Source organism: Microcaecilia unicolor, chromosome 13 (genome assembly GCF_901765095.1).
Source record: "Microcaecilia unicolor chromosome 13, aMicUni1.1, whole genome shotgun sequence".
In the NCBI taxonomy this organism is placed as follows: domain Eukaryota; kingdom Metazoa; phylum Chordata; class Amphibia; order Gymnophiona; family Siphonopidae; genus Microcaecilia; species Microcaecilia unicolor.
Genome location: NC_044043.1, coordinates 29,839,973 through 29,984,151, shown reverse-complemented (window position 1 = coordinate 29,984,151; position 144,179 = coordinate 29,839,973). Strand labels below are relative to the sequence as shown.

At 46.0% G+C, this 144,179-nt stretch overlaps 1 protein-coding gene across 2 annotated transcripts; it reads left to right on the top strand.

Moving 5' to 3' along the window:
- The first annotated feature begins 23,154 nt into the window (after positions 1-23,154).
- Positions 23,155-142,459, top strand: TMEM248 (transmembrane protein 248). 2 transcript variants are annotated; one of them, XM_030222110.1, is made up of 7 exons: positions 23,155-23,561; positions 66,225-66,401; positions 86,429-86,711; positions 97,437-97,587; positions 108,915-109,098; positions 136,385-136,528; positions 140,929-142,459. In XM_030222110.1, exons 2-7 carry the CDS (start codon positions 66,243-66,245, stop codon positions 140,947-140,949), a joined length of 942 nt encoding a protein of 313 aa, XP_030077970.1. In that variant the 5' UTR covers positions 23,155-23,561; positions 66,225-66,242; the 3' UTR covers positions 140,950-142,459. The 2 variants fall into 2 exon arrangements, with proteins under 2 accessions (XP_030077970.1, XP_030077971.1); XM_030222111.1 differs by having other exon boundaries at positions 23,155-23,614.
- The last annotated feature ends 1,720 nt before the right edge of the window (positions 142,460-144,179 follow it).

The window sequence follows — 144,179 nt, the reverse complement described above, 5'->3', positions numbered from 1 at the left end:
GGAAATGCACAGATTAGCTCGGAAAGCACTCAGAAGTGTTCTGTTTTGTTACCAAACTGCTCTACACAATTGCCACTCCTCCAACGGCATTCAGTCTATTAGTCACAAGATTCAATGCAACCAAATTGATTAGGTAAATCACCAGTACAGAAGGTTCCAAACACAGTTTAGATATTAAAAACACAGTGCAAGAGAGGAACAGCTCCTTCCTCTTGCCTTGGGCAGGGCCTGGGCACCACCAGTTTGTTCTGGGCGAGCCCGAGGCAGGAGGAGCTGTTGCTCCTGCCTCCACCTTGTTGTAAAAGTACAAGGAGTGGAGGGGGTGGGGGTCAGGTGAGGGTGTGTGTGCACACATAGGGAAATGGGTCCAGTCCACTAGACCACCATGGAAATGTTTTTTTTTTTAAGGTTTGGGGGTTGTAGGGGGGGGGGGGGTAGGGGATCGCAGTGCACTGGACCACCACTGTCCTATGGTCCGCAAGCTAACCATCTTTGGAGGAAATAATTATTTAAGTTGAAACCAAATTAGTCTTAGTTGTTTCAACTTAAATAATTATTTCCTCCAAAGATGGTTACATTTTTTTTACAACAAAGAGTTTTGCTCTGCTGATACAGATGATGACACTTCCTCAGCATGATTATTGCAATGTGTTGTATATGGTAATTTGTTCTGGATATTTTCATAAGTTACAGTTGATTCAGAAAACTGCAATAAGATTAATTTTCAGGCTAAACAGATTTACCAGTGTTTCAGAATATATGATGAGATTGCATTGGCTACCGGTAAAGTAGTGTGTCCCTTTTAAAGCATTATGGGGGTCTTTTACAAAATGGTGGTTGCCCAAGGTGGGCTTACCGATCGCTAAAACAGAAGTACCATTACTAGGAAACACTGCTGATCATAGAGGGGATTCAGCCCCCTCCCCCTAATCTACACACTTCAATTTCACTGTGAACAGCTTTGGGTGTGGGGGAAACAAAATTCAGCCCCCCTCCCCCCCAATCTACACACTTCAATTTAATTGTCAACAACTTTGGGTGTGGGGGAAACAAAATTCAGCCCCCCTCCCCCCAATCTACACACTTCAATTTCACTGTCAACAACTTTGGGTGTGGGATGGAGGAGAAACAAGAGATCTCAGCTGCTGGCTCCTAGATTCAGTGAAAATTTGTTGAGACCTGGATTAGATGTGCTAATGTGCCTTTACAGGATACTATTGAGCATTCTAATTTTAGGAGCCCTTTAGAGAATCTTACCCTTAATGTGTAGACTGCATACATATGTAAATGGTGATTTTAGAAAACTGCTATTTACATATGGAGATCCACACCACACAGAGATTTCAAATGGGTATTTTATTTTATTTATTTATTGCATTTGTATCCCACATTTTCCCACCTCTTTGCAGGCTCAATGTGGCTTACAATACATCATGAAAGGTGGACATACATTAGAAATAAACATTTTGTGTTATAGAAGGTTCTTGGGCAACATGATAAGGATAAAACAAGATAATAGTACAACAAGCAGAATATTATAAGACAGTTCTGAGTATATGTGAAGGAGTTGTGTATATTCACATTGGTTGGTCTTTGTGGTATGCCTTGTTAAAGAGATGGGTTTTCAGTAGTTTGCAAAAGTTCGTTAGTTCGCAGATATGGTTTGGTTTGGGCATGCCAGATATATGGGAAAAAATTTACTTATTGCGTTCTGCACTAGCTCAAAGGCACACACAGATTTCTAAAAAGTAGTGTTTTTGGCCAGAGTTTTGCACAAGGGTTTGAGGGAGTAATTTTCCTTAATCCTTTGTTATTTATTTCTGTCTTCAAAATTAAGAAAAATAAAATTTTTGACCTCACTACTTAATTGGGTGCATTTAGATGCCTAGGTTTGTAAAATGTAGAAGCAACATCACTAACATGGAAGTTTGCTATATTTATATTTTTTAAGCAGTTAGATAGTTCTCACCAATGGGTGGTATTCAGTGGTGTGCTGGAGCCGGCTCGCAAGAGCCGGTTGTTAAATTTTTTACCAACTTGCGAGCCGGTTGTTCCTGAGGGCGAGCCGGCTCTCCTTCCTTCCTCCCTCCCTCCCTCCTACAGGGTCCGGTCCCTCACCTCCCTTGTGCAGTGAATTCTTCAGGGCAGGCAGTCTTGCCTGCCCGCTGCCGGCACTGTCTCTCCCCTGCTGCCAGATCGCTCTTTAAAAATGGCCACCGAGACTTCCGCTGAAGTTTTGGAGGCTGCCCTTGTAAGTTTTGGTGGCCATTTTGAACAGCAATCCGGCAGCGGGGGAGAGTCAGTGCGCCGGCAGCAGGCAGGAAAGATGGGGGATCTTTTCTGCCTGCCCCGAAGCATCCGCTGGACTATCTCGGTGGCTGGAGGGGGTGGCAGGGAAGAGAAGGGAGTCGCTGGACATGGGTAGTTGAAGGGGGGGCAGGGGAGAGAAGGGAATCGCTGGACATGGGCAGGGGAGAGAACGGAGTTGCTGGGCATGGGTGACTGGAGGAGGGGGGCAGGGGAGAGAAGGGAATCGCTGGGCATGGGTGGCTGGAGGAGGAGGGGGGGCAGGGGAGAGAAGGGAGTAGCTGGGCATGGGAAGGGAAATAGGGAAATAGGACTTGATATACCGCCTTTCTGAGGTTTTTGCAACTACATTCAAAGCGGTTTACATATATTCAGGTACTTATTTTGTACCAGGGGCAATGGAGGGTTAAGTGACTTGCCCAGAGTCACAAGGAGCTGCAGTGGGAACTGAACTCAGTTCCCCAGGATCAAAGTCCACTGCACTAACCACTAGGCTATTCCTCCACTCCTCCATGGGTGGCTGGAGGAGGGGGGCAGGGGAGAGAAGGGAGTCGCTGGGCATGGGTGGCTGGAGGAGGGGGGCAGGGGAGAGAAACGTCGCTGGGCATGGGTGGCTGGAGGAGGGGGAAGGGGAGAGAAGGGAGTTGCTGGGCATGGGTGACTGGAGGAGGGGGACAGGGGAGAGAAGGGAGTAGCTGGGCATGGGTGACTGGAGGAGGGGGGCAGGGAAGAGAAGGGAGTTGCTGGGCATGGGTGACTGGAGGAGGGGGGCAGGGGAGAGAAGGGAGTCACTGGGCATGGGTGGCTGGAGGAGGAGGAGGGGCAGGGGAGAGAAGGGAGTCACTGGGCATGGGTGGCTGGAGGAGGGGGCAGGGGAGAGAAGGGAATCGCTGGGCATGGGTGGCTGGAGGAGGAGGGGGCAGGGGAGAGAAGGGAGTCGCTGGGCATGGGTGACTGGAAGAGGGGGGCAGGGGAGAGAAGGGAGTCACTGGGCATAGGTGGCTGGAGGAGGGGGGCAGGAGAGAGAAGGGAGTCGCTGGGCACGGGTGGCTGGAGGAGGGGGCAGGGGACAGAAGGGAGTCGCTGGGCATGGGTGGCTGGAGGATTGGGGCAGGGGAGAGAAGGGAATCGCTGGGCATGGGTGGCTGGAGGGGGGCAGGGGAGAGAGGGTCGCTGGACATGGGTGGATGGAGGGGAGGGCAGGGCAGGGGAGAGAGAAGAAATGCTGGACATGGATGGAGGGAAGGGAAGAGTGAGGAAGGAGATGAGATGAGGGAAAAGGAAGAGAGGAGAAAAACTGCACATGGATGAAGAAACTAGGCAGAAGCTGGATCCACTGGACAGTCTGCGGAGGACCAGATATGAAGAAGAAAGGAGGAAAGGAAAGAAATAAATGGAAAGGAAACCCTGGAAACGGAGATAAGAGGACAGATAGCAGCAGAATCGGATACTGGGCCAGCATGATCAGAAAAACAAAGTCACCAGACAACAAAGGTAAAAAAAATCATGTTATTTTCATTATAGTGTTTGGAATATGTTCACTTTGAGATTCAGGTGCTCAACATTAAAAGTTTATATTTATTTACTTATTTATGGCATTTTATCGAACATTAAAAATGAATTAGATTGGAACCTGGGATCATTTAATTTTTTTTCTGTGGAGTAATACATTGCCCCCCCACCAGGCTCTCTCCCCAGCTATAGCCATCTCTGCAATTTGGGAGGGGGCGCAGAGGGGGACCAGGGAGACAGCCTGTTGTTAAACATTTACCAGCACACCACTGGTGGTATTTCACATATTTAATAAACTTGGAAAACGCCACTTTCCTGTGGAAATGCCAGAACTTGCATGTGAAAGCTCCCAAGTTTGTGTCCCTTATTTTTTCACCATGTGTATGTAGGACCCCTGGAATTTGGTGTTTGCAATGCATGATCAGATTCACAGTGTCCCTACTTTAAACCACCAATAGAGTGAAATCTCCTGGCTGACATCATTTGTAGGCAGGCAGACAGGTGACTGGCAGGTGATCTTTTTGACACTTTCCAGAGAGAGCTAGAAGTTGTAGGAAACTGGTAGAACAAAAGAAATGTCCCGCATAATCAGTGGGAGGCTTTGGTGGCAGCAGAATCCTCCTCTGACTATAAAATAGAGACTTCACTGTGAAAACAGTGTCTTGTTAGGTTCCAGAACCTCCCTGGCCTCTGACCTTTCCATTAGGGAAGAGCCTTCAAGCCAAGCCTTATTAATATAGACCTGTGAGGAAGTCTATCGGATGCTGCCAATTTCCCTTAAGGATACTCCCTCACAGTGTCGCAGCCACCTTAAAACCCCTTTGCCCAAAGGGGAAGTGATATGGGAGGGGTGGCGCCAAGAGGGCATGGTCCAAGAAGTATAAAAGCCTGGGGCACAGCTAGTTTATTGAGGCCCAGAAGGAAACAATGACGCCCAACTGCACTTGCCTCCACCACCTACGTGTGAACTGCAACTGGATTTTTGACCCAAGTCATTGCTAGACATTATATTGATGTCTCTGACCTGGGTCCCCTGAGTGAAGTAAAGTGCACACGAGGCAGTATTGTACACCCTGCAGGAGCAGGTCATTGGAGAACCTTGTTACATCTAAGGAATATTTTTGTGTTTATTTTCTCTCCCCCACCTGTGAATGGAACAGGACCCCTACCTGGTACTTACAATAAATATTTGTATTCCTTTACTTATAGCCTTAGTGTGGCTCCAGGCCTGCCCTCGTTCACATTACCACAAGGTTCCACAAGTAATAAGCATTTTTACTGTGTCACCCAGACCCGTGAGTTATTAGGCTTAAGGAATGAGGTTGAAGCTGCAGAACCAGAAACTAGAATGTTTCTGGGGTGGAGGCCTCTCTGCATCCCTTCTAATAACTAGTGAGGAGAAGTTTAAATTGGGCTATCGTTGTAAATTCCAGCAAAGTACCTTGCTGCAAACTAACCACGTGATTGAGGAATATCTCAAGGCTAAAGGATTACAGTAGTTAGCATTTCTACAGGAACCATGTGGGTCCCAGGACAGCCAATAGGATCCCTATCAAGGAGTCACCGTGGTGTCGATGCACAAAGCTTCCTGTGTGGTTACCACAGGTTTAGCTCAGTTGTACTGCAGGACAGCAATGCAGAAAGGGTTTTAACTCACTCAGAAACCCTTACCGCAATTGCATTTAAATGTATGCAAATGCAATATATTTGCTATCTTGGGGCATGCTAAAAAAAAAAGAATGCCACGGTCCAGGGCAACATAGAAGAGTTGGTTGAGAGGAGTGCGTGTCTACTGGTACCCTCTCTCTCCCCCCCCCAACCCAACCACCCTGCCCTGGACGCTTGCATTGATCCCCCTAGTAGTCCAGTAGCTCCCCTCAATGACCCAACCTCCCCACCCCCGTGGCAGTCTGCATCAGCCCCTTCCCATCCCCTGACAGTCTAGTAGTCTACCCCAGCCCACAATTTTGAAATTTCCCAGGTAGTCTAGTAGCCCACCCCCTCCCCTGGACCCAAACCCCTTTCCTTAAACAAAAGAAATTAAATCCCCGGTGTCTAATGACACCTTCTTCCCAACCTCATCCCACTGTACCTTAGAGGAGAGGCGGGAGCAATGCCCACTCATTCCTACTTCCGGTGCTACAATCTTGAAAAATGGTGGTGCCCTGTGTGGTGCATCCCCAATATGGCAGGATGCATCGTGTAGGACAGGGCACCACCATTTTTCAAGATGGTAGCACCAGCAACAGGAACGAGTGGGCATCACTTTTGCCTCTAAGGTACATTGGGGTGGGCTTGGGTAGGGGTGGGAGTGGGAGGGTGCCACTAGACATCAGGAATTTAAATTTTTTTTATTTAAGGGTATAGAGGGGAGGGAGGGGGTAGGTCACTAGACTACCGTGGAAATTTTTTAATTGTAGATGAAGGACGGTCCACTTGACTACTAGGGAAATATTTGTGGGGAGTAGGGATGGGGTTGCCTACTAAAGTGTGTTTGAGAGAGAGGGAGGGATGGAGATGCCAGTATTTTTTTTTGTTATTTTTCAATGTCACCCTTCCTGTCACTACCTGAGCCAATCACCACTCAGGCACTGACAAGAAAGGTGACATTTATCAATGAGGTGCCCATTAACACTCAAATCTTAAATGCAGAAGTAATTTGCATGCTCGCTTATTATTGCATGCCATGGTACTTTTTTGTGTAGTATTTTGCAGATCTGTGGCTCTAATGTGAGACTTACTGCATCTCCCTCTGTATGAGCTCAGTCTCTTTGAGTCTCATCAATGTGGTCTACCAACTGTAAGTGATCCAACTGTTAAAAGATTTGATCATCTTGTCAAAGCAAAGTGATCTTATCTGCACTCCACAGTAGGAACAGAGCTCAAGAGAACAGTGTTTAACCGCTGCCCCGCACCCCCACCCACCCATGGGAGGACTGGGAGATAAAGGAAGTAATGCAATAACGTTGTTGCTGTTTTAAGATTATTTTGCCTTTGCCACTCTGCTTGCACAAATGACTTTAGAAACAATATGAAGTAAACATGGGTTCAGAAAAACATATTCTGGAGTCAGATGAGTTATTACGTGGATTTATTTAAAAGTCTGAATTACTTATTTGGCCTCCTGGATTATTCCAGTCTTAGCCTTGGTCCTGATAATTAAGAAATTTGTTTATGCACCCAGTTTCCACCTCTTAAAGCACACACTAGGCAGCTACCTAGGCACTCATAGAACACTAGTTTTCATGGGGCCGATATTCAGACCATAGGGGGTAGCTGGGCTGCCATCCACAGTCGGTGCTGAGCCTGGATATTCAATGCCGGGCTGATTCTGGTGACCAGCATTGAATATCTGGTTTATTTTTGGCCGGTTGTAGTCTCTTATATACTCCACAGGGTTAGTTAACATTCACTCTCTTAGCTCTGAGGTTCAAGGAAAGTTCCCCTACCTCACTGATGATCAGAAGCAAACGCGAGTGCTAGAGGCTCTTCGTGCCACACAAGCACCTGCGTTTGCTACCGCCCTATGATCAGAATCCTCGAGCGCGTAAAACAATGTGCTCGCGGGCTCTGACCGCAAGTAGCATGCAAATGCATGCTAAACATATTCCTCCCCAATGATCATCGGACAGAATGCCAAACATTGGTGCGCTGTCCGCAGCAAACCCTACACCAGCTCACAGCTGGTGTTAGGGTTTGCAGACCATTAGGGAGGAATGGTGAGCCCTGTCCAGCATGCATTTGCATGCTATCATGCCCTCCATTTCCCCCCCTCCCCCCACTCGCAGGAGCCCCCCCTCAGGAACCCTGACCCCCCACCCCCACCCCAAGCTAGCGGCACGAGGGCTGGAGGTCTGGTGGACATCCAGTCCCCCCGGTGGATCTCCAGCCCGTAACCCCCCTTACCCCCCAAAAAAAGTCCTGGTGGCCCATTGGGCTGCAAACCAAGCCCTCCCAACCTAGTGGTCTAGTGGCCCTCTTCCCCACCCCCTGTACCTGATCTGGTATTGGGGCTTCTCTCTCTCTCATTGACTCAGGGCATTTAATGCCCTCCTGACCTAAGCCCTGCCTCTCTGACAATCTCTGAGTCTCAGCAGACCAGCGCCACCTCCTGAAAGGTAGCTGAACTGTAACTTCAGTGAGGGAGTGTTTCTAGGGACGCCTTCTACTATGTCACTTACTCCCTCACACCCTGGAAGGATCTAAAGGGGAACAGAGTGGGATGATCAAAAGTAGGCAGCTACAAGTTACAGCTCTGCAAACAACAAGGGCTCTGTTAATGCAGAACAGTACCTTAGTTATACATAAGCCAGAGCTTTGTAAAATAGACTGAGGCAACTGAATGTAAGGGCACTTAACTTCCCCTTTATTTCTTCTGTTGTCCTAGAGAAATGTTGAAAAACTACATGACTGAGGTTGTTAAGATTCTAGGGGTGGGTAGCCAGAAAACCTTTGTTCTGTGTTGTTTCTGGGAATGTTCATTTACTTATTTATTGCATTTGTATCCCACATTTTCCCACCTAGTTGCAGGCTCAATGTGGCTTACATTGCTCTGCCCTGGCTATTGCCATGGCTGAATAGAAATACAATTAATAATAACACAAGAATATGAGTAACATAGTGGAATAAAACATTAATGTGGGGTACAAATGCAATAAATAATAATTAGGTATAACAGATCGATAACAAAATAACAATTAAAACAGAGTTCAGGTGGTGGGTCATTACGATATGCTCTATTGAAGAGATTTAGTTCAATTGCCCCCCAAAATGAACATTTTCAAGGTCCCTACCTTGCGGGCCCCCCAAAAATCCCTCATTGCCGCAGCCCCCTACCCCTCCATAGGCCCCCCCTCAGCCTATCTTAATATCCCTGGTGGTCTAGTGGGGTCTATTGGGGCAGAAGCAATGCCCATTCACTCCTGCACATGGCAGCACGCAATCCAATATGGGGGCCACAACCTCTCACCATAGTCTCATGGTACTGTACTAGAGTGACCCCCTAGAGGTACCACAAGACTATGGTGAGAGATCATGGCCACCACATTAGATTCAGCATGGACACAGGCAGGAGTGAATGGGCATTGCTCCGGCCCCAATGGACCCCGCTAGATCACCAGGGTGTTCAGATAAGGTCCAGTGGGCCTGCAGAGGGTTGGGGGCCAAAAGGGGAGACCCTGGATCACAGGGGAGGGGGCTTGTCATGGATCTAAGCAGCAGCTGATGCTGCTCAGGCTGCTATTCAGACTGCCATGTGCTGGCGAGCTGAATAATGGTCTTGGCTGCATCATGCTATGTCAGGCAGCCTCCTGTGGTTGACACTTTAAAATATGATATGTTTATTCCCACTCCTTTTGGTTTGCTAATGACAAGAAAATGACAGAGGAAATGTCTTTGTTAACATCTACTCATTCCTATAACACACCAGAATAAACTATGAATCTCATGGGCCAGTGAAATTTGGTCCTTTTAGACATTTGTATCTAGATCCCTCTCTTCTCACAAATACCCCTGCAACCTTGGAGTCCCTCAGGGATCCAGCCATCCTTGCTCCCTATCTCTTCAATAATTCTACTTATTAAATCCTGTGGATGTCGTCCATATTGCTATGCTGACAACATATAAATCTTGAACTCTGATCCAACTGAATCTTGGAACTCTTCTATCTTAAACTCATGCCTTGAATAAGTTGCCACTTGGTTAAGGGATCACAGAATTGCGTTTAACATCTCTAAAACTGAAGCTATGCACTTCCCTAATCCTTATTCAAACATCCCATCACCCCCTTGGCCCCTTCTCTTCAAGGTCACATCATAACCTTTGCTGAAGAACTGTGTATATTGGGTGTCACCTTTGACCCCAAACTCTCATTTAAATGTAACATTAACAAAACCGTTCAATCCTCTTTTTTCGTGCTGCAACAAATCTGATCAGTGTCAGGTTCTCAGGTTCAGAGCCCGCGGGGATAGGCTCTGGCGCAAACGTGAGCCCTTGGGCTGCTGACGAGGAGCGACAGCAGCAGGCAAAAACCCACCAATCAACACTGGGCTAGCACACCGGCACAGGCAAGGACTGCAGGCACCGCCCAGCGAGTCGGAACACATGGACTGGAACCCCCTGGTCTGGAGGACACCGGACTGGTCCGCACTGGATCGGAGTACACCGGACTGGTCCGCCCTGGACTGCAACGACTGGAACACACTGGACCGGAGTACACCGGACTGGTCCGCACTGGACTGGAGCACACTGGACCGGAGTACACCGGACTGGTTCGTACAGCTTCACCTGCACTTAGCCACTGACCCCCCAGGAGTTGAGCTCCTGAGTTCAAGTGGCCGGCAGGACTTACTGGATACAGGATAACACCAGGACCAGAATACTAGAAGCAAGCTTGAAACAGGAGTGCTCCTAGGTACTGAACTAACAGGGGTGCTCCCAACAGAAACCAACAAAAGAGCTCCTAACAGTAAACCAACATAAGTGCTCCTAAGCACTAAACTAACAAAAGGACTACCTAAGCCCTATACTAACAGAAGTGCTACTAATAGCACCACTAGGGTAAGCAGGGGAGCCACAGGGAAAAAGCAGGGAACCTAAACACACAAACTAACACAGGTGCTTCTAAGCACCAGGCTACAGCAGTGCTCCACAGCACTAAACTAACCAGGGGACAACAGGGGAGCCACAGGGAGAAAGCAGGGAACCTAAACACATAAACTAACACAGGTGCTACCAAGCACCAAGACACAGCAGTGCTCTACAACACTAAACTAACCAAGGTGCTTCTAAGCACCAAAACACAGTAGTGCTTCCAAAGCACCAAAACACAGAAGTGCTTCCAAAGCACCAAACACAGAAATGCTTCTAAAGCACCAGAAGGGACAGCAGGGGAGCCACAAGGGAAAAGCAGGGAAGCTAAACACAAGTCAAAAGTGCACACTGCACTAACACTAACCTGGACCTAACGCAAACGTTGCAAAGGCCCTGAAGGGAAGAACACCACTTCCTTATCAAGGCCCTGCCTGATGATGTCACCACTACCAGACACCAGCAGACAGCATACTGAAACAGAGCTAGAGCTAACTCAGGCAACACGTACAGGTGCAGTATAGTGAAGCAGCCAGCACAGAGAGACAGAGCTAGCTCAGAAAGGACAGACAGAAGAAACAGAAGCCAGCTAAGAAGCTGACCACTAGAAATAAGGTACGTCTGGGAGAGGTCACGGCCACAATTGTGACAATCAGTAAAACATTACCTACCTACCTCATGCATTCGCACCCTTCTTCTTTCTCTGGTCATGACACATTTGGACTACTGTAATGCCTTGTTTTCTGGATTATTGTTAGCCTTGTTAAAGTGTCTACAACTCATGCAATCTACGACTGTTAAACTCCTTTATAACGCACAAAACGTTGACCATGTCCAGTGGCATTCCTAGGGGGACTGACACCCGGGGCGGATCGCCGATGCGGATCGCCGATGCGCCTCGCCCCCCGGGTGCAGCGCGACCCCCCCGGCGAAATAACCCCCCGGGTGCACGCCGCTGGGGGGGGGGGGGGGGTGCCGCGCGCCTGTCCGCTTTGTTCGTTTCCATGCTCCCTCTGCCCCGGAACAGGAAGTAACCTGTTCCGGACCGCACCCACCGCCCCCCCTTGGTATGCCACTGACCATGTCATACCTCTTCTGAAACAGGAACACTGGCTCCCTATCTCTTACCGGGTCACCTATAAATTACTACTACTGGTGTACATAGGTCTTTTGCAATCAGCCCCCAACTATATTTCCAGGTTGCTCATCTCTTACTCCCCTTCCCGATCCCTCTGTTCCTCCCAGCAGTCTCTACCTCCCCCCTCCATCTGTTATACGCCTTGATAGCATTCAGACTACTGCTTTTGCGTGTGAAGACCCTAAACTATGGAACATATTACCCCACCATACTAAATCTGAACCCTCTTACCCTGCTTTCAAGAAACTCCTCAGATCCTGGCTGTTTAACCAGGCCTTCCCTTGTGGACCTCTCAGCTGCCCTACCTAATCACTTACCTTTTTTTCCTCTTCTTCACTCCTCTGAACCTTGTTGTTATCCGCCTTTCCCCATGCTCCTCTGAGCTTTTTATTGTTAACCGCCTGGCTGGCATTTGGCGATTGACAGTACATCAAATGTAATAAAATAAAGGAATAGTCTGTATAACTGATTTTTGCCCATAGTATTTAAATTTCTTTTACTGCTCTTTGACTATTTTATTCTTTCTTCAAATTTACCACGTTATTTATGTTAGGGTTGATATTCAAAGCGACTTAACTGGCCAGAAAGAGTTTCTGTCTGGTTAAATTGCTTGTTTGAGGCTAACCCGTTATTTTCAGCAGCTCTTAACCGGTTAGTGCCACTGAAAAATGTTCGGTTTACGACGAACTCAAGCCCGGCTATTTTGGGGGCATTCCAGGGTGCAGAGTCGGCACTTGGCCGGTTAAGTGTTAATGTTCAGCACTTAACCATTCAAAGTCATGGCATAAAAGTCAATCCTATCTTTAAGAGGTGCCCCATAGCCAGTTAAGTGCTGAATATCACATGTAACTGGCTATGCTTCAGCCGGCTCTGGAAACCCAGAATTTCAATGCCAAAGCCCGGACATGGCTCAGCATTTAATTTCTGGGCACAATGCCGGCAGAAGGCAGCAAACCTCTGAGCGCCTCTGGCTGAATATCGACCCCATTATGGTTTATAGTTTTTATCCAATATTACTCTAACATGCTTGTTGTAAGCCACTTTGGGTAAATCTTTCAACAACCAGTAAATAAATCTTATGCTCCTTTGTTGCATTCACAGAGCTTACAGAATCAAGAAAACCGATCTTTCACCAAATAACAAAAGGGGAGCTAAAGCTAGCCACTGATGTACTGGAGTTCATACAATAAAAAGGTACACTGTGACCTAGAGCTTGTGTTGAGCCTTATTTCTATGTAGATAAGAGAAGAAAATGCATAAGTGAGCAAAGACCTGTATCTCTAACTACAGAGCAGGATACATAACTCAGGGTGAAACAAAAAGCATTAGCTCTGTTAGTTGTTAAATGCCGTTAAAGTAGTTTGAATCCTGATGATCCTATGGTCTAGGTCTCTCCAAGGTGATCTAATACCAACTGCTTCCCAGAGGCGCAGTAGGGACTGTTTAGATCCCATTCGTTCCCTTGGGTTTTCTTGGCTGCACTTAATACAGAATTTTAACATAAGTGGCCAACACTGTTTTCATGTGAAACTGGGTATTGTATATCAAAGAAGGAAGTAATCTGACAAAATAAATAGTTGGCAGGTTTTCAGTTTGTGCAAGCCTTATCAATGGTTTTTGTTTCTTGAAAATTTTTTAATGGAAATACTCCTAGATGTCAAAATGTTGTTATAAAACATTTGACAGAAAAACAGCAACAATAATGGCAGATAAAAACCATATGACATATCCAGTCTGTCCATCTATATCAGTGGTTCTCAACCCAGTCCTCGGGACACACTTAGCCAGTCAGATTTTCAAGATGCCCACAATGAATATGCATGACATAAATTTGCATGTAATGGAGGTAGTTCATGCCAATTTATGTCATGCATATTCATTGTGGATATCCTGAAAACCTGACTGGCTGAGAACGTCCTGGGTTGAGAACTCCTGATCTATATCAAGTACTAAGCGCTACAAAACCTTCCTCTCTCTCTCTCAGAGATCCTTTGTACTTGTCCCATGCTTTCTTGAATTTGGATATGGTATATTGGTTTTAATATACTGCCTTTCATTGGGAAATGACAAAGCAGTTTACAATAATCAACAAAAAGGACTAATTGAAAAGAACTACAAATACTAACCAGAAAGTAGACTATGAGAGAAAACGTGAGATGTAAAGGAGGGGAAGGCAGGAGCAAGAGACAGTTAGGGAGGTAGGGTAGGTCAACTACTAGATGCTATTGATCACCCTTTAGGTATTTAGGAGTCATAGGGTGAATGGGTCTCTGCATGACTGTATGTCAAAGACTGTAGAGAACAGATGGGTTTTGAGTCATGCTTTAAATCTAGGAAAAGAGAGTTATATTCACAAATACTTGAAAGGGCTTTCCAAAGAAAAGGGGTTATCAATAGAAATCAAACAAAATAAAACATGGAAAAGAAAATAAGATGATACCTTTTTTATTGGACATAACTTAATACATTTCTTGATTAGCTTTTGAAGGTTGCCCTTCTTCGTCAGATCGGAAATAAGCAAATGTGCTAGCTGACAGTGTATATAAGTGAAAACATTCAAGCATTACTATGATAGTCTGACAGGGTGGGAGGATGGGGGTGGGTCAGAGGTATGCATGGGGACATCAAAGCATATCATTGATATTCTAACAGGATGGGTGTGGGTAGGTGAGGGGAGGGTGATCAACAGAGACATACAGTTTTATGGTTTATAATGGGCTAGGAACCCCAGGTCCTTGTTAAGTCCTTTCTGTTGGGTGTTAAAATATTCAATCATTCTGACTTCAAAGGTCTTACGTTCTTGTATGGTTTTAAAGTTACCTTTCAGTATTCTCACTGTGAAATCACTGATACAGTGTCCTGGTTCTGTGAAGTGCTGTCCCACCGGGGTGGGGGCCCTACTGGCTGTATTGTTCATGTGATGTCTATGTAAATTGAATCTTGTCTTAAGCATCTGGCCTGTTTCTCCAATATAGCATCCTTCGTTACATTTTTTACACTGAATGATATATACCACATTGGAAGATGAGCAAGTGAAAGATCCCTTTATGTTGAATATCTTTCCTTTGTGGATGACTTTGGGGTCCTGTGAAATATTTTGGCATAGTTTGCAACTGGATAAATTACAGGGAAGTGTGCCCTTCTGTTCCTTTTCAGTCTGTGATGGAAGTTTACTTCTGATTAGCTTGTGTTTTAAATTGGGTGGCTGTCGGAAGGCCAGTACTGGTGGGGATGGGAATATCGCTTTCAGTAATTCATCCTCCTGGAGTATAGGTTGTAGATCTCTTATGATTTTCCTCAGTTTTTCCAGCTCTGGATTGTATGTCACTACAAGCGGGATTCTGTCTGTGGATTTTTTCTTTTTGTACTGTAGCAGATTCTCCCTGGGTGTTTTGAGGGAGGAGGCAATATTCTTGGAGATTATTTTGGGGTTGTAGCCCTTCTGTTTGAAGGATTCAGTCAGGCTTTTAAGGTGTCTGTCTCTGTCCCCTGGGTCAGAGCAGATACGGTGGTATCTTGTGGCTTGGCTGTAAATGATGGATCTTTTTGTATGTGAAGGATGGAAGCTGGAGTTATGGAGGTAGCTGCATCTGTCTGTGGGTTTCTTGTATATGGATGTTTGTATACAGCCATCACTGATTGAGACCGTGGTGTCCAAAAAATTGACTTTTTCTGGGGAGTAGTCAATTTTGAATCTGATTGTAGGATGGTATGTATTGAATGCAGAATAAAATTGTTTCAGAGTTTCTTCACCCTCCGTCCAAATCATAAAAATGTCATCGATGTACCGGTAGTATTTTAGAGGTTTGGTCTGGTGTGTATTCAGAAATGTCTCTTCCAGCTCAGCCATAAAAAGGTTGGCATATTGGGGTGCTGTCCTGGTGCCCATCGCAGTGCCCATTATTTGCAGATAGATATCATTGTTAAAGTGGAAGTAGTTGTGAGTTAAGATGAATTTGATTAATTTTGTAATAGTTTCTGGTGAGTATTGATGGTCCAGTGTGGATTTTTTTTAGGAGTCTTCCACATGCAGCTATGCCATCCGCATGTGGAATGTTGCTGTATAGTGATTCTACATCCATCGTGACCAGAAGGGTGTTAGGTGGTAGTTGCTTGATATTTTTCAATTTATTCAGAAAGTCTGTGGTGTCTTGTATGAAGCTGTTAGTTTTGTGTACGAGAGGTTTCAGAATTCCCTCTATGAATCCAGATATTTCTTCCGTGAGTGTGCCAATACCTGATATGATTGGTCTGCCAGGGTTTCCCAGTTTGTGGATCTTGGGTAGCATGTAAAATGTGCCCACGGAAGGTTGATTTGGTATGAGTTTCTTCAGGTGAGGTTGCGCTTGTGTAGGAAATGTTTTGATAAGGTCTTTCAGCTGTTTTGTGTAATCCTGTGTGGGGTCCTCAGTTAGTTTCCTGTAGTATTTATTGTCTGAGAGCTGTCTGTGCCCCTCTTCAATGTATTTTTGTATGTCCATAATTACCACTGCGCCTCCTTTGTCTGCGGGTTTGATGATAATGCGTTCGTTAGTTTGTAGGGTTCTTATGGCCGCTCTTTCTGGTGGGGTAAGATTGTACAGAATTCTTTTTTGTTTGTTGGAGAGTTGTGATTTAACCCTATGTCTGAAACTTTCTATGTAATTATCCAGTTTGTAGTTTTGTCCCTTCTGTGGGGTGAAATAAGTGTTCTTCTGTTTAAGACTGTATTTCGGATCATTTGATGTCTCTCTATTGTGGAAATGTGCTTTAAGACGCATTTTTCTGAAGAATTCTTCTAGGTCTGAATATAGCTGGATTTCATCTAGGTTATTCGATGGGCAGAATGAGAGCCCTTTGGAAAGCACAGAGATCTCATGTTGTGATAATTGATGGTTCGAGAGGTTTATTATCCCCATTTGGTTTGCATCTGTAAAGGTGTGATCAGTATTCCCTGGTTTGTTTGGGCTCTGATTTTCACATGCCTCAGATGTGTATCCAAGTGTCTCCAAAGTGTCTGGAGCTGTTGGTTCTGCAGAGCTGTAGCTATTCTAGGTGGTCTAGGTGGTTGTCTAGGGCTGCAGCTTTGGAGGGGGGAGGAGGGGAGGGGTAACAAAAAGCAGCTGCAATCAAAGCAAACCAATAAGTCCTGACAGCTATTGTCAGCTAGCACATTTGCTTATTTCCGATCTGACGAAGAAGGGCAACCTTCGAAAGCTAATCAAGAAATGTATTAAGTTATGTCCAATAAAAAAGGTATCATCTTATTTTCTTTTCCATGTTTTATTTTGTTTGATTTCTATTGATAACCTTAAGAGTGGACTAACACGGCTACCACACTCCTCTACCAAAGAAAAGGGGCAAACAGAAGAAAGCAGACGACCAGGTGGATTCTAAGCGAGAACTGGACTGCCAGGAAAAATGGAGATGATGATCTTTGAATGAACAGAGAGCACAGGTTGGAGTGTAGGGGATGATATGAGAAGAAAGATAAAGTGGGGTGTTGGTATGCAGAACCATGTAAGTAAGATACTGTGGACATCTTCATCAACTCCACTGGGAGGCTGTTCCATGCATCCACCACCCTTTCTGTAAAAAAATATTTCCTTAGATTACTCCTGAGTCGGCCCTCTCATCTTCATCTAGGACCTTCCTATTAGACCAGTCTAGGTGGTTGTCTAGGGCTGCAGCTTTGGAGGGGGGAGGAGGGGAGGGGTAACAAAAAGCAGCTGCAATCAAAGCAAACCAATAAGTCCTGACAGCTATTGTACATTAACTCAAAGGACCATCAACGTATACGTTTACCTACAAAATAAAGTTTAATGTCCAAGCATGTGCTTTTAAAAATAGAATTATAGAATGATCATGATTGTACAGTGTAATTATTGAAGAGGGAGCCCATAGACTAGGGACCTTAAAATTAGGTAAGGGGGTGTGTAAGGCTGAAAGTTTGCCTAGGCACCTAATACCCTTGCACAACCTCTATGCTCTCTCATTCTAGAGCTTTTCAATTGAAAGAGATCTGCCTTCTATGTATGTGTATCATGGAGGTATTTATTGTCTCTATCATATCTCCCCTGTCTCACTTTTCTTTGTCTGTTTCCATATGCTTTATGGAAAAAAACACTATTTTAGTAGCCGCCCTCTGGACCGACTCTATCCTGATTATATCAGCTTTTGCCTGCTGCCTATTCCTTTTCCAAGCATCTTTCTGGCTCTTTCCATCATCTTTTCTATTAAGCCATATAAAGATTGTCATATACGATTACCCCCAGATCGCACTCTTCTTTCATGCACAGAAGTACTTCACAATTCATACTGTACTACTTCCTTGGGCTTTTGCCATCAAATGACCCTGCATGTTTCAGCAGTAAAACAGGGCCAGTCTTGGGTATCTGACACCGTAGGCTAGTGCTGCTTATCAATCTTTTGAAGAACTTTGACTACTCATCTGTCCATCCCCAGTCCTACCAGATCATTCATAACTCTAAATTTGTCTTAGATTTATTTTCGGTAATGTGTAATATAAGAACAGCTTAAGACCTCCCTCCCAATCCCATGTCCAACATCTCTCTCCTTCTTTGCCTCCCTTCCCCTCATGGTGTTCAGCATCTTTTTCCTTTCTCCCCATGGTGTCCAGTGCTCTTTCTCTTGCCCCCCCCCCCATGGTGTCCACCATTTTTCTTTTTTCCTACCTCTCTCACCCCCACCTCTACCATGGTGTCCAGCAGCTTCCCTCTCTTCCCTACCCCCTGCAAGGCAGCAGTGGTGCCCACATAGCAGTCAGTTTGTCTACAAAAGGCTCATTGTGGCCTTGAGTATCCATGCATACTCAAGGTCTTCCAGGTTTCTCCTTCTGCAAACTTCCTGTTTTTGAGGAGGGAGGACCAGGCAGACCTTGAGTATGCATGGATGCTGAAGAACCTACATAAGCAGCAATACATATTTTGTAGATAGCGTGACTGCTGCAGTGGTGCCACTGTCGTCCCCCCCCCCCTCACCACCACCACCACCAAATTATGCTGCCCTAGGCATACACCTTGTCCACCTAGTGGTCAGACTGGCCTGCATTAAATTTTAGCTGCCATATTTTAGTTCATTCCTCAAGCTTCAGTGAATCCCTCTTTATGTTATCCAAACCTTCCAGGGTGCCACTCTGTTCCAGATGCTGATCGTCTATAAAGAAACAAACCTTTCTTAACAGCCCTTTAATATCGCTTACCAGATTTTTGAAATGAACTGGACCAAGGTCTGATCGCTGTGGAACGCCAACTGGTAATGCCCTTATCCTCAGACTGAACTCCATTTACCACTACTCTTTGTCGCCTCACACTCAATGCCCATACCAGAGCACTCAGTTTGATTATGAGTCACTTGTGCAGAACTACGTCAGAAGTCTAGCTAAAATCTAAGGTCACCACAGCTAGCCCTCTCCTCCAATTAAACTGTGTTCACCCAGTTAAAGAAGTTGATATTGTTAGTCTGACAAGACCTACCTCTTGTAAAATCATGCTGCCTCATAACCTGTAGTCCATCAGATTCCAGAAACTGCACAATTCTCTGTTTTAAGCAACATTTCTATAAATGCACTAACCACTGAGATCAGACTAAGTGATCTGTATTTCCCAGGAGAGGAAAGGAACCCCGTTTACCCATCCCCAGTCCTACCAGACGATTCACAACTCTAAATTTGGCTTTAGATTTATTTTCTGTAACATGCAATATAAGATCTTTTGAGTACAACCAATTCTACTCCATTTAGTGGCTCTGCAAGTATCTTCTAGTTTACAAGAAACAAAACAGATTTCCATGTTTGGAAAAGGGGGATTTTGTATATGACAATTCTCACAAAACTACAAAGGAAATGTACTTGGGGAAAAAAAGACACTTTTACTTGTCGATAGAATATGTTAATGTGTAACACTTTTGGGGAGAAGGCAGAAAAATGATCCTCTGGAGCCAAAAATGAATGCCTGTTTCTCCAAAATAGACAGTTGCTAATTAGGACTCTCTAAAGAAGAAGATTCAAATTTAGAATCTGCCTTTTTCTGTAGGCCATTGTGGAGTTATCTTCTAGTCCTGATTTTAACCCATATATATTTGCATGCATAGACTGGCACTCCTGATTTTCCTAGTAGATCTACTGTTACCCGTCCACGTGCCTGACATATTTAAAGGGTCTTCCCATAATTTTTTTTTTGTCCAAGGGGAGGAGTGTGTTAGTCCACTTGGACATGTGGAAATAAGAATCATGTTGTAACATAGTAACATAGTAGATGACAGCAGAAAAAGACCTGCACGGTCCATCCAGTCTGCCCAAGAAATGTGCCACTTTTTTGTGTATACCTTACCTTGATTTGTACCTGTCTTTTTCAGGGCACAGACCGTACAAGTCTGCCCAGCACTATCCCCGCCTCCCAACCACCAGCCCCGCCTCCCACTACCGGCTCTGTTATCCAATCTCGGCTAAGCTCCTGAGGATCCATTTCTTCTGAACAGGATTCCTTTATGTTTATCCCATGCATGTTTGAATTCCGTTACTGTTTTCATCTCCACTACCTCCTGCGGGAGGGCATTCCAAGCATCCACCACTCTCTCCGTGAAAAAATACTTCTTGACATTTTTCTTGAGTCTGCCCCCCTTCAATCTCATTTCATGTCCTCTCGTTCTACCGCCTTCGTATCTCCGGAAAAGGTTCGTTTGCGGATTAATACCTTTAAAATATTTGAACGTCTGTATCATATCACCCCTGTTTCTCCTTTCCTCCAGGGTATACATGTTCAGGTCAGCATGTAGATGATAACTTCTTATTGGACTAATGTAACTTTGTAAGTTTCAGTGTTTTGAAAATGAGCATCTTCTAACAGAGGTGTAGCTAGGTGGGGTGCAAGGGGAGCAGCTGCTCCCTCAAACGGATTTTGAATAAAATGGCACCTATGCAGATCAGCCCTTCATCTTCACACTGACTCCTATGTTACAAAAGGTCTGCAATCAAAACCTGGCTACGCTTCTGCCTTCTAAATGTATCTTTTGACAAGCTTTTGAGAGTTATCCCATCTTCATCAGATCAATGGAGAAACAATACAGCTATACTGGGTTTAAACAGCACAAACTCATCTAGGTTTTACTGTAGGTTGTCTGCATGTGTTAATACAGCTCAGTAAAAGGGGATGGGGCAGTAATACTGTACAGTTCAATAATAAAGTCAATGTTTCTGTTGAGTAATTTTGAGGGGCATAATCGAAGGGACGCCCAAGTTTTGTTGAGGGCGTCCTCGCAAAACGTCCCGATGGAGGGGTGGGGAAACCCGTATTATCGAAACAAGATGGATGTCCATCTTTCGTTTCGATAATACGGTTGGGGGCGCCCAAATCTTGAAATTTAGGTCGTCCGTAGAGATGGTCGTCCCTAGACTTGGTCATTTCTGATTTTCGGCGATAATGGAAACCAAGGAAACCAGCAGCCAGGCGAACTCGAGTTTGTAGCCGTCTTGGACAATGTCCAAGACCCATTCGTCTGCGGTAACCCCAGGGGCCAGCCGTCCCCTGATGACTGGCAAGGGACGGACCAGGGCCCCATTATTGAGAGCTTCTTGCAGTAGGTTGAATCTGAGGGGCTGAGACTGTGGGATGTCGTTCCCCTTGAAAGGGCTGCTGCTTCTGTTGGAAATGAGCCCTCTGAAAGGACCTGGACTGACCGGGATGATACCGCTTCGCTTCCCTGAAACGGGAACGGGATGGCCCCGAGCAGAAGCTCGCCCTATTCCTGTCATCTGTCACTCAGAGCCTTAACAATCTTTTCCATGTCCTCCCTGAAGAGCAGCTTACCTCGAAACAGTAACTGAGCCAGACGAGACTTAGAGGGCCACATCAGCTGCTCAATGTCTCAACCAAATCCATCGGTGGGCTGTCACTGCCAGGGATACCTCCTTAGCCGATACTTGAAGAATATCATAAAGCAGGTCTGCCAGATACGCCAGGCCAGATTCCAGATTGGCAAGGATTTGACCAGCTTGTCCGTAGAAGATACCTTCCATACCCCGAAAGACACGCATGTGCCACATAGGACACCAAGACACCAATGCCTGGAGGCATAATGCTGCCATTTCAAAAGCCGTTTTAAGGAAAGATTCTAATTTCCGATCCTCTGGGTCCTTAAGGGCTGTGCCCCCTTCCACTGGTAAGGTGGTCTGCTGAGTGACTGCTTTAATCAAGGAGTCCACCGTGGGCAGTTGCAAGGAGTCTAAGTCCTCTGAACGTGCAGGGGGTAAAGATGCACCATGGCCGGCGCTACCCGGAGGCAGGTGTCTGGCGAATTCCACTGCGCCGAAATGAGGACCTTCATGGCCTCATGAATATGGAAGGGCTTCGAGGGACTTTTGGTCCCCGACATAATGGAAGGGGTAGACAGCGCTCCTGACGCCAGAACTGTGGAGGAAATATTAAAAACCTCCAGTGCCTGAATGATGAAGGATAGAAGCTCCTCCTTTCGGAACAGGTGCGCAGCTGCGGGGTCGTCTCTCTCCTCCAGCGGCAATTCTCCATCTTCAAGAACATCAGAGGCCACCTGTAGAGAGACCCCCAAAAGATGGTTGTCCTCCGCGTCAGAGGGCACTGAGATATCATCTACCTTCCGTGGGGTCTCCATACGTGGCCGCTTAGGCAATAGCAGAGGGAGGATGACCAGGGACCCCTGGGCTAGGGGCAACACGGAAGTAACCTGAGGTTCCCATGTGCGTTTCAGTAGGAAAGCTCTGTGCATTAATAGCACAAATTTGGGGGAAAACAGGGCAGCATTCCCAGAAACCTCTGTCTTGTCCCCTGGAGCCCCAGCCTGAACTGACACTGTACAGGCTGCATGGTGAGAAAGGGAAAAATGGCACCCGCAAGAGCGTGTAGTGTCGCTAAGGCCAGGGTTCTTGAAAAAACGGCCTCAGGCGACTCTGTGCCCAATGCCGGTCTCGCTGCTGAATCTGGTAGTTGAGACCCATGATGTTCCGGACCACAAACATGCTTCGCAACTGCCAGACGCTGCTCTCCACCCAGCTCCCACACCAGGCGCAGGGCTTTGCGGACTCCAATGGTTATGACTCATATAGGGTTACCATATGGTTCCAGAAAAAGGAGGACGGATTGAGCCAGCCGGGTTTTACTTCCATTGCTTTCAATGGAAAAGCAATGGAAGTAAAACCGGGCTGGCTCAATCCGTCCTCCTTATGACCCTCCACCTGCTAGAGAGAATACAGAGATTAAACTGCACATGACAGCAAACCTCTGGTGTTCTCTCTATCTCCACCTGTAGGTAGAGGGACGTAACCCACAAGTCTCTGGATTGATCTGTGGGACGCTATGGAAGAAGGTGTTTGTTTGCCCCTTTTCTCCACTAGGGGCTTGTGGCTCCCTTCTATTAGTCCAGATAGTTTCTCTGTGAGTGTGGTGGAAAACTAGCCCCGGGAAAGAAAAAAAGAAGACAAAACCTGACCTTCCCAACGGTACCATCACATAGCAGAACCAGATGGCTATCTGACGCGTGGCACAGCAGGGGGGGGCGACGCTCTCCCCGAGTCCCCGCCCCCTGCCTGACGACACATACCTGGTAGCGGGTTTCCGGGTTGGACGAAGATTGTCCCTTTCAGGCTACCGTTGTTCTGCGGAGTTCCGGCAGTTCGAGCTTCCCTCACTCTTCTTCCCCTCCCCCACGGAAGGAGCGAATTCCACGGGCGCGAGGAGGAGAGCAGTAGACAGGAAGAGGTGGCTGCCGCCAGTAGAGCGAGAGAGCGCGCGCCAACTGCAGCCGGGGGTTTCTCCTCCCCGACTCTGCTGCTTCCTGTCAGGAGAATGCCCCAGGTGGCGGTGGAGGAGCGACTCTAATCTTTCCGCAGCGGACCCGGGGCTGACGTTGCGCCTTAGCGCCCGGGCACGAGCTGGCCATGGCTCTCGGTGTGGGCCCGGAGACAGGCCGCTGAAAGCAGAGAGCTGCACCGCGGCTGGAAGCCCGAGCACGAGAGGAAGAGCCTCCCCGATCCCGCCGAACGCAGGTGCTTCTCACTCACCTCGCGCACTGGTCAGCTGTGAGGAAGGGGAAGCGGAGGTCAGCTGGGGTCCAGAGCAATGCACTTGGTCTTCCTTTAACTGCTTTCATGTTTCTCTTAGCATGTGAAGGCGTCTAGCCGGGTAATCATAGCCATGAATTTGCACCACAAACCTTGAGGTCAGACTTGAGGACCTTAATGGAGGGTTTCAGATAGGACATTGACCATTCACTGGAAAGGACAGGGGGTCATGGGTGAGGCTAAAATGTGTTTGAATCATGGATTACTGGTGCATGGCATCTCTAGAAGCTGGTAGAGAGGCATGAACACAGAGAGAGGATCTTTGGCAGCAAAGGTAATTCCAGGGATGGGCTTTATCCGATGCTGTGTTCAATGGGGTTCCCCAAAGCAGCGTTAGAGCTAAAAATATTAATTTATAATATCACACCATGTTCGACAAACACCCTTGGGTTGCTGTATTGAGAACCAGAGGAGTACGAGAAACCTAGATAACATAAACTATGTTGACATTGTAAGTTCTAGATAGGGTGGTGTTGCCGGTTCTTTGTCTTTTAAGTTAAAAAAAAAAAAAAATCTGGTCCTCTCTTTATTCTTACATAATATTCACCTTAAAGTTGATGTTGCTCATAGAAGCCAACTTTTCAAAATTATTGGGGTGGTAAACTCTGTGGAAATTACCTCTCTCTGGAAACAGTCAAGGACTTCATTCACTACTGGGGGTACCCAAGCACCCACAAGACCCACAGAGCTAGCTCCTATGGTGTTGCTCATTTAAATATTACATGTTGAGGCAGCATTGCTTTTTGCTGCTCTAATGGTCGTGAAAATTACTTGGTGTTGCTCTGTTCTTATCAGAAAGTTACCTATTCATTGTATTTTATTATTAGTTTCAATTCCTTACAAAAACTCATTTGTAGTTATCAGTTGGTGAATCATTGGGCTGCGTACACTATACTCCATACATTTGATTTATGATTTAACAAGTTTCTTAAGATATATATTAAACTATTTGGAACATAGTGTAGTTCTAGGTAGGATTTCCTTTTCTTTAAATCTTGCAATGTTTCATCAATAGTGCCCTTTGTATCTGTAGTATTCTTCTGTTTTGATTAACTTATTTGGATTTGCCTTTTTCAATTGTAGTTCATGGTTACCCACATTCAGGTACAGTAGGTATTTTCCTGTCCATGGAGAGTTTACAATCTAAGTTTGTACATGAGGCAATGGAGGGTTAGATGACTTGCCCAAGGTCACATGGATCTGCTGTGGGATTTGAACTGGGCTTCCCTGATTCTCTGCCTGCAGCTCTAATCGTTACACTACTCCTCCACACAGGAAAAAGACATGCCTCTGACTATTCTTTACTACTGTGCAAGTAGTTAACAGGCTCAGCAAATGCAGATGTGTAAGTTTCTTAGAGGCTCTTTTACAGAGGTGTGGTAGCGCTGGCCCAATTGGCACTACTGCCAAGGTAGCATGTGCACCCAATGGTAATTCTGAGTTTGGCGTGCACCGAATCCAGTGGTAGAAAATAATTTTATATTTTCTACCGACTGCGGCTTTGTAAAAGGACCGCTTAGTAATTAAACATGGAAAACGTGTGTTGAGTGGTAAAATGGTTATGGGCTAGAAAGTGAAAAATGTAAAACTGTATATATCTATTTAAGAGTTCAAGTTTAGCAGAGATTTTTTTCACTGCTCATATTTAAAGTAGGTAAGAGTAAAGTATGGCTGTTTAAGTGTTTGCATACTTTTTATTTTGAGTTCAGCTGAGTTAATTCAAGCACAAAACTTTTCCCTAATCCAGAAGGTTTACAGTCTTGATGCCATTAACCCATGTTATTAGTAAATAAGTAGATAGGCAAACAGTGCGGGTGACACGAAGTATGATGCAGAACAAAGCACGTCCAGTGGATTAAAAAGTTCACATTGAGTGCTTTATTTAAAATCAAGTGGACTTAGACACGAATCGTGTTTCGGCCACAAGGGCCTGCTTCAGGAGTCCTTGTAATTTGTAGTTGTCTGGCTATATAGCATTCTGCAAATCACAAAAAGCGAAAGTCCTCAGAAAAGTATATATAAATGCAGGAGCGCTGGAGCACAAAGTCACGGCTAAATAGCAGCAAAAAAATCACTGGACGTGCTTTGTTCTGCATCATCCTTCATGTCACCTCCACTGTGTTTGCCTATTTTTGTATCTGTGTGGAGACTTGGGTTCTTCATTAGTAAATAGGCTCCATTGCATAAAATGAGACCTTCAGTAAATAAACAGTGTTAATTCATAGTAATGTGGTTTAGTAAATCTGTCCCTCGGTTTGTGCTTGAGGTGAAAGAGGATGATTCAGTGTAAACTCTAAATTATAACAACCTTCCAAGTTTCACAAGTTCAATAGCTCCACTACGTGGTGCACTTATTTAAAAAAAAAAAAAAAAAAAAAAAGTAGTACAATATATCAAAAATTGAATCTTCATGAATTTGCCAGGAGTTTCATTTCTAACGCTTTACTGAATAGCATAAAGATTTTTTACATGCCAGAAAAGCTTGAATTGTCATATTCATAGTTAGGCATTGCTGCATAGCCATGGACAGTGGTATGGGACTGTCATGCATGTCACGTCTCCCCAGTGCTTTCAGCTTCCAATAAATCTTTCAAATTCTTTGACATCCCCTGTGACTTTTACTTGATGTAATATTTTGAAAATTAAACAGTTTTCTTGCTACTGTTATTAAATCTGCCTGACAGTATTGATGTTTGTAAAACATTGTTTTTTGAGCTAATTTCATTGAACATTTCAGTTTATGTAGGCTGTTGGGTTTCTTTTGACCTTTAGAGCCAATCAGTATGGATATGTCAAGGTTATTTTCTCTACTTTGTAATCCACTTCCTCCTCTGTGTAGCAGGAGGCACATTACACCTGCATGGTCCATCCAGTTTGCCCAAGTCGCATTCATTATCAATTCACGATTGAACCAACAATCCAACAGTATTTCTAGTAAGCTCCACTTTTTCCTCTCCCCTACAGAGATACGTAGCACCTGCACTCATACGATAATGAGCATGGTATAAAATATGCATACTTGATCCTGATCCATCCTTGCTATTTTTTGGGGCTCAGATTGTAAAAATATGCTCAGCACTGACCATAATACTGGGCACAGAACTGTAGAAGTCTGTCCGGCATTAGCCTCTCTTCCCTACTGCTTGAGTTGCAGTCTGAGCACCAGTCCTGCCCCTCATAAGTGAACTCATAGTTGTTGATGTAACGTGGTATATGATGTCAGATAAAGACTTAACGGTCCATATGTGTTATGTTTTGATACTGTAGCAAGATATGTTTTAACTGGAGTCATAGGTCCATTGTGAGTGTTGGTGTAAATGTTAACATTCTGTTCTGGTTCTTATCCAACCTTTTAATTTTGCTTTTTTTTCTTTTTGTGTTATAAATGCTTTAATCTTGTGTTAGTCTTTTATACATGTTATATAGCTCTGTGATATCTGGTGCTGTACATCTTCCACCCCCCCCCCCCCCCAAACTTCTGAATTTGGGGTTGGGACCTCAAATGGGATTGCATCATCAGTAGATGGGATCACAGAAACAGCATCTTCCTCTGGATCTTCTTTGTGACCTCTCTGACCATGGGACAAAGTCAGCATGGATTCAGCAAAGGGAAGTCTTGCCTCACCAATTTGCTTCATTTCTTTGAAGGTGTGAATAAACATGTAGATAAAGGTAAGCCAGTTGAGGTGGTATATCTAGATTTTTAGAAAGCTTTTGACCAAGTTCCTCATGAGAGACCCCTGAGAAAATTAAAAAGCTTTAGGATAGGAGGCAATGTTCTGTTATGGATTAGGAACTGGTTAATGGCTAGAAAACAGAGGATAGGGTTAAATGGCTATTTTTCTCAGTGGAGGAGAGTGAAGTGGAGTGGTGCAGGGATCTGTCCTGGCACCAATTCTGTTTAACATATTTCTAAATGATCTGGAAATTGGAACGACAAGTGAAGCGATTAAATTTGCAGTTGACACAAACTTGTTAAAACACATACGGATTGTGAAAAATTGCAGGAAGACCTTAGGAAATTAGAAGATTGGGCATCCAGATGGCAGATGAAATTTAATGTGGACAGATGCAAAGTGATGCACATTGGGAAGAATAATCTAAATCCTAAGACTATAAGAACATATGGGACAGTCCAAAGGTCCGTCAAGCCCAGCATCCTAATTCCAACAGTGAACAATCCAGGTTGCAAGTACTTGACAAGATCCCAAAACAGTACAATACATTTTATGCTGCTTATCCTAGAAATAAGCAGTGGATTTTCCCTAAGTCCATTTTATGTTTTAACGGTTTTTTATTGATGATACAATACATGGCAAAACGTAAAATTTAACAAGTGTCTTTGAAACAACATCATAAACTTGTGTGCAAACATCAAAAATGCCATCATCAATAGTTTATCTGTTTCACCCCTCCTCCCTCCCTTCATCCCCCCCACTCCTCCCACCCACCCCCCTCCTACAAACAATGTGTGGTATGCTTTCCAGGGTTACCCCAACCTCCATAATCTCCTGGCCTTTTGTTGGCCCTGGTCCTTTTCCCTTCTTAGGACCGTTAATGGGGTACCCTGGGACAACGATCTGCCCACGAAACGGGGGGCGGATTTCCCTGCTCCCCCTCGCACGTCTGCACCACCCTTTAAGTGAATCCCTCTGTACCCTTTTAAAAAAAAACAAAAAAAAAAAAAAAACCCCTTTCTTTTATAGACTATTTAATATTAAGCTTCGCGCACGCGGCGCCAGGGTTTGGATGTAAGGTCTCCAAATCTCCAGAAATTGGGTTCTCTTTTTTGGGGAAGTTCCCACCATCCTACGCTCGTGCACTAAAAGCTCGTGCACTCTGTTTCTCCAATGCCAGAACTCTGGTGGGTCTGCACTCAACCACCCAGTCATAATCACTTTTTTCCCCAGCAGGCAGGCCTTTCGCACCAATGTCTTATGACTTCCTCTTTGGAGGACAAAGAGCTCGTGTTTATCAAGGATAATCCCCATAAAAGAACAGGTGATTCGAGATTCCACTAAGCCCTCCAAGTATTGTAATATATTATGCCAAAACCTTTGCACTCCAGGGCATTCCCACAAACAATGATAAAGTGTGCTCTCCCGTTGCCTACATTTAGAACATAGTGGGTCCGGCACTCCTCCCATCTTAAATATCTGTGGTTTGGTCATGTATGCACGGTGTAAAATTCGATATTGACATTCCCGTAATGTCGCATTAACCGATATCTCAGGTATTCGAGATGTCAATTTATTGTAATCCAGTACTAAACTGGGCTTCTGCATGTCTCGTGCCCAGCGTGCGGTAAGTGCTTCTGTTTTTTTCTGTGGGCCCACCACCCACAGAGCCTTATGTAGTTTCGATACTGTGCACCTCTCCCCAGGAACCGTTTTGAAAAATTCCCTGATTTTCTTCCCATGCCCACTAGTCAGCTTTTCAATATTGAGGGATCTAACATAATGAGCTAATTGCTGATGGGCAAATATGTGACTAGTAGTGTATCCAACCCCTAGAGCACCCAAATTTAATAGAACTCCTCTGGTCCCTAATACGTGTTCCAGCCTTGTAATCCCCTGTGAGGCCCACCTTCGGAACACCCTGTTCTCTGACCCAGGTGAAAAGTTTGGATTACCTTGTAATGGCAGGATATCCGATATATCTCCCTCCATCCCCCAGTAACCATTGAGATCTCGCCAAACCGCCCGCATTGGTTCCAATAGCAAACTTCCCTTAAACTTATTGGGCAGCCTGTTCTCAGCCTCGTGTAATAAGTAATGCGGGTGAAATGGCTGGAAGTATACCTGTTCCAATCTCCATGGGGTAAAGTCTTGTTTATTTAATAACCAGTCTCCCAGATGCCTCAACAGACACGCCTGGTTATATTTTTTGATATCTGGGAGCCCCATGCCTCCCAGTTTCCAAGGTCCTATCATTATATCCAAAGGCATTTTAGCTTTTTTCCCCCCCCATAGAAACTGTCTTAAGTACTTATAGAACTGCTTAATATCTTTGTTTTTTAAACGCAGCGGCAAGACCTGTAATGTGTAGAGCCATCGGGGAAACTCCACCATGCGAAATAACTGGACCCTCCCATGTAGCGTCAGCGGCAAGGCCTCCCATTGCTTCAGCCGACCCCTCATTTTATCCAACAACTTAGTGAAGTTGAGAGTGTAAATAAGCTTTGTGTTCATGGCCACTTGTACTCCCAGGTATTTGAGGCTCTCCCTGGCCCACTTTAACGGAAAATCATTCCCCCACTCCCTCTTTACACTCTCTGTATCTGTCAGCGCCAGAGACTTCGAGTAATTTATTTTAAAGCCAGCAAAATCTCCATATTCTTGAAACAGTTCCAATAGGGCTCCCAATGATCTTTTGGGTTCCGTGAGAAGCACTAATAAGTCGTCCGCAAATGCAGATAGTTTAAAACCCACAGTACCCCAACTAACCCCCATTATCTCCGGGTGGGACTCAATTTCTCGTATTAATGGGTCTAAAGATAGTACAAATAGTAGCGGGGAGAGAGGACATCCCTGCCTCACCCCCCTCCTTATCGAGAACGGTTGCGACCCTACCCCATTTATCCACATGAACGCTTGGGGGTCTGAGTAGAGAGCCTCCACTGCGTTCCTAAAGAATCCCCCGATGCCTACTCTCTGCAAAACTTTAAACATAAAGGGCCATACCACCCGATCAAAGGCCTTCTCCGCGTCAAAACTTACCAGCAGAGAAGGCCTTTGTTGTTCCCTCACTTTCTCCAAGGAAGCAATAAGCGCTCTGACATTGCCCACCACCGACCTGCCCTTTACAAACCCAACTTGCGGAGGGGCCACCAAATCCGGCAACACTCGGGCCAATCTATTTGCCAAAATTTTTGCATATAGTTTGACATCGCAATTTAGTAGGGAGATCGGTCTATAGGATCCCATGTCCCCTGGATCCCTACCGGGCCCTAAGTCCATTTTAATAATGGCTTATGGACTTTTTATTTAGGAAGCTATCCAAACCTTTTTTAAACCCCGCTAAGCGAACCGCCTTTAACTACCTTTACTACATTCTCTGGCAATGAATTTGAGTTTAATTACACATTGAGTACAAAAATATTTTCTCCGATTTGTTTTAAATTTACTGCTTTGTAGCTTCATTGCGTACCCCTTAGTCCTAGTATTTTTGGAAAGAGTAAACAAGTGATTCACTCCACTCGTTATTTTATATACCGTCATCATATCTCCCTTCAGCCATCTTTTCCCCAAGCTGAAGAGCCCTAGTCGCTTTAGCCTTGCCTCATAGGGAAGTCGTCCCATCCCCTTTATCATTTTTGTTGCCCTCCTCTGTACCTTTTCTAATTCCACTATATCTTTTTTTGAAATGCAGTGACCAGAATTGCACACAGTATTTGAGATGTTGTCGCACTTTGGAGCGATACAAAGGCATTATAACGTCCTCATTTTGTTTTCCATTCCTTTCCTAATAATATCTAACATTCTAGATCCCTTTCCTGGTCTGTGACTCCTAATGTGCAACCTTGCATCACGTACCTATAGTTCGGGTTCTTCTTTCTCACATGCATCACTTTGCATTTGCTCATATTAAACGTCATCTGCCATTTGGATGCCCAGTCTCTTAAGGTCCTCTTGTAATTTTTCACAATCCTCTTGCGATTTAATAACTTTGTGTCGTCGGTAAATGTAATTACCTCACTAGTTACTCCCATCTCTAGATCATTTATAAATATGTTAAAAAGCAGCAGTCCCAGCACAGACCCCTGGGGAACCCCACTATCTACCCTTCTCCATTGAGAATACTGACCATTTAACCCTACTCTCTGTTTTCTATCTTATAACCAGTTTTTAATCCACAGTAGAACACTACCTCCTATCCCATGACTCCCCAATTTCCTCTCTGTCATGGTACAGTATTGACCTCATTTTTATCCAAGTTTGTTCACCCCTTCAAAGAAATGTAATAGATTGATGAGACAAGATTTCCCTTCACTAAATCCATGTTGGCTTTGTCTAATTAATCCATTCATTTGAATATGTTCTGTAATTTTGTTCTTTATAATAGTCTCTACCATTTTGCCCATCACCGACATCAAGCTCGCCGGTCTATAATTTCCTGGATCACCTCTGGAACTTTTTTAAAAAATCGGTGTTACATTGGCCACCCTCCAATTTTTTGGTACCATGCTTGATTTTAAAGATAAATTACATATTATTAACAATAGTTCTGCAAGTTCATTTTTCAATTCTATCAGTAGTCTGGGATGAATTCCATCTGGTCCAGTCAATTTGCTACTCTTCAATTTGTCAAATTGCGTCATTACGTTTTCCAGGTTTATAGTGATTTCATTTAGTTTCTCTGACTCATCAGCTTTGAATGCCATTTCTGGGACCAGTATCTCTCCCAAATGTTCCTCGGTGAAGATCTTAGTTACTTAATGCAAGGGTCCTCCTTAGGAGTCAGCACCCAAGAAAGATCTAGGTGTCATCTTAGACAACACACTGAAATCTTCTGCCCAGTGTAGGGTGGCCAAAAAAAAGCAAACAGGATGCTAAGAATTATTGGGAAAGGGTTGGAAAATAAGATAATCCGTGTTGTTATGCCTCTGTATTGCTCCATGGTATGACCTCACCTTGAGTATTGTGTGCAGTTCTGGTCCACATATCTCAAAAAAGATATAGCAGAATTAGAAATTGTTCAAAGAAGGGTGACCAAAATGGTAAAGGGGATGGAACTGCTCTCATATGAGGAAAGGCCAAAGAAGTTAGTGCTCTTCAGCTTGGAAAAGAGACCGCTGAGGGGGGGATATGATAGAGGTCTACAAAATACTGAGTGGTGTAAAATGGGTAAAAGTGAAGCAATTATTATTTTTTACTCTTTCAAAAAGTACAAAGACTAGGGAACACAATGAAGTTAAATAGTAATACTTTTATGTTTAAGTCTTTTTATTGCAACAAAAATATACAATGGAACAGAAGTATTTAAACTGAATAGTCAAAATGTGATAGAGGGCTTAGTTTCTTTTAGTCAAATGGTAATGTTTTTAAAACAAATAAGAGGAAATATTTTTCTCTCATCGAATAGTTAAGCTCTCAAACTCATTGACAGGGAATGTGGTTACATCTAGTTTGCTCTCAGGAATTGGAATTCATTGGAGGGCAAGCCTAAAGAATAAGTTTTCTCTCCATTTGATAGAAGCCCAGCATATTGTGTCTTAACCAAAGTAAATCGAATTTAAGCCAAGACCTGATATATTCCATGTTTTAAAAAAGGAAGGAGGAAGGAAGGTCAAATGACAGCCAGCATGGTTAAAAAGTGAGGCGAAGGAATCTATTAGAGATATAAGAACATCCTTCAGAAAATGGAAGAAGGATTTGACTGAAAATAATAGGAAACAGCATAAGGAATAGCAAGACAAATGCAAAGCGCTGCTAAGGAAGGCAAAGAGAAACTTTAAGAAGAAGATTGCGTTGGAGGCAAAAACATATAGTAAAAACTTTTTTAGGTGTATTAGAAGCAAGAAGCCGGTAAAAGAATCAGTTGGACCACTAGATGACCAAGGAGTAAAAAAGGCACGCAGGGAAGACAAGGCCATAGTGGAGAGAGTGATTTATTTGCTTTGGTTTTCACCAAATAGGGAGCCCTCCAAAACCTACTGTACCCACATATAGGTGGCATAAAGCGTCTAGGAAATGGACATTTTCAAAACAAAATGATAGACATTTTTCTAATTCAAAAATCGATCTGTTCACTACCTGATTTGGGGTGTTTTCAGCAAACAGTTGGATGTGGGAGGGGCGCTTGATGTGGTATACTTGGATTTCAGCAAAGCCTTTGACACGGTTCCGCACAGGCGACTGATAAATACATTGAGTGCCCTCGGTATGGGACCTAGAGTAACTGATTGGGTTAAAAATTGGTTGAATGGTAGGAGACAGAGGGTAGTGGTAAATGGAGTTTTCTCTGAAGAAAAGGATGTCGTCAGTGGAGTACCGCAGGGATCGGTCCTAGGGCCGGCTCTTTTTAACATCTTTGTGAGTGATATTGCGGAAGGGCTGTCTGGTAAGGTTTGTCTCTTTGCGGATGATACTAAACTCTGCATCAGGGTGGACATCCTGGAGGGTGTGAATGACATGAGGAAGGACCTAGCGAAGCTAGAGGAATGGACCAATATTTGGCAACTAAGGTTTAATCCCCAAAAATGCAGGGTCATGCACTTGGGTCGCACAAATTTGAGGGAACGGTACAGTATAGGGGGTGAAGTGCTTCAGTGTACGAAGGAAGAGCAGGACTTGGGGGTGATTATGTCTGATGACCTTAAAGCTTCCAAACAGGTAGAAAAAGCGACGGTCAAAGCCAGAAGGATGCTTGGGTGCATAAAGAGAGGCATGACCAGCAGGAAAAAGGAGGTGATAGTGCCGTTGTATAAGTCTCTGGTGAAGCCCCATTTGGAGTACTGCATGCAGTTCTGGAGACCGCACCTATGGAAAGATATAAACAGGATGGAATCGGTCCAGAGGGCGGCTACAAAATTAGTAAGCGGTCTTGAATGCAAAAATTATAGAGACAGGCTTATGAACCTCAACATGTATACGCTGGAAGAGAGGAGGGAGAGAGGAGACATGATAGAAACGTTTAAATATCTCAAGGGCATTCATGTACTGGAAGAGAGCCTTTTTCAAATGAAGGAGCGCTCTGGAATGAGGGGGCATATGACCAAGTTAAGAGGGAATAGGCTTAGGAGTAACCTAAGGAAGTATTATTTCACAGAAAGGGTGGTGGAAGCGTGGAATGGCCTCCCGGTGGAGGTGGTGGAGTCGAGGACTGTTCCAGAATTTAAACAGGCATGGGATAAGCATGTGGGATTGCTTAGGAACAGGAAGAATCAGGGATTACAGAGGATGGGCAGATTGGATGGATCATATGGCCTTTATCTGCCGTCATGTTTCTTTGTTTCTTTATATTCCTTGTCCTTCTGTTTTTTTCATGGAAGAGCCTTGCTGATCACACTACTCCTTTTACTGGTTTCTTATTCAGACCTGAGAAACAAACTAGAGGTCTGTACAGGAACGGGGTTTGCGGGGATCCCACGGAATACCCTCCGGGTAGCAGGAGTGCCGCAGGGATGGAAATAAACATGCGGGATTCCCGTGGGGGTGGAGGATGTTCTGGTGGGATTCCCATGGGGACGCGCGCACATACCTTTGTTTTAGTGGGCGGAAACCAAGCTCTCCAGTATGAAAAGAAGGATGCCCTCAACTGCCCCGTTGCAGGGACGGCCAAATTTCAAAGGGGGGTGTCGGGCAGAGCAAAGGCGTGGATGGGCTCTGAGAAACGTCCATTTTGGGCGTCCTTAACTGCTCCATTACAGGGATGGCCAAATTTCAAGGGGGTGTTGGAGGCATAGCGAAGGTGGGACTTGAGCGCCTAACACTTAGACATCCTTCATCCATCATCTAAAAAAAAAAAAAGGACGTCCCTGATGAGCACTTGCATGTTTTCACCCGGGTCTCTCTCTGTCTCAACTCAAGTTCAACACTTGCAGGAGATTTGCCCAAGTTGTATGTAGTGAGTCTTCCAGGCACTGCCAGACCTCAGTATCCACAGAAGAGAACTGCACAGAGGTGAGCTCAGCTGTCTACTTTTATTTTATATATGTTTATAGGCAGTTTATTTCTCTCATGGTGGGAACTGGCTGTTTGTGAGCTGTTTTGTACTGCAGCTAAAGCATTAGCTTACCCACTTGTTTCTTTTGTTGAGGGCATTGTGCTGTTTGGGTGACTAATAATTCTCTCTATTTTAGTGTGGAAAAAAACTTCACTTTGTTTTATGTATTTATTGCCCTTTTTCTAAGATTCAGTATATTAATGAGTGAAGAAATATTTTCTCTGATTCATTTTAAATGTATTACTTTGCATTGTGTGCCCCCTGATCACTCCACTCGGTACTTTATACTTCCTTTTTTTATGGGCACGGGCGGGGACGGGTTAGATTCTGGTGGGGATGAGCGGGGACGGGTTTGATTCTGGGGGGATGGGTCGCATTTCTGTCCCCGTGCAACTCTCTCTAAAACAAACAGTAGAATTAGATGGCAGATGACATTAGAAGTCACCGCCAGGAAAAGGATCTAGGTATAATTGTTGATGAGGCATTGAAATCCTCTGCTTAGTGTGCAGCGGTGGCTAAGAAAGCAAATAGAATGTTAGCAATTATTAGGAAAGGAATAGAGAACAAAACTAAGAATGTTATAATGCCTTTATAGTAGTAGTAGTTATAATGCCTTTGTACTACTCCAAGGTGCAATTGCACCTCAAATATTGTGTGCAATTCTGGTCACTGCATCTCAAAAAAAAAATATAGTGGAATTAGGAAAGGTACAAAGAAGGACAATGCAAATGATAAAGGGGATGGGGTGACTTCTATGAGGAAATGCTGATGAGACTAACGGCCTTATTTTTGAAAGTGATGGGCGCCCAGATTTCGACCCAAATCGAGAGGTGAGCCAATTCGGGAGATGGGCGCCCATCTCGCAAAGGCATCCAAATCGGTATAATCGAAAGCCGATTTTGGGCGTCTTCAACTGCACTCCGTCGCGGGAACGAACAAAGCTGACGGGGGCGTGTCTTAGGCGTGGTAAAGGTGGGACTGGGGCGTGTTTTTCAGCCGAGATGGGCGCCCTCGGCCAATAATCGAAAAAAAGGCGTTTTTACCGCGAATTTGGGTCACTTTTTTTTGGACCCTTTTTTTTCACGAACAAGTCCCAAAAAAGTGCCCTAAATGACCAGATGACCACCGGAGGGAATCGGGGATGATCACCTCTGACTCCCCCAGTGGTCACTAACCTCCTCCCACCAAAAAAAAACAACTTTAACAACTTTTTTTTCCAGCCTGTATGCCACCCTCAAATGCCATACCCAGCTCCATCACAGCAGTATGCAGGTCCCTGGAGCAGTTGTTAGTGGGTGCAGTGGACTTCACCCAGGTGGACCCAAGCCCATTCTCCCCCCCCCACCTATTACACTTGTGCTGGTAACTGGGAGCCCTCCAAACCACCCCCAAAACCAACTGTACCCATATATAGGTGCCCCCCTTCAGCCATAAGGGCTATGGTAATGGTGTAGAGTTGTGGACAGTGGGTTTTGGGGTGGGGGTGGGTTGAGGGGCTCAGCACTCAAAGGAAGGGAGCTATGGACTTTGGAGGTATTTTACTGTTTTTTTTTTTTTATTGTTACAAGTGCCCCCTAGGGTGCCCGGTTGGTGTCCTGGCATGTGAGGGGGACCAGTGCACTATGAATCCTGGCCCCTTCCACGACCAAATGCCTTGGATTTGTTCGTTTTTGAGCTTGGCGCCTTCAGTTTCCATTATCATTGAAAAAAGATTACGAGCAGCTCAAATCCGCACAAATCCGATGCATTTGCCTGGCACAAACCGTGTTATCGAAAAAAAAAGATGGGCGCCCATTTTGTTTTTTAAAATACGGTCTGTCCCGCCCCTTCACGTACCCGTTCTCGGACATAGACTCTCATGGAGATGGGCGTTCGATTATGCCCCTTTAAGGCTCCTAAAGTCATATCTGTAAAGAACTGTTGAATGGGCACTTCTGTCTGAATCTGGTTATTCTGCATCATAAAAATGCATGTTTTTATAATTTGAGGTCTGTCAGCTTTGCTGAGCACTTTTCCTGTGTTTGAGGTTTATTAAGTTATTTAATGTTTACTACTGAATGGTAATTATCATTAATTTCTCACTGTATGCATGGTTGACTTATCTTGCTAGAGTTGTAAAATCATGTTTAGTTTGCAAATAAAACATTACCACCATAATTCAAAGGCCATTCATAACCCATTTAGATGGCTCACAGTTCTATACAATGGTAAGGACCTTATAGCTGACTTCAGGCGACTAGGCAGAGAGAGACAGATCTTAGGACACCCACATTCCACTCCCAATCCCCAACATTCTATTGACGAGATATAACTGGGAGGGCAATATAAAATGTGAAAATAAGATATTGTGGGTACAGTGATATCCTTCATGTTTTTTTTCTAACTGAGGATCTCTGGATTAGAATTAAGATCTTCTGACTCCAAGTTGTGTAAACATTACAAGACAAGAGTAGACTTTGATGAATCGGACGTGTTTTGTTTTCGGTGTGGAGAAAGCCAATACCTTTTGACATTTTTTATGAGGTTCACTAGGATGTTACTTTTATATAAACTCAGAACAGGGCTAGTGGACCTTTTCTATGCAGCATGCAAATTAGGGGGAATTTGTTTTTCTCCTAAACTTTTCAATTACGTCTGAGAGAGTCTAATTAGACATGCTGTGCTAATGATTTCACAGTATTAAGTTGGTAATTTTTGTGACTGCTGATGTCGTTTTAAGACTTTTGAGCTGTAGGAATACCACAAGGTGGTACTGTGATAACTTACATTAAAAAGTATGAGAGGGTAGTTTGAAAAAAGAGGAAAATATGTGAAGTATGTTTTTTTCCAATTAGTCCAGACGTGTGTGTAGCTGTGTTGTTGTTGTGTACCTCTTTGACTCAAAGGACAGATGAGTGGGAATACTTGGGGGGTGAGTAATTTTATGGTGCTGGAGGTAGTTTGTGGTGAGCTGGGGAGGGTTTTTTTTTGTGTGTGTGTGTTGTGGGGTTTTTTTTAATCGGCCAGCCAGGCATCCACTTTACACATGGATGGCTGAGTTATTGCCATTGTTCTGGGTTAATGTTTTTCAGGGGAATGCAAAGTGGAGAGTGACAGTTTCTCAGTACAGTAACACTCCAGGGAGTTTATACAGGAGTACACACACTTTCCCAGCAACAGACGGCTCTTAGCCTTATACTTCACAATGCTGCATCACAACTTGTTTTCTGTTGTGTTCCCTGTGGACTTCATGATGTGAATAAATTGTGAGTTCAAACTTTTTATGCCTGCCTTTCTTCACCTGTTGAAAAGACATTCTTTTCCCCTTGTATGAGTTCAACAAACCTGTTATAATTTGAAGTGCTGTGTATATCAACTTCTGCTTCCCTTTAGGGCTGATTAAAATAGACTAAAATCTTATCCTTGTGTGCGATTCACATAGCCATTTTTTTTACCAAGACTGGCTTTATACCAAGCAAATGTTTTTGATTGATTTATAAATTAGGCTTCTATTTTATTTAGGCATTTTACAGCTAATTGGGGATTCTTCGAGGTTGTGAAAAGTCAGTGTTTATTGGTATATACGTGACACGGGCACTATTGCTGGGTACCTTTTTTTGGCTGAATCAAATACATTGTGAATCTGTGGAGTTATCATAACAGAAAACATGCAAAAGCAGAGCAGAGGACCCAAAACAGCCTGGGGAGGGGTGAGAGAGTATTAAGGGAAGTGGTGGTTTTCTGGTGTTGGTCCAATAAACTTTTTTTTTTTTTTTTTTGCATCAGGGATGTCCTATCAAGGTATGCTGCTTAGAACCTAAAATCAGAAGCCATAGGTATAAAGAAAAACCAGTGTATAGTCCATATTTAATTAATTTGTTCTTTTATATCCCACATTATCCAAAAATTAATTTATTCAATGTGGCTTAACATTTAACGGAACTCAATTACATTTACAATATAACATAGTAACATAGTAGATGACGGCAGAAAAAGACCTGCACGGTCCATCCAGTCTGCCCAACAAGATAACTCATATTTGCTGCTTTTTATGTATACCCTACTTTGATTTGTACCTGTGCTCTTCAGGGCACAGACCGTATAAGTCTGCCCAGCACTATCCCCATATACTGAGCAAAGTTAAAATTATCAAGCATCCGTCATAAATATACAATTCTCCAATTTTACAATTCAATCTTAATTAAAGAACTTCTTAAAATGAAAATTTTCAGTTTTTTTTTCCAAAATAGTAAGTATTTATACCTCTTATTTCCTTGGGAATTTGATTCCACCATTTGGATCCCAAGTAACTTAGAGTTGCTGTGTGAGCTGACTTATATTTTTTCACCTGGGGAGGTAGGGAAGTAGATAGTCTCCTTCTTATTGGAGTGGAGAAGTGGCCTAGTGGTTAGAGCACTGGTCTTGCAATCCAGAGGTGGGCAAGTCACTTAACCCTCCATTGCCTCAGGTACAAACTTAGATTGTGAACCCTCCTGGGACAGAGAAATATCCAGAGTACCTGAATGTAACTCACCTTCAGCTACTACTGAAAAAGATGTGCGCAATATCTAAATAAATAAATTATTGGGTCTGCATTGCTTCTACATAGATCAATTAAATCCGCCATTCCAAACAAAATTTTGTATATGAAGGTACTGGTTTTGAACATCAGTCATGCTTTAATTGGAAACCAGTGTAGTTTGAGGAATAACAGGGTTAATGTATCGTACTTTGATACCCTGAAAAATCAAGCGGGCTGCTGTGTTTTGAGCGGTCTATAGCATTTTCATCACAGTTTTCTTGCTACCGACATTCCTTAGGTCGCATTATGACAAAGTATTCCCTGTCTTTTTGGCCTGGCAGCTTCGTTTTCCTTTTGGAACCAGCCTGTAACAGGTTACAGAGTCATGAACCTTCATTCATAGGTATCTTGGGTTTTAGCTCCTATTTTTATGCCTCTCCCGACTCAGCCTAACAGCAATAGTCCTCAAAGTGCAACTTACTGGAGCCCAGCTAACCTGTACCCGAAATCTGACTCCTGGACATTACCATGGAGTGATAAGACAAGTGGCTTAGTGACACTTGCCACTGGGCTGGCCTATGGTCTCACCCCTCTTACATTATCACTATCACATATGCTGATATGTAGCTGTATGACAATTTTTTCTTCCCTCTCCTCAAAACTGCCTGTTGTTGCCTGGATCAGCTCTAGACCTCTCCTGCTTTTTTTCTACAGAAGAGATGCTGTATGTTCCAGCTTATCTTTTCCACTCTTTGGCTTTGTTAGCCTTATCTCTTCATTTCCCCTCTTTTAAAAATCCCAGTGACTGCTCACTTGCTATTTCTTTGCCTCTGTCCATCTGTTTTTCAGTTTCATTTATTTAATATCGAAAATGATTATCTTTTGCTTCCTGTCATGTTCTGTATGACGTACTTTTTCCATCTGGGCTGGATTATTTAAATACATTTCTGGCTGTTCTTTCTCACTTCAAGCCCTTAAATCCTGCTGCTTGCCTTCCTTCTCACTCCTCTTTGCCTTCTTTTACTTCAGGCTTTCCAGTGGCTCCCTCTGAAGTACCATTGCCAGTATAGAATTAATTGGCTTGCTTTTAAATGTTATATGGTTTTGTTTCTCTCGTGTCACCTTATATTCTTTTTCACTCTACCATGTTTTGGACTAGCTCATCTACTTTTCCAGGCTCTCCCTCCAGTTGCACCATTCCTCTGGATTGCCTTTCCTCTTGATATGCAGAATATTGCCTGAGTATCTGTCACATCTAAACAAAAAAACTTTCTTATTTGCCTTCATGAAGCATCCTGGATAATGGTGTTACATAAGTACTATCACACAGATGTTTGTAACTAACCCGTAAAAATGTGCATCGCATGCACAGCAAAATAGATACATATAGGGTAGAAAGAAAAATAAGGTAGCAAGGAGTAAATGAGCCGTGGTCAGAGAAGAGCTGGGTCAGCAATGTGGCAGGGAGGGCAGGCCTGGAAGATGGAGACAGCCATCCTGGTTCCTAAAACCAATGAGTGTGAGGAGTGATGGAAGGTATATCTGAGTAGTAGGGAAGGAAAAGGGGGAGAGAAGAATTGTTTCCACCCTTGCACATGTGTATACTCACCCTGCATTCTGCCTTTTGCTTTTCCCCACCACATGGGTATTCCTTCCATCTCCACATACCCCATAATTCCCCAAACAGCTACACAACTCGCTCTCCCACCCCACATATCTGTATCATCTTATTTTCTTATTTTTGTTCTGTTTTATTTATTACCTTTAAAAGTGGACTAAAATGGCTACCAGATCATCTTTTTCAAAATTATGAAATGTAGTTTTACAGGCTACAAATAAGGTTCCTTGTTCATCTACATCCATAGGTAAATTTTGCAAGGATTATTTCATGGGTTGCCACAACCAGAAACGTTATGCTTTTCTGGTTGTGATAACATGGGAAAAATGGGAGTGATATTCGACATCGCCTTGGGGAAGACATTTCTTCTTGTTGTTCATCAGCAAAAGATTGACACCCAAGTCAAGTTCTACTTTCCCTACCAGGTCTTGGAATATGTTCAAAAAGTTCTGAGCACAATGGCCTCTATCTTGGACGTTCTTGAATGAGTCAGATTCCACATCAGACCACTTCAGGGGTTTCTTCTCAGCTGTTGGTCTCCAAGCCAAACTCAGTCTCAACTGGTAGATCATAGTAACATAGTAGATGATGGCAGAAAAAGACCTGCACGGTCCATCCAGTCTGCCCAACAAGATAAACTCATATGTGTATACCTTACCTTGATTTGTACCTGCCTTTTTCAGGGCACAGACCGTACAAGTCTGCCCAGCAGTATTTCCCGCCTCCCATCTCCGGCTCTGGCACAGACCATATAAGTCTGCCCTCCACTATCCTCACCTCCCAACCACCAACCTCTCTTCCCCCACCTGCTCCGCCACCCAATTTTGGCTAAGCTTCTGAGGATCCAGCACAGCCTTCCTCTGACAATTCAGAAGTTATCTCTCTCTCTCTCTGCAGGCAGCTATCTGCAGCTCGTATGTTGCTGGGGCATGCCTTAGCTGGGTGCAACAGATTTCAGATTCCTTCAAGAAGTTTGACAGCCTCTTCCTGAATTGCCAGATGTAGAGATGGAGAATGTTTTATGTTAGTTCAATCTTTTAAAATCTTAGGCATCACTTTGGACAATAAATTATCTATGGAACCACAGATAAATTCATTAATTAAAAGTTCTTTCTATACTATGAGTAGGTTACAGACTATTCAAACATATCTGTCCGTAGAATTATTCGTACTGGTGGTGCAGTCTTTGGTTCTTAGCAAATTGGATTATTGCCACATTGTTACCAAAATATTTGCTGAAAAAAATCCATACTATTCAGAATATTGTTGTTCATTTAATCTTCTCACTTAAGAAATCAGACAAAATTACAGATTATTTTATTAAGCTTCATTGGCTTAGTGTTGAGGCGAGGATCAAGTTAGGATGTCGCTTGTGGAAGATAACCCAGGGTATAGTACCATTATATATGATTTCTCTGGTGCATTATTCTTTAATAGGACGATGCTATAATACTTGCAATCGGTTCTCATTTGCCTTTCTAAGTCCCGGGGGTATCACCTCCAAGAAACTTTTCTTAGGTCTATTTGAATATCAAGCTGCTAAATTCTGGGAATGTTTACCATCAAACTTGAGATTTCTACCCAGTTATGGCATGTTTTAAAAAGAATCTTAAGACCTTATTGTTAACAGATATTTGGTTAATAAATCATACATATTTGGAATTTTGAAGAATCAGTTGACTTTATAATGATCTTTGTTAAATTGTGACATCCTAGGCGAATTGTGTCCTATTGTTTTACTGTAACCTGCTGTGAACTATTTGATGTGGTCTTGGGCTTTAAGTGGCTGAACTGTAACTGTATTCCTTGTATTGCATGATTCGGGCGTTGACCAAGCAGATGTCTTTGACCGTCAAAGCTTGCTGTTTGCTGTGGTTGCGCCAGGACTGCTGAGAGGCTGGGCCGCTGCTACCGCCCCCCCCCCCCCCGCCACCTCTAAGTAATACCTTGGCTGGTGGGGATCCCCAGGTCCCACCAGCAGAAGAAGTCTTCTCCAGCGTTTTTCTTCAGTCCGCCGCATTGCCTGCCCTGCCTCTGTGGCTGCATTTTCTCTCATGCCATGCATGCTCGGTTTCAAAACTGAGCATGCGCGACCTGAGGGGAAAAGCAGCCACTTGACAGGCAATGCAGCAGAGTGAAGAACAACGCTCAAGGAAGATGTCTTCTGCTGGCGGGGCCTGGGGACCCCCTGCCAGCCAAACCAGAGACTTTGACCCGAAGCCCTGTGTGCTCCTCCCCAGCCTCCAAGGAGGGCCCGGCGCTGGAATTTTCTGTCTCCGGTTTCTGTCAGGACACGATTACCCGGGTCCCGTCAGGAGAGAGAGAAAGAAACTCTGGTGCCAGGACCCCTTTAAGGCCAATCCCGGGGAAATTTTGCCCCCCCCCCCCCCCCCCACCCAGTGGCCCTGGGTTGTGCCACTGGGCGGCAGATGCAGCGTCAACCAGCGCCTGGTTAAGCTCCCTTTTTAAGCTGTTGTTTGGTGAGGATTTAGCGAAGTTGGTGAACGATCTGGTGACTCAAAGACTCGGCGCCTGCCATGAATCAATACAGAGGCATTATAGTATTCTCAGTCTTGTTTACCATCCCTTTCCTAATAATTCCTAGCATCCTTGCTTTTTTGGCTGCTACTGCATACTGGGGAGAAGATTTCAGCATATTGTCTACAATGAAACCTAGATCTTTTTCTTGGGTGCTGACCCCCAGAGTAGACCCTAGCATCAGGTAACTATAGTTCAGATTATTCTTCCCAATGTGCATCACTTTGCATTTGTCTACATTAAATTTCATGTGCCATTTGGATGCAAGGTCTTCCTGCAATTTTTCACAGTCTTCATGTGTTTTAACAACCTTGAATAGTTTTGTGTCAAATGCAAATTTAATCACCTCACTCGTTTCAATTTCCAGATCATTTATAAATATGTTAAATAGCACCAGTCCCAGTACAGATCCCTGCAGCACTCTACTATTCACCCTCCTTCATTGAGTGAAATGGCCATTTAACCCTACCCTCTGTTTTCTGTCCAATAACTAATTCCTAATCCAGAGAAGGACATTGCCTCCTATCCCATAACTTTTTAATTTTCTCAGGAATCTCTCATGAGGAACTTTGTCAAAAGCTTTCTACAGATCTAGATATACTACATTAGTCAGCCCAGCTTTATCGACGTGTTTATTCACGCCTTGAAAGAAATGAAGCAAATTGGTGAGGCAAGACTTCCCTTGGCTAAACCCATGCTGACTGTCCCATTAAACCATGCTTATTTATGTGTTCTGTAATTTTATTCTTTATAATAGTTTCCACTACTTTACCCAGCACTGACATCAGGCTTACTGGTTTGTAATTTCCTGGATCACCCTGGAACCCTTTTTAAAAATCGGCATTACCTTGGCCTCTATTCACTATATAAACTGTTACGCAAGATCATAAATGCAGTACAAAAAACAAAGAGTAGTCCCCTCCAGGATTGTCTTACAATCCCTGGTGGTCTAGTGATGTAGTCAGGGGCAGGAGTGATGCCCCTGTCACAGGAGCCATTTTGAGAGCAGAGCCAGAATGGTCAGGAGTAACTGGGCATTGTTCCTGGCCCAGCTACACCCATAGACCAGTAAGGAGACACCAAGGATTGTAAGGTAGGCTTGGGGGTGGGGGGGGCTACAGGTTAAAGGGGGTACTCATGGGGGGGGGGGAGGGTCTGGGAGGAGGGACAATTCCTTTTCTGGCAGAGAGGAGGGAGACAGCATAAATTTTTGTCTTCCACCATCATTTTTGTCCAAATACAAAGCATGGCTGAAAATTCAAGTAACCTTTCAGCCGAAAACCAAACTTTCAGTGCCAAAACCGAAATTCGATTGGCCTCTATCTGGGGAGAGGCAAGTTAGGGAAGGTTGCTGTATGTGTATGACCTTCATATTATGCAAGTATATACTTCCACTGCCTTGTTTCTCAATCACTATCCCTTGTTCCCAGTTAAGAAAGCTGTTTCAGATATGCAGGTCTTCATTCTGCTGGTTTCTTGATTCCCATACCTCTGAGCTCTAGATTTTTATTTATTTTTGTTTTGTTTAGCTTAGCTAGAAACAAGAGCAAAACGCCCCTCCCCATCATTGTAGAGTCGCACATATAGGTGCCATTTCTTTTTTTTCTTTGCTCTGCAACTGTAGCCAACTAGATGATAAAAGCACTTGTGACCCTTGTAGCAGACCTCATGATTTTTGGGTATCATTGACCTAAGCCAGTGTTCGTCAATCCAAGGTGTGGTGGCCCTTGGAGATTTCTGGGGTGGCCCCCATCATTTTTTTAAATGCTATTTTCTGCATCTCTACTCAAGCTCGTAACAGAAAGGGAGAAGTAGATGGGAGGAAGAGCCACATTTGAAGGACAAGGTTCTTAATAAACAAGAGAATTCATTTGGAAATGCCACCTCCTTGATGACACCCCAATGAAAAATTTGAAGGTGGGTTGCTGGAGATCAATGCCATTGACACTCACTGGTCAATAGTGTCATTGCCACACAGAAGAAGATATTTGGTGACTCTTCTTCAACTCATATGTATCCAGATTGGCCCCGACTTAAAAATTAGTGAAGACCACTCTTCTAGGCAATTTCTCCTGTTGACAGCTGGCCAACCCTATGTGTGCTTTTGCAGCTCAAACAAATGCCTTCTCTTGATAGGCTCACTGCTTCCAGTAGCCATCTTTTGATAATGTTGAGCAGCTCAACATCCTTTAGTGTCTCTGGGAGCCTGATTAGCTATGCATCATTGCAGTGTCTGTGGTACACCTGTTCATTCTAACAGTGCAGCATTTGGTCTTTGTAGTTCAAACAATTGGATTAGCATTTGCTCATCTCATTTTTCTGCTGGCGTACCCACTGCTCAACTTCATTGATTTGCTACATGTAGAGTCTCACTTTGTTTTCCATCACTGATTGTAACTTGATCAGGTGATCCTCTAATACCTAAACCTAATTAAATTTAGGGTGTGGAAATTCACAATCGCTAGATATAAGATAACAATTACTTCCCACGTGATGAAAATGTATCCAAATAAACTTTCTATATATTTCTATATGTTGAAGGGAAAAAGGCCTCACAGAGCTCCTAGATTGTCACGATCTACTAGAGCTTAAACGGATCTTATGAAATCCTCTGTTCATCATTGGCCAAATAAACCTTCAATGGTGGTGATATAACACTAGTTCCTAATTTTGAATCAATTAGCTTTCAATTAAATGTCTTTGCACAAAATGCTCAACAGTTCTATCCAGGTGAAAATTTTTTTATCTACGTGAAAACAGTTATTTGAAACTGAAAGAAAACTTATCTTTCAGCAGGTCGTGCTACCGGCACTTGCAGATTCTTCTATTGGAGCTGGTTCCTTCTCCCCCTCACTCCAAGCCGAAGATAGCCAGCGTTTTGTACTGCTGCTTCAGGGTTTTGGTGGCGAGGCTGTCTCTCGACCTTGCTCCATGTGAAAGAAGTGCAGCAGCGGCAGTCTGCAGATCACATCGTCGGCTTGGAGTGAGGGGGAGAAGGAACCAGCTCCAATAGAAGAATCTGCAAGTGCCGGTAGCACGACCTGCTGAAAGATAAATTTTCTTTCAGTTTCAAATAACTGTTTTCACGTAGATAATTTTTTTTTTCTCCGAGGACAAGCAGGCTGCTTGTTCTCACTGATGGGTGACGTCCACGGCAGCCCCTCCAATCGGAAACTTCACTAGCAAAGTCCTTTGCTAGCCCTCGCGCGCCCGCGCGCACCGCGCATGCGCGGCCGTCTTCCCGCCCGAAACCGGCTCGAGCCGGCCAGTCTTCTTTTGTCCGCACTCGGTACGGTCGTGTTTTCGCCGTGTCGAGCCCCGGAAAGTCGACCTCGCGCGTCCAATTTGTTTGAACGTGTTTTTTTCCTTCGGGAAAGCTTTGTCCTAGTCGGGAAGTGCTCCGGAAACCCCCCGCCGGGTTTCGTGTAAATCCTCCCCGTACTTCCAGCTTTTTTGCCCCGGTAAGTTTTCTTTCGTCGTCGGGGTAGGCCTCTTTTCGGCCTCGGTCGAGATTTTTTCTCCCTCTAAATTTGGTGCTTCAAATTTCGCCATTTCGGCTTTTGATTTCGCCGGCGTGATTTTTCCGCCCATGACATCGAAGCCTTCCAGCGGCTTCAAGAAGTGCACCCAGTGCGCCCGGGTTATCTCGCTCACTGATCGACACTCGTCGTGTCTTCAGTGTCTGGGGGCCGAGCACCGCCCTCAGAACTGCAGTCTGTGTTCCCTGCTTCAAAGGCGGACTCAGGTAGCGAGACTAGCCCAGTGGAACGTGTTGTTCTCGGGCTCTTCGTCGGCATCGGCACCGGGATCTTCGAGTGCATCGACGTCGTCAGCGTCCAGACCATCTTCCTCGGCCGCCCCTGCATCGAGTGCATCGAGGCATCGGGCCTCTGCATCGGCGCCGAGACATCGGATAGCTGCATCGACGTCGGTGGTACCAGGACCTCGTCTGCTGATGTCGTCGGACGGTGGTGCATCGGGTGGAGTGCAGGTGAGGGCTGTCCATTCCCCTGCTGGTGGCGGTGAGCCCTCGGGTGGGTCTCCGCCTACCCTGAGGGCTCCTGCGGTACAGTCCCCCCGAGATCGACCTTCTTCAGTCTCGGCCCCGAGGAAGCGACGGGTGGATTCGACGTCCTCCTCGTCGGTGCCGGGGAGCTCCGGTGACATGCTTCGGAAGAAATCGAAGAAGCATCGACACCGGTCTCCTCCCCGTGTCGGCACCGAGAGCTCTGGGTCGCCGAGGGATTCGGCACCCAGCAGGCATCGGCACCGAGAGGACCGCTCACCCTCTGTTCAGGAGGTGTCGATGCGCTCCGCTCTGGACAGCCCGGAACAGCCTCCACGCCCGGAACAGGTACTGACGTCGACGCCTGCATCGACCTCTCAGCCTTTCTCTGCAGCCGCTCTAAACGAGAGCCTCCGGGCCGTTCTCCCAGAGATTCTGGGAGAGCTGTTGCGCCCTACCCCTCCGGTACCGGCGGTGCTTGCGCCACCGGTACCGTCGAGCGTGGCGCCGGCTGGCCCATCGCCCAGGTTGAGGTCCCCGACGTCGGTACCGCGTGCGGTACCGACCGCGGCCACCTCCCAGGAAGGCTCCCCGACTACGTCGGCGGAGGGAGCTTCGCCGATGCGGGCGAGGGAGTCTACCTCTCGACGCCCCCATCGTGGACGGGGTTCCACGGAGTCGAGCAGGGCGAGGTTGCAGACACAGGTCCGTGAACTTGTGTCTGACACCGAGGGTGAGGCCTCGTGGGAGGAAGAGGAAGATCCCAGATATTTCTCTGACGAGGAGTCTGGGGGTCTTCCGTCTGATCCCACTCCCTCTCCTGAGAGACAGCTTTCTCCTCCTGAGAGTCTGTCTTTTGCCTCCTTTGTCCGGGAGATGTCTACGGCCATCCCCTTCCCGGTGGTTGTGGAGGACGAGCCCAGGGCTGAAATGTTTGAGCTCCTGGACTATCCTTCTCCACCTAAGGAAGCGTCCACTGTTCCCTTGCACCATGTCCTGAAGAAGACATTGCTTGCGAACTGGACCAAACCATTAACTAATCCCCACATTCCCAAGAAGATCGAGTCCCAGTACCGGATCCATGGGGACCCAGAGCTGATGCGCACTCAGTTGCCTCATGACTCTGGAGTTGTGGATTTGGCCCTAAAGAAGGCTAAGAGTTCTAGGGAACATGCTTCGGCGCCCCCGGGCAAGGACGCTAGAACCTTAGACTCCTTTGGGAGGAAGGCCTACCATTCCTCTATGCTCGTGTCCAAGATCCAGTCTTACCAGCTCTACACGAGCATACACATGCGGAATAATGTGCGGCAGTTGGCGGGCTTGGTTGATGCTCTTCCCCCTGAGCAAGCCAAGCCTTTTCAGGAGGTGGTCAGGCAGCTGAAGGCGTGCAGAAAATTCCTGGCCAGAGGAGTTTATGACACTTTTGATGTTGCGTCCAGGGCCGCTGCTCAAGGTGTGGTGATGCGCAGGCTCTCATGGCTGCGTGCCGCCGACCTGGAGAATAGAATCCAGCAGCGGATTACGGACTTGCCTTGCCGTGCGGATAACATTTTTGGCGAAAAAGTCGAGCAGGTGGTAGAGTCTCTCCACCAGCGGGACACCGCATTCGACAAGTTCGCCCGCCGGCAGCCTTCAGCTTCTACCTCTACAGGTAGACGATTTTTCGGGGGAAGGAAGACTGTTCCCTATACTTCTGGCAAGCGTAGGTACAATCCTCCTTCCCGACAGCCTGCGGCCCAGGCTAAGCCCCAGCGCGCTCGCTCTCGTCAGCAGCGTGCGAATCAGCAAGGCCCCGCGGCTCCCCAGCAAAAGCAAGGGGCGAGCTTTTGACTGGCTCCAGCAGAGCATAGCCGACATCCAAGTGTCAGTGCCGGGCGACCTGCCTGTCGGAGGGAGGTTGAAAGCTTTTCACCAAAGGTGGCCTCTTATAACCTCCGATCAGTGGGTTCTCCAAATAGTCCGGCAAGGATACACCCTCAATTTGGCCTCTCAACCTCCAAATTGTCCACCGGGAGCTCAGTCCTACAGCTTCCAGCACAAGCAGGTACTTGCAGAGGAACTCTCCGCCCTTCTCAGCGCCAATGCGGTCGAGCCCGTGCCATCCGGGCAAGAAGGGCTGGGGTTCTATTCCAGGTACTTCCTTGTGGAAAAGAAAACAGGGGGGATGCGTCCCATCCTAGACCTAAGGGCCCTGAACAAATATCTCGTAAAAGAAAAGTTCAGGATGCTTTCCCTGGGCACCCTTCTCCCCATGATTCAGCAAAACGATTGGCTATGCTCTCTGGACTTGAAGGATGCCTACACACACATCCCGATACTGCCAGCTCACAGACAGTATCTGCGATTTCAGCTGGGCGCACGCCACTTCCAGTACTGTGTGCTACCCTTTGGGCTCGCCTCTGCGCCCAGGGTGTTCACAAAGTGCCTAGCTGTGGTAGCAGCGGCGCTTCGCAGGCTGGGGGTGCACGTGTTCCCATATCTCGACGATTGGCTGGTGAAGAACACATCCGAGGCAGGAGCCCTGCAGTCCATGCAGATGACTATTCGCCTCCTGGAGCTACTGGGGTTTGTGATAAATTACCCAAAGTCCCATCTTCTCCCACTGCAGAAACTCGAATTCATCGGAGCCCTGCTGGATTCTCGGACGGCTCGCGCCTATCTCCCAGAGGCGAGGGCCAACAACTTGTTGTCCCTCGTCTCGCGGGTGCGAGCGTCCCAGCAGATCACAGCTCGGCAGATGTTGAGATTGCTGGGCCATATGGCTTCCACAGTTCATGTGACTCCCATGGCCCGCCTTCACATGAGATCTGCTCAATGGACCCTAGCCTCCCAGTGGTATCAGGCCGCCGGGGGTCTAGAGGACGTGATCCACCTGTCCACGAGTTTTCTCGAATCCCTGTATTGGTGGACGATTTGCTCCAATTTGACTCTGGGACGTCCCTTCCAAATTCCTCAGCCTCAAAAAGTGCTGACCACGGATGCGTCTCTCCTGGGATGGGGAGCTCATGTCGATGGGCTTCACACCCAAGGAAGGTGGTCCCTCCAAGAAAGCGATCTACAGATCAATCTTCTGGAGTTGCGAGCGATCTGGAACGCTCTGAAGGCTTTCAGAGATCGGCTGTCCCACCAAATTATCCAAATTCAGACAGACAATCAGGTTGCCATGTACTATGTCAACAAGCAGGGGGGCACCGGATCTCGCCCCCTGTGTCAGGAAGCCGTCAGCATGTGGCTCTGGGCTCGCCGTCAAGGCATGGTGCTCCAAGCCACATATCTGGCAGGCGTAAACAACAGTCTGGCCGACAGGTTGAGCAGGATTATGCAACCTCACGAGTGGTCGCTCAATTCCCGTGTGGTGCGACAGATCTTCCGGGCGTGGGGCACCCCCCTGGTGGATCTCTTCGCATCTCAAGTGAACCACAAGGTCCCTCAGTTCTGTTCCAGGCTTCAGGCCCACGGCAGACTGGCGTCGGATGCCTTCCTCCTGGATTGGGGGGAAGGTCTGCTGTATGCTTATCCTCCCATTCCTCTGGTGGGGAAGACTTTGTTGAAACTCAAGCAAGACCGAGGCACCATGATTCTGATTGCTCCCTTTTGGCCGCGTCAGATCTGGTTCCCTCTTCTTCTGGAGTTATCCTCCGAAGAACCGTGGAGATTGGAGTGTTTTCCGACCCTCATCACGCAGGACGAAGGGGCTCTGCTGCATCCCAACCTCCAGTCCCTGGCTCTCATGGCCTGGATGTTGAGGGCGTAGACTTTGCCTCTTTGGGTCTGCCAGAGGGTGTCTCCCGCATCTTGCTTGCTTCCAGGAAAGACTCCACTAAGAGAAGTTACTTCTTTCATTGGAGGAGGTTTGCCGTCTGGTGTGACAGCAAGGCCCTAGATCCTCGCTCTTGTCCTACACAGACCCTGCTTGAATACCTTCTCCACTTGTCTGAGTCTGGTCTGAAGACCAACTCCGTAAGGGTTCACCTTAGTGCAATCAGTGCATACCATTACCAAGTGGAAGGTAAGCCGATCTCAGGACAGCCTTTAGTTGTTCGCTTCATGAGAGGTTTGCTTTTGTCAAAGCCCCCTGTCAAGCCTCCTACAGTGTCATGGGATCTCAATGTCGTTCTCACCCAGCTGATGAAACCTCCTTTCGAGCCACTGAATTCCTGCCATCCGAAGTACTTGACCTGGAAGGTCATTTTCTTGGTGGCAGTTACCTCGGCTCGTAGAGTCAGTGAGCTTCAGGCCCTGGTAGCCCAGGCCCCTTACACCAAATTTCATCACAACAGAGTAGTCCTCCGCACTCACCCTAAGTTTCTGCCAAAGGTTGTGTCGGAGTTCCATCTGAACCAGTCAATTGTCTTGCCAACATTCTTTCCCCGTCCTCATTCCTGCCCTGCTGAACGTCAGCTGCACACATTGGACTGCAAGAGAGCATTGGCCTTCTATCTGGAGCGGACACAGCCCCACAGACAGTCCGCCCAATTGTTTGTTTCTTTTGATCCCAACAAGAGGGGAGTGGCTGTAGGGAAACGCACCATATCCAATTGGCTAGCAGATTGCATTTCCTTCACTTACGCCCAGGCTGGGCTGGCTCTTGAGGGTCATGTCACGGCTCATAATGTTAGAGCCATGGCAGCGTCGGTAGCCCACTTGAAGTCAGCCACCATGGAGGAAATTTGCAAAGCTGCGACGTGGTCATCTGTCCACACATTCACATCTCATTACTGCCTGCAGCAGGATACCCGACGTGACAGTCGGTTCGGGCAGTCAGTTCTTCAGAACCTGTTTGGGCTTTAGGATCCAACTCCACCCCCCGAGGGCCCTGTTTGTTCTGTTCCAGGCTACACTCTCAGTTAGTTGGTAAATTTTTTAGGTCAATCTCAGTTATGTCCTCGCCGTTGCGAGGCCCAATTGACCAATGTTGTTGTTTTGAGTGAGCCTGGGGGCTAGGGATACCCCATCAGTGAGAACAAGCAGCCTGCTTGTCCTCGGAGAAAGCGAATGCTACATACCTGTAGAAGGTATTCTCCGAGGACAGCAGGCTGATTGTTCTCACAAACCCGCCCGCCTCCCCTTTGGAGTTGTGTCTTCCCTTGAAGTGTATTGTCTTGCTACATACTGGACTGGCCGGCTCGAGCCGGTTTCGGGCGGGAAGACGGCCGCGCATGCGCGGTGCGCGCGGGCGCGCGAGGGCTAGCAAAGGACTTTGCTAGTGAAGTTTCCGATTGGAGGGGCTGCCGTGGACGTCACCCATCAGTGAGAACAATCAGCCTGCTGTCCTCGGAGAATACCTTCTACAGGTATGTAGCATTCGCTTTACCTGAATAGAACTGTTGAGCATTTTGTACAAAGACATTTAATTGAAAGCTAATTGATTCAAAATTAGGAACTTTTGAACGCTAATTGATTCAAATTGAGGAACTAATGTTATATCAACATTGAAGGTTTTTTTGGCCAGTGATGAACAGAGGATTTCATAAGATCCGTTTAACCTCTAGTAGATCGTGACAATCTAGGAGCTCTGTGAGGCCTTTTTTCCTTCAACATATAGAAATACTAGTAAAAAAGGCCCGTTTCGTAAACAAATGAAACGGGCGCTAGCAAGGCTATAGAGTGAGAGTGTGTATATGTATGTGTGTCTGTGACACAGAGAAAGTGTGTGTGTGTGTCTCTGTGTGAAAGAGAGTGTGCACAGGTAGGGTGAAAATGAAGAGACAGCAGTGAAATTTTACATAGGACAGCTGAACCATTTGAGGCGTGTTTGTGTGTCTGTGTGAGAGAGTGTGTATATGTGCGTGGGTGCGTGTGTGTGTGAGATAGAGACAGTGTAAGTGTGTGTGTGTGCGTCTGTGTGAAAGAGAGTGTGAAAGGGTAGGGTCAAAATGAAGAGACAGCATTATAATTGTACATAGCACAGCACAAACATTTGAGGCAGTTATTGCCTTATCTCCCCTGTCGCCACCTCCATACCCAACGATTTGTTCCTTGTCTTCCATCCCCTCTGTGTCCCGTGTGTATGTGAGTGAGAGAGAGAGAGGTGCTAGCAGTCCCTGTGATAGTGGCAGGTCAGTTGCTCATTATAGCCAGTTAAGAGTGAGAGTGTGTGTGTATGTGCTGTTTTTTTTCCTTCCCTCATATACCCTCTGTGTCTGTTGTTTGTGTGTAACGTTCCGTCGTTTAGTAACGGGTTTGCGATGTGATTGGTTGAGTGTCGTTGGTCCGCCCCTCGACGTCATGACATTTTACTTGGGGGGCGGGGCCAACACTCATGGGCGAATTCCTGGTTTCACCACCATGCATTTAGAACGTTGGGACTTGTGGAGGCTTCAGAACGTTGGAGGTGCGTTTTATATAGAGAGATATAGAAAGTTTATTTGGATGCATTTTCATCACATGGGATGTAATTGTTGTCTTGTCTCTAGCGATCCTCTAATACCTTCAATATTCCTTTTTGAAATGTTGGCAATCACTCCTAGAAGCTTTGCTATTACATTTTTCTGTTTCTGCCTCCGTCTTGGACTAAGTCAGCTATTATGGATATCTTGAAAACCAGACTTGGCTTAGTGTGTTCTGAGTACTGGGTTTAGACCCCCTACTTTTAGGTATGACTTAGATCATGGGTGTCCAATTTTGGCCCTCGCTTTGTTGGGTTTTCAGGATTTCCCCAATGAATATGCATGAGATCTATTTGCATACAGTGGAGGTAGTGCATGCAAAGAGATCTCATGCATATTCATTGGGGAAATCCTGAAAATCCAATTGGGTTGCAGCACTCAAGGACTGAGGTTGGACACCCTGGACTTAGATTCTGTGAGCCTTCATTTAATAGGGCTTATGAAAATCAGGGATTTTTTTTAATTTGTTAAATTTGAACCCTGCAGACAGATTTTGCAGGTAGCAACACCTCTTTTTCTATCACTGGTAGATGCAGTACCATGGTGGTTTAACACAACTAGCTGAGTATAAGATTTGTTTGGTAGGCAGTTCTGTGATTATTTTCCTTTTTTAAAGGGGCACTAGACGAGGAATTCTCTTGGATCAGGTTTTCTATCTAGCAGTTGTTTACTCTTCAGACAAATGATTTCAGAAGCATGGTAGATAAATCATAAACTGTGTGTGGCAGAAATTGAAAACCAGGCAAATCCGAGTCGTCCTACCATATTCTTCTTTTTCTGCATGGCTTATGTCATATGCCATCCTCTCCTGGCATGCATACTGTCTATTCAGCTGATACTTCCTGCTCATATTCTTGGATGATGCTGGAAGTGTTCTTTCTGCAGTAAAAAAGAAAAAAAGTCAACTTGTACTTGCCATAAAGTTGGTTTTTTTTTTTGTTCTCCTGGAACAGTTTGACATTCGTGGCTATATATTTATACAGTAAAGAAAGGATCAGTGCATAAGTAATGAATTAAGTTACTGTTTGATATTCATATTGGAAATGACTGCAAGCTGCCTCCTTCCTGCCAAGAAAAATAAGCTGTTTGTTTTTCATTTATTATCTCTTAGCTCAATGTATGAGAGACACAGTACTAGTAAAAACATCTTTAAATAATTGAGCGCAACAGTAATAACCTCCTTTTCATTTAATCTTTTAAATATTATTTTTAGGTTTTTGGTAAGCTCTGTTCTGCTAAGAGCGCCTGAGTTCTAATCTGCATGCCCTTGATACATGTGCAGAAATGACTAGCGTGAGCAATCGTGTGGATTGATTTGAGCAAGTGCAAGGTGATGTATGTGGGGAAAAAAGAACCCGAATTATAGCTACGTCATGCAAGGTTCCACGTTAGGAGTTACGGACCAAGAAAGGGATCTGGGTGTCGTTGTTGATAATACGCTGAAACCTTCTGCTCAGTGTGCTGCTGCGGCTAGGAAAGCGAATAGAATGTTGGGTATTATTAGGAAAGGTTTGGAAAACAGGTGTGAGGATGTTATAATGCCGTTGTATCGCTGCATGGCGCGACCGCACCTTGAGTATTGTGTTCAATTCTGGTCGCCGCATCTCAAGAAAGATATAGTAGAATTGGAAAAGGTGCAGCGAAGGGCGACTAAAATGATAGCGGGGATGGGACGACTTCCCTATGAAGAAAGACTAAGGAGGCTAGGGCTATTCAGCTTGGAGAAGAGACGGCTGAGGGGAGACATGATAGAGGTATATAAAATAATGAGTGGAGTGGAACAGGTGGATGTGAAGCGTCTGTTCACGCTTTCCAAAAATACTAGGACTAGGGGGCATGCGATGAAACTACAGTGTAGTAAATTTAAAACAAATTGACGAAAATTTTTCTTCACCCAACGTATAATTAAACTCTGGAATTCATTGCCGGAGAAAGTGGTGAAGGCAGTTAGCTTAGCAGAGTTTAAAAAGGGGTTGGACGGTTTCCTAAAGGACAAGTCCATAAACCGCTACTAAATGGACTTGGGAAAAATCCACAATTCCAGGAATAACATGTATAGAATGTTTGTACGTTTGGGAAGCTTGCCAGGTGCCCTTGGCCTGGATTGGCCTCTGTCGTGGACAGGATGCTGGGCTCGATGGACCCTTGGTCTTTTCCCAGTATGGCATTACTTATGTACTTATGAATGTTTTTATAACCCAGGGAAAGGAGCGAGGCACATCTAGATGCCCTGTGAAAAACTATATGGTCTAAAGTACTATTGGACTGGCTCAGTGGAAGACCCAACTTTGACTTCCAAGCCTGATCTTTGCTACCTGGAATGTTTGGGCAGTTCGGTGTTCACAGTTGAAAGGGAGAAGGGGGAGTCTGAGCCATTGTTTAGCAGTGACATATTCTGACAAAATTCATGCATAGCAGGTTCTAAAGAGAATCACTGTGTGGCACGTATAAATGACCAGTACTATGGTTGCATCAGGTAGTGGATTGCAGATGAATGCTTACACTGCCGTTGCTCAGTAGAGGCCTCATCCATACAAACTGGAAGCCCAAAGGAGCTGGAGGAATAGACTGTTCAGGTGGAAGTAGCCCAATAGAACAGTGAGCTGAGAACCCAGGAACACCTGGTTCAAATTCCATGGAGGCTCCATGTGATCTTCAGCAAGTCTCTTAACCCTCCATTGCCTCAGGTACAAACTTGGATTCCATATCATCATGCTGATCAATCCATAGACTGGTGGGTTGTGTCCATCTACCAGCAGGTGGAGATAGAGAGCAATCCTTTTGCCTCCCTATATGTAGTCATGTGCTGCCGGAAACTCCTCAGTATGTTCTCTATCTCAGCAGGTGGTGGTCACACACAGCAGCAGCTCTGGCTAGGCCTCCAAGCCTAATTTTTAGGTTTTGTTGAGTGCCTGGGGTTGAGGGCTCTTCTTGAGCAAGTGCAAACCTGGTGGCGCCAGGTCCCTCCTTTTCTCCCCCCTCCCGCTGGCTCCGTTAAAAAAAAAAAAAAATTTGGACGTCCTTAAGGGCGTTTATTTCGACGTTTATTTAAACGTTTATTGCAGCTACTCACTGGGACACCAGGTCGTTACAGCTCGGAGCGAGAAGCAGGTAATTTGTACCTTTTTATAGCGGGCAGGGGGTTCCCCAATTGATCTCCACGTGGCCTATGGCGTCGGAGGGCGAGGGCGCGAAGAATCGCTCCCCGGACCGCGTGTGCGCTTCTAGCGGGGATGCGGGGGTTTTAAAGTCTGATTCGCCCTTGTTGGGTGTCAGTTTGGAGGCCGGTCAGTGTCCTGGGTCTTCCTCCAGCGCAGCATGGTTCTCTCCCGCTCTTGCGAGCGCTGGTTGAGGGTGCGTCTAGGGCTGTGGCCCAGGCTGCTGAATTGCACAGTTTGGGGGGTTTCTCCCCCGAGTTTATTTTGCTGCTGCATCAGGCCTTCCTTATGCAGAACGCTGCCCCTTCTCCCTTGTCCGATAAAGGGGTTGAGGCCCCCGGAAGTAAACGCCCTCGGGTGGATGCCCAGGCCTTAGAGGACGCTGTTTCCTCTGATGTAGATGAGGGCAGCGTATCTGAGTTCTCCCAACGGTCCTTTGGGGATTCCTTGGAGGAGACGGATTCCCGCTCGGATGGAGCACGGATCTTTCGCTCAGAGGATTTGCCCAACCTGTTAATGCAGGCCATGAGCATTTTGAAGATTTCCTCTCCGGAGGACGTCTCTCCCTCAGCCCCTGTTGGCTCCGCCATTATGCTGGGGACGAAGCGCCCGCCTAGAACCTTCCACATGCATGATGCCATGCACACCTTAATTTTGGCTCAATGGGATGTCCCGGAAGCGAGCCTCAAAGTGGCTAGGGCTATGTCCCGCCTCTATCCTTTGCCTGAAAGTGAACGTGAGGCCTTTATTTGGCCTACCGTGGATTTTTTAATCACTGCGGTGACTAAGAAAACGGCGTTGCCGGTGGAAGGTGGCACGGCACTAAAGGACGCCCAAGACAGAAGATTGAAAGGGCCTTTAAGGTCGTCCTTCGAGGCGGCTGCCTTAAGTTTGCAGGCCTCAGTTTGCGGCTCCTATGTGGCCAGGGCGTGCCTGACGATGGTGCAGCGGGCTTCCCCCTCGGATCGTTCCTTGAGGGCTGACTGGCCGGCCCTGGAATCGGGCTTGGCTTATTTGGCAGACTTACTGTATGATATCTTGAGAGCCTCGGCTAAAGGCATGGCTCAGACAGTCTCTGCGCAGCGCTGGCTTTGGCTGAAACATTGGTCTGCGGACCACGCCTCTAAGTCCCGCCTGGCTAAGTTGCCTTTTAAAGGCAAGCTGCTCTTTGGGGTCGAGCTGGACAAAATCGTGACCGATCTCGGCACGTCTAAGGGCAAGAGGTTACCAGAGGTCAGGGCTCGGGCCAGTGCTTGCCCCGGTATCTCCAGAGGACGGTTTCAGGAAGCCCGTCGGTACCGCACGGGCAAGTCGGGCTCTTCTGCCCCCTCTTCCTTCAAAGGAACTTCTCCCCCAAGCAGCATTCCTTTCGCAGAGACTGCCGTCCCGGAGGTACGCCCTCCGGTCCTCCCCCAGGGTCTCGTACCCAGTGACGGGGTCCTGGTCCATGGCCCAGTGCAGATTGGAGGACGCCTGTCCTCGTTTCTGGGCGAGTGGACCAGAGTAACTTCAGACGCTTGGGTGCTGGAAGTCATCAGAGATGGCTACAAGTTAGAGTTCTGCCGACCCTTAAGAGACGGGTTTGTACTCTCTCCCTGCAAGTCTCCGGTCAAAGCTGTGGCAGTGCAGCAGACCTTGGACAACCTGATACGCCTGGGTGCGGTCGTTCCAGTGCCAGAAAATCAGATTGGCAAGGGACGTTACTCCATTTACTTTGTGGTACCAAAGAAAGGAGGTTCTGTCCGGCCTATCCTCGACCTCAAAGGGGTCAATCGGGCCTTGAAAGTGCGGCACTTTCGCATGGAGACTCTCCGCTCTGTTATAGCGGCAGTGAAGGCAGGAGAGTTCTTGGCTTCCTTGGACATCAAGGAAGCGTACCTGCATATTCCCATCTGGCCTCCTCATCAACGCTTTCTGCGTTTTGCAGTCCTGGGCCGACACTTCCAGTTCAGAGCCCTCCCTTTCGGGTTGGCTACTGCTCCGCGGACCTTCTCCAAAGTAATGGTGGTCATCGCGGCCTTCCTGCGAAAGGAAGGAGTACAAGTCCATCCTTATCTGGACGACTGGTTGATCCGAGCCCCCTCTTATGCAGAGTGCGGCAAAGCTGTGGACCGGGTGGTTGCTCTTTTGAGCTCCCTGGGGTGGATCATCAACTGGGAGAAGAGCCAGCTGCGCCCGACTCAGTCCCTGGAGTATCTGGGAGTTCGATTCGACACCCGAGTGGGCAGAGTGTTCCTGCCAGACAATCGGATTGTCAAACTTCAGGCTCAGGTGGACCAGTTCCTAGTAGCCTCTCCTCTTCGGGCTTGGGACTATGTGCAGCTGTTGGGCTCTATGACGGCCACGATGGAAGTAGTGCCCTGGGCCAGGGCTCATATGAGACCACTACAACTCTCTCTGCTGCAGCGCTGGACTCCGATGTCGGAGGATTATGCTGTGCGCCTTCCCTTGGACCCAGCAGTGCGCAAGGCGCTGAGCTGGTGGATGCAGACAGACAAGTTGTCTGCAGGAATGCCTCTGGTGACCCCGGAGTGGATTGTCGTCACGACGGACGCCTCTTTGTTGGGCTGGGGAGCCCACTGCTTGGGAAGGACAGCGCAGGGGCTCTGGTCTCCTGCAGAGGCAAAGTGGTCTATCAACCTCCTGTTACTCAGAGCCATTCGGTTGGCGCTTTTGGAGTTCATCCCGGTACTGGGCGGAAGCGAACCTGGAACAGCTGTCAGCGGCCCACATTGCCGGAGTCATGAATGTCAAGGCGGACTTTCTCAGTCGCCATACCTTGGAGCCCGGAGAGTGGCAGCTATCTGCTCAGGCGTTCTTGGACATCACGAAGCGCTGGGGCCAGCCGAGCCTAGATCTGATGGCGTCATCGGCCAATTGCCAAGTGCCGCGCTTTTTCAGCAGAGGACGGGACCCTCGATCCCTGGGAGTAGATGCTCTTCTCCAACAGTGGCCGACACAAGAGCTTCTCTATGTGTTCCCGCCCTGGCCCATGTTGGGCAGGGTGCTAGACCGGGTGGCAAAGCATCCGGGCCGGATAATCCTGGTGGGTCCGGACTGGCCCATACGTCCCTGGTATGCGGACTTGATCAGGCTCTCAGTCGACGATCCTCTGCGGCTGCCAGTGGAGCAGGGCCTGTTACATCAGGGTCCCGTGGTGATGGAGGATCCCTCCCCCTTTGGTCTTACGGCCTGGCTATTGAGCGGCAGCGTCTGAGAAAGAAGGGCTTCTCAGACAAGGTCATCGCCACTATGCTGAGAGCGAGGAAGCGCTCTACTTCTACTGCTTACGCCAGGGTTTGGCGTACCTTTGCAGCGTGGTGTGAAGCAGGCTCACTTTCTCCCTTCACTGCTCCAATTTCTTCAGTGTTGGCGTTCCTGCAAGAAGATCTGGAGAAAGGCCTGTCGCTCAGTTCCCTTAAAGTCCAGGTAGCGGCTCTGGCTTGCTTCAGGGGCCGCCTGAAGGGTGCTTCCCTGGCTTCGCAGCCAGATGTGGTGCGCTTTCTCAAGGGAGTTAATCACCTGCGCCCTCCTCTGCACTCAGTGGTGCCTGCGTGGAATCTCAACCTGGTGCTAAGAGCCTTGCAGAAGCCGCCTTTTGAACCCTTGTCTAGGGCATCTCTGAAAGACCTGACGTTGAAAGCAGTCTTTTTGGTGGCTATCACTTCAGCCAGAAGAGTTTCCGAGCTCCAGGCACTCTCATGTCGAGAGCCTTTTCTGCAGTTCACTGAGGCAGGAGTGTCTATTCGCACAGTGCCTTCCTTCCTGCCCAAGATTGTTTCTCGCTTCCATGTGAATCAGCAGCTCTGTCTCCCATCCTTTCGTAGGGAGGACTACCCAGAGGAGTACTCTGCTCTCAAATATCTAGATGTGAGACGAGTCATCATCAGATACTTGGAAGTGACCAATGATTTCCGGAAGTCGGATCATCTGTTTGTCCTGTTTGCAGGTCCTCGTAAGGGTCTGCAGGCTGCTAAGCCTACAGTGGCAAGATGGGTCAAGGAAGCCATTGCAGCGGCTTATGTGGCCGCGGGGAAGGTGCCACCTATCCGGCTGAAGGCTCACTCCACTAGAGCTCAGGCGGCCTCGATGGCGGAGGCCGGGTCCGTCTCCTTGGAAGAGATTTACAAGGCGGCAACTTGGGCATCGGCCCATACCTTCTCCAGGCATTACCGCTTGGCTGTGGCTGCTCGGGCGGAGGCCCGGTTTGGAGCTTCAGTGTTGCGGTCAGGGATTTCAATGTCCCGCCCTGGGTGAGTACTGCTTCGGTACATCCCACCAGTCTATGGATTGATCAGCATGATGATATGGAAGGTAAAATTATGTATCATACCTGATAATTTTCTTTCCATTAATCATAGCTGATCAATCCATAGCCCCTTCCAGATATCTGTATTGTTTATATTCTGGTTACATTTCAGGTTCAAGTTTAGTCTTCAGTTCCTGTTCAGGAGGACTTCGTGTTCAAGTTTTTCAATGGATTCTTCAAGAGTTGAGACGAATTTGTGTTACAGTGAGCTGCTGCATTCCTCTCCCCTCCGTTTTACGGGGCTGGATTGAGACATAAATTCTGCCGGCGCTCCCTCCCGCTTCGTGCGGCAGTAGGGCAGCTTTGTACCCCTCCCGCTTCGGCGGTGTTAGGGTCAGTCAGCTCCTCCCGCGGTTGCGGTTGCAGGATAAGCCAGATCCCCCCGCATCGGCGGGTGTGGTGTCCCTCCCCCGCTCCGCGGGGATGAGCTGGACGGATTCCCCTCCCCCACTTGTGTGGGGATGAGCTGGGTTAATTACCCTCCCCCGTTTTGGCGGTGGTGAGCAAGGCAGAGTGTCCCTTTGTGGGTGTAATTCTCTAAGTGCTGAGTCCTGCGGATGGAGCTTGGATATCGACATACTGAGGAGTTTCCGGCAGCGCATGACCACATATAGGGAGGCAAAAGGATTGCTCTCTATCTCCACCTGCTGGTAGATGGACACAACCCACCAGTCTATGGATTGATCAGCTATGATTAATGGAAAGAAAATTATCAGGTATGATACATAATTTTACCTTATAAGCTCTTTGGAGACAGGAAAATACCTACTATACCCAAATGTAACTTGCCTTGATCTAGAACTGCAAAAGGCATGAGCTAAATCCATCGTATGCAGTACTGGTGCTTTAAATTGATTACACTATTGAATTATACGCTTTGCAGAATGGAGCATTCACCTAATTGAAAGGGAAGTAGGAAAAATAAAATGAATTTACAGGCTCTGCTCTTGACTGGAAATAAGTATCTTTTATCCTCAAAAGATCTGTCTAATTTTCTCAGTCTTCAAAGGTTGCTGTAGAAGCAGATTTTACCCCTTTCATATCGGGTATCAAAAATTTATAAGACGTTTGCTATAAGGCTCATTGAAACTGCTATCCACCTTCTTGTAGTTTCAGGGAATTAATCTGTACCTTTGTTTCTGGGATACATTCTGATTTTTGTTGTTTGGGTTTTTTTTTAAGTACTATATAAGGAAGCAAGAGTTCTGTGCTCAGAAATGCATGTTGGACCCCTCTCCTGTGTGCTTCAGTGCTGCTAAACAGTTACATATATTTTGAGAGGAATATGTAGAGATCTTTGTGAAAATGAACTTCTCTTGAAGTAGCATCTAGAATGTTCTGCTTCATGGTTTTGTGAAACAGTAGCAGTGGTTTCCAAATCTGGTCTTCAAAATCTTTAACAGATTTGGATTTTCCCCAAATGGTATGCTTGGCCTTCTCTTCCCTGCCCTTGTGCCCATTTTCTTCTCTCCTCCACCCATCCATCTCTCTCTCTCTCTCCTGTGCTATTCCGGACCAGCACTGTGCTTACCTCTCTTTTGCCATCTGTGCCACCACCCACCGATGTCAAAATAAGGGTAGTGTGCAGCCTTGGAGCACCTTTCTGGGGTCAGCATATGCCTTTCTTGCCTCCGACACAGACTTCTATGTCAGAGAGGGCAGGACCAGCAGACACTGAGAGCATGCATAGGGTACCATGAGACCTAAAGCCTGTGTGCACGTTTACTGTCTGCGGATTCAGACTCTGACACAGGAAGTCTTCTTTGGGGGCAGGAGGACTGGTAGAGCTGAGTGTGTGCAAAGGCTCCACCTATCTTTACTTTCACCTTCACTTCTGCCTGCCCAGACCAGGTTCTGGAACAGCCCTGCATGTGCTCCTACAACACACCTCCCAGGTCCTTGACACACCAGTATGTCATGACACTTTTGCTTGAGCACCACTGGTCTAGAATATACATGCTGTTCTTCCTGTTAGCTACTAGGTTTAGCTACTGTGATATGAACAAAATCTTTTTTCCCTTCAGATCTGAATTGAAATCAGCTTTTCTGACCAAACTGTCATGTATTTGCTTGTTACTTCCCTTTTCCTCTTAAACATCTGTTCTCCATCAGGGCACACATTCTCAATTTCTCACTTTCAGGTGCTCCAATTCTGCCTTTTTTATGTATTTTTATTTTTATTTCTCTCTCTCTTCTCTTCATTGAATACTGTAACATTTCTTTCTTCCCCTTATTCCTTGTTTTTTTATTTTTCTGCTGCTTCTTATTCCTTTTGCTAGATTGGTTCGATCCTTCATAGAAACATAGTAAATAAAGACAGATAAAGACCAAAGGACCTATGCAGTCATATCAGTGACTAAACTCTCCAATTCCTTCCTTTCTCTCAGAAATCCTCTGTGATTGTTCCATGTTTTCTTGAATTCAGATACAGTTGAACTGCTTTGATGTGCATGAAGAGAGGAAGTATAGAAAGAATAAAAAAAAAAAAAAGAGAGGTAGATTGGTCACGATCAGTGAGATAATGCTGGGCTTGAACGACCATTGGTCTAACCCAGTATAGCATTTTTTGAGTTAACGTGGACCAATCAAGTTAAAATGGTTAAAAGTTTTAAAGAATTCACAAATTAGTGCTAGTTATTTCAATAAAGCACCTATTAGTAGGGTAGAATAAAAATAGAGAGTCGCAAGGAGTGTGATTTCTTTGATAGCTTTTGGGCTTGCAGGCAGTATATAAGAAAATAAAAAATTTCAAGAGGAACCTTTGAACCATAAGGTAGGTATCCCCAGTGTGCAAATATACAATGTGAGTTTGGTCTACTGTACATCACACCTCTATAACTTAGGAACTCATTCGGGAAACGGTATAGTTACTTTCCATGTAAAGACCTGAGTTGTATAAAAATTTAGATCCACAAATCCGCAAGGCTATGTAATTAATCATAAGCCAAATATATTTTGAAACTAGCCGTTGAGCCCGTTAAAACGGGCTGGTGGGTCGCCCCCCCCCCCCCGAGTTCGCCGCCCCTCCACCCGGCCTGCCTCTTCGCTATTCAACTTACATCTCCGCAGCAGGCAGAGAGCAGCTGAGCTCCCGTTGGCCTTCCTTCTCTGCCTGTGTCCCGCCCTCGTGTGACGTAACGTCAGCGAGGGCGGGACACAGGCAGGGAAGGAAGGCCAACGGCAGCTCAGCTGATCTGCCTGCTGCGGAGATGTAAGTTGAATAGCGAAGAGATGGCCAGGTGGAGGGTTGGCGGCAGTGGCGATTCCGGGGGGGGGGGTAGCGGTGGCAACCTTGGCGGTTCCCTCCCCTTTGTGCAGTTTCCCTCTCTGTCCCGCCCCCCGTCATCACGTATTGTCGCGGGGGCGGGACAGACAGGGAAGTCTCTACTGCGCATTTGTGAGTGAGTACGGTCACTCGCCGTTTGTGTTTGATATTTTCTTATTGAGCAGTCCTTATACAAACCTGGAGGTCGTTGTTCAAAGTGGAGCTAACCACTAATTTTCAGCGGTATTTAACCAGTTAATGCCACTAAAAGCAAATGATTAGCACCAAACTGAAAACTGGATATTTTGGGGCGTTCCATGGGCAGAGTTGGCACTTGGGCCAGTTAAGTGCTGATATTTAGCACTTAACCAGCCAAAGTCACCGCATAAGTAGGACTGTATAAAAGTCGGTTCTGTCTTTATGAAGTAACACATAGCCGGTTAAGGGCTGAATTTCGCCGGCTCTGGAAACCCGAAAATTCAGTGCTGGTGCTGGACATGGTTCAGCATTGAAATTTTGGGCTTAATGGTGGCGACAGTCAGCAAAATATTATGACTGCCAGCTGAATATCGAGCTCCTTATCCCATAGATGTCTAAAAGTTATGTTGTCATCAGGCTTTTTGACATCTATAAAAGTTTCACTTTTGTCTAGGAAGTAGGCCACTTTCACATTTGTATGAGTGGGTTATTGCTGCAGAAGGCTTCAGTGTATCATAAATTGTAGTGCTCGTCCTATTGTAGGTTATTATGAGATCATAACCCATTTATGGTATGAATGTCTGTAGTCTTATGACATCATTTTGGAATTATTTACTCATGGAAGGTTTATGGTGTGCAAAATTCTATTTGGCTAAAATAAACCAAGACTAACTTCATGGAGCCAGACTTTAGAGATCGAACATAAAATACATGATGAGGAATTACAGTAGCCCTTAAGAGCAGGCCAGACATATAGTGTACTACAGAAACTTAAGTAATATTTTATATTAGGTAGTTAAACTGCAATATTTTGGTTAAATCATGAAGTATTAGTGTGGTAATGAGCCAGTTTGTTTTATTATGCTGCCATAAAATTGAAAGTTCATTTTTTAAAATCTTCCCTTATGCATTTATGCTCAGAATTTTCTTTAATTCCAGGTGTGCTAACTTGGAACAATGTTGAACATCAATCCTCTGGAGAACTTGAAGGTTTACATCAGTAGTCGGCCTCCGCTTGTGGTCTTCATGCTCAGCGTAAGCGCCATGGCGATAGCTTTTCTGACATTGGGTTATTTCTTTAAAATTAAGGAGATAAAGTCACCTGAAATGACAGAGGTATGAAATTATATTCAAAAGTCTAATATTTTACCCTTTTTTGTCAACTTCTGTTTAGTTTATGAAAACTATATTTGTTTGGACAGGGTTTATTAAAATATTCAGCTAAAACCAAATTTCCTTAGTATCTGGCATGTACTATTCTGAACAAGTAGATGCTATCCCTCCTTGTCAGCAGAGGGAGGTAGAGAAACTGATCTTTCTCAGTGAACTCAGTGGTGTAAATGGGCTGTACTCGGTGTAAAGCTTCAGTATTTTCTCTACCTCCAGCAGAGGGTAAGATTGTTCAGGTTGTTATCCTGGTCCCTGGCCTAACTTCCAGCAGTGCAGCCCTTTGCCTTACAGCTTGGTAGAGCGTAATGACCAGCTACCAGGTTTCCAGACCCAAGGACCAGACCTTGTTGAGTGTGGAGTGATGCTGTGCTGCCCTTTACAGCGACCACTGGGGCTGTGCTTTAGGGAATGTGGGTCCCTATCCCAGCCCCCTGCTACCCTTGCACCTGCTTGATGCTTTCCCTGGGCTTTCCTGCAGCTTCAGACAAACGGATTGAACTGAGTTTACCTGGTTCAGCTTTCTCCAAAAAAAGAGGAAAATAGAAACTGCCTTTGCAGCCTTTACAGACACAGCATACCCATAGGAGTAAGTAGGAGGATGACGGGCATTCTGAAGTTGTAGGCTGCAGTTGGCCCATACGGGCAGGCAGGTAGGTAGGTCTTGGCACTCCAGCCGTGTGGTAGGCAGGCCAGCACTGTCTGACCCACAAGAGATGGTAGCTCAGTATGACTGCCAGTTCTCTGTTATGGACAATTTCGATTGGGGGTGGGGGGGGGGAAGGAAGCATGCACATGTCTTGGAAGACCCTTCTTCAAAGACAGCAGGGCCTGTGACTGCCAGTTCTCTGTTATGGACAATTTCGATTGTGTGTGTGGGGGGGGGGGGGGGGGGGGGGGAAGCATGCACATGTCTTGGAAGACCCTTCTTCAAAGACAGCAGGGCCTGTTGTTCTGTTGTGTTTTGACCAGAACTGCAGCTATTTTGAGTGCAGGTGGTGTTTGTCCTGCTGCATCTGGAGCCTGCACAGCCCCCATCAAAGTTTGGGGGCTCAGGACTGGTTTCTGCCACTTTACCCCAGGGCAGATGTTCAGGATTGTCGGCAGGTATCTGAAAAATCTGCATGATCTCTTCCGTTAGATTGTTTGGGAGAGGCTGGAATATAAAAGGCTCTAGCAACTGTGGCAAAGACTCAGAAGACAATTTCATAAAGTCCACATTAAACTTTTTTTAAACATCTCTTTTGCCGAGACATGCGGCAGTTTAGGAAAATTTATAAGGCAAAGATGGTTCCTCTTAAATATTGCAAGTTCTGAAACTTCCTGTGTACTGTGATATCGTTAACCAATACACCTTCAGCTCAGGTCAGTTTATTAACCTTTAGAGGCAGATGCACTAAACGTTTTTCATCGTTAAATGAGCCCTCGGGGAAGAATTTCCGATCCTTTCCATGCACTTAAGCCTATTTTCCGACGACAGTAGCAGCTAACGAAAACGGAATGGAGATGAGCAATTAGTGTGAAAACCCCATTGAAACGACATGCACTAACCTTTTCCGATTGCCTTTACGCAGGAAAAAGGCAGGAAAACTAACGAGAGGTCTGGACCTCTCGTTAGGACAGCTCCGTGGCAGGAAAAAGTGTTAAGTGAAAAAATAAACAAACTTTGAGCCAATCCCAGCGCATTAGCAGAGCTAAAAGCGCTGTGATTGGTCCAAAGGACCTCAGAAAACACATAAAAAAATAAAAATAAAAAAAGGATCGGGAGGGGGCAAGGGCGCTCATCAGGAGCGTCCTGTACGGACGGCCTTGCCCCCCCCCGCCGCTGCTCCCCACTTTCCGCCGCTCCCCCCACCCCGAAAAAGCAAAATTGTAGCAGCCCCTGCCCCCCTCCCTTCCTCACTACTCTCAGCTCCGCCTCCCGACATCCTCCGTCTGTGCCCCGCCCCCTTTGGGGGTCGTCGCCGCCATTCCCCTTCTCCATCGGGCCCCCCTCCCTCTTACCGGGCCCGTGCAGCGCCTCTCTCCTCTGTCCGAAGGCGCTGCACGGGCAAGAAGAACGCTGAATCAGCTGATGCCTGCCTTCGATAGAGCGTCTTTCTCCTCCTGGGCCCGCCCCTTTCTGACGTCGGTAACCTACGTAGGTTACTGACGTCAGACAGGGGCGGGCCCAGGAGGAGAAAGACGCTCTATCGAAGGCAGGCATCAGCTGATTCAGCGTTCTTCTTGCCCGTGCAGCGCCTTCGGACAGAGGAGAGAGGCGCTGCACGGGCCCGGTAAGAGGGAGGGGGGCCCGATGGAGAAGGGGAATGGCGGCGACGACCCCCAAAGGGGGCGGGGCACAGACGGAGGATGTCGGGAGGCGGAGCTGAGAGTAGTGAGGAAGGGAGGGGGGCAGGGGCTGCTACAATTTTGCTTTTTCGGGGTGGGGGGAGCGGCGGAAAGTGGGGAGCAGCGGCGGGGGGGGGGGGCAAGGCCGTCCGTACAGGACGCTCCTGATGAGCGCCCTTGCCCCCTCCCGATCCTTTTTTTAGTTTTATTTTTTTATGTGTCAATTCAATTTGCCATGTGCTTGTGATTTGACTGTTTGTGGCATGCGCAGAGCAGCTAACATAACGCTTGGCTGCTCTGCGCATGATTTGGGGGCCGATTAACGATGTGTATTGTGATTCTTTGATACATTGTACGTTTCAATACCGATTCCAGCATGTGTGACTTTTTTTTTTGGTGCATTTTTCGTTATTTTAAAATCGTTAGGGACTTTAACGATTTAGATTTTTTTACGTTTGGTTGCTGCATCTGCCTCTGAGTTCCAAAGAGCCCAGTCTGTCCTTTTGCCTAGTTAACTCAATCCTATAAGCAGAGACAGCAGAAAGATTCATTAACTTTCCTATTTAAACTGCCTTAATAGAACCTTATCTGTGCCATCAGTAGCAAGCCAGGGATATCACAGTAGGTTTGACCAGTTGAAATTCAATAGAGCCAGCTTCCAAAGTGTCCTGCAAGGCCAACCAGGAACCTCCTGTTAGTATCCAGTGTAACTGCATCAACTCTTGATGACTCTGCATTCATACCAGACCTTCCAAGGATAGTAACTCCTGCTGGGTGTCTCTCTGCCATATTAACAGGCTTCAAGCCTTGCCTAGCTGTCACTTGTACACTGCTGTGATTTCATAAGAACTTCAGTGGTATATGTTTGTTTATGTCATCTTCGTGAATTGCTTTTTTTTTTATAACGCAACGATGTACAAAAAAATATAAAAGCTAAAAAAAACAGTGAAAAGAACACCAATGATAAAAAGGAAAGAATCCATTCATATCACAAGATAATCAACCAAAACCAAACTACTGCTGCATACCTGTCTGGTTCGACCATTCCATAATACAGAGACACATTATGAAATGAATCTGTTAAAAAAAAAAATACGTTTTCAAAGCAGCCTTCAATGTTTTTAAAAGAGGTTCTGATCTAGTATTCAAAGAGAAAAAGGGCCATGAAATAAAAAGCACTTTTTCTCGTTACTTTGTAATAGGCTTGCCTGGGATTTGGTAGGATAAAGCCTATGGTCATTGAGGGAACGTAAACAACGGGTAGATGTATAAGGGATAGTTAATGATACCAAATAGAAAGACCTTTATGTACAGCTTTGAGGCCCAAGGTGAGAATTTTAAATTGGACCTTCAAGTATACAGGTAACCAGTATAATTTCATTAATAGTGGAGTAACATGATCTGAATGCCTTGCATAGAATAGCAAAAATGAAAAATCCCCAATCACATGTTATAATTCCAATAATTCTCTGGTTATAATTCCAATAATAAGTCCAGCACTCTGTTTCAAAATTGATGAGAGCTTTAACCCGAGTCCCTGAGGAAAGCAGTTTGAAACCCGCGGTGATTTACTTGCTGTGTTTTAAACTGGTTTGATATCTGTTTAATCTGAAAACTAGCAAAAGAATTAGATCTTTTGTTTGCTCCCTAAAAGTGTACCCTTCCCCCATCTGGCTTGTAAATCTGTAGGCTAAGGTGAGGTTGTGTTGTAAGGAGGAGCAGTTAAACCACATGCTCTTCACTGGCTCCTGCCTGAAAGATACACACAGATAAGAATTGCTCTGCCTTTAATTCTGGATTAATTCTGCATTTATATCTTAAATCTGGCTTAATTCTGCATTTATATCTTTCCTGTTTTGTTACATACTCTGCTAAAATAGTGATTTGCATGTCCCAATTCTTAGAGCTGTACACCGGCAAATTTCTTCTGGTGAATTTAAGTGCAGCTCTTCAGATAGGTTACAGAGGAGACATTCCTACAGTCTTAAGCTTAACTACAGTCTTAAGAGTGGACACCCCGGAGGGAGTGGAAAACATGAAAAAAGATCTGAAGAAGCTAGAAGAATGGTCTAACGTTTGGCAATTAAAATTCAATGCGAAGAAATGCAAAGTGATGCACTTAGGGAGTAGAAATCCAAGGGAGACGTATGTGTTAGGCGGGGAGAGTCTGATAGGCACGGACGGGGAGAGGGATCTTGGGGTGATAGTATCTGAGGACCTGAAGGTGACGAAACAGTGCGACAAGGCGGTGGCTGTAGCTAGAAGATTGCTAGGCTGTATAGAGAGAGGAGTGACCAGCAGAAGAAAGGAGGTTTTAATGCCCCTGTATAAGACATTGGTGAGGCCCCACCTGGAGTATTGTGTTCAGTTTTGGAGGCCGTATCTTGCGAAGGATGTTAAAAAAATGGAAGCGGTGCAAAGAAAAGCTACGAGGATGGTATGGGATTTACGTTCCAAGACGTATGAAGAGAGGCTTGCTGACCTGAACATGTACACCCTGGAGGAAAGGAGGAACAGGGGTGATATGATACAGACGTTCAAATATTTGAAAGGTATTAATCCGCAAACGAACCTTTTCCGGAGATGGGAAGGTGGGAGAACGAGAGGACATGAAATGAGATTGAAGGGGGGCAGACTCAAGAAAAATGTCAGGAAGTATTTTTTTCACGGAGAGAGTAGTGGATGCTTGGAATGTCCTCCCGCAGGAGGTGGTGGAAATGAAAACGGTAACGGAATTCAAACATGCGTGGGATAAGCATAAAGGAATCCTGTGCTGAAGGAATGGATCTTCAGGAGCTTAGTCAAGATCGGGAGGCGGGGCTGGTGGTTGGGAGGCGGGGATAGTGCTGGGCAGACTTATACGGTCTGTGCCAGAGCCGGTGGTGGGCAGCGGGACTGGTGGTTGGGAGGCGGGGATAGTGCTGGACAGACTTGTACGGTCTGTGCCAGAGCCGGTGGTTGGGAGGTGAGGATAGTGCTGGGCAGACTTATACGGTCTGTGCCAGAGCCGGCGGTTGGGAGGAGGGGCTGTTGGTTGGGAGGCGGGGATAGTGCTGGGCAGACTTATACGGTCTGTGCCCTGAAGAGCACAGGTACAAATCAAAGTAGGGTATACACAAAAAGCAGCAAATATGAGTTATCTTGTTGGGCAGACTGGATGGACCGTGCAGGTCTTTTTCTGCCGTCATCTACTATGTTACTATGTGTCGGGCAATTCCAAGGGAGAGCAGTCCGTTGCTTTTATATCGTGGGAGCCCTAAGCGTCTAGACAGCGAAGACGCGGGCTCAAAAGATAAGTTTATTTCTAATTGTTGATTTTGCAACTTCAGTGAAGTGGCAGCTGGCCATCGTTGGTGAAGGTTTATCAGAGTTTTTTTTGGTTGATCACATAATCACAAGTGACACAAATAGCACTAAGCATGGTGTGAAATGAAGAGTAGCCCGATGAATGAAGTGCTATACCACTAGGCAAAGGTTACTATTAACTGTCTAAGATAGTGGATATTTCTGAGGGCACTCTTCTTAAAAAAAAGTACTCTTGAAAGAAGAAAAAAAAAGATTTTGTAGCATTTGCCCTTGTTTTTTGATCGCATAGAATAGCAGACACACTGCCGTATTTTGGAGTGTCTGCAGTTGCTTACTTGCCATGTTTATTGTTTATTTATTTACTAGACCGTTTCTTATTACAGAATAAATCAGAGCAGTTTACAATCAAATATAACATTAAAACAATTAAAATACACAAATCGGAAATCCATATGTGAAAGAAAAGCACAGCAAACCATCAAAACTAAAAATAAACAATTAATAAAAACATATATATCAAAAACAGCAAGGGGCATTAATCCCCCTTCTTTTTTTTTTCCAGTTTGATTCTAAGCAGTGTTTCCAAAAGATTCTTGAATAAAATGTGTTTTAAGAATTTTACAAAAATGAATGTAAGAATCCTCAAGCCTAAGTTCTTTAGGAAGGCAGTTCCAAAGTGTTGGAGCCAGAAAAGAAATGCAGATTTTCAAGTAGATTCCCATCTTGGGGACACCAGTCTCGTCCAATCTCCACTTTTGCATTTAGGAATCTTCAGGCTATTGAGTCTTTTATTTCCACCAGTGTTTCATCCCTCTTCTCAACCAATATGTTATCCAAGTCTGTTAATGAGGCTCTCTCTTCCTATAATACTATTCTCTCATCTTTTCTGCATATACTCGCTCTTCCAATTCCCCATTCTGTAAGGCATTCCAAACCCCAGCCTTGGCTGATCTCTAGAATCTGCTACCTACGTTCCTGTGCCCGATCTGCTGAACGCCTTTGGTATGAAATCCCATGCCTATGCTGACTTCATACATTTCAAATTCTTGCTGACCTCCTTCCAATCTGCTTGTTCACTTGCCAAAAGTTCTACTACATCCACTTGACACTCTCTTGGCTCAAACCCTCAACGTCTCTTTGCCACATTGAACTCTCTCCTTAAAGTGCCTTCACCTCCAGCCCCTCCTTCACTTTCTTCCCAGACTGTAGCTGAGTAGTTTCATGGTAAGGTTCACAAGATTAACCTTTAGTACTCAACAAAGTCACCTCCAACTCTCCTTCCCCCAGTCCATTCTGTCAACCCTCCTTCAAACCCTGCCTCCTTTTCTGAAATCACTGACGAGGAAACTGCACATTTTCTTTCTTCCTCCCTCCAACTGACTTCCTGTTCCTCTGATCCTATTCCCACCTATCTACTCAGCACTATCTCTCCTATTGTCATCCCTTCTATCTGTCATATCCTCAGTCTTTCACTTTCTACTGCAACTGTTCCTGATGCCTTCAAAACATACAGTAGCTACACTACTCCTCAAAAAACCTTCATTGGACCCTACCTGCCCTTCCAGCTATTGCCCTGTCTTCCTTTCCTATCCAAGGTACTCGATTGTTCTGTTTACCGCCGTTGTCTTGACTTTCTTTCATCTCAAGCTATTCTTGATCCACTTCAATGTGACTTTCGCCCTCTACATTCAACTGAAATAGTCCTTGCTAAAGTCTCCAGTGAACTTTTCCTGGCCAGATCCAAAGGTCTTTATTCTTTAGTCATGCTTCTCGATCTGTCGCCTGCTTTTTACACTTGATCACCACCTACTCCTTGATATGCTGTCCTCACTTGGATTTCAGGGCTCTGTTCTTTCTTGGTTTTCTTCTTATCTCTCTCATTGCACTTTTAGTGTATTCTGTGGTGGATCCTCCTCCATTTCTATCCCACTATCAGTTGGTGTACCTCAGAGCTATGTCTTGGGACCTCTTCTTTTCTCCATCTATACTTTTGCCCATGGTGCTCTGATCTCCTCCCATGGTTTTCAGTATCACCTTTATGCTGATGACTTCCAGATCTATCTCTCCACACCAGAAATTTCAGCAGGAATCCAGGCCCAAGTCGTAGCCTGTCTGCCTGACATTGCTGCCTGGATGTCTCACCACCGTTTGACACTAAACATGGCCAAGACTGCGCTCCTTACCTTTCCTCCTAAACCCACCTCTCTTCTTCCTGTTGTTTCTTTCTCTAAAACATCACCAAAATTCGTCCCTCCCTTTCTGAGCACACTACCAAAAACCTTATCCACACTTTTATCACCTCTAAGCTAGTGCAACTTGCTTCCATATCATCATGCTGATCAATCCATAGACTGGTGGGTTGTGTCCATCTACCAGCAGGTGGAGATAGAGAGCAATCCTTTTGCCTCCCTATATGTGGTCATGTGCTGCCGGAAACTCCTCAGTATGTTCTCTATCTCAGCAGGTGGTGGTCACACACAGCAGCAGCTCTGGCTAGGCCTCCAAGCCTAATTTTTAGGTTTTGTTGAGTGCCTGGGGTTGAGGGCTCTTCTTGAGCAAGTGCAAACCTGGTGGCGCCAGGTCCCTCCTTTTCTCCCCCCTCCCGCTGGCTCCGTTAAAAAAAAAAAAAAAATTTTGAACGTCTTTAAGGGCGTTTATTTCGACGTTTATTTAAACGTTTATTGCAGCTACTCACTGGGACACCAGGTCGTTACAGCTCGGAGCGAGAAGCAGGTAATTTTTACCTTTTTATAGCGGGCAGGGGGTTCCCCGATTGATCTCCACGTGGCCTATGGCGTCGGAGGGCGAGGGCGCGAAGAATCGATCCCCGGACCGCGTGTGCGCTTCTAGCGGGGATGTGGGGGTTTTAAAATCTGATTCGCCCTTGTTGGGTGTCAGTTTGGAGGCCGGTCAGTGTCCCGGGTCTTCCTCCGGCACGGCGGTTTTTCCCGCCATAAACGCCCATCCCCCGCTGCTCGCCTCCGCCATTTTGGCCGGCCACTCTGCTCGGACGGCTTCTTCTTGGGCCGCCCTTGAGCTGGGAGACGTTCATGCCATGGCCGCCCTTGATTTGGGCGACGGCAAAAAAGCGGCTAAAGTTAAGCGCCGTTCTTCCCGCGCGGCTCCTTCGCGGAGTGTCGCGCCGGACGCCATCTTGGATGCGCAGCATGGTTCTCCCCCGCTCTTGCGAGCGCCGGTTGAGGGTGCGTCTAGGGCTGTGGCCCAAGCTGCTGAAGTGCACAGTCTGGGGGGTTTCTCCCCCGAGTTTATTTTGCTGCTGCATCAGGCCTTTCTTATGCAAAACGCTGCCCCTTCTCCCTTGTCCGATAAAGGGGTTGAGGCCCCTGGAAGTAAACGCTCTCGGGTGGATGCCCAGGCCTTAGAGGACGCTGTTTCCTCTGATGTAGATGAGGGCAGCGTATCTGAGTTCTCCCAATGGTCATTTGGGGATTCCTTGGAGGAGACGGATTCCCGCTCGGATGGAGCGGATGACCCCTCTGCAGCACGGATCTTTCGCTCAGAGGATTTGCCCAACCTGTTAATGCAGGCCATGAGCATTTTGAAGATTTCCTCTCCGGAGGACGTCTCTCCCTCAGCCCCTGTTGGCTCCGCCATTATGCTGGGGACGAAGCGCCCGCCTAGAACCTTCCACGTGCATGATGCCATGCACACCTTAATTTCGGCTCAATGGGATGTCCCGGAAGCGAGCCTCAAAGTGGCTAGGGCTATGTCCCGCCTCTATCCTTTGCCTGAAAGTGAGCGTGAGGCTTTTGTTTGTCCTACCGTGGATTCTTTAATCACTGCGGTGACTAAGAAAACGGCGTTGCCGGTGGAAGGTGGCACGGCACTAAAGGACGCCCAAGACAGAAGATTGGAGGCGGCCTTAAGGTCGTCCTTCGAGGCGGCTGCTTTAAGTTTGCAGGCCTCAGTTTGCGGCTCCTATGTGGCCAGGGCGTGCCTGACGTTGGTGCAGCGGGCTTCCCCCTCGGATCCTTCCTTGAGGGCTGACTGGCCAGCCCTGGAATCGGGCTTGGCTTATTTGGCAGACTTACTGTATGATGTCTTGAGAGCCTCGGCTAAAGGCATGGCTCAGACAGTCTCTGCGCGGCGCTGGCTTTGGCTGAAACATTGGTCTGCGGACCACGCCTCTAAGTCCCGCCTGGCTAAGTTGCCTTTTAAAGGCAAGCTGCTCTTTGGGGTCGAGCTGGACAAAATCGTGACCGATCTCGGCACGTCTAAGGGCAAGAGGTTACCAGAGGTCAGGGCTCGCGCCAGTGCTCGCCCCGGGATCTCCAGAGGACGGTTTCAAGAAGCCCGTCGGTACCGCCCGGGCAAGTCGGGCTCCTCTGCCCCCTCTTCCTTCAAAAGGAACTTCTCCCCCAAGCAGCATTCCTTTCGCAGAGACCGCCGTCCCGGAGGTACGCCCTCCGGTCCTACCCCAGGGTCTCGTACCCAATGACGGGGTCTTGGTCCATGGCCCAGTGCAGATTGGAGGACGGCTGTCCTCGTTTCTGGGCGAGTGGACCAAAGTAACTTCAGACGCTTGGGTGCTGGAAGTCATCAGAGACGGCTACAAGCTAGAGTTCTGCCGACCCTTAAGAGACGGGTTTGTACTCTCTCCCTGCAAGTCTCCGGTCAAAGCTGTGGCAGTGCAGCAGACCTTGGACAACCTGATCCGCCTGGGTGCGGTCGTTCCGGTGCCAGAAAATCAGATTGGCAAGGGACGTTACTCCATTTACTTTGTGGTACCAAAGAAAGGAGGTTCTGTCCGGCCTATCCTCGACCTCAAAGGGGTCAATCGGGCCTTGAAAGTGCGGCACTTTCGCATGGAGACTCTCCGCTCTGTTATAGCGGCAGTGAAGGCAGGAGAGTTCTTGGCTTCCTTGGACATCAAGGAAGCGTACCTGCATATTCCCATCTGGCCTCCTCATCAACGCTTTCTGCGTTTTGCAGTCCTGGGACGACACTTCCAGTTCAGAGCACTCCCTTTCGGGTTGGCTACTGCTCCGCGGACCTTTTCCAAAGTAATGGTGGTCATCGCAGCCTTCCTGCGAAAGGAAGGAGTACAAGTCCATCCTTATCTGGACGACTGGTTGATCCGAGCCCCCTCTTATGCAGAGTGCGGCAAAGCTGTGGACCGGGTAGTTGCTCTTTTGAGCTCCCTGGGATGGATCATCAACTGGGAGAAGAGCCAGCTGCGCCCGACTCAGTCCCTGGAGTATCTGGGAGTTCGATTGTACACCCAAGTGGGCAGAGTGTTCGTGCCAGACAATCGGATTGTCAAACTTCAGGCTCAGGTGGACCAGTTCCTAGTAGCCTCTCCTCTTCGGGCTTGGGACTATGTGCAGCTGTTGGGCTCTATGACGGCCATGATGGAAGTAGTGCCCTGGGCCAGGGCTCATATGAGACCACTACAACACTCTCTGCTGCAGCGCTGGACTCCGATGTCGGAGGATTATGCTGTGCGCCTTCCCTTGGACCCAGCAGTGCGCAAGGCGCTGAGCTGGTGGATGCAGACAGACAAGTTGTCTGCGGGAATGCCTCTGGTGACCCCGGAGTGGATTGTCGTCACGACGGACGCCTCTTTGTCGGGCTGGGGAGCCCACAGCTTGGGAAGGACAGCGCAGGGGCTCTGGTCTCCTGCAGAGGCAAAGTGGTCTATCAACCTCCTGGAACTCAGAGCCATTCGGTTGGCGCTTTTGGAGTTCATCCCGGTACTGGCGTTGAAGCCAGTACGGGTCCTGTCGGACAATGCCACGGCTGTGGCCTATGTCAACCGCCAGGGAGGTACCAAGAGCGCCCCTCTAGCCAAGGAGGCCATGAATCTATGCCAGTGGGCGGAAGCGAACCTGGAACAGCTGTCAGCGGCCCACATTGCCGGAGTCATGAATGTCAAGGCGGACTTTCTCAGTCGCCATACCTTGGAGCCCGGAGAGTGGCAGCTATCTGCTCAGGCGTTCTTGGACATCACAAAGCGCTGGGGCCAGCCGAGCCTAGATCTGATGGCGTCATCGGCCAATTGCCAAGTGCCGCGCTTTTTCAGCAGAGGACGGGACCCTCGATCCCTGGGAGTAGATGCTCTTCTCCAACAGTGGCTGACACAAGAGCTTCTCTATGTGTTCCCGCCCTGGCCCATGTTGGGCAGGGTGTTAGACCGGGTGGCAAAGCATCCGGGCCGGATAATCTTGGTGGGTCCGGATTGGCCCAGACGTCCCTGGTATGCGGACTTGATCAGGCTCTCAGTCGACGATCCTCCGCGGCTGCCAGTAGAGCAGGGCCTGTTACATCAGGGTCCCGTGGTGTTGGAGGATCCCTCCCCCTTTGGTCTTACGGCTTGGCTATTGAGCGGCAGCGTCTGAGAAAGAAGGGCTTCTCAGACAAGGTCATCGCCACTATGCTGAGAGCGAGGAAGCGCTCTACTTCTACTGCTTTCGCCAGGGTTTGGCGTATCTTTGCAGCATGGTGTGAAGCAGGCTCACTTTCTCCCTTCACTGCTCCAATTTCTTCAGTGTTGGCGTTCCTGCAAGAAGATCTGGAGAAAGGCCTGTCGCTCAGTTCCCTTAAAGTCCAGGTAGCGGCTCTGGCTTGCTTCAGGGGCCGCCTGAAGGGTGTTTCCCTGGCTTCGCAGCCAGATGTGGTGCGCTTTCTCAAGGGAGTTAATCACCTGCGCCCTCCTCTGCGCTCAGTGGTGCCTGCGTGGAATCTCAACCTGGTGCTAAGAGCATTGCAGAAGCCGCCTTTTGAACCCTTGGCGAGGGCATCTCTGAAAGACCTGACATTGAAAGCAGTCTTTTTGGTGGCTATCACTTCAGCCAGAAGAGTTTCCGAGCTCCAGGCACTCTCATGTCGAGAGCCTTTTCTGCAGTTCACTGAGGCAGGAGTGACTATTCGCACAGTGCCTTCCTTCCTGCCCAAGATTGTTTCTCGCTTCCATGTGAATCAGCAGCTCTGTCTCCCTTCCTTTCGTAGGGAGGACTACCCAGAGGAATACTCTGCTCTCAAATATCTGGATGTGAGACGTGTCATCATCAGATACTTGGAAGTGACCAATGATTTCCGGAAATCGGATCATCTGTTTGTCCTGTTTGCAGGTCCGCGTAAGGGTCTGCAGGCTGCTAAGCCTACAGTGGCAAGATGGGTCAAGGAAGCCATTGCAGCGGCTTATGTGGCCGCGGGGAAGGTGCCGCCTATCCAGCTGAAGGCTCACTCCACTAGAGCTCAGGCGGCCTCGATGGCAGAGGCCGGGTCCGTCTCCTTGGAAGAGATTTGTAAGGCGGCAACTTGGGCTTCGGCCCATACCTTCTCCAGGCATTACCGCTTGACTGTGGCTGCTCGAGCGGAGGCCCGGTTTGGAGCTTCAGTGTTGCGGTCAGGGATTTCAATGTCCCGCCCTGGGTGAGTACTGCTTCGGTACATCCCACCAGTCTATGGATTGATCAGCATGATGATATGGAAGGTAAAATTATGTATCATACCTGATAATTTTCTTTCCATTAATCATAGCTGATCAATCCATAGTCCCTCCCAGATATCTGTATTGGTTATATTCTGGTTGCATTTCAGGTTCAAGTTTAGTCTTCAGTTCCTGTTCAGGAGGACTTTGTGTTCAAGTTTTTCAATGGATTCTTCAAGAGTTGAGACGAATTTGTGTTACAGTGAGCTGCTGCATTCCTCTCCCCTCCATTTTACGGGGCTGGATTGAGACTTAAATTCTGCCGGCGCTCCCTCCCGCTTCGTGCGGCAGTAGGGCAGCTTTGTTCCCCTCCCGCTTCGGCGGTGTTAGGGTCAGTCAGCTCCTCCCGCGGTTGCGGTTGCAGGATAAGCCAGATCCCCCCGCATCGGCGGGTGTGGTGTCTCTCCCCCGCTCCGCGGGGATGAACTGGACGGATTCCCCTCCCCCACTTGTGTGGGGATGAGCTGGGTTAATTCCCCTCCCCCGTTTCGGCGGTGGTGAGCTGGGCAGAGTGTCCCTTTGTGGGTGTAATTCTCTAAGTGTTGAGTCCTGCGGATGGAGCTTGGATATCGACATACTGAGGAGTTTCCGGCAGCACATGACCACATATAGGGAGGCAAAAGGATTGCTCTCTATCTCCACCTGCTGGTAGATGGACACAACCCACCAGTCTATGGATTGATCAGCTATGATTAATGGAAAGAAAATTATCAGGTATGATACATAATTTTACCTTCTCACAGGTCTCCCACTAAGCCATCTCTTTCTCCTTCAATCTGTTAAAAACTCTGCTACATGTCTTATATTCCACTACTGTTGCCATGCTCATGTTTGCCCTCTCCTCAAGTCACTTCATTGACTTCCTATCCATTTCCACATACAATTCAAGCTCCTCTTATTGACTTACAAGTGCATTCATTCTGCAGCTCCTCAGTACCTCTCCACTCTTATCTCTCCCTACACTCCTCTCTGGGAACTCCATTCATCGGGTAAATCTCTCTTATCTGTACCCTTCTCCTCAAATGTGAATGCCAGACTCCGTTTCTTTTATCTTGCTGCACCATACACCTGGAATAGACTTCCTGAATCAGTACATCAAGCTCCAGGTCTGGCAGAGTTCAAATCTAGGCTAAAAGCCCACCTTTTTGAGGCTGCTTTGAACTCCTGTTTATTTGTTCAGTACCACCCATGCCTGTTTTATAATTCCCACCTTAAGTAATTCCCTTATTTGTTGCGTTTGTCTGTCTTGATTAGTTTGTGAACTCTATCGAGCAGGGACTTGCTCTCTTACATGTTCAGTGAACAGCAATGCGTACGTCTAGTAGCACTATAGAAATGATAAGTAGTAGTGTTAGGAGGAAACAACAAAAGCATGGAATAAATTATGTAGTGCTTTAAAGTCAAGGATTCCCAGATTGCTGAAATCTATTTTGAAAAGGTTAGTTTGGAGTCCAATAGCAACACTAGATATTATTATTTGTCTACTGGATGTATGGGGCCACCAAACAGCATAGGTGTTATAGAAGAAATAGATGCATGGCCGGTAAGCCAGCATACTGCTGTTGTCTTCTGTGGATTTAGAATCAAGTGATGATACCTAAGTCAGGTGGAAATCTTGTCCAAAAAGTGTGGAGAGGGGGAGAGATCAAGTGTGGAGACTGACATATAATGAAGAATAAGGATGTCATCTGTGTAAAAGTATGTACTTAATCCTGAAGACTGAATTAAATTAGCCAAGGGTCTTAAGCAAATATTGAAACGAACTGGGGAAAGTATTGATCCCTGTGGGACTGCACATTTTGGGGAACATGAACTAGACTAATTATCTGAACTGAAAATGCTGAAAGTGTTTATCACGATTAATAAACTATAAGAGCAGAATCGGACAGCGGTCTTTGTACCTTGGGGCTCAATGAAGCTTCTTTGGCCAAAGAAGACATTGGTCCTCCTTCCATTGGTGAAGATTCCATTGGCACTGACCCAGGGTCTCAATGTGCACCAGTTCCACTAAACATAAAGGTATCCATCAGTCCAGTTACTAAAATGGAAGCCTACTCAGATCGAAAGATTTGGGTCCTTCCTTTTTTTTTTTTTTTTATGTTTAAACGGTTTTTATTAAAACTTCAGCATATCACAACTGTTCAATACTTTCACTGTGTTATTCTTCAAACATATCATGCTGTATATGAACAACTCAATACAAGTTAGCATCCTTGGAATTTTGCAGCATTTCTCCCCTAACCCCTCAATAGCCCCCCCTCCCCAGACTTATCCGTCTACAGGCTAACAACATAGTTCAAGTCATCATCCAATTATGTTGACATTTCTCCCCAATCTCCTCAGCTTAGCTTTATACAGAACTTAATACCTCTCCACTACCAAATCCTGAACCTCCCCTCCTCCCCCTACCCATTCCCACCTCCCCTATCCCAGTGCAATGCTCAAAGAGCCCGCCACAGTTACCGATTCCAAGGAAGCTTGTTCAGAATTTGACTACGCGCCCTTGGTGAGATTATGTCTAAATACACCCCCCCCCCCCCCCCCCCAAACTGCTAGAAACCTCCACTGCCTACCCGGTGACAGACCTGCACCTCTGGCCTCCCAGGTCATTAATTCATGCAGTTTATTCCTCCAGTGGCAGAAGGAGGGAGGGTGATCTTTCGTCCAATTGAGGAATATACATTTCTTCCCTAAAACACAAGCCTTCCCCAGGAATATTTTTTCTCCTCTTGTGCCCATTCGCCACTGGCTAGGTGCACTAAACAACGCCTTCTCATAAGTTAGCCGAAATGGTCTGCCTACAACCTCCTGTAAGAACTGAGATATTGCTGACCAGTATAGAGAGACCCTTCTACATTGCCACAAACCATGATAAAGTGTAGCTTCTGCCCTGCTGCATTTCAGACAACCCTGTGAAGCCACTACCCCCATATGGTAGGCCTGTCGTTGCGAGATGTAGGCCCTGTGTACCGATCGGAAGTGACATTCCTGCAACTCGGCATTATATACCATCTTAGGACCACTTTGAAGGGCCGTTAACAATCTAGCTGATACTGGTCTGCCTACTTCTGTACTCCACCGATCTGCGAGCTCCTGTAAATCCCGGACTTGATCCCGTCTACATAATTCTCTGTGAAACCATGATGTAGACGCCTGACCTACAGCGTCCCCTTCTAACAATTCGCGCAATTGCTCACCGAAGCCAGGTGACAAGCTTCCAGCCGGCAGTGACCTCACATAGTGAGTCAATTGAGCATACACCAGCATACTCGACGGGTTCCTCCCACAAAGTTCTGCAAAGGCCAGATAGCCCAATTGGGGGCCATCCGGTTGAAGTACACTTTCTAGAGTAGTCACCCCTTTTACTTTTAATTGGTGGAACACCCTATTGTCCTGTCCTGGGGAAAAATTCAAATTCCCTTGCAGGGGCAGCCACACACTACTCGTAGGAGTCTGTCGCCATAACGGAAGTAATGTTCTCCACAATTGCCACATCGACCTAAGCAATAAACTCCTCCTGACTTGCTCTGGCAGTTGCCCTCTAGTAGCATGTAGTAATGAGGCCACATGCCATGGACCAAAGTAACTCCTTTCCAATCCATATTTGTGTAATTACTGGTGCCCAACATCCAATCTCGCAAATGACGGAGCAGACATGCTTGGTTATACTTCCTAAGATCAGGAAATCCCAACCCTCCGTACCCAGTGTTACCTACCAAGAATTTCCACTTCATTTTCGACTTTCGACCCCCCCCAACAAAACTTTGCCACCATCTGGTGAAATGCCGCCAAATCCCTGCAAGTAAGCCAGAGAGGCAATATTTGAAATACATAAAGCCACCGGGGAAAAATTATCATTTTAATCAGATGTATTCTACCCAAGAACGACACTGGTAGAGCCAACCAAGTCGCCAATTGTTCCTTCGTCTCCTGTAGCAACTTAGAAATATTAATCTTATATAACATTGAAGTGTCCATTGCTAACTGGATGCCTAGATATCTAAAGTGCCCTAATGCCCATCTCAGAGGGAATCCACCCCCCGCCCCCACCAACTTCTTACGTCATCCGAGCTTGCTAACGCCTGCGACTTCATGAGGTTTAGTTGAAAGCCGGAAAAATCTCCAAATTCTACGAAGCTTTCCATAAGATTAGGCAATGACGTCTTAGGGTCCGTTATAAGCGTTAATAAGTTGTCCGCAAATGCCGCCGATTTAAAGACGTGCTTCCCTATGTTAACCCCTTTTATACCCTGGTTAGATTGTTGGGTCCTTCCTTTTATCGGTAAGGAAAATAGGTCTAGTAAGAAACAGAGAAGAGCATTAGACATCTGCTATCTTGCTCTGCCGCCTCCTCCCTTCCCTCCCCCCCCCCCCCCCCCCCCCCCACAACACGTTCTTTGTCATTCTTTTACAAGATGCTTTATTGCAAATTACATGCAGATACCATGAGCTCAGAGATCTTATAATTGGATTTTTAGGGTATGACAGCAACTTGTCTAAAATCATGACTAGCATCAGTACATATGCACACATACTGTGAACGCATCACGTTCAAGATTTGTACCCTAGTTCATAAAATCATCCATGGAGATGCCCCAGCCTATATGTCAGACCTGATAGACTTACCGACCAGGAATGCCAAAAGATCATCCCGCACATTCCTTAATCTTCATTTCCCAAGCTGCAAAGGTCTAAAATACAAACTAACGCATGCAGCAAACTTTACCTACCTGAGTGCCAAGTTATGGAACGCACTGCCGCATAACCTGAAATTGATCTATGAACTAACAAATTTTTGAATATCCTTGAAGACCCATCTTTTTAATAAGGCATACCACACAGAACAACAAATATAATTGCACACACCTCCTATACCTTTACTCTGAACTATGTTTATATACCTTGACTCTGAACTATGTTTATAATACCTGCTTGTTTTAAACGTCTACTTTGTTACTCAATATCTCTATGTAATAATAAGTGATTGCGTTCTAATCTATTACCACCAAGAACAATACATTGTAAGCGACATTGAGCCTGCAAAAAGGTGGGAAAATGTGGGATACAAATGCAATAAATCATTCAAATTGATCAGGTGACGATATGTTAAGATTGAAGTGAAAGCTATTTTAGCAGTTTTGTATATGAGATCTCTGTAGTATGAGTATATCTCTGTTATAAAAGTTGATTGGCTTGGTTATCTGCATCTTACTGGATATTATGAAATCAACTGTCATAACCGTTTACATTATATAGACTGCTTCTGTGCTGGGTTTTATGTGGCTTAAACATAAAAACCAGCACAGAAGCAGTCTGAAATGTAAATGGTTATGTCAGTTGATTTCATAATATCCAGTAAGATGCAGATAACCAAGCCAATCAACTGTTATAACACAGCCATTGTAGCGCTATGTGTTCCTTATTGGAGAAGGTTGTGGTGGCACAGTTTACGTTTTAGCTTTTAATAAGATGGGAGAAGTCTGAGAGGATGCACACAGCCAAAATTAGCTTTAAATATTTGTTCATGGGACAGTCTGTCGCTTCACCTGTCTGAAATATAAATCAATAAAAATTGTTCATTAGATTGAATTATGGCTGCAGTGGTTTGATGGGACTTCCGCTGCTTTGGCAGAGGGATACTGGATACCAGCCCTTATACTGGTGATATCACTGGGAAAAGTCAGCTGCTTTACCTCTAGCTGCTGGTAGGAAAGGGGATACAGTCTAATCATACAGGACGGTGCATCAGGACTAAAGGAAGGAAATTAACAGGTATAATTAAAAATTTCATCTTTGACTTGCAAGCTCTGGGGGTTGAGAACTATTGATGTTGATTATTAAATCACCTACCCGAACCCAAACTGCAAATGTTCTGAATGTAATTTACTGTGTTGGTAGACTACCTTTTTACATTCACAACAAATAACATAATTTATGAAGTACAGTAATCCTGACATCAAGTCAAAATCCTCCTGCTTGCCGTGGGATTGGTATCATGGAATGTTGCTACTAGCTAGGGTTTTGCCAGATACTTGTGACATGGATTAGCCACTGTTGGAAGCAGGATACTGGGCTAGATGGACCATTGGTCTGACCCAGTATGGCTACTCTTATGTTCTACTGGATCAGTGGGCTATAAATGTTAAAAAGTTAACATAAAATAAGGACAAAATCCAACATAATGCAAAAGTTAGTCGACTAAATACCAAATATGACACATGATACTATTGTAAAACAGTGTACAGCATTATGAATGTCTGTAGTACATTTGGCAGGTTGGGTATGAGGAACAAAGCGGGTGCTACTGCGATTATATTTGCAGTTGTAGACATAGCTATTATACTTATCCTTACAGTTAAAACACAGTGCTTAAGTGATTCAATCTCTAGAGCATGAAAATGTCACTTGAATAGAGTATACATCACATAAATTGCCAGATTGCCAGGTCATCAGGCTTGTTCTTACCAGTATATAATAGTTTGGCACTATAATTCAGTTTCTGTTTGTTTTGCTCATACCACAGCCCTTAAGAGCTGCTTGGAGATTGTACGTGGTATTCTTGGTCAGGGAATGGGGGTGTGATTTGATCCAGGATATGCTGAGTGTGTGCAGCACATGTAGCCCTTGCTCTCATAGTTTTCTTGTTTAAAATCTGAAGAGGCGATGGGTTTGCTCTATGGAGCATTAGCATATATGATGACCTCTCAGTCCTGCAGTCCATGCAGAAGACCTGCTAGCTCTTATCGACACCCAGTCTACTTTTGTTGGGAAAGGAAAGAAGTAGTGATAGTGTCGGCTAAGGGGAGAAAGGAGTAAAGCTTGGAGTGAAAATGTGGTGTCTTGTTAATATCTTTTTCAAAAGTTAATTATTTGTTTATTGTTGCAGGACTGGAATACTTTTCTCTTGAGGTTTAATGATTTGGACTTGTGCATATCAGAGAATGAAACCTTAAAACATCTTATAAATGATACTACAACCCCAGAAAGCACAGTGACCAGCGGGCAAGCCAGATCAACACAATCGCCGCAGACCCTTGAGGATCCAGGTCCCATAAATATTTCTGTATCAGTTACTCTGACATTGGACCCTTTCAAGCCATTTGGAGGCTACTCCCGTAATATCACACATCTCAGTTCCACCATATTTGGGCACCAGATAGGACTTTCAGGTACATAAATTTCTTGGTGATTAAGATCTGTACAATAGCCATTACAACTCTGTGAAATTTATTTTACTCTCTTGGAGAATAATTGATTTATAAATTAGTGGTCTGTTTGAGGCATGACTAATTAATGCTCCTTATTTATATTGTGCAGGCAGATTTCCCATTATAAATTTGATTAAATGCTGCTTTCTGACTAGGTGCAGTCACAGTATGTATGTAACTGGCAAGATTGTACTAGACAAGCACCCCTTAATGCTGTGGCTTCATGTCCTTTCCTGTTAGACAGTACAGGTGATGTATCGAAAGATTAAACTTAAAAAAGAATTGTGGTTCTCTTTCTTCCTTTCTTTAAGGGAAAATGTAAAGTTTAATATTTCTTAACCTTTTCAACCCTAAGCCATGCATATGCTCCCACCATTCAGGCCGTAAGGGCCAGGGAGTAGAATGTGGGGTGTAGAAGAGACCCCTCGTTCTGAGATGAGGCTGGAAAACAGTCCAAACTCCACAGGACTTCAGATGAAAACTCCAGAATTAGAGGGTGCCAGATCTCCCTCGGCTAACACAGAGCAATGAGAATCATGGTTCCCTAGCTTTGTCATGTTAGACGGATTGTAGAAAACAAGGTCTCATTCCCCAATACAAGAGAAGGACATCTGACGCTAGCCTGTCACGTGACTCAAGCCTGGAGAAAAACTGAGGTACTATGTGAGTGAGGTCAGTAATGTCAACAAGGAAAAGTCCCACTCTCGGAGGAGCTGACGGGCAACACCCATATTGAGAGACCACTCATGAAGTTGGATCACCCTGCTGAGTTTGGTCGCCAGGCTGTTCTTTTTCCCTGCCAGGAATGCAGCCCGGAGCACCATCTCGTGGCTGGTGACCTTGGTTCACATTCTGACTGTTTCCTGACACAAGGGGTAGTATCCTGGATATTTTTTCCTGTCCACATGGTACATAGCTACCTGAATGCCTGATAGAGCAAGCATAATTGGGTTGGACAACTGATCTAAAACAAAACAACCCCTCCCCCCCCCCCCAAAAAAAAAAAACATGAAAAAAAACAAAAACAAGCCTATCTGAGCATTTCGTAAAGTCCAGAGTTCCAAGCAGGTGAATTGGTACTCTGTTACTCGGGCAGACCAATGTTGAAATATTGATCTGAGACACAATGAAGACCTCCATGGTTCGGTCCGAAGCAGTGGCTACAGCAGAAATAGGGGTCAATGTCCAAAATAATTCTGATGCATCGAGCATAACACTTTAATACCTTCAATGCCATCAGTGACATGGCCCAAATCAAATGGTTCAGTGGGTGAGGGGAGTAAATTTAAACAACTCCCAAAAAACGTTGATTCAACCCAGCTCAACCTGGGCCTAAGAAGGCCTTAGGGCAGAAAAAGTAAAAAAAAAAAAAGTCAGAAACACACAAAAATTGCTAGGGTACACACTGAAGTAGAGAAAATTAAAAGACGTGAGGAAGGAGTGCAAAAACTCACAAGGAGAGGCACCACAAAAAGAAATCATTTGATGCGCTGAGGAGAGATCACAGATACGACCTCTCTGCTCTTCGGAAAATGAAAGACTTCTGGGCCCGTGCATGCACAGTGGGACACTGTCAAAGTCCTCTTAAAGAAATATTCTGGTGGGCAGCATCCACACTGGGCTCCGTCAGATAACATATGTAAGAAACAATGTCCTTCTTGTTCTCGGAGAAAGGATGCTACCAGTGGGTGCCACAAGGTTCAGTTCTTGGGCCGATTCTTTATAACATTTTTGTAAGCAATATTGCTGAAGGACTGTCTAATAAGGTTTGCCTCTTTGCATATTATATCAAAACTAGTAAAAAAAAAAAAGGCTCGTTTCTGACACAAATGAAACGGGCGCTAGCAAGGTTTTCCTCGGCTCCCCTGCAGCCACCCATGTCCAGCGATCCTCCTCTCTCCCCTGCCCCCCTCCTGCCACCCATGTCCAGCGACCCCCTGCAGCCACCCATGTCCAGTAACCCTCCTCTCTCCCCTGCCCCCCCTCCAGCCACCCATGTCCAGTAACCCTCCTCTGGACATGGATCAGCTGTGAGGCATTTTTTTCCCCCCGGGTTCTGAAGTTGACATCATAATGGCTACGGTGATGTCAGCCTGATCTTCGGAGCCTAGCAGGCCAACTCAGAATGAGCCATGTGCCCAGGCAAGTCAGAACGTTGGAGGTGAGAATTATTATATAGGATCTGCAGTGGTGTAGACCCCCGTGGTGGTATGGATAACATGAGGAAGGACCTAGGAAAGCTAGAGGAATGATCTGGAATTTGGCAGCTAAGATTTAATACTAAAAGAAAAAAAATGCAGGGTGATGCATTTGGGCTGTAAAAACCCAAGGGAATGGTACAGTTTCAGGGGGTGAAGAACGTTTGTGCATGAAAGAGGAGCGGGACTTGGAAATGATCGTATGTGATAATCTTAAGGTAGCCAAACAGGTAGACAAGGCGACGGCGAAAGCTAGATTGCTCAGATGCATAGGGAGAAGAATGGTTAGTAGGAAAATAAGTGATGATTCCCCTAAGTATGACTCTGGTGAGACCTCCATTTAGAATATTGTATACAATTCTGGAGACCACACCTTCAAAAAGATATAAACAGGATGGAGTTGGTCCAGAGGGCGGCTACTAAAATGGTCAGTGATCTTCATCATAAAGCGTATGGGGACAGACTTAAAGATCTCAATATGTATACTTAGGAAGAAAGGCGGGAGAGGGGAGAGATGCTAGACATTTAAATACCTACGCGGCATAAATGCACAGGAGGCCAGTCTCTTTCAGTTGAAAGGAAGCTCTGGAACGAGGGGTCATAGGATGAAAGTGAAAGGGGATAGACTCAGAGTAACCTGAGGAAGGAAATCTTCATGGAAAGGGTAGTGAATTCTTGGAATGGCCTCCTGGTGGACATGGAGGAGACAACAACAGTATCTGAATTCAGGACAGCTTGGGACAAGTACATATGATCTCTAAGGGAGTGAAAGGGAGACTAGATGGCATGGATGTTTTGGGATCTTGCCAGGTACAGTGCAATCCGTAGCCCAGCCGCTTGCAGTCTGTGTCTTCGCATGAAGAAACGGACCCAAGCGTTTCGAGAAGCCCAATGAGAGAAGCTTTTTGGGGCTCGGGTCCGGTCCTTCGACGTTGACATCGGTACTGATGGCGGCGTCGACATCGAGGGACGCATCGATGTTGGGAGCGAAGGTAATGGCTGCAGAACGACCAACTCGTGCTGGGAGCAGTGAGGCGTCGAGTGTGTCTCCACCTGTCTCGAGGCGTCCTGTTATGCAGGCCCCTCGGGACCTACCTTCGTTGGACCCGGCCCTGAGGAGACATGAGGATTCCACATCTTCTTCATCGATACCAAGGAGTCTCGATGATGGGCGAAGGCGAAGAAGCACTGTCATTGTTCTCCTTCGACACATGGTGCCGGGAGCTCGGGGACGTCGAGGGAATCGGCACCTGAGAAGTGTCGCTCCCCCTCTATTCAGGAGGTGCCGATGCATCGGTCTTCTGGCAGCCCGGTACCTGTTCCCAAGCCTCGACAGATTCTGCCACCGGCTCCTGTACTGACCCCGCAGCCTTGTCCGACGGCAGCTCTCGACGAGCGCATCTGGGCTCTGCTTCCAGAGCTTCTGGAAGGATTGCTGCGCCAGTCTGCTTCGGTGTCGGGGGTGCTTGTGCCTTCTGCACCATCTGCTGCAGCGGCATCTGGCCCTTTGCCTGTAGTGAGGTCCCCGACCTCGGTGCCGCCTGCGGCATCGGTGTCAGCTGCAACCCAGGTCGACTCCCCTTTGACGTCGGTGGAGGAAGCTTCACCGGAGTCCAGGCAGACGTCGACTTCTCGGCACCGCCATCGAGGACGTCGTTCCTTGGCGTCGAGGCAGGCTCAGTTTCGGACTGTTCTGAGGGATGTCTTGTCCGATACTGAAGATGAGCGTTCGTAGGAGGAAGAGGAAGATCCTAGGTACTTTTCTTCTGATGAGTCCTATGGGATTCCTTCTGAACCTTCCCCTCTACTAGAAAGGAGACTTTACCTCCTTTGCCCGGGAAATGGCTGCGGCTATTCCCTTCCCTATGGAGGCTGATGATGAGCCCAGGGCTGAGATGCTCGAGGTCCTGGATTATCCTTCTCCGCCTAGAGAGACTACAGCGGCTCCTTTGCATAATGTACTGAAGGAGGTTCTTATGCGAAACTGGTCATTCCCTCTGTCTAATCCCATGATCCCGAAAAAGACTGAATCCCAATATTGGATCCACGGTGAACCTGGATTGATGAGGTCTACTACCTCACAATTCCATGGTGGTGGACTCCCCTCTCAAAAGAGCCAAGAGTACTAGGAACTATGCCTCTGAACCCCCAGGCTGAGAATCTAGAACCTTGGACTCTTTTGGGAGGAAGGCATATCAGGCCGCTATGCTCGCTGCCAAAATCCAGACATACCAGCTCTTCACGAGCATCCACTTGCGAAACTCGGTGAGGCAACTGTCTAGCTTGGTTGATGCACTCCCTCTGGAGCAGGCCAAGCCTTTTCGCCAGGTGGTCAGACAGCAGAAGGTGTGTCAAAAATTCCTGGCCAGGAGTACGTTTGACACGTTTGATGTAGCATCCAGGATCGCTGCCCAGGGTATAGTGATGCGCAGACTCTCATGGCTGCGTGTCTCTGACCTGGATCATTCGGTCCAGCAGCAGATGGCGGATGTTCCTTGCCAGGGGGATAACCTTTTTGGTGAGAAAGTAGAGGATCTGGTTGACCAGCTCAAGAAGCACAATGATGCTATGGATTCTCTCTCCCGCTGGGCATCTTCTGCTACTACCTCCTCATCTAGGAGGTTTTTTGGAGGGAAGAGGAGTGCTTCTTATTTCTATGCTAGGCGTAGGTACACTCCTGCTTCTCGGCAGCCTGCCCAGGCTCAGTCTCAGCACGCTCATTCTCAACAGCGTGCACCTAAGGCCACTGCGGCTCCCCAGCAAAAGGAAGGGATGGGCTTTTGACTAGCTACAGTTCAGCATAGCCTCAGTAAACGTGTCCATACCGGGGAAGGTTAATATTTTTTCACCAAAGGTGGCCTCTTATAATCTCCAATGGGGGGGGGGGGGGGTCTTCAAATTGTCCGGTTAGGATACACCCTCAATCTGGAATCCAAACCTCCAAATTGCCCACCGGGAGCTCAGTCCTACAGCTCCCAGCACAATCAGGTACTTGCAGAGGAACTCTCTGCCCTTCTACAGGCCCAAGCAGTCGAACCCGTTCCACCAGGGAAAGAAGGGCTGGGATTCTATTCCAGGTACTTCCTAGTGCAAAAGTAAACGGGGATGCATCCCTAGACCTAAGGGCCCTGAACAAATTTCTTGTCAGAGAAAAATTCAGGATGGTTTTCCTAGGCACCCTTCTTCCCATGATTCAGGAAAACGATTGGCTGTGTTGTCTGGACTTAAATACAAGGTGAGTGGCTTATACCTTACTCCATGCTGTCTGGACTTAAAGGATGCTTATACACACATCTCGATACTTCCAGCTCACAGGAAGTATCTTCGATTTCGGCTGGCAACACAGCACTTTCTGTACCGTGTACTGCCTTTTGGCCTGGCATCTGTGCCCAGAGTATTTACCAAATGCCTAGCTGTAGTCGCAGCGTCGCTACGCAGACTGGGAGTGCATGTGTTTCCTTATCTCAAGGATTGGCTGGTGAAGAGCACTTCGAAGGAGGGTGCTCTGGAGTCCAAGCGAATGACTATTCGGGTGCTAGAGCTACTGGGGTTCATCGTAAATTATCCCAAGTCCCATCTCACCCCAGTCCAAAAATTGGAATTCATTGGAGCCCTGTAGAACACTCAGACAGCTCGAGCTTATCTTCCCAAGACAAGGGTGGACAACCTTCTGTCCCTGGTGTCCATGGTTTGAGCGTCTCAGCTGGTCACGACTCGGCAGATGTTGAGACTTCTGGGGCACAAGGCCTCCACAGTTCATGTCACGCCTATGGCACGTCTACATATGAGATCAGCTCAGTGGACCCTAGCTTTCCCAGTGGTTTCAAGCTGCGGGGGATCTAGAGGATGTAATCCAACTGTCCACTGACTTTGAGTTATTTTCAGTGGTGGACGATTCGATTCATTTTGACCATGGGGCGACCATTCCAAGTTCCTCAGCCACGAAAAGTGCTGACGACGGATGCATCTCTCCTGGGGTAGGGAGCTTATGTAGATGGGCTTCATACTCAGGGAACATGGTCCTTTCAGGAAAGAGGTCTGTAAATCAACCTCCTGGAATTAAGAGCGATCTGGAATGCTCTAAAGGCTTTCAGAGATCAGCTGTCCAACCAAGTGATCTTAATTCAGACGGACAATCAGGTTGCCATGTTTTACACCAACAAGCAGGGGTACCGGATCTCGCCCTCTGTGTCAGGAAGCCGTCCAGATGTGGCTTTGGGCTTGTCGTTACAGCATGCTTCTCCAAGCCACTTATCTGGCAGGCGTAAACAACAGTCTGGCCGACAGGTTGAGCAGGATTATGCAACCTCACGAGTGGTCTCTGAACATGGGCGTAGTCCGCAAGAACTTCCGAGTGTGGGGCACCCCCTTGGTGGATCTTTTTGACACTCAGATCAATCACAAGGTCCCTCAGTTCTGTTCCAGGCTTCAGGCCCATGACAGACTAGCGTCAGATGCGTTTCTCCTACATTGGGGGACAGGCCTTCTGTATGCGTATCCTCCCATACCTCTAGTAGGGAAGACTTTTTCTGAAACTCAAGCAAGACTGCGGGACCATGATCATGATTGCACCCTTCTGGCCGCGTCAGATCTGGTTCCCTCTTCTTCTGGAGTTGTCCTCCGAAGAACCGTGGAGATTGGACTGTTTTCCAACCCTCAGAACGAGGGGTCACTTCTACACCCCAACCTCCAGTCTCTGGCTCTCACAGCCTGGATGTTGAGAGCTTAGAATTCGCCTCCTTGGGTCTTTCAGAGGGTGTCTCCCGAGTCTTGCTTGCTTCCAGAAAAGATTCCACGAAGAAGTGTTACTTTATCAAATGGAGCAGGTTTGCCGTCTGGTGTGAAAACAAGGCCCTGGATCCTCTTTCTTGTCCTACATGGACCCTGCTTGAATACCTTCTACACTTATCAGAGTCTGGCCTCAAAACCAACTCGGTAAGAGTTCATCTTAGTGTGATTAGTGCTTACCATCGCCGTGTAGAGGGTAAGCCTATCTCTGGACAGCCTTTAGTTGTTCGCTTCATGAGAGGTTTGCTTTTGTCAAAGGCCCTTGTCAAACCTCCACCAGTGTCATGGGATCTCAATGTCATTCTCTCCCAGCTGATGTAAGCTCCTTTTGAGCCACTGAATTCCTGCCATCTGAAGTACTTGACCTGGAAGGTCGTTTTCTTGGTGGCTGTTATTTTAGCTCATAGGGTCAGTGAGCTTCAGGCCTTGGTAGTGCATGCACCTTATATCAAATTTCATCACAACAGAGTAGTCATCCGCAGGCACCCTAAGTTCCTGCCAAAGGTGGTGTCGGAGTTCCGTCTGAACCAGTCAATTGTCTTGCCAACATTCTTTCCCTGTCCTCATACCCGCCCTGGTGAAAGCAGTTTGCACACCTTGGACTGCAAGAGAGCATTGGCCTTTGACGTGGAGCGGGACAGTCCGCCCAGTTGTTTTTCTTTTGATCCCAACAGGAGGGGAGTCGCCATCGGAAAACGCACAATTTCACGCACAATTGGCTAGCAGATTGCATTTCCTTCACTTACGCCCAAGCTGGGCTGACTCTGGAGGGCCATGTCACGGCTCACAATGTTACAGCCATGGCTATGTCAGTGGCTCACTTAAAGTCAGCCTCCATTGAGGAGATTTGCAAGGCTGCAAAGTGGTCAACAGTCCACACATTCACATCTCACTACTGTCTCCAGCAGGATACCTGACATGACAGTCGGTTTGGGCAGTCGGTGCTGCAGAATCTGTTTGGGGTTTAGAATCCAACTCCACCCCCCTAGACCCATTTTTGTTCTGTTCCAGGCTGTACTCTGTTAGTTGTTTATGGTTTCAGGTCAATCTATGTTATGTCCTCACCGTTGTGAGGTCCAATTGACCAATATTCATTGTTTTGAGTGAGCCTGGTTGCTAGGGATACCCCACATGTGAGAACAAGCAGCCTGCTTGTCTTCGGAGAAAGCGAAAATACATACCTGTAGCAGGTATTCTCCGAGGACAGCAGGCTGATTGTTCTCACAAACCCGCCCACCTCCCCTTTGGAGTTGTTGTTTGTTTATTATTTGCTTTTTGATTAAACTGAGTGGGAATGCTCATGCGACGGGCGCGCAGTTCCTGCACCAGAAGGCTCTGGGAAAACTTTTAAAATTTTGCTGTAGAAAAATTTGCTGTTTCCTGGGCCGCCATGGACGCTGACCCACATGTGAGAGCAATCAGCCTGCTGTCCTTGGAGAATACCTGCTACAGGTATGTATCTTCGCTATATTGTTTGTACGATAGTGGACTGTTTTGTGACCTGTGATGGTGGCTTTCTCCTAGGGCTCTTTTATAGACCCTAGATTATTGCAAGAATTCACTGAGGTCTTTTTTTGTTTTCTTCACTTTTTTCATATGATTATTTTTTGACTTTGGGAGGCATGTGACTGGTTTATAATTTCACTTTACAGGTTGGGTGTTTACTATATTTTATAATGTAATTTAGCCATTTTGAGTCAAATTAGACAGGGTTCCAAAACTATGGACACCATGGTCTCAAAACAGCAGCATTGCTGATTATGTTCCTAAAAGAAAAATCCATAAGCCATTATTAAGGTGGACTTGGGAAAATCCACTGCTTATTTCTGGCTTAAGCAGCATAAAATCTGTTTTACTCTTTTTGGGTTCCTGTTAGGTATTTGTGACCTGGATTGGCCACTGCTGGAAACAGTATGCTGGGCTTGATGAACCTGTCCCAGTGTGGCAATACTTATTGATCGATACCTCACATTCGATACCCACGTGAAGAATACAACGAAAAAAATGTTCTACTTGGTGTGGAAACTCAAGAGAATAAAACCTTTTTTCCCAAGAAACATCTTCCGTACCCTAGTACAGTCATTAGTAATAAGTCATCTGGACTATTGTAACACTTTGTATGCAGTCTGTAAAGAACAGACCATCAAAAAACTCCAGACAGCCCAGAACACCGCAGCCAGACTCATCTTTGGAAAAACTAAATACGAGAGGGCAAAACCTCTAAGAGAGAAACTACATTGGCTACCACTCAAGGAACAAATCGAGTTCAAGATCTGCACAACCGTCCACAAAATCATCCACGCAGACGCCCCACTTTATATGTTAAACCTAGTGGACTTACCACCTAGAAACGCCAAAAGATCGGCCCACAAATTCCTCAATCTAAACTTCTCCAGCTGCAAAAGAATTAAATACAAACAGTCATACGCTACTACTTTTGCGTATAAAAGCACACAGATCTGGAACGCACTACCCACGGCCCTGAAAAATATGGACAATCTAACCAACTTTCGCAAATCTTTGAAGACACACCTCTTCAATAAAGCCTACGAAAGACTTCCTTAATAAACCATTCCTTAAATTCTCACAACACCTTTCTAGCACCTTGCATCTAATTCATCTAATTTCAGCTTATGTATTTAAAATCAAGTAATGACCTTGTGTCTTATTAATTTACTTTCAGCTTAAGTATCTAAGACCATGTAATGACTACATCATAACAACACTCTGTAAGCCAAATTGAGCCTGCAAAAAGGTGGGATAATGTGGGGTACAAATGCAATAAATAATAATAATAATAATGTTCTTATGGCAGCACTGGAGGCAGGAGTGAGTAGGTATTGCTCCATAGGGGATGGGCTTAGGGGGGGAGGGGAAGGGGTTAGGTGGGTGGCACCATTAGACACCAGGGATTTTTTTTAGTGTGGGAGAAGGTGCCACCAGATACGAGTGGGATTTCTTTTTAAGTTGTTGGGGGGGGTGGGGGGAGGTACCACTTTACATCAGGGATTACGTTTTTAGTTGGTGAAATGGGTTGGGGGTGATGCACATGCCAGCAGCTTGCAGTAGTTTGTTTTTAAAAATGTCACCCTTCCTGTCATTGCCTGAGCCAAATCATTGCCCAGGCACTGACAGGAAGGCTAGCATTTCACAAGGAACTGTGGATTACTGCCATGATTTTAATCAGCAGTAATTTGCATGCTCATTTCTTATAGTATGCTGCCTTAGTTTTTGAGCAAATATTTCACAGAGCCACGCGCTGAGCCAACTCGACTGCAAAGCTTTTTGCATCACCCTTGAGTGGGAGAAAGTTAGACCATGGGCCCGGTGTGAGCATTAGTGAAATGACCTTGTTTGAGAGGTCGGTTTTAATATAGCAATAGTTAGAAAGCACTGCAAATGCTAGCTATACGTCTCCCTTGTTTTTAGTTTGGGTGCTAAATCAATGTGACAATAGGGGGTATTTTTAACAGGCAGGCCAGACCATTATTTTATTTTTTTTTCTGTCTTTAGTCATAGCATCTGGAACATTGTGTTTGTAATATGCACACACAAGAAATTGCTTGCAAGAGTATACTATTACTGTAGATCTCCTACAGTATGTCACCTCCTGCAGAAAACCTTGTCTCAGTTTGCTGTATTAGCCTTGTTGATCTACTGCCAGTTTGTGTTTTTTTTTTTCCTTCTTGTTTTTTAAAAGGCAGAGAATCCCATGAGGAGATCAACATTACATTCACGCTGCCTGCTGCTTGGAACTCAGATGATTGTGTCCTCCATGGTCACTGTGAGCAGGTGGTGTTCACCACATGCATGACAGTCACAGCTGCCACAAGCGTGTTTCCCGTCACAGTGTAAGTACAAGAACTCTTGTCTATTCATATGTACATTATAGGTGGTCTGTTAAGATTATATAAGGCTATATTCTGCTAAGCCAATGAAAAGATGCCAATTTCTCATATGCTGGTGCTCCTGTGATTTTAAAAAACCATGAAGAAATTGAGAAAAAAAACTGCAGCAGATATTTATATTTCTCCGAGGACAAGCAGGCTGCTTGTTCTCACTGATGGGTGACGTCCACGGCAGCCCCTCCAATCGGAAACTTCACTAGCAAAGTCCTTTGCTAGCCCTCGCGCGCCCGCGCGCACCGCGCATGCGCGGCCGTCTTCCCGCCCGAAACCGGCTCGAGCCGGCCAGTCTTCTTTTGTCCGCACTCGGTACGGTCGTGTTTTCGCCGTGTCGAGCCCCGGAAAGTCGACCTCGCGCGTCCAACTTGTTTGAGCGTGTTTTTTCCTTCGGGAAAGCTTTCCTTAGTCGGGAAGTGCTCCGGAAACCCCCCGCCGGGTTTCGTGTAAATCCTCCCCGTACTTCCAGCTTTTTGCCCCGGTAAGTTTTCTTTCGTCGTCGGGGAAGGCCTCTTTTCGGCCTCGGTCGAGATTTTTTTCTCCCTCTAAATTTTGGTGCTCCAAATTTCGCCATTTCGGCTTTTGATTTCGCCGGCGTGATTTTTCCGCCCATGACATCGAAGCCTTCCAGCGGCTTCAAGAAGTGCACCCAGTGCGCCCGGGTTATCTCGCTCACTGATCGACACTCGTCGTGTCTTCAGTGTCTGGGGGCCGAGCACCGCCCTCAGAACTGCAGTCTGTGTTCCCTGCTTCAAAGGCGGACTCAGGTAGCGAGACTAGCCCAGTGGAACGTGTTGTTCTCGGGCTCTTCGTCGGCATCGGCACCGGGATCTTCGAGTGCATCGACGTCGTCAGCGTCCAGACCATCTTCCTCGGCCGCCCCTGCATCGAGTGCATCGAGGTATCGGGCCTCTGCATCGGCGCCGAGACATCGGATAGCTGCATCGACGTCGGTGGTACCAGGACCTCGTCTGCTGATGTCGTCGGACGGTGGTGCATCGGGTGGAGTGCAGGTGAGGGCTGTCCATTCCCCTGCTGGTGGCGGTGAGCCCTCGGGTGGGTCTCCTCCTACCCTGAGGGCTCCTGCGGTACAGCCCCCCCGAGATCGACCTTCTTCAGTCTCGGCCCCGAGGAAGCGACGGATGGATTCGACGTCCTCCTCGTCGGTGCCGGGGAGCTCCGGTGACATGCTTCGGAAGAAATCGAAGAAGCATCGACACCGGTCTCCTCCCCGTGTTGGCACCGAGAGCTCTGGGTCGCCGAGGGAGTCGGCACCCAGCAGGCATCGGCACCGAGAGGACCGCTCACCCTCTGTTCAGGAGGTGTCGATGCGCTCCGCTCTGGACAGCCCGGAACAGCCTCCACGCCCGGAACAGGTACTGACGTCGACGCCTGCATCGACCTCTCAGCCTTTCTCTGCAGCCACTCTAAACGAGAGCCTCCGGGCCGTTCTCCCAGAGATTCTGGGAGAGCTGTTGCGCCCTACCCCTCCGGTACCGGCGGTGCTTGCGCCACCGGTACCGTCGAGCGTGGCGCCGGCTGGCCCATCGCCCAGGTTGAGGTCCCCGACGTCGGTACCGCGTGCGGTGCCGACCGCGGCCACCTCCCAGGAAGGCTCCCCGACTACGTCGGCGGAGGGAGCTTCGCCGATGCGGGCGAGGGAGTCTACCTCTCGACGCCCCCATCGTGGACGGGGTTCCACGGAGTCGAGCAGGGCGAGGTTGCAGACACAGGTCCGTGAACTTGTGTCTGACACCGAGGGTGAGGCCTCGTGGGAGGAAGAGGAAGATCCCAGATATTTCTCTGACGAGGAGTCTGAGGGTCTTCCGTCTGATCCCACTCCCTCTCCTGAGAGACAGCTTTCTCCTCCCGAGAGTCTGTCTTTTGCCTCCTTTGTCCGGGAGATGTCTACGGCCATCCCCTTCCCGGTGGTTGTGGAGGACGAGCCCAGGGCTGAAATGTTTGAGCTCCTGGACTATCCTTCTCCACCTAAGGAAGCGTCCACTGTTCCCTTGCACCATGTCCTGAAGAAGACATTGCTTGCGAACTGGACCAAGCCATTAACTAATCCCCACATTCCCAAGAAGATCGAGTCCCAGTACCGGATCCATGGGGACCCAGAGCTGATGCGCACTCAGTTGCCTCATGACTCTGGAGTTGTGGATTTGGCCCTAAAGAAGGCTAAGAGTTCTAGGGAACATGCTTCGGCGCCCCCGGGCAAGGACGCTAGAACCTTAGACTCCTTTGGGAGGAAGGCCTACCATTCCTCTATGCTCGTGTCCAAGATCCAGTCTTACCAGCTCTACACGAGCATACACATGCGGAACAATGTGCGACAGTTGGCGGGCTTGGTTGATGCTCTTCCCCCTGAGCAAGCCAAGCCTTTTCAGGAGGTGGTCAGGCAGCTGAAGGCGTGCAGAAAATTCCTGGCCAGAGGAGTTTATGACACTTTTGATGTTGCGTCCAGGGCCGCTGCTCAAGGTGTGGTGATGCGCAGGCTCTCATGGCTGCGTGCCGCCGACCTGGAGAATAGAATCCAGCAGCGGATTGCGGACTCGCCTTGCCGTGCGGATAACATTTTTGGCGAAAAAGTCGAACAGGTGGTAGAATCTCTCCACCAGCGGGACACCGCATTCGACAAGTTCGCCCGCCGGCAGCCTTCAGCTTCTACCTCTACAGGTAGACGATTTTTCGGGGGAAGGAAGACTGCTCCCTATGCTTCTGGCAAGCGTAGGTACAATCCCCCTTCCCGACAGCCTGCGGCCCAGGCTAAGCCCCAGCGCGCTCGCTCTCGTCAGCAGCGTGCGACTCAGCAAGGCCCCGCGGCTCCCCAGCAAAAGCAAGGGGCGAGCTTTTGACTGGCTCCAGCAGAGCATAGCCGACATCCAAGTGTCAGTGCCGGGCGACCTGCCTGTCGGAGGGAGGTTGAAAGCTTTTCACCAAAGGTGGCCTCTCATAACCTCCGATCAGTGGGTTCTCCAAATAGTCCGGCAAGGATACACCCTCAATTTGGCCTCCAAACCTCCAAATTGTCCACCGGGAGCTCAGTCCTACAGCTTCCAGCACAAGCAGGTACTTGCAGAGGAACTCTCCGCCCTTCTCAGCGCCAATGCGGTCGAGCCCGTGCCATCCGGGCAAGAAGGGCTGGGATTCTATTCCAGGTACTTCCTTGTGGAAAAGAAAACAGGGGGGATGCGTCCCATCCTAGACCTAAGGGCCCTGAACAAGTATCTCGTAAAAGAAAAGTTCAGGATGCTTTCCCTGGGCACCCTTCTCCCCATGATTCAGCAAAACGATTGGCTATGCTCTCTGGACTTGAAGGATGCCTACACACACATCCCGATACTGCCAGCTCACAGACAGTATCTGCGATTTCAGCTGGGCACACGCCACTTCCAGTACTGTGTGCTACCCTTTGGGCTCGCCTCTGCGCCCAGGGTGTTCACAAAGTGCCTAGCTGTGGTAGCAGCGGCGCTTCGCAGGCTGGGGGTGCACGTGTTCCCATATCTCGACGATTGGCTGGTGAAGAACACATCCGAGGCAGGAGCCCTGCAGTCCATGCAGATGACTATTCGCCTCCTGGAGCTACTGGGGTTTGTGATAAATTACCCAAAGTCCCATCTTCTCCCAGTGCAGAGACTCGAATTCATCGGAGCCCTGCTGGATTCTCGGACGGCTCGCGCCTATCTCCCAGAGGCGAGGGCCAACAACTTGTTGTCCCTTGTCTCGCGGGTGCGAGCGTCCCAGCAGATCACAGCTCGGCAGATGTTGAGATTGCTGGGCCACATGGCCTCCACAGTTCATGTGACTCCCATGGCCCGCCTTCACATGAGATCTGCTCAATGGACCCTAGCCTCCCAGTGGTATCAGGCCGCTGGGGGTCTAGAGGACGTGATCCACCTGTCCACGAGTTTTCTCGAATCCCTGTATTGGTGGACGATTTGCTCCAATTTGACTCTGGGACGTCCCTTCCAAATTCCTCAGCCACAAAAAGTGCTGACCACGGATGCGTCTCTCCTGGGATGGGGAGCTCATGTCGATGGGCTTCACACCCAAGGAAGGTGGTCCCTCCAAGAAAGCGATCTACAGATCAATCTTCTGGAGTTGCGAGCGATCTGGAACGCTCTGAAGGCTTTCAGAGATCGGCTGTCCCACCAAATTATCCAAATTCAGACAGACAATCAGGTTGCCATGTACTATGTCAACAAGCAGGGGGGCACCGGATCTCGCCCCCTGTGTCAGGAAGCCGTCAGCATGTGGCTCTGGGCTCGCCGTCAAGGCATGGTGCTCCAAGCCACATATCTGGCAGGCGTAAACAACAGTCTGGCCGACAGGTTGAGCAGGATTATGCAACCTCACGAGTGGTCGCTCAATTCCCGTGTGATGAGACAGATCTTCCAGGCGTGGGGCACCCCCCTGGTGGATCTCTTCGCATCTCAAGTGAACCACAAGGTCCCTCAGTTCTGTTCCAGGCTTCAGGCCCACGGCAGACTGGCGTCGGATGCCTTCCTCCTGGATTGGGGGGAGGGCCTCCTGTATGCTTATCCTCCCATCCCTCTGGTGGGGAAGACTTTGTTGAAACTCAAGCAAGACCGAGGCACCATGATTCTGATTGCTCCTTTTTGGCCGCGTCAGATCTGGTTCCCTCTTCTTCTGGAGTTATCCTCCGAAGAACCGTGGAGATTGGAGTGTTTTCCGACCCTCATCATGCAGGACGAAGGGGCTCTTCTGCATCCCAACCTCCAGTCCCTGGCTCTCACGGCCTGGATGTTGAGGGCGTAGACTTTGCCTCTTTGGGTCTGCCAGAGGGTGTCTCCCGCATCTTGCTTGCTTCCAGGAAAGACTCCACTAAGAGAAGTTACTTCTTTCATTGGAGGAGGTTTGCCGTCTGGTGTGACAGCAAGGCCCTAGATCCTCGCTCTTGTCCTACACAGACCCTGCTTGAATACCTTCTGCACTTGTCTGAGTCTGGTCTGAAGACCAACTCCGTAAGAGTTCACCTTAGTGCAATCAGTGCGTACCATTACCAAGTGGAAGGTAAGCCGATCGCAGGACAGCCTTTAGTTGTTCGCTTCATGAGAGGTTTGCTTTTGTCAAAGCCCCCTGTCAAGCCTCCTACAGTGTCATGGGATCTCAATGTCGTTCTCACCCAGCTGATGAAACCTCCTTTTGAGCCACTGGATTCATGCCATCCGAAGTACTTGACCTGGAAGGTCATTTTCTTGGTGGCAGTTACTTCGGCTCGTAGAGTCAGTGAGCTGCAGGCCCTGGTAGCCCAGGCCCCTTACACTAAATTTCATCACAACAGAGTAGTCCTCCGCACTCACCCTAAGTTCCTGCCAAAGGTGGTGTCGGAGTTCCATCTGAACCAGTCAATTGTCTTGCCAACATTCTTTCCCCGTCCTCATTCCTGCCCTGCTGAACGTCAGCTGCACACATTGGACTGCAAGAGAGCATTGGCCTTCTACCTGGAGCGGACACAGCCCCACAGACAGTCCGCCCAATTGTTTGTTTCTTTTGACCCCAATAGGAGGGGAGTGGCTGTAGGGAAACGCACCATATCCAATTGGCTAGCAGATTGCATTTCCTTCACTTACGCCCAGGCGGGGCTGGCTCTTGAGGGTCATGTCACGGCTCATAATGTTAGAGCCATGGCTGCGTCGGTAGCCCACTTGAAGTCAGCCTCCATTGAAGAAATTTGCAAAGCTGCGACGTGGGCTTCTGTCCACACATTCACATCCCATTACTGCCTGCAGCAGGATACCCGACGCGACAGTCGGTTCGGGCAGTCAGTTCTTCAGAACCTGTTTGGGCTTTAGGATCCAACTCCACCCCCCGAGGGCCCTGTTTGTTCTGTTCCAGGCTACACTCTCAGTTAGTTGGTAAATTTTTTAGGTCAATCTCTGTTATGTCCTCGCCGTTGCGAGGCCCAATTGACCATGGTTGTTGTTTTGAGTGAGCCTGGGGGCTAGGGATACCCCATCAGTGAGAACAAGCAGCCTGCTTGTCCTCGGAGAAAGCGAATGCTACATACCTGTAGAAGGTATTCTCCGAGGACAGCAGGCTGATTGTTCTCACAAACCCGCCCGCCTCCCCTTTGGAGTTGTGTCTTCCCTTGAAGTGTATTGTCTTGCTACATACTGGACTGGCCGGCTCGAGCCGGTTTCGGGCGGGAAGACGGCCGCGCGGGCGCGCGAGGGCTAGCAAAGGACTTTGCTAGTGAAGTTTCCGATTGGAGGGGCTGCCGTGGACGTCACCCATCAGTGAGAACAATCAGCCTGCTGTCCTCGGAGAATACCTTCTACAGGTATGTAGCATTCGCTATATAAATGCAAACTTAAACTGCCCTGTCATGTGCAATTTCTCTGGTATTTAAATACTGCTGCTAAAACATATTTTATTTCTTGATATTTGTGTGTGATATTTTGGCTTTTCCGGAGAAAGCCTATACAAGGAGGACTAAATAAAAGTACGAAATTTAGAGCAGCACTTGAGACCAGACTCAGAGAGGTGTAGAAGGTATTCAAGCAGGGTCTGTGCAGGGCTGGAAATAGGATCTAGCGTCTTGCCCTCACACCAGTCGGCAAACCTCCTCCATTTGAAAGAATAACACCTCTTAGTGGAATCTTTCCTAAAAGTCAGCAAGACCCGAGAGAGACCCTCTGACACACCCAAAGAAGCAAATTCTAGGCTCTCAACATCCACGCTGTGAGGGCCAGAGACTGAAGGTTGGTATGCAGAAGAGATCCCTAGTTCTGCATGATGAGGGTCAGAAAACGCTCCAATCTCCATGGTTCTTCAAAAGATAACTCCAGAAGAAGAGGGAACCAAATCTGCCATGACTTAACAGGTTTGATTGAGACTGATAGAGCTCTTTTTTTTTTTTTTTTTTAGTATCTTACATTTTTATACATTGAATGGGTAAAGGAAATGACTGAGGCTGTTCATTTCATTTGGAAGTGGAGTACAAGTCCAAAACTAATATGCTTGAGGTCCTGGACTATGTGACACCTCCTAGGGAGGCTGTGACTCTGTCCCTTTCCTCAAGGTACTCAAGGAAGTCTTCAATAGGAACTAGGAGTCCCCTCTGTCAGTCCCTGTCTTGCCTAAGAAGATCCAACACCATATATTGGATACACAGCACACCTGGTTTTGATAGGCCCCATTTGCCTCACAATTCCATGGTGGTGGAATCAGCTCTGAAAAGGGCCAGGAGTTCTAGATACTATGTCTCGGCGCCCCTAGGCAGAGAAGCTAGGACCTTGGACTCTTTTGGGAGGAAGATGTTCCAGGCCTCGGTGCTCGTGTCTTATATCCAATCATACCAGCTCTTTCCGATTGTGTACTTGCAGGACTCTGTGCAGACACTGTTGGACTTGGCAGACTCTCCCACCAGAGCAGACTGAGTCAATACGCCAGTAGGCCAAGCAGCAGAAGGCGTGTCATAAGTTCTTGGCCAGAAGTGCCTATGACACCTTTGATGTGGCATCCAGGATCTCTGCTCAAAGTATAGCAATATGCAGACTCTCATGGCTGCTTGTTTCTGACTTGGGACAGTTGATTTAGCAGAGGCTGGTAGATGCCCTATGCTTTGGGGGGGTAACCTTTTTGGAGAGAAGGTTGAGGAGGTCACTGACCAAATCAAGAAACACACTGATACCAACTCTTCTTTCTCCCAGTGGGAGCCTTCTGCATCGGCCTGCTCCTCTAGGAGGTCTTTTGGCAAATTGAGGAGGGGTGTCTACTACTCACAGAGAGGTAGGTACGCCACCACTTCTCACAGGCCTGTTCAAGCTCAACCCCAGCATGCTCATTCTCATTAACAGCATGCGCCTAAGGCCTCTGCTGCTCTCCAGTCAAAGCAAGGGATGAGCTTTTGACTGGCTCCAGCAGACCTAGCTGCTGTGAAAGTGTCCGTCCTGGATGACTTGCCATCAAAAGGAGGCTGAAAGTTTTTAGATGGCCCCTTGTAACCTCCAACCGGTGGGTTCTTCAAATAGTCCGCCTCAGATGCGCCCTCATTTGGCTTCAAAAACCTCCAAATTGCCCACCGAGAGCTTACTACTTCAGCTCTCAGCTCAAGCAGGTACTTGCAGAGGAACCATCTGCCCTTCTAAAGGCCCATGTGGTCAAACCCGTTCCACCAGGGAAGGAAGGGCTGGGATTCTATTCCAGGTAATTCCTTGTGCAGAAGAAGACACGGGGGATGTGTCCCATCCTAGACCTAAGGGCGTTGAACAAATTCCTGGTCAAAGAAAAGTTCAGAATGGTTTCCCTGGGCACCCTTCTACTGTTGATTCAGAAAAACGATTGGCTATGCTATCTGGAATTGAAGGAAGTAGCTCCAATTTTGGCTTGGAATGCATCACTACCAGTACCACTTGTTGCCTTTTAGCCTCGCGTCAGCTCCTAGGGTATTTACCAAATGTCCAGTGGTAGTTGCAGTGTCGCTATGCAGACTGGGAGTCATAAGTACATAAGTATTGCCATACTAGGACAGACCGAAGGTCCATCAAGCCCATCATCCTGTTTCCAACAGTGGCCAATCCAGGCACCTGGATTGTCAAGATCACAAAAAGTACAATACATTTTATGCTGTTTATCCTAGAAGCAGTGGATTTTCCCCAAGTCAGGAGTCCATTCGGAGGACTATTCAGTTGCTAGAGCTTCTAGGGTTCATTATAAACTACCCCAAGTTCCATCTTCACCCTGCTCAACAATTGGAATTCATTGAAGCCGTGCTCAATACACAGCAGGTTCGTGCCTTTCTCCTAGGACTGAGAGCGGACACTCTAGTGGCTCTGGTTTTTCAGGTTTGAGCCTCACAGCTCGGCAGCTGTTGAGGTTGCTGGGCCACATGGCTTCCACAGTTTATGTGACACCCATGACGTGCCTTCACATGAGATCCGCCCAATGGACCCTAGTCTCTCAGTGGTATCAGGTTACGGGAGTTCTAGCAGATGTTCACGCTCTCCTCTGGTGGACCATTCGATCCAATTTGACTCTAGGGCTACCATTCCAAATTCCTCTCGTGGGGAAGACTTTGCTGGAACTCAAGCAAGACCAGGGGACCATGATCTTGATCACGCCTTACTGCGCATGGCAGATTTGGTTCCCTCTTCTTCTGGAGTTATCCTTTGAAGAACCATGGAGATTGGAGCGTTTTCTGACCCTCATCATGCAGAACTAGGGATCTCTTCTGCATACCAACCTTCAGTCTCTGGCCCTCACAGCGTGGATGTTGAGAGCCTAGAATTTGCTTCTTTGGGTGTGTCAGAGGGTATCTCTCGGGTCTTGCTGACTTTTAGGAAAGATTCCACTAAGAGGTGTTATTCTTTCAAATGGAGGAGGTTTGCCGACTGGTGTGAGGGCAAGACGCTAGATCCTATTTCCAGCCCTGCACAGACCCTGCTTGAATACCTTCTACACCTCTCTGAATCTGGTCTCAAGACCAACTCTGTTAGGGTTCACCTCAGTGCAATTAGTGCTTATCATCAGCGTGTAGAGGGTAAGCCCGTCTCTGGACAACCTCTAGTTGTTCGCTTCATGAAAAGTTTGCTTTTGTCAAAGCCCCCTGTCAAACCTCCACCTATGTCATGGGATCTCAACGTCGTTCTCACCCAGCTGATGAAAGCTCCTTTCGAGCCACTTACTTCATGCCATCATGAAGTAATTGACCTGGGAGGTCATTTTCTTGTTAACTGTTACTTCAACTCATAGGGTCAGTGAGCTTCAGGCTCTAGTAGTGGATGTACCTTATACTAAATTTCATCACAACAGAGTAGTCCTCTGTATGCACACTAAGTTCCTACCAAAGGTTGTGTCGGAGTTCCATCTAGTCAGTCGTCTTGCCAACATTATTTCCCCGGCCTCATGCCCATTCTGGTGAGAGCACCTTGCACACCTTGGACTGCAAGCGAGCATTGGCCTATTACATGGAGTGGACAAGGCCCTACAGACAGTCCACCCAACCTTTTGTTTCTTTTGATCCCAACAGGATGGGGATTGCCATTGGGAAACGCACAATCTCTAATTGGCTGGCAGATTGCATTTCCTTCACTTATGCCCAGGCTGTCAAGGTTCACAATGTCAGAGCCATGGCTGCGTCAGTAGCCCACTTGCGATCAGCCTCCATTGAAGAAATTTGCAAGGCTGCGACGTGGTCTTCATTTCACACATTCATATCTCATTACTTCCTAGAGCAGGACACCCAATGCGAGAGGTGGTTTGGGCAGACAGTGTTGCAGAGTTTGGGATCTAGAATTCAACTCCACCCCCCCCCCCCCAGGCCCATTCAGAATAAAATGGGCCTAGGGGGGGCTGCACTCTCACTTAGTTTATATATAGTTTCAGGTTGATCTGAGTATGTCCTCGCTATTACGAGGCTGAATTGACCAATGTTTGTTGTTTTTGGTGAGCCTGGATGCTAGGGATTCCCCACTTGTGAGAATAAATAGACCTGCTTATCCTCGGAGAAAGCAAAGATACTTTCCTGTAGCAGGTATTCTCTGAGGTCAGCAAACCTTATAATGTCACAATCCTTCCCACCTCCCCTTGGAGTTGTCTTCTATTATTTTATTTTTTCATGCTGTAGTATTTAACTGCAGTAAGCGCACCCTTGCGGCGGGTGGGAAGCACTTGCACATGCGCGGTGGAGTCTCATGCTCCACAAAGCTCTCTAAAGCTTTGTTATAAGCTCCGGACCGGGCAATGTGGTGCCGCGTTACCCACTTGTGCAAATATAAGGCCTGCTGTCCTTGGAGAATACCTGCTACAGGTAAGTGTCTTCGCTATATCTGCAGCTGTGATACAGCTTGGTATATACTGTCACTTTCACCTCTTAGGGAGGGTGGGAGGGGGCCAGTGACCACTGGGGGATTAATGGAGGGTGTTGCCTTCATCCCTTCAGTGGTCATCTGGTCAGTTTGGGCATCTTTTTGGCACTTGTTATTGAAGTAGGTCTAGCCAAAAACGTCGTCTTTTTTTTTTGCCCTGGATGTTTTTACAGTGTTCCGTTATTGCACAAAAACATCCAAATCGTAAGCCCGCCCAAAACATACCTCCAACAAGGCCCCTCGAGATTTAGATGAACTGTATAGAAAGTCTTAAAAATGAGGTCCAAAAATAGCAATTTGGATGTTTTTGACCATCTAGTGCTTTGTGCCCTTTTTTGAATGTTTTTTTTGTTTTTGAAAATGAGCTCTGTAGTGTGAATGTTTTTCTCCCTCTATGTATGAATGTATTAATTTCTTTCTTTCTTTTTATTTTTTTTACAGCCAACCGGCACACTGCATTCCTGAAACATACAGCAATGCGACAGTTTGGTACAAGATCTTTACCACTGCTAGGGACTCAAACACCAAATACATGCAGGATTACAACCCTTTCTGGTGTTACAAAGGGGCCATTGGAAAAGTGTATCATGCTTTGAACCCAAAACTAACTGTTGTTATTCCTGATGTAAGTGCGTGCTATGGTCCTCAGTTATTCCTTGTATATTTTATTCCTTCTGATGATCATGTTGGGACCAATATTCAGCTGTGGCATATTTAGTTAAGGTAATATTCAGTTAATTTAATTTAGCTAAATCCCCACTACTGAATATACCAGGTTAACCATATAATTAGTCTGGTAGACTTAGGCCAGGTATTTTTCTGGCCAAACTTAACTGAATATCCTTGCCGTCTGGTTGAAGAGTAACTGTGTCTCTGGCACATCTCTCTGTCCCCTCCTGTATTTTGTCCACACAACTAAGGTGTCTACGGAGCAGGAGCTTCAAAATATAAGACGTCTATGTAGCTCTTCAATATCAGACCTCCTGGAGCTCAAATGACAATCACATGAGTGCAAAGCCATCTAGGGAGAAGGTCGGGGTGCGGGGGTGGGGAAAAAGGAAATGTTTCTGCAGACAAATTCTTTTTATTTTGTTGTTCAAAGATAAAACCACTCGTGTGGAGGAGTGAGGATGGTTCATCCCCTTTCTTATGGTTACTGTTATGCCCTTGCTTTGTAGCCCATTCTCTTAGGGGGTCTTTTACTAAGCCACAGTAGCATTTTTAGCTTGCGGAAGAAATCATCTGGCGGTAAATGCCGAGACACCGATAAGAATATAATTTACCTCCAGCTGATTTCTACCACAAGTTAAAAACGCTACTGTGGCTTAGTAAAAGATTCCCCCCCCCCCCCCCGTTAGTGGTGTAGTCAGTCCGTATCACAGGTTCCTTGCCTCTTCAGGCTTACGCAGTCTGTTGAGAAGATGCCTAGAAGTGACAACCTAAAGGATAATTGTATCTATACTGGCATCAGTGGTATGAATATTCTCTCTGTTAAACCTCCCCGAGAAGATGCCTAGAAGTGACATCCTAAAGGATAATTGTATCTATACTGGCATCAATGGTATGAATATTCTCTCTGTTAAACCTCCCCGAAAAACAATCTAGTTTAAATTCCAAACTTTTACTTAGTGTAAATGGAATTGTATTCATACTGGATTAATATAATTAGAGCAAGTTCGCTTCCTATCCTTACCAAATTGTAGGATCTATTTTTCAACAGCTAATCATACTGGATCAACATGACCTCATTACTTTTGGTTTGTTCTAAGCCTTTTTTCCCTGTACTTTTAAATTTTGATTTTCTGATTCTTCTTCGAGTAATATCATTACTTGGCGAGAAACTTCGCATCTCTGAGTGACAGCACAGTCTTTTGCAGTTGTCCCTGTACATTTGGATAGCTGTAGTAGAGCATGTTAATTTTAAAACATGGTGAGAAATATAGGCTGTAGTGAAACCAGTTAATTGTTTTGAAAAGCAGATCTGGCCAATAAGCTTCAAACACTTTTTTAAAATTTAATTTAGCAATATCAACTCTATACATTCCTTATTAGACCACAATTAATATCATGGGGTGCAGCCAAAGGGAAAACAATGGAGATCATAATAAGGCACATAATTTATTTATTTTATTTATTTATTTAGAGCATTTCTATCCCACAATTTCCAACTTGTGATGTTTCGATGTGACTTGCTTGGAACTAAGAAATACAATAAGATAGTGGATCTGAATTACATAAAATTGAAGAGGGATAGGGGGAGAAGTGAGGCAGGAGGAAATATGGACAGGGGGAATGGTGGCAGGGTAGGGAGGTGGATCTATTACGGGAATCTAATGCGGGGTCATGACCAGGCTAGGGATGAAGGGGATGTTGCTCAGTAAGAGTGATGACTATTCATAACTGATTCATAGTGGAGCTTCGTGGAAAGATTTTTTTGAAGAAGTGGGCCTTGAGTCGTTTATGAAAGATCAGGTAAGCATCTAGGCTCCTCAATGCTTTAGGGAATGCATGCCAGCTCTTAGTGCATAGGTGGGTGAAGCCTGATGAGTAAACTGTTTTGTATCGTACATCCTGGCAGCCGGGGAAGTGGAGTGTGACAGCTTTCTAATGTTCTAATATAGCAGTTCTAAATTCATGGAAATCATGATGACATTGTATACAGTGTTTTACTAATGGAGCATCAGTTTTTTTTCTTGTAATATTACTTTTATGAATCTTCGTGATGTTTGTCCTACATAGATTTTATTACAGGAGCATTTCAAACAGTATACTACAGACGCTGTCCTGCAAGTTGTCTTCTATTTCAAAACGTATCTTTTCTCATTCAGAGGATTCATGAACGCCTCAGTCTGTTTTATGAGGTCACACATTTGACATACATTACAAGGTCTATGCCCACTGGCTTCCTTCACAATCAGTCACTGAGGATCTGGTAACACAGAAGGACACAGAATGTCCTTTAAATTCCTCAGCAACCCTCCAGATCGGTCAAGACGCTTGGGTTATGCACGCCTACCAGCAGAGGGAGACTGAGAACACTAACTTTAAACTGTGTACATCTAACCTGTGCCTAGCCATCTATAGTCAGTATTTTCTCAGTCTCAGCAGAGGGCAGACGTGCAGCTTGTCCGATCTGGGGGGATTTAGATCCTTGTTGAGAGTTTGGTTTTTGTTTTCTCTAGGGAACAGTAGTCTATCCCTGTGCCTGGAATTCTGTAGTGTGCGAGGGGTTGGTGGGTCCGGTGGGGCTCACCATTGTCCCCTTTGGGGTGTCACACCCGGGTGTCCGGGTCCCTCCCCCTGACTGGCTCTCCCTTTTGTGAGCAGCTTTGTGCCTCGGCTGCAGTGTTAATCCTGCAGCCTTGAGTGCCGAATAGTTTGCAGCAGCAAGGCTCAAATAAAGTTAATTAAAAAAAAAAAACAAGTAAAGAGTACAGCTCGTGAAGAGAGCTGCAGGAGCTGCACTCCGGTGGTTCCGGAGCTGTTCAGCTGGTCTGGGAGAGCTGGAGATCTTTTCTAGGCGCTGGTGAGTGTCTTTGCATTATTTTCGCCTGTTTGTTGTTTTGATCAGCTGTTCTTGTTTGAGCATGTCGGGGAAGTTACTTTGTTGCTGGCTGTGTGCGCGTCGGGGTGTAGACGTGGTCGGTGGGCCCTGCTGTTTTTGTGGGGAGCCCAAGCCCCAATCTCTCGCGCCGCCGGTGTTGGCGGCGGAGGTCCCCTCGGCGGGCTCGCAGGAGATTGGTGCGTCTCGGGCTGGTGTTTCTTCAGCGGTCCCGATTTTGGCGGGAACCGCCGCCATTTTGGATTCGGGCCCGGTAGGCGCTGAGCCGGTCATGGGGCCTCAGGGACTCCCGATTTCGAGTCAACCCGGGGGGGAGACCTCTGGCAGCGTGAGGTTTCCTCCGGAGTTTGTTTGGAGTTTGTTCCAGGCTTGGAAGGCGGGGCTGTCGTGTGCGGAGCCCCTTAGTCTAGGGACGGTTGGGGCTATTGCTAAAAGACCACTTGTGGAGTGGTCAGAAGATGTAGAGGTTTTTTCTCCTCTGGATTCTGAGGGCGATTTTAGTCCTCTGGAGGAGGAGGAGGGGTCTGTTGCAGGCCAGGATATGGATACGGCTTTGCCCAGTGAGGACCCTTCGGTGGTTAGGATTTTCCACAGGGATGAGCTATCTGAGCTCATTGAGCAGGTGTCGGCCACTTTGAAGTTTGATCCTGCGGCAGTTCCCTTAGGGGATGGGAAGCAGGTGGATCCTTTGGTTAAGGGGATCAGATGGGTCTCTCGCTCTTTTCCTATGAACGCAGACCTGAGAGATATGATCACACAGGAGTGGCACTCACCGGAGACTCAGTGTAAAGTGGCTCGGGCTATGGCTAAGCTCTATCCTCTTCCTCAGGAGGATAGAGATTCTCTCAAGCCTCCGACTGTGGATGCCATGGTGACGGCAGTGACTAAGGCAACTGCTATTCCAGTGGATGGGGGGGGGGGGCTGCGTTGCGGGACCCCCAGGATAGGAAATTGGAGACCTTCCTGAAGCGGAGTTTTGATCTTTTTGCTTTGGCGTTGCAAGCGTTTGTTTGTGGAGGTCTGGTGGCTCGGGCGTGTTTTCGCTGGGCTGAGAGGCTCCTAGATAGCCCGCAGGCTGATAGGGCTTCTTTGGTGCAAGATTTGGCTAAGTTGGAGATGGGGTCGTCTTTCTTGACAGATGCGCTGTACGATTTATTGCGGGCATCTGCCAAGAACATGACCTTTGCGGTGGCGGCTTGGCAGGCCCTGTGGTTGCGGGGCTGGGTCGCTGATGCCGCGTCCAAAGCAAAACTTTGTTCCCTACCCTTTAAAGGTTCCTTGCTTTTCGGGGAGGAATTGGATAAGTTGGTGAAGCATCACCATGCTAAGGTCCCTCGGCTCCCAGAGCTTCGTCCTAAGGCTTCTAAGGGGGCTGCGGCGCGTGGCCGGTTTCAGGAGGCTCGGCGGTACCGACCCGGTAGATCTTCTGGGGGGTCTAGGGGTCGGTTTTTCCAGAGAACCCAGTCCTTTTGAGGGGGCCGTCGTGGGGGGCGAGGTTCCTCTTCAGGAGCGGCCGGCACGTCCCGTGTGTCTCAATGATGGTTTGGAGACCCAGCCTCTGGTTCGCGTGGGGGCTCGCTTATGCTTGTTTTACCAGAGGTGGGTCCAGATCACGTCAGATCAGTGGGTACTGCAGGTCGTGCGAGACGGGTACGCGCTAGAGTTCGACGGGCCTCTGTCCTATTTCTTCCTCGTGTCTCCCTGTCATTCAAGACGCAAGGCGAGAGCAGTGCGAGATACTCTGTCACGTCTGATCAATTTAGGAGCGGTAGTGCCTGTACCTCCAGGGGAAAGAGGAACGGGTTGTTATTCCATTTACTTCGTGGTCCCCAAGAAAGAGGGTTCCTTTCGGCCCATTTTAGATCTCAAGAAGGTCAATGCGGCTCTAAAGGTTCCTTCCTTTCGGATGGAGATGTTACGCTCAGTCATTGTAGCGGTGCAGGAAGGAGAGTTTCTGACTTCCTTAGACCTGACAGAGGCTTACTTGCACATTCCCATTCTAGAGGCACACCAGCGTTTTCTTCGCTTTATGGTGTTAGGGAGACATTTTCAGTTTTGTGCGCTTCCGTTCGGTCTGGCCACAGCTCCTCGCACTTTTTCCAAGGTGATGGTGGTTGTGGCGGCAGTGTTGCACTTGCAGGGCATTTTGGTTCATCCTTATCTGAACGACTGGTTGATTCGAGCCAAGTCAAGGTCAGAGAGCGAGGAGGTCACTGGTCGTGTGGTGACCTTTCTGCAATCGCTGGGTTGGGTTGTCAATCTGGCCAAAAGTCACCTGGTACCGTCACAGTCCTTGGAATATCTGGGAGTTCTTTTCGACACGAAGAAAGTCCGGGTGTTTTTGACTGCTCCTCGCATCTCCAAGCTGCAGGAACAGATCCGTCAGCTCCGAGCACAGAGGGCGCCTTCGGCTCGGGCGTATATTCAGATGTTGGGTCTGATGGCGGCAGCAATAGAGGTGGTTCCTTGGGCCCGGGCCCATATGAGACAGTTACAGAGAGCGTTGTTGGCTCATTGGTCCCTTCAGTCCCAGTGTCTGGAGGAGCAACTCCCTCTGTCGGGGGTTGCCCGTCACAGCCTTCTCTGGTGGCTACACTCTCCGAATCTAACGAAGGGCATGCCGCTGAACCCTCCACATTGGGTGGTGCTGACCACGGATGCGAGTTTGTCAGGCTGGGGGCGCATTGTCTGGGTCAGGTAGCCCAAGGATGTTGGATGTCGGAGGAAGCTTGTTGGTCCATCAATCGTCTGGAGACGCGAGCGATTCGGTTGGCTCTTCGGTCCTTTCAGAGCCTTCTAGAAGGCAAGGCAGTCAGGATTCTTTCCGACAATGCCACGGCCGTTGCTTATGTCAATCGGCAGGGAGGAACGAAGAGCCAAGCGTTAGCTGTAGAGGCGGCAGAGTTGATGTTGTGGGCCGAAGCTCATCTGCAGGGTCTCTCAGCGGGACACGTAGCAGGGGTGGACAACGTGAGCGCGGATTTTCTGAGCAGGCACATGTTAGATCCCGGAGAGTGGTCTCTCCATCCCTCAGTTTTCGAGCGGCTGGTGTCTGAGTGGGGTCGGCCGGTGGTGGATCTCATGGCGTCGGCCAATAATGCTCAGGTCCCTCGATTCTTTAGTCGTCGAAGGGATCCTCGGGCCGAGGGCATCGACGCGTTGGTCCTTCCGTGGCCGACTCAGCAGTTGTTCTACGTGTTTCTGCTGTAGCCACTGTTGGGCCGCGTGGTGCAGCGGATCGGGCGCCATGCCGGTCTAGTGATTCTGATAGCGCCCAATTGGCCTCGGCGTCCGTGGTACGGAGATCTGATTCGGTTGCTAGTGCAGGATCCGATTCCGTTGGGGCCCGAGGTCAGATTGGTGCAGGGGCCGATCGAGATGGCCGACCCCTCTCCATTCTCGCTTACAGCTTGGCTCTTGAGAGGCACAGATTAAGGAAGAAAGGTTTTTCGGCTAGGGTGATTGACACTATGTTGCGGTCTCGTAAGAAGTCCACTTTTTTGGCTTATGTGCAGGTGTGGCGCATTTTCGAGAACTGGTGTAAGGAGCAGGGGTATGTTCCTCTGCGTGTTTCGATAGCGGAGGTTTTGGAGTTTCTGCAGGACGGTCTAGACAGGGGCCACTCTCTCTCCTCTCTGAAGGTACAGGTTTCAGCTTTGTCTTGTTTCAGAGACAAGATTCGGGGAGTTTCCTTGGCGGCTTTGCCGGACGTGGGGCGGTTCTTGAAGGCAGTAAAGTTGCTGCGACCGCCTCGTCCGATGGTTCCGCCTTGGGATTTGAATTTGGTTTTGGAGGCTCTGGTTGGACCTCCGTTTGAACCGTTGGCGTCCATCACATGTAATGATCTTACTTTGAAAACGTTTTTTCTGGTAGCCATTGCTTCGGCGCGTAGAATTTCAGAGCTACAGGCTTTGTCTTGTAGGGAGCCTTTTCTGTCCTTTTCTGTACTTTACGGACACTGCCTTCCTTTGTGCCTAAGGTGGTCTCATCCTTTCATGTAAATCAGGTGATTTCGTTGCCAGTGTTGGGGGATCGTTCCGGTGATCGCTCTGAACGTTGTTTGGCTAAGTTGGATGTTCGCCGCATTTTGCGGGCGTATTTGAGCAGAACACAGGATTTTCGGACGTCGGATAGGTTGTTTGTTTTGTTTGGAGGTCCCAAGAAAGGTGAAGCGGCTTCTAAGGCATCTCTGGCTAGATGGTTGAAGGAGACTATTGCTTCAGCGTATTTGTTGAAGCGTCAGTCAGTACCCTCGTTACTTAAGGCACACTCTACTAGGAGGGTAGCTGCTTCCTGGGCGGAAAGTAGTTTTATCCCTCCACAGGACATTTGTAAGGCAGCGGCGTGGTCGTCCATTCATTCCTTTGTGAAGCATTATAGAATTGATGTTCAGGCAAAAGAGGATGCTCGGTTTGGAGCGGCGGTGTTGTCTTCTGCTTTCCGTGGGTCCCACCCTTAATTTTCTACTGCTTTGGTACTTCCCAAGCGTCTTGACCGGTCTGGAGGGTTGCTGAGGAAGGTGAAATTAGGCCTTACCTGCTAATTTTCTTTCCTCTAGACCCTCCAGACCGGTCAAGAGCCCGCCCTGTCTATTATCAGAAGTAATTTTGAGCCGTGTTCTGCTATGACTATTCTTTGAATGTGTAGTATGGTTGGAGAGATTTTCTTTGACTTTCATGTTCTTCAGAGCGGGACGCTTTGGCGTTTCGTCTGTCCACGCACACTGTTGGTGTTTAGCTATGGGTTTTCCAGGCACAGGGGTTTTTAGTTTCAGAGTTACTGTTCCAGGAGTTTGTTTTTTCTCTGCTTTGCTAAGCGTATACTGACTATAGATGGCTAGGCACAGGTTAGATGTACACAGTTTAAAGTTAGTGTTCTCAGTCTCCCTCTGCTGGTAGGCGTGCATAACCCAAGCGTCTTGACCGGTCTGGAGGGTCTAGAGAAAAGAAAATTAGCAGGTAAGGCCTAATTTCACCTTTTCCCTCTACTATAAGCAGCTTGTAAATATTTACCTTCAAAAGCCATGTGAGATTGTAAGAGTTTCCAGTATTTTTTTTAAAGAATCGTAGAAACTAAATAACTACACTGCGTATATGTAACCATAAAAGTCAGCTTCAAGCACATATTGTAGGCAGCTCTATCAATGGGTGCCCCACGGCTGCACAGTGGGAACCTTTCCTATAACAGTATCTGGGTGCCCAGGTTCCATTATAGAATACTAACATAACCCTGTCTCAGTGTGGCTAACATTTGCATGCCTGCAGTTAACACCAGTCATAGAAGTAGCATAATTACGGGTTCCTAAATGTAGGACTAGGGGGCATGCGATGAAACTACAGTGTAGTATATTTAAAACAAATAGGAGAAAATGTTTCTTCACCCAACGCGTAATTAAACTCTGGAATTCGTTGCCGGAGAATGTGGTGAAGGCGGTTAGCTTGGCAGAGTTTAAAAAGGGTTTGGACGGTTTCCTAAAGGACAAGTCCATAGACCGCTACTAAATGGACTTGGGAAAAATCCACAATTTCAGGAATAACATGTATAGAATGTTTGTACGTTTGGGAAGCTGCCAGGTGCCCTTGACCTGGATTGGCCGCTGTTGGGGACAGGATGCTGGGCTTGATGGGCCTTTGGTCTTTTCCCAGTGTAGCATTACTTATGTACTTATAATATTCTGTAAGCTCCACTTGTAACTGGGGGCCCTGCCTATGTGTACACCCCCTTGTGTTTACACGCTATTTATGTTAGTCACACTGTTACAGAATAGCGTTTAGGAGCTCTGCTGGTGCTTTCACAGGTAAGTGCGCAACAGATTTAGTAGTAGCGGTTAGCATATCTGGGTTTAAAAAAGGTTTGGACAAGTTCCTGGAGGAAAGGTCCATAGGGGAAGCCACTGCTTGCCCTGGGATTGGTAGCATAAAATCTTACTACTATTTGGGATACTGGGCTGGATGGACCATTGATCTGACCCAGTATGGCTATTTTGTTCTTAGATGTGTAATTGCAGGTGCCTAGATTATAGAATTACCCCACTGAGCCATCTAGATTGGTGGTTCCCAAACTGGATCAGGACTCCCTGTCTCCTCAGCTCGAAACCTTGGGGTCATCTTTGACTCTTCTCTCTCCTTCTCTGCTCATATCCAGCAGACCGCCAAGACCTGTCGTTTCTTTTTTTACAACATCCGTAAAATCCGCCCCTTTCTTTCCGAGCACTCTACCAAAACCCTCATCCACACCCTTGTCACCTCTCGTTTAGACTACTGCAATCTGCTTCTTGCTGGCCTCCCACTTAGTCACCTCTCCCCTCTCCAGTCGGTTCAAAACTCTGCTGCCCGTCTCATCTTCCGCCAGGGTCGCTTTACTCATACTACCCCTCTCCTCAAGACCCTTCACTGGCTCCCTATCCGTTTTCGCATCCTGTTCAAACTTCTTCTACTAACCTATAAATGTATTCACTCTGCTGCTCCCCAGTATCTCTCCACACTCGTCCTTCCCTACACCCCTTCCCGTGCACTCCGCTCCATGGATAAATCCTTCTTATCTGTTCCCTTCTCCACTACTGCCAACTCCAGACTTCGCGCCTTCTGTCTCGCTGCACCCTACGCCTGGAATAAACTTCCTGAGCCCCTACGTCTTGCCCCATCCTTGGCCACCTTTAAATCTAGACTGAAAGCCCACCTCTTTAACATTGCTTTTGACTCGTAACCACTTGTAACCACTCGCCTCCACCTACCCTCCTCTCTTCCTTCCCGTTCACATTAATTGATTTGATTTGCTTACTTTATTTATTTTTTGTCTATTAGATTGTAAGCTCTTTGAGCAGGGACTGTCTTTCTTCTATGTTTGTACAGCGCTGCGTATGCCTTGTAGCGCTATAGAAATGCTAAATAGTAGTAGTAGTAGTAGTAGTAGTAGTAGGATTGCATTGGTAGATGGTATCGCAGGAAATGAGGCTGCTCCCCCTCCTTCATGCATATTTATGGTGAAAATCCTGAAAACCTGACTGGGTTGAGGAATGAGTTAGCCCACCTGGATCTAGAAACTGACTTCACCCTCTTGTCCATCCCCAGCTCTCTTAGAAGTAGTAGGAGGTAAGCTTTGAGAAACATTGCCAAAACAGTAGTAGAAAATTAATAGCCAGCCAAATTATCATCCTCGTCACCTTTCCCTTTCAACTGAAAGACACAGTAGGGCAGTAAAACTCTTTGAGAAATATATCGACTGCATGACCACCAATGGATGAAAACTGGCAGCCAGGTTAGGTTTTTATTGTAATCTGTTGGCGAGTTGGATTGCTGCTTCCTTACTGTGCTATCAATAACCATAGCTATTACAGCTAGTAATCAGTGATAAATTATAAGTCTGTTTTTCCTCCCACCTTCCTCAACCAATTTTTTCTTTGAATCCAGGACAGCATACTTTGCGTTCATGGGGAACCCTTCCTGGGTCCAAGAGCTTAGACAAATGTTTCCATTGAGACCATCTCTGAGAAGGAGGGCTGAATCCAACACCAGTAATTCACCTTCTTTTCCTCCCTGGGATGGAGCATTTCCTCCCTTTTTGAAACACCTGACCCCAGCTAGCCTCAATTAAGAGCACACTGAACCTGAATCTGCCACCACATAGCTATGAGTCTCTTTAATCTGTCACATTGTTATTGGACAAAGCAAAATCACTTTTAAGGAGCAGTAACCAAAGAATTTAGTCAGAGTTGTTGATTAAAACAGTCAGTCATTCTGAACCCCTTTTTGGTTCTGTTTAATTTCATGAAACATTAGCAGTTAAAGTTTCTGAAAGCTCTGCTTGCTAGCCATTCCCACCATGCACCTGGGATACTGATCCTTCTGAAATGTGAACACTGCACAAAAAGTCCAAGACTGACCTAGATTTTAAACTGACCTAGAACCGTAATTTGATGCATTTCTTTCCAAAGGAAAGTAGAGAGGTATGGTAGCCGTGTTAGTCCACTCTTAAAGGTTATCAATAGAAATCAAACAAAATAAACCATGGAAAAGAAAATAAGATGATACCTTTTTTTATTGGACATAACTTAATCAAGAAATGTATTAAGTTATGTCCAATAAAAAAAGGTATCATCTTATTTTCTTTTCCATGTTTTATTTTGTTTGATTTCTATTGATAACCTTTCCAAAGGAAAAAAGGTATAAAATGTTAGACATAAAATGACAAATAATGAAATCAGTAGTAAAGCCAGGGAAAAATCTAGCTTGCCTTAGTTGCCCAGGCAGGAAAGAATAGTAATACTCTGCACTTTATAGTTAAAGCTGTTGAGAAACATACATACGACTGTGTGTGTGATGACTTTGTGCAGTGGTATTGTCTTTTGGTCTTTGAGGGCCACAAATGGGTCAGGTTTTCAGGATATCTCTAATGAATATGCATATTAATTCTCCTTAGTAACTTTAACTGCTTTCAATGTTTAACAAAACTTTATTTATTCAATATTTCTTTTACAATTTACAAAATCTTAAAATCCTCCTTATCCTCACTGTTTCAATCACATACATACATCCATGCACCTCTCTTCATACTAACTACATTCAAACATAAAATCCATCAACATCACAGTGTGAATAAATCCAAATTATTCATATTCATGATTTTATGTTTGAATGTAGTTAGTATGAAGAGAGGTGCATGGATGTATGTAAGTGATTGAAACAGTAAGGATAAGGAGGATTTTAAGATTTTGTAAATTGTAAAAGAAATATTGAATAAATTTTTGTTAAACATTGAAAACAGTTAAAGTTACTAAGGAGAATTAATATAGGAATTGTAACACTGAAGAAATTTCTCACAGGGATAGGAAGGTAATGAATATGCATGAGATTTGTGTATGTATTAGGGATGTCCTGAAAATCAAACCCATTGGTAACTTAGTACATTTCTAGTGGTCAGACTACATGGCAGCTTCCAAAGGTAGGAAGATAGAAAGTACAGCTTTTATTGCCCAGTTACTGTTACAAAGGCTATTGCTCATGTTTGATTTATTCTTACTGTACACCGCCTTGAGTGAATTCCTTCAAAAAGGAGGTAAATAAATCCTAATAAATAAAGGTGTGAAGGAATTCTGCCTTTGTATCTGTACACTTATGATGAGAGAGCATGGGTTCTGTCTACAGTTTACAGATTATTACTTTCTGTACCGCCTGAACTGACACGCAGAGCTAGGCATTGTACACGGTTCCAAAAAGGAAATAATCAGAAACAGAAGAGACTACAATGGTATAAAGAATAGAGCACACATAGCACTGAAGGTCAATTGTGGTAAACACATACAGATCAAAGGATAGGGTTCAGTCATAACCAGGTATAAATAAATAAGACTTCAATCAATGAGAGAGACTTCCAGAGGGAGAGACTACACCCACATAGTCTGTGTGTCAAATGCTTGACCAAAAAGCCAAGTTCTTACTGCTGTTTTAAATTCCTATAGGGAGGAGATAACTACGTATATACAGAGGTAGCTCGTTCCAAATAGGGGCCAGGAAATAAAAAGCAGCATGTCGCATGGATTCAAGTCATGCTTGTTTTGGGTTGGTCAATACTAAACAGTAATCGTTTATGGAGTGAACAACTCTGGATGGTGTATATGGAATTATAAGAATGGCAAGGTAATCTGGAAGACCTATTTTAAGTGGCCTTTAAAATCTTATAGGTGATTCTTTGTTTTATAGGTAACCAGTGATTCTTTTTAAACGGGTGTAACATGGTCCGATATTTTTGCATGACATAGCGACTAAACTGCTATGTTTTGAATTGATTGTACCTTTTTCAGTATTGAATTTGGTAAACCAACGTAGATAACATTGCAATAATCCAACTTTGTCATGAGAAGCGAAAGAATGAGCCCATGGAAAACCTTATGCTCAGATAGATGCGTAACTGATTGTAATTGCTGAAGAGTTTAGAAACTAACCTTAATTAAATGTGAGACGTGTGGAACAAAGTAAAGGTTGGAGCCCAGGAAGACCCCAAGATATTTAAACGAGTTGACTGGGACTTCCATTGATGTCATCGCTACGATGGCAGCCTCAGCTTGAAGCTCTGAGTCCTGCACAAAAGGTGATTGTTGAGCAGTGTTCTAAAACTATTGGTAGTAGTGCGGGAGTCTGCCCAGATTTATTTGCGATGGCTTGCCAATGCCCAGGGGAGATAAAACAATACTTCAATAACCTATGTCGCGAAGAGCTCGACGAACCGGGTGGTCTGGGTGAGGCAGATCAGGCCACATTAGGCCATTGTGACGCGGACTGTTCAGACCTCCCCATTGGGGATTCGGGGTCAACTGAGAGTACTGTGCCCCTAACAAAAAGAAATCTGCAGCAACTACTTTGGACTTTAAAAGAAGATTTACAGTGTGATGCAGACAAAGAATGAAGGAATTAAAGACTTTGATACATCACTTCTGCACAGGCCTTGAAGACTTGGGGTACGTGGTTGGAAGCAACTGAACAGCAGTTGGAGACCTATAGGGAATGCTGGGACACGATTGAGGTGCAAGTGGCTGAACGCTACTGACTTGCTGGAGACAAGTGAAAAAAATAGATGATGTGGAGAACAGTGTGCGCCGCTATAACATCCGTCTATGTGGTATACTGGAGCCAGAGGGTGAAGAAAACTGTGCTCTCATTGTGACAGATTTGTTCAGCCTTGCTTCAACCAGCAAATTTGCCCTCAGGTTTACCTTTGGGCATTGTATTGGATCATTCTTATAGGGCTCTAGACCTGCCAAATAATAACAGACCCCAAGACATTGTGGCTTGTTTCTGTTCCTATTTGACCAAAGAAGAGGTGTTAACGGCTGTGCAAAAAGCAGGGGAAGTGAAGTATAAATACAAAAAAGTTCAAATTTTTCAGGATTTGTTGAATGCCATCTTTCAAAAAAAGCATGATTTTTTGGTCTGTCACTTTCATGTTTCACAGGGAACGTATCAGATACAGGTGATTATTCCCATTTGGATTGTCATTTGTGATCAATGGCAAAACCTATCTGGTAAAAAGCCTGGTAGAAGCTAGAACATATCTGAGGAAAGCAGGCCTCTGGCAAGACCCAGAACCAGTAGCTCCGCCTCAGCTTGACAAAACTGTGGTGACACGTTGGCAGTGTGTGCCTAATCGTGCACACAGGCTTAAAAGACAATCACTAGAACTTCCTAAATCCTTAGGCACATGGCTTCATATTTGTGCTTTACCTCCCTTGAAAATTCCGCCTTTGAGGTGACTTTATGTGGTTTGGTTCAAAACAAAAGAGATCTCTAGATGTTGGTGAACTTCATTCCAGGGCAGTCTCATAAGTTCTCTGTTTTCTCTGTTTATAGTAATTATGAGTGAGAAATAACTTGAGGCTTGCATAAGTATATAAGTATTGCCATACTGGGACAGACCAAAGGTCCATCAAGCCTAGCATCCTGTTTCCAACAGTGGCCAATCCAGGATACAAGTACCTGGCAAGATCCCAAAACAATACAATACATTTTATGCTGCTTATCCAAAAAATAAGCAGTAGATTTTTTCCAAGTCCACTTTAATAATGGCTTATGGACTTTTCTTTTAGGAAGCTATCCAAACAGTGCTGCTTATCCTGGAAATGAACAGTGGATTTTTCCCAAGTCCATTTTAATAATGGCTTATGGACTTTTTTTAGGAAGCTAGCCAAATCTTTTTTAAACCCCGCTAAGCTAACTGCTTTTACTACATTCTCTGGCAATGAATTTGAGTTTAATTACATGTTGAGTTAAGAAATATATCTCCAATTAGTTTTAAATGTATTACTTTGTAGCTTCATTGCGTGCCCCCCCCCCCCCCTGTCCAAGCGATTCACATCTACCCATTTCACTCCATTCATTATTTTATGGACCTCTATCATATCTCCCCTCAGCCATCTTTTCTCTAAGCTGAAGAGCTCTAACTGCTTTAGCTTTTCCTCATAGGAAAGTCGTCCCATCCCCATTATCATTTTCGTCGCTCCTTTCTGTATCTTTTCTAATTCCACTGTCTTTTTTGAGATGCGGTGACCAGAATTGCACACAATATTAGAGGTGCGGTCGCACCATGGAGCGATACAAAGGCATTATAATGTCCACAGTGGCGTAGGAAGGGGGGGTGGTCCGCCCCGGGTGCACGCCGCTGGGGGGGTGTCGGCTCCGCACTGGTGCACTGCCCTCTCTGCCCTGGAACAGGTTACTTCCTGTTCTGGGACAGAGAGAGCAGTGAATCAGCGCGGAGCTGACACACCCCAGCAACGTGCAGTCGGGGCGGATCGGCCCTCCCGCCCGTCCCTCGCCATAGGTATGCACTCCGGGGGGGGGTGCGCTCCAGCGGGAGGAGGGTGCGCCGTGCTGCACCCGGGGGAGGGTGCGCAGCGGCGACCCGCCCCGGGTGTCAGCTCCCCTCGCTACGGCTCTGTGTCCTCATTTTTGTTTTCCATTGCTTTCCCAATAATACCTAACATTCTATTTGCTTTCTTAGCTGCAGCTGCACACTGAGCAGAAGGTTTCAACATATCATCGACGACTAGATCCCTTTCCTAGTCTGTGACTTCTAGTGTGAAACCTTGCATTATGTAGCTATAGTTCGGGTTCCTCTTTCCTACATGCGTCATTTTGCACTTGCTCACATTAAACCCCATCTGCCATTTGGATGCCCAGTCTTCCAGTCTCTTAAGGTCCTCTTGTAATTTTTCCCAATCCTCTTGCGATTTAACAACTTTGAATAACTTTGTGTCAGCAAGTGTAATTACCTCACTAGTTACTCCCACCTCTAGATCATTTATAAATATGTTAAAAAGCAGCAGTCCCAGCACAGACCCCTTTGTAACCCCACTATCTACCCATCTCCATTAAAGAATACTAACCATGTAACCCTACTCTCTGTTTCCTATCTTTTAACCAGTTTTTAATCCACAGTAGAACACTACTTCCTATCCCATGACTCTCCAATTTCCTCTGGAGTCTTTCATGAGGTACTTTGTCAAATGCCTTTTGAATATCCAGATCCAGATATTGACTAACTCACCTTTATTCATATGTTTGTTCACCTCTTCAAAGAAATGTAATAGATTGGTAAGGCAAGATTTCCCTCTAGTGTAGCCATGTTGGCTTTGTCTCATTAATCCATGCTTTTGAATATGCTCTGTAATTTTGTTCTTTATAATAGTCTCTACCATTTTGCTCGGCACCGACGTCAGGCTCACCGGTCTATAATTTCCTGGATCACCTCTGAAACCTTTTAAAAAAATCGGCATTACATTGGACACTCTCCAATCTTCCAGTACAATGCTTGATTTTAAAGATAAATTACATATTACTAACCTCTATCATATCCCCTTCTCTTCCATCTTTTCTCCAATCTGAAGAGCCCTAATTTTAGACTTTCTTTATAAGAGGTCCACTGCATCTCCTTAATCATTTTGGCCACTTTTCTCTCTATCCTTTCTAGAAACAAGTTCATTTTTCAATTCTATCAGTATTCTCGGATGAATACCATCCGGTCCAGGCAATTTGCTACTCTTCAGTTTGTCAAATTGCGCCATTACATCTTCCAGATTTATACAGATTTCATTGTTTCTCTGACTCATCAGCTTTGAATACCATTTCTAGCACAGGTGTCTCTCCCAAATCTTCCTCGGTGAAGACAGAAGCAAAGAATTCATTTAAAATCTCTGCTATGGCTTTATCTTCCCTTTTACCCCTCTGTCATCTAGCGGTCCAACTGATTCTTTTGCCAGCTTCTTGCTTTTAATATACCTAAAAAAAAAAATTACTATGTGTGTTTGCCTCCAATGCAATCTTTTTTTCAAAGTCCCTCTTTGCATTCCTTATCAGCACTTTGCATTCTGTTTCTTATTATTTTCAGTCAGATCCTTCTTCCATATTCTGAAGGATTTTCTTTTAGCTCTAATAGCATTCTTTACCTAACTTTTTATCCATTATGACTGTCGTTTGTTTTTCTTTCCTCCTCTTTCAATACATGGAATATATTTGGCCTGGGCTTTCAGGATGGTATTTTTGAACAGCATCCATGCCTGATGTAAATTTTTTACCTCTGCAGCTGCTCCTCTTAAGTTTATTTTTTTTTTCATTGTTCTTCTCATTTTATCATAGTCTCCTTTTTGAAAATTAAATGCTAACGTATTGGATTTCCTGTCCAGTCTTTTCCTTCAAAAGGCGTCTCTGATAGCTAAGAGATATGTCTTACTGCATTGTATTTCAGATGCAGTCTCTTGTACTTTATAGAGAAATCATATGTTTATCAACAGTGGAGCGCCTTTCTCTGGATACCCGAGGTTGGAAAGCAAAGAAATCATTTCTTAAACTGTGGACCCCATATTTGGACACATTGGTGGGCCATGTTTGTTCTTCTGTTATGAACACCCTTCATTTACAGTGATTCCATGCACTTGCTGGTAGTAGTTAGGGTGGGGGGGGGGTTGTGGGCTTATAGGGAGGGATGGAGAATGAGTAGCTTAGGGAGTTGGGGTAGTGATTTTCATACAAAATCTTGCTTATTGTCATTTATTGTGCTTGGAATTCTGGGTAGTCTTGCTGTTTGTATTTCCACATACTTTACGTATCTTTTGTTGGATAATGATAATAAAGATATTTAAACATAAACAAGATGACTGGTGTGACAGGATGCCCAAATAACGAAAGAGCAGCTGATGGTGGAGCTAGGTGATCAGAAATCCAGCAAGTAGCTGTTTTTTTTCCCCCCTGTTTAGCACCAATCCCTTATGGAGTTAGGGCAATTCTGTAATGGGCCTAAGTTTGGAGAAAACGGATGTGTTGGATAGATATCATCAGCATAGAAATAAGCAGAAATACCTCCTGACTAGATTAAAGTAGCTAGTGGACTCAGATGTTAAATAAGAAAGGAGAAAGTGTAGAACCCTGAAGGACCCTGTAGGGTAAAGATTGAATATCTGAAGAGACCTTTGGTGAAATAACACCAAAAGTCTGATTGGACAGAAAAGAAAACCAGCTCAAGACAGTCCCCGAAATCCCTAAAGAAGAGAGTTGATTAAGCAACAAAGTAGGGTGGACTAAGTCGAAGGCGGCTGATAGATCTAGGGAGACTGTCAAAATTACTTTATGCTTATCTAGGTGAGAGTGTATTTCACTTTGCAATGATGTATGAACTGTTTCGGTACTGAAATGTACTCTGAAACCTGATTCATCTTGGATGGAGTGCTAAAGTTTTCTCAGCAAATGCCAAGATCTGAAGGAATACGATTTTATCTGGCATTTTTGACAAGAAGCATAGGTTTGGCACTGGACGGTAATAGCAAGTATTGTAGGGTGTAAGGAGCCACAGAGGAGCGTGGACGGTGGTACCTCTGCTCCTCACCCATGGGGAGCTATAAGAGTAGAAAGTTAATATGGCCTCCGTGGATCTGCATTTACAGTCATCTAAGACATTGGGACCTGTGTCTTTGGTGAATACACTTTAAACTTCAGAGGCTTCTCTTTCATCCGGGGGGGGGGGGGGGGGGGGGAGTCCAGCCCAGCCCAGCCCCACAACCTGTTTGGGATGATGAACTGCTGCATACGCCTTTGGAGAGGTGCTACACTTCCACAGGGATCGTCGTCCTTGAGAATACATCACCTCACAATGATTCTTCTATAGTTTCAGCAGAAAGTGCCCCAGGAAAAGGTACTTGAGTGTTTTTTTTACTTATATATCTTTTCCTAATTCTCCTGTGGCAGGAGATGTGTCCTTAAAAGATGTATATGATGCTGTAGTAAAGATGGATAATCTTTTATAGTTTAGTAAATTTTCAGAGGAAGTGGTGGACAAAGTAACTGAACACAATGCTAGGTTGCTTAAGATGGAGCAAGGTTTGGAGAACATTAATTCACACATTTCTTTTGTTCAATCTGCCACCGCTGCTATGGTAAAGGACAGTTTAATGATACACCTCCACCTTGAAAATCTGGAAATCTCAAATAGCATGTCTAATTTACATTTGCTTAATTTTCCTACAAGTTGTTAGTTGTCCCAGGGGCAGACTGAGTGTGGTCTGGGCCCCCCACCTGTCCGCTGGCCGACACCCCCCCCCCCCCCACCACCACCATGCAGCTGCCCCCACTGCCCTAGTCCTACCTGAGGGGCCTTGGTGGTCTCTGCGGGGGGGGGGGGGGGGGGGATCATGTTCTTTCCTGCCCGTTGCTTCCACTGTTCCCCCACCTGCCAGCTCCATCGTGTTTTCAGAATGTCGGCTGAGACTTGCCGCAGTACTCTAGCGTGTCTCAACAGTCTTGTGAGACTTCCACAGGGAGTCTTGAACACCATTTTTAAAGTACGGTGGTGCCAGCAGGGGGAATAGCAGGAGCACAACAGTCAGGAAAGAATATGTCCCCCCCTCCCCCTGCAGAGGCCACTAGATCACCAGCAGCGTCCCTTTAAAGGTAGGACCAGGGAGGGCTGTAGTGTGCAGCTGGCATCCAGGCAGAGCCTCTGGGCGCCCGGGCACTGCCTGGTTGCCCAAATGGTCAGTCTGCCCCTGATTTGTCCTCTATGGAGTTGTTTAAAATGTATGTTAAAGACGTATTGCAATTGCTATTGAAGTTGGTGATGTCAAATCTGGATATTATCTTCCTAGGGGAGTAAACCAGACCAATCAGGAAGGAGAGTTTGATAACTTGATAGTTTGGATCTGACTAAATTTTTAGAATCATCACAGGATAACATCACCAAGAGAGCTACTTTGTTGGTAGCACTGTGTTCGGTGGAGAGAAAAATAGATTATGAAAGCATATTTTCTGAAGAAAAGTATTCCTTTCTGTAGGCAGACAGTTCTGATGTAGCCAGGGTGACTCAGTTGCATCGTAAAGCTTTCCTGCTGCTTAAACCTCGTGTTTTGAAGGTGGGAGGCACTTTTGTCTTGAAGTTTCCCTTTAAGTGCCTGGTTACGGTGCAGAATCAAAATTGGTTGGGGTTTTTTTTTTGGGGGGGGGGGGGGGGGGGGTGGAATCCTGTGCATCTAGAGTCTTTTCTTTTTGTCCAAGGCAGTTAATACTTCTTAGTTGCTAATGTACCAGGTTTTTAGGGTTTTTTTTCCCCTAGGCCTATAGATATTTCTATTTAGTTTTATCTTAGTTTTGATGAAACAGAATTCCCAGTGTTGGTCTCCCCTTGATGTGTGCTAGATTTGTTTTATATGTGTATCAATTCGTTTTTTTCCTTTATTATGTTAAATACTTAATAAAAAAAAAGTGTGAACACTTTTTCAAGCTGCCATCTAAGGAGTTGTTTGCTCTGTAGAGATGAAACTGTTAGGAAAGAGTTGAATATTGTTTACGAATTTCACCATAAAGGTCATTAAAAGAGCTTATTTTGGTAATTTGTGTTCCACTGTATTGTGAATGATCAACAAAATAAACTTCTGGGCCATGCACCTTCATGCTCGTAGTTTTGTGGTGCCCAGTAAGTACTAAAAAGTGAGTTGCATGGCCTACCCTTGTCAGGACCACCGTGCTGAGAAGACTGACAAAGACAAATTTCTGTGAACAGTGTAATAAGTGTGCTTCTCAGCAGTTGACTGTTTGTGGTGACAGGATTAATTAGCAGGCTGTGAAGTCAGTAATAACTAGAAGGCCTAGTGGAAGTATAGATTGTAAGCTCTGTCGAGCAGGGACTGTCTTTTCATGTTCAAGTGTACAGCGCTACGTACTTAGGGTTATAGAAATGATAAGTAGTAGTAAGTATAGGCAGTCATGTAGCAGGGTCTATCTGGCAAAGACACACAGGGCACTTAAGTAGCTGGATGGTTGGGCTACAGTGGTGCCAGTATTGGTAGCCGTTTCAGTTGTGACAAGGCCTGTGGTTAGATATGAAATGGAAGGGGAGCTATGTGTGAACAAAGTTGGGGTATGACAGAGAGTTCTATAACCGAGCCCATCTGTAACACGCACCTTGCACACACAAGTGCTACAACGCATAAGTGCACGTAGGCAAAGCATGGGCAGAGCTGCCACATAACGCATGTGACTTATAGAATACTGTAAGTTATGTGCATTGCACGCTGCACTTAGGTGTGCTGATTTATACCTGCCATTGACCTGGTGTAAATGGGTACGTGGTTGGGAGGCGGGGATAGTGCTGGACAAACTTATACGGTCTGTGCCAGAGCCGGTGGTGGGAGGCGGGGATAGTGCTGGGCAGACTTATACGGTCTGTGCCCTGAAGAGGATAGGTACAAATCAAGGTAGGGTATACACAAAAAGTAGCACATATGAGTTTATCTTGTTGGGCAGACTGGATGGACCGTGCAGGTCTTTTTCTGCTGTCATCTACTATGTTACTATGTTTTATATTAGGCGTGCCCCTGAGGGTTTACGCTACAATTCTATAATGGAATCCAGATGCCGTGTTAGAAAAGGTGCTCCCTGTACAGCATTGGTGCACCTACAAGGGGTGTGCCCAGTTGTAGAATTGCCCCCATAGTATATTCACAGTTGCTTAAGATGTTGAAGTACAAATGAAGAATGAGAAAAACTGTCCTTGTTAGAGAGAGATCTTACAAGCAGTTGCTGTGAATGGCAGCTGGAATGTATTTTAGGGTGGAATGACTGGATGGGCTGGTTCGTCTTTCTGTGCCAGCCTCTGTTGTGTTGTGGCGGTCTGAAACGCAAGCAGAATGTTAGGAATTATTCATAAAGAAAAGAGGAATAAAATTAAGTGTCATAATGCCTCTTACTTCCATGTACGATCATCCAGCTTCAGTATTGTGTGTGATTTTGGTGGGGCCATCTCAAAAAGATATGGCAGAACTAGAAAGGACCTAAATCCTACCTGGGGTAGCAAAATTGTTCTGGTTTCAACTATATGTAGACATTAATACTGTAGAAACTGTTATTACATTGTAAGCAATTTTTTTCTTTTTTTCTCTATGCTGTGCTCTATATCTATAATCATCTGTACATTTCACTAGATAGTTATGTGTCTATACTATATTCTAGCGATATGTGAGTGCTCAGTGATATACCATCGTGCTTCGGCTGGTCTACTGCACAATGTATAATTTATTATACATCATTGCACTGCCCTCCCTCTCTCTGTTCAACACTCTTATTTATAATTATTCTTAAGCCCCTGTTTATATTAGTTCATTGTCTATTTGAGAATACTCAAGGAAAAAAAAACTTAGCTTGGGGCTGACTATCTTTGGTGCGTACAGAGCTCCTGTTGGTTTTCCGTGCAGCGATCTGCCTCAGCTTCTTCCAATTATTGTGCAAAAATGTGATCTAAAAACTCCAATCCTTCACAGTCATAGTTGCAATAGTTGTTTCATCTGCTGTAGTTCTCGACACCACGTGTGTTTCGCGTCAGGTGCTTTCTCAAGAGAACCATGCTGAATGCCATCCAAGACTAGTGTGTTCCCTCATCCACACCTTAAAATAGTAAAAGAGCAATACCGCTTTTACATATCTGTTCTCATCTTGTTCTAAACACTCTTCTTGATACTTCATGTGCTCATTTACAAATTATATCTCTTTTATCCAACAACTGTGAACATTACCTTTGAGGTGGAGCACCAACCTCAATCGAAATGCAATTACCAATTATTGCCCTATTGCTTCAATACCACTTTTTGTAAAACTGATGGAGAGCATGGTGACGAAACAACTTACAGACTATCTTGACCAGTTTTCTGTTTTCCACGAATCTCAGTCCGGGTTTTGTTCCCATCACAGCACCGAAACCGTGCTCATCACTTTACTTAACAGCTTTCGGCAGGAGATAGCTCACAGCAAAAGTCTACTGTTATTACAGTTCAATATGTCAAGTGCTTTTGACATGGTTGATCACACCATACTGTTGAACCTTCTTGACAGCCTAGGAATCTGCGGACATGTTCATAACTGGATCAAGGGCTTTCTCTCTGCCAGAACTTACCAAGTAATCGCCAACTCAGATCTATCTAAGTTGTGGAAAGCAACTTGTGGAGTCCCTCAAGGCTCTCTGTTGTTGCCAACTCTCTTCAATATTATGATGATTCCACTGGCCAAGACCTTAAGTAACTTAGGACTTCACCCGCATATTTATGCTAATGACGTTACTATTTCTATCCCCTTCAAAAATGACTTGTCCGAGATCTCAAGAGAAGTGGACCACTGTTTAACTACGATGTACTTTTGGGCATCTTCTTTCAAACTCAAGCTGAATGCTGACAAAACCCACTGCCTACTATTAGGTTCTCAGCACAAGTACAGACCTCCCACATTAATTACCCCCACCTTACGCCTTCCTATACTAGATAGCCTCAAAATTTTAGGAGTCACCCTTGACCGCTTACTTTCACTTGAGCAGCATGTTAACGCCACCACAAAGAAGATGTTCTTCTCGCTGTGGAAAGTAAAAAGAATAAAACCATTTTTCCTTCGAGAGGTCTTCCGCAGCCTCATACAGTCCGTCGTACTATGCCACCTGGATTACTGTAACGGAGTGTATGCTGGATGTAAACAGCAATTACTTAAGAAACTGCAGACGGCCCAAAATACAGCGGCCATATTGGTTTGTGGACAGACCAAGTTTGAGTCTGCCACGCCCCTTCGAAAGAAACTACATTGGCTTCCTGTCAAAGATCGTATCACCTTTAAACTCTGCTCTCTAGTTCACCAAATCCTTTATGGTGAAGTACCTGGCTATACGATAGATCTCATCATCCTACCGCTTCGGAATACGTTCCGACTCTTCCGTTCATATCTTACCCTTCACTATCCAAACTGCAACAGAATCAAGTACAAGTCCACGTATGCTACCTCCTTCTCTTTCATTGGCACTCAGCTTTGGAATTCTTTACCGAGGACCATCAAAACCATCACAGATCATCTAACTTTCCGGAAATCTCTGAAGACCATGTTATTCAGAAGTGCCTACCCTGCGGACTCTTCCAGTGTCTCCACTGCTGGAAGCACACCGATCTAGAGACATTTGGACATATCCCCCTTCCCTCTTCCTTCAAAGCTTCCCTTCTCCTTCCATCCATTCCTATTCTTCCCCATTTTCTCTTACAGGTTTGCTGTATTAGCTTCATTTTACTGCATTGGCGTCTACCTCTGTGGTGCATTGTAAGCCACATTGAGCCTGACACTGTTGGGAAACTGTGGGGTACAAATGAGATAATAAATAAACTACAGCAGGTGAAACAACTATTGCAACTAAGACTGTGATGGATTGGAGTTTTTAGATCACGTTTTTGCAAAGTAATTGGAGGAATCTGAGGCAGATCACTGCACGGAAAACCTACAGGAGCTCTGTACACACCAAAGATCGTCAGCCCCAAGCTAAGTTTTTTTTTTTCCTTGGGTATTCTCAAATAGACCATGAACTAATATAAACAGGGGCTTAAGAATAATTATAAATAAGAGTGTTGAACGGAAAGAGGGAGGGCAGTGCGATGATGTATAATCAATTATACATTGTGCAGTAGACCAGCCGAAGCACGATGGTATATCACTGAGCACTCACATATCGCTAGAATATAGTATAGACACATAACTATCTAGTGAAATGTACAGATGATTATAGATATAGAGCACAGCATAGAGAAAAAAGAAAAAAAATTGCTTACAATGTAATAACGGTTTCTACAGTATTAAGAACTATAAAGGATACAGAGAAAGGTGGCCAAAATGATTAAGGAGATGCAGTGGGCCTCTTATAAAGAAAGTCTAAAATTAGGGCTCTTTAGATTGGAGAAAAGATGAAAGGGATATGATAGAGGTTTATAAAGTTGTGAATGAAGTAAAACAGAGAATAATTGTTTACCCTTTCATACAATGGTAAGATTAGGATGCAGTCCATGAAACTAATATGTAGCATAATTAAACCAGCTAAAGTAGTTTTTCACTGAATACACAATTAAGCTGTGAAATTTGTTGCCAGAGGATGTTGTCAAGGCAGCTTGCCTAGCTGGATTTAAAAAGGAGGAAGTTCTATACACCATTATTAGCCATGTCAATTTGGAAAAGCTGCTGCTTATTCCTGGGAGTGAGGAATGGATTTACTCTTTGGGATTATGCTAGGTACTTACAACATGAATTGGCCTCTTTTGGGGCTTGATGGCTCTTTTGGTGCAACCCAATTGTAGCACATTTTATGATCTTGCGTTACATGGGCAGCAGTACCCGACATGTTCAGCAGATCAGACATCTGATGGTCTCATAGACAGAGGAATGACATTGCAACTGAGGGAAACAGTTTGTCCAACATAGCATCAACAACTAGAGAGCTTAGGGCAGGGCTGGAGGTAGGTTTTTTTGGCCTTTCCAATCAAAAAATGCCCTGTTGCCCGTGAATGAGAGGATAAAAGGGGAAAAAAAAACCCCCCAGAGCATTAGGCTTAATGATTAATATCTGGGTCTTTATGGGAAGTTTCATTTATAAAAGTAGATTCTCTTGTGCTCCTTGGAGGGGGAGGTATACCACATCACTCACAATTGCACTGTAGGAATAAGTGAAAGAGATGGTATTTGTAGAAGATGCAGAGCAGTATATATACAGTAAACTGTCCAGGACAAATCTTTTCACAAATCTGGTGACTTACTTGCATTTCCTTGGATTCTAATTTTTTTTTTTGCATTTCTCAATGAAGGCTTTTTTTTCCCCGCTCCTAAGTGGGGGGGGGGGGGGGGGGAGCACAGACTTTTACAGCAGCATTATAACAAAACACAGGCAGTATTATTGCTGATTCAAGATTCATATCCTTAATAGAAGTTTCTTTTTGGTTGAATTCTCCTGAGTTTTAATTTTATTTATTTATTGCAGTAACTTTCTATACTGCTCTAGCTGACGGGCAGAACAGAGCGATGTATACAAGCTAAAAAAAAACAGGAATCAAGAAAAGAACTCCATTAATGTATAGTAAAGTAGGGTTTTAAGTTTAGAGACTTAAGCATTGCAAAAAGAGTGTAAAGCAAACACACAAAAGAAGGACAGGGTCAAAGAGTAACACTGGTCATTTCAGCTATTTTACCAAAAGCTAAGCGGAAAAGCCAGTTTTTCAGCTCGGTTTTAAAATCATTAAAAGAGGAATTGTTACAGAGAGAAAGGGGGAGATTGTTCCAGGTATGAGGTGCCAGGAAGAAGAATGTGCTGTGACGGGTTGATTCCAAGTGGGCACGTTTTGGAGAAGGCAGAACTGAGCGGTGATCGTTTAATGAATGGCGGTTTCTGGAAGGGGCAATAAGGAATAGTTTAAACAAGAGAGATAGGGATACCAAGTCTAAAGGCCTTGACAGTGAGGGTGACAATTTTATAAGTGATCCTTTGCTCAACGGGGCGCCAATGATATAGTTTCAACAGAGGTGAAGTATGATCATAGCGATGGGCATGGCAGAGTAATCTGATGGCTGTGTTCTGGAGCAATTGAAGTTTCTTTAGTGTATGATGAGGTAGAGCAACATTATGGATGGAAAAAAAAGGATTAGTTCATGAAATTATGAAGTATCAAAGAGGTGACAAATTGCACATAGCTGGTGGAAAACTACAAAACTAGTTTTGGTCAAGTGAGAGATCTGTGGCAAAAAAGAAAGTGAGGAATTGAGAATAATATGTAAATAATGAAAGGTAGGTACTGGTGTAGTAGATGTACCAAATAGAGGGATGGAGGAGGGAGAGTTGAACCAGAGAACCAACAGGCAACTGTTTTATCCAGATTTAGCACTAATTGATAATCGCTTAGCCAGCTAGCAACTGAGTTAAGACAGATCTGTAAAGGAGTAAGGGAAGGAGAGGAAGAGTTGATGGGAAAGAGCAGCAGAATGTCATCAGCATAAAGATAAGCGGAGATTCCTAAGGATTGTATGAGCGCAATGAGGGGACTCAAGAAGAGATTAACCCTTTAGTGTCCAATGTTCCTGTAATAAGCCATGTGGGAACAGATTGATGGGAACATTGGACACTAAAGGGTTAAAAAGAAGAGGAGAGAGTATAGAAATTGAGTTAAAATGCTTCAGGGCCCTCTGCATTTCAGTCCGCTTGTTTTGTGTTGGTTTCAGCTGAATACTTTTTGCTTTGTCAGTCTTCAGCAGTGTTACGTATTTACCTACTTGATCCTCACTCTCTGCATCTCTTACACAGTTCATACATCGCTGTTGGTCATTTGCACTGATTAACTTGCAGGCTGTCCCTGTTACCAGGTTTGGTGCTCTGCTAGTGATCAGCTTGCGGCTCATCTGCTATGCACATGCCATTCATTAGACATAAATATATCTGCCTTAGTCATTCCTTAGTGCCTGATCACAATTTTGAAGCTCTTTGTTGGATTCTTACATAGTTATGAACATTTTGAGCATTTGTACCTTGTCTTTTGTTTTTGCAGGACGATCGCTCACTGATCAACTTGCATCTGATGCACACCAGTTATTTCCTGTTTGTGATGGTGATAACCATATTCTGCTATGCAGTTATTAAGGGTAGACCAAGCAAAATGCGGCAAAACGCTGGTGAATTTTGTCCTGAAAAGGTGAGCTGGTGACTCCAATGCTTTATTGACCAGGTTGGAACGTGGGCCCTATCCTGTAATAAGTACAGACTCTGTAGCATGCCTTAGGTTCACATATACACCAGCTTAGAGGCCTTCTCTTAGGCTTGCTTGTATGGCCAAGAGAGAAGATACTCTGAGCCCTCACTTTACAGGTTAGCATGGAGATTTTTTAAAATGTAATTTTTAGACACCTCTCTCTTACCTTACAATTTGCATGGACATGTCTTGACTTCCCTTTTCTCACTCACTCATTTCTCATAGTCTGGTACATGCTAATGAATTTCAATCACAAGAGACCCGAGCAAGATTAGAACTGGTGGCCTAGAGGTAAATGTTTCTGCAATATAACATACGGGTAGCCATACTGGGTCAGACCAGAGGTCCATCTAGCCTAGTATCCTGTTTTCAACAGTGGCCAATCCAGGTCACAAGTGCCTGGCAGAAACCCAAATAGTAGCAACATCCCATGCTACAAATCCAAGGGCAAACAGTTGCTTCCCCATGTCCATCTCAATAGCAGACCATGGGCATTTCCTCCAGGAACTTGTCCAAACCTTTTTTAAACCCAGATACACTAACCTCTATTACTACATCCTCCGGCAAAGAGTTCCAGAGCTTAACTATTCGTTGCGTGAAAAAATATTTCCTCCTGTTTGTTTTAAAAGTATTTCCATATAACTTCCTTGAGTGTCCCCTAGTCTTTATACTTTTGGAACGAGTAAAAAATCAGTTTACTTCTACTTGTTCTACACCACGTAGGATTTTGTAAACCTCAATCATATCTTCCCTCATCGGTCTCTTTTCCAAGCTGAAAAGCCCTAACCTCTTTAGCCTTTCCTCGTACAAGAGGAGTTCCGTCCCCTTTATCGTTTTTGGTCGCTCTTCTTTGAACCTTTTCTCTTATTCCACTGTATCTTTTTTGAGATATGGCGACCAGAACTGCACATAATACTCAAGGTGCAGTCGCACCATGGAGCGATACAGAGGCATTATAGTATTTTCATTCTTACTCACCATCTTTTTCCTAATGATTCCTAGAATTCTGTTTCCTTTTTTGGCTGCCGCCGTACACTGAGTAGAAGATTTCAGCATATTATCTACAATGAAACCTAGATCTTTTTCTTGAGTGCTGACCCCCAAGGTGGACCCTAGCATCAGGTAACTATGATTTCAGATTATTCTTTCCAATGTGCATCACCTTGCATTTATCCACATTAAATTTCATTTGCTGTTTGGATGCCCAGTCTTCCAATTTCATAAGGTCTTACAATATTTTACAATCCGCACGTGTTTTATCAACCTAGAATAGTTATGTGTCATCTGCAAATTTAATCACCTCACTCTTCTGATATCCATATCATTTATAAATATGTTAAATAGCACCAGTCCCAGTACTGATCCCTGAGGCACTCCACTGTTCACCCTCCTCCATTGAAAGAAATGACCATTTAAGTCTACCCTCTGTTTTCTATCCAGTAGCCAATTTCTAATCCACACCAGAACCTTGCCTCCTATCCCTTGACTCTTTAATTTTCTCAGGAGCCTCTCATGAGGAACTTTATCAAAAGCTGCCTGAAAATCTACATACACTACATCAACTGGCTCACCTTTATCCACATTTATTCACCTCTTCAAAGAAATGAAGCAAAATGGTAAGGCAAGACTTCCCTTGGCTAAATCCATGCTGACTCTGTCCCATTAAACCATGTTTGTCTATGTGTTCTGTAATTTTATTCTTTATAATAGTTTCCACTATTTTGCCCAGCACTGATGTCACGCTTACCAGTCTGTAATTTCTTGGATCACCCTGGAGCCTTTTTTAAAAATCGATGTCACATTGGCCACCCTCCAATCTTCAGGTACTACAGACGATTTTAACAACAGTTTACATATTACAGCGGATCAGCAGTTTCATGCTTGAGTTCTTTGAGTACCTTTGGATATATGCCATCCAGTCTAGGTGATTTACTACTCTTTAATTTGTCAGTGTGGGTCAGTACATCTTCCAGGTTCACCGAGATTTCTTTCAGTTCCTCCTCATCATCAACGTTGAAAACCCATTTCCTGTACAGGCAAATCTCACATCTTCTTCTGTAAAGACTGAAGCAAAGAATTCATGGCCTTGTCCTCCCTGAGTGCCCTTTTTGCTCCTTCGTGGTCTATCAGTCCCACGGTTTCCCTCGCAGGCTTTCTGCTTCTGATGTTGCTGTGAGTTTTAGCCTCTGTGGCATGTTTCTCTTTATTTTAGCCTTCTTTATTAATGCTTTGCATCTGACTTGCCAGTGTTCATGTTGCTTCATATTTTCTTCATTTGGGTCCTTTTTCCATTCTTTGAAGGAAAATCTTTTGGTTGTAATAGCCTCTTTTAATTCACCTTGTAGCCATGCTGGTTGTCGTTTTCTCCTCTTTCCACCTTTGCAACTATGTGGAATGCATCTGATCTGGGCTTCCAAGATGGTATTTTTGAATAATGTCTATGCTTGATTTAGTGTCCTAACCTTAGCAGCCGATCCCTTAAGCTTCTTTTTAACCATTTTCCTCATTTTATTATAGTCGCCCTTTTGAAAATTAAATGCAGCTACAGTAGATTGCCATTGTGGGTTCATTCCAGATAGTAGCTCAAACTTGATCATGTTATGATCACTGTTTCCCAGACGCCCTGAATGCCACCAAGGACCAGATCCAAAATGGCTCCCCCTCGTGTCATTTCCTGGCCCAGTTGCTCCAAGAAGCTGTCGTTTAATACATCTACAAATTTAATCTCCCTGGCACTCCTGATGTAATATTTATCCAGTCAATATTGTGGTAATTGAAATCACCCATTATTATAGTGTTGCCCAGTTTGCCAGGTTTCCTAATCTCTGTAAACATTTCTTTGTTCGTTCTGTCCTGGCAGACGGTAGTACAGCCCTACAAGAATACCCTTCACACATGGAATTTCTATCCATAATGATTCCATACTGTATCTGTTTCATGTGGAATGTTTATTTTATTTGACTCAATTCCCTCTTTCACATATAGTGCAAGCCCCCTACCCTCCAATTTGATTCTCTCTATCATTGCGATACAGTTTGTACCCTGTTAACACAGGGTCCCATTGATGGTCCTCTTTCCACTCTAACTCTCCCATCTTATTTTTTAGGCTTCTAGCATTTGTATACAAGCAGTTCAAATTGTGTTTTTTCTTTGGTTCTGCAAGCTGCTTAGAAGTTGAAGGGGATAATGTGCATCCTTTATCCTGCTTTCTCATTAAGCACACTTTGCGTAACCTGTTCCGGGGCAGAAGGAGCAGGGAACCAGCGGAGCCGGCAGACACACGGCTGCTCCCTGCACCCCTCCAGCGGCGTTCACCCGGGGCGGACCACGCCCGCCCTTGGTACACTGCTGCATCTGCCCACTTCACTACAGCAACTGTTAGAAATTTCCTCCTTGATTCAGCACAGGAATTTCTCCAGCAGCAAAGTGTCCATACCCATAACACAGTGCACTAAACCTTTCGGGATTAGCTTGGGCTTGCATACACCAGCAGACCTAATGCTCTTGTTTTGTGATGCTAAGGGGAAAATGCAATTTTGAAGCTGGCTTATACTAGTGTATACTTTTGAATGACTGACTACCCTGAAGTAGGCATTGAATGTGCCAAAACACCACCTAGAAGCCTAGTAGTTAATAGTGTAGTGGCCTGAGAACCAGGGGAACCGGGTTCAATTCCCACTGCAGCTCCTTGTGACTCTGGGCAAGTCACTTAACCCTCCGTTGCCCCAAGTACTACATAAGTAAGCTGCTTTGGTTGCAACCACAAAAAGGCAGTATATTGAATCCTATCCCATTGTACTGGTGTCGGGCTTCTCTGTGATGTATGTGATCTGGGTTTCTTTACAAAGTAGGTGAGAAGTACATTTGATTTTAATATTTGTGCCTTTTCTTATTGGACCATGGTTTCCTTTGGGCATTAAAAAAAAGAAAAGAAAGAAAAACGTAAATGAGAGGTTTTTGTGGTACATGGTTAAAATTTGTGCTGGATAAGTCGGACAGAAATGTGAAACGGTTGCTAAGAAGTTTGCTTATTGACCTTGAACACTGTTACATGATACCCATATTATGTTCTCAAAGCCCATTAAATTCCTATCTAATAAATGTGACATGAAAGTTATTGTTTTACAATCAAGTTTGCTGGCCCTTACATAATTTTATGCATGCATTTATCTGCTAAGAGTGCATTAGTATTACAGACACCCAATCTTGTTCTCTTTCCAGCTTGTGATAATGCACATTTCACAGGGGTGCCATTAGATAGCAGAATCTTACAGGCCACAGAACAAAACCATTCTACTTGAACCATCATTAGTGACTTGGCTTTTCTATTCATTTTATTTTAGGTGGCTTTGTCCGAAGCATAATCTATCTCCTTTCTACTGAATTGTTTGAAAACCATAATCATTGCCTGCTGAGCCCAAAGTGGGTCTGAAGTACACTCTGTGAATACGTTATCTCGCAATGTTGGTTTAATCCAACCAAAGACATTTCAAGTGCCTGTAATTGATTTGTATATATTTATAAAAAAAATATATTCAGAACTGGTCAGATGGTGCGCTTGTTCTGCAGTCAGACTCTTTAAATCTTTATCTGTGAATTTAGCAGAATGTTTGTGTAGATATGTCTAGTGATACAATTATCCAATATCAGAGGAAGATATTTTTTTTTTTCTCCTAGCTGCATCAGGGCAATTTTAAGATGCCTTCTACAAGTGTCTTGAGAAGAAAACAATATTTTGGTTTTGACCAAGGATGTATGCAGTGTGTGTTGGAAAAAGGATGCATCTTTCTTATGCTGCATTCTCTTGGCTGCTGTTTCATTCCATGAATTTAGTTTTGTATATAAGACTTAATATTTTGTTCCATTTTGCTCCTTGTTTGAAAAAGAGGAGTTATTAATTGTTCAATCTTGAAGAAAAAATCTGCATATTCATGGTTTTTATTTTGTAATAGCTAGAACAGACTCGTCTTTATGAACCTAGAGCAAAAGGTAATCATTTTTAATCCCTTTCAAATCATTATTGTTGAACAATGCAATTTATTTTTTATGTAGGGTACAGAAAAACAGTATTTTTTCCAAGGTTGCATGGAGCAGTAGGAGGGTAATACCTTTTCAACAAAATCTGCTCCTTCCAGTGCGTGCTCATAACTTCCACAAGGAGTAGATTTAACTTGGCCATTTGATGGCTATTGTAAAGCTGTTCCATGACCTATAGGCCATATCTTTTCAATGTACTAGTATATATCACATTTGTGAAGGAGGGGATAGGGGGGTTCTTCAGATAATTTTTTCAGACGAGAATGTTGTACGTAGCGGGAATATAATGATTCAGTTGCTACAGTGAGTTGATTGATAGCCAGGAATGGGCTTTAAGATTTCCTGTCCTTCACAAAGAAAGTAGATGAAATTTGCCACAGGACCACCCGCACACTGTCATAACAGAACTCTCACATGGCTGCTGATGACAGTTTGGTTCTTTGCATTAATATTTGGTCACTAAGTGATGATGTTTGTGTATAGCACTTGGCTCCTTTGTGAGGGTCAGTGTCATGTCAGTGCAGCTTTTATTGTGGATTTCAAAGCTAAGAGGTGATTTCAAAAGATAGATTTGGGTGTGAGAAACCAGAAACGGAGTTTGGGAGAAAAAAGATTGATAATTCACCCCTAAATGTTTTCACCAACTGAGCACATATAGTTTTGACTGCAGGGCAACTATTCTTTACCAGCAACTGAGAAAAAGTGCACGTAAAATTTTGGTCAGTGTTAGCTTGGTATTTTTTTTCATGCTGAGATGGTCTCTCTTGAGGCTTTCTGGAATGTAGTGCATATATAAAATTCCTTTTTTAAATTTTAATTAAATTTTGTTTGCTTTTGTATGTGTGCTGATTGTTTCCTGTCTCTCCTCTCCTCCCTGTCTCTTGAAGCTGAAGCCTTCCTCCATCATTGCTTTTAAAACTCATTTAAGAATCTCAGCTGAGTATTCCTTTTGCTTCCTGTGACAACAGAAGGATTTGCACCCACAATTGCTAGCAGTGAATCAGGATTGGTACCCAGATAAGGCTATACTTGCTGTATTTAATTTAAGAACATCCTGGAAATGTTGTGGGGAATAATCTTATTTCCTCATTTTTCCCACAGTGCTTATAGGATTTGTCTGTCAAATTCAATAATATGGCTGGAAAGAATGGTCAAGATTTCATTGCACTTAAACACCATACAGATTTTGTGTATTGTCATTGTGAAGGTTTTAACCTTTTAGATGACCTAGGAGTTCCAGTTAATGGATGGACATGAGGCATATACACTGTAAAATTTTTATGCACAAATGATTTTATTTCCCTGTACTGGGATCCTTTTGCATTCCTTTTCCAGGTGTGTTAGGTATGTTTTATTTTCTTTGGTAAGTTTAGAATTGTGCTAAGTTCTACAACAAACCACGGTGGTAAAAAGACAACTTTATGATCTGTTGATATAGTTTTCTATACCTTTCAGTTAGGATTTACACGAGCATCAGAGGGAGTCTCAGCAAGACGGCTTTAAGGTACTTGGATAGGAAAATTAGCCTGGCCTTTAGGTATGCAGGTACATCTCATGAATATTTATAGGTTTGTTTTACTAATGAGTTTCTTAATCTTTTCACTGGTTACACTAATATCCTTACTAAATCCAGTAACAGTTCTACAATTTTCTTTCTTATACGTCTTTCTTTTATTTTACTGCTATCTTTATTCTTAAAATGTTTATACAATTTTAAAACAGTGCTTCATGCCTTAATAGTCTCTCATTCTACCATTGTACCCTTAAAGAAATGATTAGTAAGGATCCGGCGAGAGGAGAGAATGAGAATGAATGGTAGAATGAGAGAGTGTTAAGGCATGAAGCACTGTTTTAAAATTGTATAAACACTTTAAGAATAAAGATAGCAGTAAAATAAGAGAGAGAGGTATAAGAAAATTGTGGAACTGTTACTGGATTTAGTAAGGATATTTATATGGGATATCCTGAAACTAGACATGTGTGCCAGTCACTGGACCATGCACGTGGTTTCACAAGTGTAGCTTGGCTGATTTAAATGAACCATAAGGTGTAAATTGAGGAATGTGACTTTGTGGTAGAGTTTTAGTGAATGAAGATCTGGATGGTCCCTAGAAGAGGTCACTAAAGCCACACATACTAGTGAAAACTAAATGAGCCGATAGATAATTTGGTTTGCAGTTAGAAGAATCACCGTTTGCTCTTTTCTGATTTTTTCTTTTTTAATTTCATATCTTAAATTTTAGTGCTTAGATTTTGAAATCTTATCTTAACCATGCTTACTATTGTGAAATCAAGGAATTCGGGATTTGGTGTCTCAATTTCTGTTGGAATAATATACAGACATCATGCTAAGTATACATAAAATGCCACCCCAGCATGTGCAGCTGAAAGAGGATGCCAACTGAGAACTTCGAAGCCTGGGGTGGGGAAGAGAAAAAGGGGTTTGATAGTAGTGAAAGGTGGTGTCTCTCTTATTCCAAGCATGGAACGGAATAAGATAATTGAAAAGTTTACTCCTAGAGCTCACTTGGCTTTAGAAGGATCCCTAGCAGATTTG

Excerpts from the sequence above, each read along its gene's own strand:
- TMEM248 (XM_030222110.1), top strand. The coding sequence starts at position 66,243 with ATGTTGAACATCAATCCTCTGGAGAACTTGAAGGTTTACATCAGTAGT. Across the intron at positions 86,712-97,436 it reads GCACCAGATAGGACTTTCAG|GCAGAGAATCCCATGAGGAG; the intron begins GTACATAAATTT and ends GTTTTTTAAAAG. Across the intron at positions 109,099-136,384 it reads TAACTGTTGTTATTCCTGAT|GACGATCGCTCACTGATCAA; the intron begins GTAAGTGCGTGC and ends TTGTTTTTGCAG.